Genomic DNA, 144,179 nt, shown 5'->3' on the forward strand with positions numbered 1-144,179 from the left:
GCAGTGCAAAAACTCTCAAGAATGAAGAATATGCATACATAACCACAGACACACATATATATAAATCCAAAATAACAGTGGTGTCTGGGAGTCGTGACAACAAAGCCCGTCTACAATCTAACATACTCGTCCATTCGACCAGTTTAATACTACTTTTTATTTTATAGAGCAAAGAATATCAAGGCACTTTAATTTAAACATGAAGGAGGAGGACTTTGAAAGCAGCATGCAAAATGCTCTGTGCACTTGGGCAATCATTGGCTCTTGTTTATGCACCGAAGGACTGTTTCCTTCATGCCTGATAGAGACTGAGACTAAGCTGAATTCCTCACCCACTTCAACTCCCGTAAGCCCCTCTCAACAAATTCAAACTCACCGAAGAACTTCTACTTAAAAATTAAAAGTCACTGAAAGAAAAGATGGTGTTATCTTCCACAGGGCAACAGCAGTCAGCTAGGTTTGAATGTCAGATTTACAGCCTCTTAAAAGAAAGGCTGTTACTTTTATGGCTCTTGGAGAAAACAGCTGAATTTAATAGCTACACCGGGGGTGTTCCAATTATGTGCTTTACTTCTGCTGCATTACAGCAATTTTAAGAAGAAAATTGCAGCCTGTGAGATAGAATTAGATAAAGTTACCTGCTGTGAAAGGTTTGGTGTTGGGGTGGTTGTATATAAGAAGCGAGATGACAAGCATACTTGTGGGACATTTTCAAACAGAGAAGATTTGGAGTTACTCTGCAACCTCTCTCAGCAAGCAGGTGATGTGCTTGAACAACACACCGTATTCCTTTTTTACTTAGTGCTTACAGATGCTTGTATTAGAAGAAATTTGCATTAGAAGAGACTGCAAAGAGCACTTTTTAAGGAGCGGGGACATTCGAACAGAAATGGGCTAAACCGAACACATCTGTCAAATATCAACAGGGACTTTCATGGAACCTTTGAGGTCCAGACATTCCTAAAACTCTGACAGGGTGTTCAAAAATATTAATTTAGATCTTCATCCAAATTTTTCAGATGTTAAATCTCTTTATAACGAGCTAATCCACACTTTGAGATGCTCCAAATCCAGCTGTGACTCACACATAGGCACAATGCCACTGGGGTGCAGAAGATCAGAACTGGAGATCCAGAAATGTAACATTTTCATAATTCTGTAAGATAAAAATGGGGCTGTAATGTCATTATGATCAGAAAGATGTTTTGTTCTCTCACAGGATGGAAAAGTCCAGGAAGATCTTTGTCTGTGTCCTCCTGTTTGTCATGTCTGTGGAAATCTGCTTGGCTCAACACTGGTCTTACGGCCTGCAACCAGGAGGAAAAAGGAACGCTGAAAACCTGGTGGAATCCGTTCAAGAGGTAGGTGCTAGACTGTCAAACACCCTGTTGTTTTAGCTAGGATCCCTTATCTACAAAAGATGTAAAAAAGAGGCTTCATCGTGTATGTGTATCTGTCTCTTTCCCCCCAAGCATACACACATACGTACACACACACACACACATTTTTTTACAGTGGCAATTGGAAAGTAATTGGCATTAGGATAAGATGACATCCGACAGCCTTGCATAAAGAACAGTGCTGTCGACTGCGGGCAGAGAGCTTGGGCAGCTGCTCTAAAGGAGAGATGGGAGTTTGAGTTCCAGGTTAAACTCAATTTCATCCTCTCCCGAAGTTGCAGCCAACACTCTGATGGGCTGGTTTATGACAACATTCCTCCACTTCCCTGAGAATGTGGCAATGGGCAGCTGTCATGTGGTAACCAATTAGAGGGTAAGCAATTAAAGGACAAAGCAGACATGGAAGGTTCTGTCCACCAGTGGTTTTCCCATCCTTTCCAATACTTCACGTGCAGTCCCTCCTAACAGCAGTTCTACCCTCCGAAGCACAAGCGTAGCACCCGGGAACGAGGGGAATGTAACTTGCGCAGTGGAACCGTTTCATCTGTAACTAGGGTAGAGTTGTTTTAGCAGAAAAATCTCCCTTCATGAAGGCTGTATCACTTCCCAATTCAGATTGCAGGTGAAATGGAAAAGTTAGGGGACGTGCAGAAGACTGAATGCCCAGGCTCCTATCAGCATTCCAGGTTCAGCGATCTGAAGCAAGCCGTGGTAAGTAACATATTTTTAATTTTATCAGTATGGGAAAATTAGGAGAATGGTCCAGGCTGGGAAAGTACATGGAGGGAAGAGAAAAAAAGGTAGAGGAGGAGGAGGAGGAGGAGGAAGAGGCATGTATGTTTAGTTCACATGTGGCAATACTGGCCCTGCCCTTATTATCTGCATCATTCTCAAGTACCTCAGTTACAGCTCTAGGACAGGGCTACATTATTCTTAGGCTCCCCTTGGAGCAATGTCATTACTCACTAAATTAAAACCAAAATAAAGTCAAACACATTCTACCTTAATACAAATCTATGCAGCATTCACAGATGCTTAACTTCAAAGGCACACTTTGCCAGCTGAAGGATCAAGCCATATGGAAGCTGCTGCTCCCAAGGTCCCCAGACTGGGAAATGTATTTGCCATTAGATGCTCTAATGCAGTGACAGCCGAGACTTCTCATACAAACTAACTGCCACAGAAAGAATACTCTCAAGCAAAAATGGGCTCTTTAATTAATATAGCAACACCTTGATCGGGCCAGATGGTCGCCACTTTCTGAGAAGTGTCTCTGAGCTGTCCTAGAAGTAGAAACACTCAAATCTGTACTTAATTTCTGAAGCCAAGACCAAAAGTGTCAAGTACACACTCTAGCCCTTCACTGAGGACCCTGGCCTGAATAAAGGCTTATAAGCTCCATAAGAGGAAGGCAGACAGGTCAGAGTCTGGTGTCCATTGGATTTTCATGCAGAAACTACCCAAACTACCCCAAAAATATCTCTTTTAGGTCATATTTAATCCTATTTGTACTGAACATAAAATGGAATCTTTGTCCATGACTGGCTTCCAATAGCACTACTTGCAGAATGAACAGCCAGCAAGAGTAACTTAGTATGTTTATAGACATTTTTCTTTTTTACCTCAAGAGACTATGTTAGGCGGGAAAAGATATTAGAATAATTATCAGGATATTTGAAATGAGTCCTTCTTGCTCACTGAGGGAAACTGGCCTTTCTTTGCAGAGCTGAAGGCACCCCCCGCCCCAGGCAGATTCTTAGGTTTGCTCAGAAACTGCTGCTAATCTTGCACATAAGTGTAAAAACTTCTAAGCCTTTGCATCACACACTTAGTTTGCATCTTATTCCTGGAGCACAATCTGAACTATGTGGCCTTCTTATTTCTAACTGCTTAATAACACTGAAAACAAATAGAATTTTTTCCAGATGCAGCTTTTCTAGTGTAACACATTCCTGGAGTTGTTACAGGAATATTATGCAATGAAAGGGGAGGTGTCTGGAAATGGTCCACCCCATGGAAAAACTTTCAAATTACCTTCATCATTTCCTGGAGAAGCTGGTAGTGAGCACAAACAAAAATACACCTAGCTAAGACACGTACAGGAAAAAAATAACATGTTCAGATAGTGCATCTACCCAGAACGCCTCAGGCTTTCAACTCTGAGGTAAGAACATAAATAAATATTCATGTAAGAGACCAGATCCAGCAGGATGCGACACAGGAACATGGTTTCCTTTTGAACAGCACTAAGGACACAGAGAAGGTGACAGGGCAACTGTGCCACTCCGTAATGACCCCGTAACGCTTCTGCACACATAGCTTTCTTGTCTCTGGTCTCCTGGCCAACTGCTTAAGCCCACAGTGTTCAACAGCTGTGGGGCTGCACTCCACAAACTGCTGCAGTGGTGGACCCGTTAACAGATGTAAAGTTGGTCATGCACTTTGGGATGAAAAGGGCCATTATAAGTGTCAGTTACATTATACTGTATGATCAGATCCATGGGCAGGTGGCAGAGAGATCATGTCGGGTCAGATTTATGTCATTCTAATCCTCCTTCCAACGGAGACCACAATATGAATATTTTAGCATCTGACCAGGCTTTAAAACTCCATCATCTTCTCTTTAAAAAAAAGTATATGATGTGTGTTTACAGGAAAGTCTGATCGAAGGAGAAGCTAGACGAAAGAAGATTTAAATCCACAAAGCCAAACGGAACAATGGACCCAGAACAAAATTTCAGAGCTATGTTAAAATCAGTTCCTCTTCAAATGGCCTTTGCTTAGATTGCATTATGTGAATAAATACTCTGAAGCTGCATTTAAGTAGCAGAAGATAATTGTTGTGTAGATTACTAGTTTATATGTAAAAGTGAATGAATTCCAGTCCAGTGGCAGGACTCAGCAGCGCAGGGTCTGCTTTGTCCCCTGCAATGGGAACTTGGACGTGACAGCTTTTGTTTCACAGGGACAGACAATGCCTGGACAAAGGCACTGTCTGATCTCACTAGTCTCTGGATAAAACAGTAATACAACTTTGTTAAAAATCAAGAATAAACTTACTGTTGGAATGTAATTCCACTCGCACTTCAGCAGTCCATGTATGAAAGACTTTTATATGCTCTTTTTTTACTGGTTCACTCATAAAAACTACATTTATTTTAAAAAGGTATTTACAAACTTTACAACAGTTAATACATTTTAAAAACCACGAAAATTTATACACCTTGCTTTACAGACTTAGTGAATCATATGTCATTTACCCAGAGATGCAGACTCCCTTTCCAAAGCTCAGCTCCTACTCTTCCTTCAGAGCCAGTTTAAAAGCTCTATTTTTTGCTGATTGAATTGCAGAGGACTAAAAGACAGAGAAAAAAAAAAAAAAAGAAGGTATTTACAGTCTGCAGAGGTGGGTTTTATAACTAAGCCATCACATCCAGGATCTCAAAACACTCACAAAACCATGTTACACAACATCCATTTTCTTCTGAATTCAAGACAAACATGTCCCAAGGTTTATCATGTCATTAAACCTTTATAATACCAACAACGAAGAACTACATCAATTAATACCATGCATATTGGGGCTGAACTTCAGAGCTGCTGAGGACTTACACTTCTGTTTAAAAAATACAAAAACTGCAGACCATGCATGTGAAAAACAGGTTCAAAGTACGCAGTCATGCATGTCCAGGGGTTTCAATGCCAGCCTTAAACCAGAACTGTCAGAGCAATCCAGCATAAACCGATGCTTTTCACCTTTTGTTAAACTCCTCTATACTCCTTTGTGTACTCTCTGTAGTGCCCACACATACTGTCCTAAAGGTGCTTTAATGTTAATAGGAGCAGAATTAGGTGAACCTCATGGGCTTTTGAAAGGGTCCTCTCCTGCCATGCAATCAAAAAAAATCACATTATTTGTTTACTTTTTCTTTCTGATGTAGTCCTGGGAAAAGCTCACCCTGGTCCACTAGATAATTTGGTCTGCAACAGTAAACATTACATAGAGAAGTTTTAATTAAAAGAAAAAAATGGGAAGAAGGTAGCAGTAATGGGTCAGGAATGTTTTCACTATAAAAAAGATTACAGTTAAATTACAGACAACTTATTATTTCCATTTACAATTATAAAAATAAATAAGGAGAGAAAATCTGAGCCATTATCACTCCAAGTCTAACTCACTGTTAGTCTGTGGAACATACACTGGGCTGCACAGTGTGAAGGTTATTAGATGCAGGTTCTCAAACCCCACTGCATATACATTACAGTATTTTCTGCCACTGCAGATCACAGAGCTGTTCTCACTGGAATCGGTGTCCTTTCCTAATCCAATAATCCACTGAAATGGAAAGCTGTCTGTTTCTCTCTTCCCCTGATGTGGATTACAGCCTGTAACATTTTTAAAGGAATTTATCACAGCATGACAAATTTTAATTAAAAGCTCCAGAAAACAAGTGTTGAGCACATTTCTCCAAAGAAAAAAAATCCTCCAAGACTTGAAATTTAACACTAGCTTTGAACAGCATGGCTATGAAATGGGATTAGATTTTGTCTTCTCTGCAGACTGGATATTTAACTTTGAGATTTGTTTTATTCAAAACTATGAATTGGGTAGAAATGCTGCTGTTTGCTTTCATTTCTGGTATGCAGAGATGACATCATTATGGACTGTTCTCCTACTCCCATTTTTAAACCTCCAGTTTAAAAGACATTAGATGACATTTCCAAAAGCATCTAATTAACATGGAAAGATGATTCTCAGTTTGAAAACTAAGTAGTGAGACCTTACATTGTCTCTGAAAATTAAATCTCAGATCTTAAGTCAGGTAGGTACTGTAGCAAAGTGCAGAACACTTAAAAAATCAGGGGTCTGGTGGGAATTTTTGTAGGAGTGTGGGTGCTTAATTCCACTTAATTAAAATCAGTCAGGTCACATGCTTATTCACACACTTAAATGCCCAACTGCCTTTAAAAATCTGACACTTAGAAGACAATGTTTTTTTCTAAAACTGGCACGAAGCCCTAAGTCATTTAGGCACAGTACAGAGATTCCATCTTGTACCTCTAAGCAAACTGTGCTGACTTGTATCAGCTAGGAACATAACTCTTCACATACCACAGTCAGTAATACATTTTGGAAAATTGAACTCCTGTCTGTGAGTTAGTTTGCCAAAAGGCAAGAAGGAGATGCAGGAAGAGTTTACAGCACATCAGACTCAAGAACAAAAATAACGCTAAGAAAGAAAAAAAATCCCCCAACCTTAAACCCCTTTCTAGCATAGCAAAATTTACCAGTGAAAACGCCCAAACGATCTGGGGAAGGGAAATGTCGCTCTGTACTCTTTAGGCATCAGCTGTTCCTTTCCTTGCAGTTAGGGTGATGCCTCAGCTTAGAGCAGACAACAAAGGCAGCTCAGAGCAAAGCCTGAGCTGTGTGGACAGCACACCGAGATGAACGTCAAGGAACCTGCCGGGTGAGACAGGCAACTGCAAGGCAGATCGTATCTTCGCTGCTTTTTAAGGAGCTGGCTCTACAGTAAAACCCAAAGATCAAAATATAAATAAAAGACCTGTTTAAGTCACTGCTCAAATTACACAAAGCACTGAAGGTTCCTAGAGCCAGCGCTGGGATGGGTTGGAGCCACTGCCCTGACTCTGGGTGACCCGGGCATCCTCCTGGCTCAGGTATTAGCACCCAGGGGCAGCACCCAGGAGAGACAGCAACTGTTCTTATTCCTAAAGACCGGCAGCTGGCTGATCCAAGGAAGGAAAGGGGAGAGGATAATTAACCACTTACATGCTAAGTACCCTGCTCACAAACCTAGTCCATAAAACTGTAAAAAAAAAAAAAAAGCAGTCAGAACCAAGTCACCTGAAGTTAAGGAGCATTATGTAAAGGGTCATGAAAGATCAGCTGAAAAATTCCTCCCAAGGTCAGACTTCCTCCCGTGAGATTTTTTGCATGGACTAGTTCCCTCCTCCAGGAAAAAAACCCAACCTGCTGAATGTACAAGGTACAGCTATGAGTTAAAAGTTATTAAAAGCAGACCAAAGAGATAGGGAAATATGACTAGAAAAGGTCACTTGGAACCAAAATACCCAAATCTGATAGCTAGTTTGTTTACCCAGGGGAAAGAAACCATCAGCCGGGATTCCTGCAAAGTCTTCTTTGTTTCTGCTCATTTACCAAAGGAGATAAAAAAAAAAACAACAAACTGCTCTGAAAAGGAAATGCACCTAAGAATGAGGCAACGGGCAGATGCAGACCGGGGAAAGGCACAGCATTAACAATAGGTGGTGTTAATAAACTTTTCTACAATTCAGACCACATCCTGCTGTTCTGCCTAAAGCAAAATTCTCACCAAAAAGTTTAAGTGAAGAGTTTCAGAGGGTCCTTTAGTTCATGTGTGCAGCAGAAGGAGGATGGTGGTTACAAGAAGAGGAAGAAGTGGACAAAAAGTAAGGACCAGAAAACCCTGTGGTTTTCAAGTCAAGCAGCGTCTACGTCCCAGAACATAATGTGGAGCTGACAAGTCCTACAATGCACCAGAGAGAGGGGGTGAACCATGGTCAAGTTGTCCAGAAAGGTTTCAAAGATTTCCCCTGAGAAGGCAAAAGCCCAGCAGACAGTTGTATGTGTGCTATAGCGAACACGACTGCAGATGTATGTGATGTGACTGCAGACTTCCAGAGTGATGTGAATCCAGTAGGAGCCTTCGATGACAGCAATCTGTTTTACAGAGCCATGCAGGCAGCGCAGCAAGCGCAGCTTCTGCAGGTTGCTTTAACTGGAGTCACACTGAAGCCAAAGGAATGTCTAGGAACAAAAGAAAGCACCACTTTGGTCTGAACGAAAAAAAAAACCCCAAGGGTTTCATTGGGTTTGTTTATCCCTGAAAAGGGCTTTGCTGAGAAAAGCTTTAATAAGGTTTAAAGAACTTCAACTTTTCGGTAAGGTAATGAAACCCATTTAAGTTGTGTGAGCAGAATAATAGTGCAGTGGCCTGCAAAAAAACCCAACCCAATGATATTTTTATATTATATTACTACTGTGAGGAACTGTGAGGGTTTTTAGTGGGTCTCCCCATCTTCTACCAGATAACCAAAAGCTAAATGACAATTCCAGTTAACAAGCAAAATTATTTCCTGGAAGAAAAGCCCATGACAGAATCTTCATCAATACCGATGATAAACAGGCCACAAGCTGCAACCAAACTGCCAAAGTTTTATACAGGTTCAGAAATCAACTTGGATCCAAATTCCTCACCTGGTCCCTCTTTATGATGAGTTTTAAGAAACTCTGAACTTTCCCAAAAGTTTGAATCTAAACTCTCCAGGCAAACTCCCAAGTTTCCCAAGTTCCATAGTGAAACAGAACGACGAGTGATTTTTTTCTCTTCCCTGGAAAACATCAGTGAGAAATACCAGCCATGACAAAAGCTATGTTTATGAACAGGCTGGTCACACAGGCAGAATAGCATGGCAAAATAGTCTGCCTGAATGTGACAAGAGAATAATTCATACAAATCAAGAAAACACCAAACTTCACTGGCTTTGCTGCTGCTGGGAAATGTAGCTCCAACAGGCAGTTGCAACTTTGGGGGGGATATATAAAGAAAGTTTCAATTCCTTGACAGTAAAACAGTGAAGTTCTTCACAATGCATTAGTGCTGAAACAGGCAGCTCAGGAAAGTCCGGCTCCACACAGCAAAGCAAGAGCTGCTGTAACTATCTTTGGAGTCATCTAGATCTTCTAAGAGTAGACCAGAGTAGAAATATACTGCAAGTGAATTTTAAACTGAATTGTTTTCTGGTTTCAGTGCTGCACAAATTCCTGTAAGCCTGTTGCAGAAGAACAAGTCCTCACTCCAGGGTTGCAGCCCTTCTGACAGAGCTCCGAGCCCACCCGCCCCGAGAGGGGCAGAACGGGTCTGCCAGCATTGGGAGTTGTAATCTCAAATGGTGACGTCCTGGTTTTTACCAGCAAGATTTCAGTGGCAGCGCAGGCACAGAGGAACGCTGTGTTTAAGGCCCATCTGGTCCATAAATAACAATGGTATTTGTGTTGAAGTTTCGGTCACTATGCAACTGTGAGGACAGGCTGTTCTAACAGTGCACAACAGCCTTTTCCTGCATGGATCATGTGAATTTAAAAACAGTAGAACCTAAGATCATCTAATTTTTTCTCTCTATACAAATAGAAAGACTGATGCTGACATCCCGACAGAGCAGGGAATAAATTAAAAGAAAAATTAAACAGATTATCCCACCCTCCAAGGGAAGAAAAGCTGCAGAGAGCTGGAGTAACCCAAACAAAAGGAAACTAGGTGGTTAATTGTCAAGTCTTTCGCATGCATCCCAGATCTAAATGGCTCCTTAAAGTCTAGTGTCTATTAAAAACTTGCATCAAGGGAGGCTATAAAACAAAGTGCAAGTACTGCCACAAATGGGTGCAGGAAAAGAAAGAGGATGAGAATTATTTGTATTTGTGTGAATTTGTCCAGCCAAAGTAAAGGTTACAGTAGCTATCAGACTGTTTCTGAGGTCAGGATGTGTAACTAGTTTTGCATACTCCACCCTCTCAAAGTCGCTGGTACCAGTACAGTGCTGGTATCAACGCAGCTTCTACTCACATATTCACAGGAGAAGCAACTTTTTACACCCTATTAAAAGGCACAAAGATGAAATATTGTACCAGGTCCCAGATGCAAGCACAAACCAAGGAGGTAACATAATTCAGGGAGGAGTATCAACTGCTCTGTAGTGTTAAAACCAGAATCAACAGTGAAATTATGACAAAGTACTGGTGAACCTAAACTCTCCATCGGGAGTGAGCAACTGCCACTACTCGAGCAGAGACGGTGGAAGGCAGAACGTCTGCACTTCATCTTAAATACGTATGATGACTAGCAGAAAAAAAGACTTCTCATTCTGCTAACAATGCTCAGGTCTCTGCCTGCAATCAAGAATCTTAGGAGACTGCACATCATACACCGGCACCTGACATCTCAGGAGCCGACACTTCACAACTTGGGAACGGCTGGGATCTGCTTCACTTCACGCAAACCAGGGCTCGGCTACGCTACGGGGACGGGGTCGGTTGTAAAGCTGTAATGCCCCTCTGTGAAAATACTGTAGGACACTTCTCATACTGGTGTGGCTTACCTCGTTCCAAACACTGGTGCAAATCACTACCGTGACAGATTTACACTAGGAATGAGCTGCTGCAATTGCATCAGTGAAAAAACTCAGGACAGACAAAGACTAAGACAGACGAGAATTCCAGTAGGGCGACTTCTGCTACGTGATTAGTGTCTCAGTACTGGAAAGGTAAACCAGAGGTTAGGGAATACAGTCACAATAACAGTTCCTTTTGGTATTTCCCAGAGAAAACTCCGAGGGGAGTGAATGGAATGGCAGGTGAGATCACTAGTCTTTAGGGTCAGAGAGCCCCAGTGTGTCAGTAAAAAGAAAGCAGCCGTTTCACTCTAGGCGCTTGCTGCTACACCAGCAAGTGATGATCCTCACTGCAGTCCTTGCTCTGAAGAGACAACGCTGGATTTTCTGGTTTTTGGGGGTGGGGGGGGAGGTTTGGCTTCTCGTCTGGTGGGTAGTGGTGGAGCAACCTGAGAAGATCAAACAAAAACACACAGGAAAATAAACCATTACCAGCAAGTTAAGACATTGTGCTTTACCAGGCAACAAATCCAAAAGGTCCTGGAGTACTTGATGTTTCTTTCAGGACCAAACCTTTGAATTCAGTCTTTCAGTGCCCCATGCAATCGATGAGAGGGGCAAACACGGACAGATCGCCAGGGGACAACAGTAGCAGGAAGGTTTCAGCTGCTAGAATACACCTTAGCTGCAGATATACTTCAGTTGCTTCTGACCTGCAGCCTGACTTTGAGCCAGAGCCATTTGTCCCTCCGTCCCACCTTTTGTTTTTCAGTAAAATGGCAATAAACTCATTTCCCTCAGGGTTTCAAAATTCAACTATTTTTATCTTGCTGGCTTGACAAGTTGCACCAAGTAGGGGCCAAAAGGATGTCAAATGCTTCCAAATCAGAATTGTGAAACTAACTCCATACAATGGCAGCAAGCCACAGCCCTCCTACCCAGCACAGAGGCTCGTAGGGTGTTCCTTGTTCTTGCAGGAAACTGCACTAGGGGGTTCTTTCAAGTTGGCTCTTTCCTTGTTTTAAGGGGTACCCTGTAAACAAATGAGATGTGAAAGGCCAGGGGAACAAGAAGCTTGTGTGGCTCACCTCTGGCTTAGCCAAAACTGCCAAGATTTAAGGACTATTTTAACTGAAGGAGGACAGAGTCAACTTTACCACAACAACAACAAAGTAACAAAACCCTTCAGAAAATAACTTCTACAATCTCTCTTCACAGACTTTCAAATCCTTTCCATTTGGCTGCAAGCCAAGGTCATTGTTGCAAGTCAGAACATGTTAGTAATTAGTTTTCTTACAAGACTCAGGGGAAGGAGACTCTTTTATTAATCCGCTTCAACCGGTGACTCCCACAGCATCCCTAGAGCTGGCATATTTCCGCCATTCACGCACCTACAGCAGCTCTGCTGCCCCTTTTCAGAAGCACAGTCAGTTCTGACCAAGTGAAGGGCGAAGTAGAAAACTCCCATTTATCCCCATGCTTCAAGGCTCTGTACCAGTGTCACATCTCTCTCTAAAAGAATTAAGTGATCAGCTGTTTTGTTGTCTTCATGTGCTGTCAGAGGTAACATATTTTGTTAAGTGCAATCACTCTTTAAATTTTTCTTGGTCAAACTCCAGTTCATCTCACTCAGGTACTCTGTAAATCCTCTTTGGAAATTGGACTGGGAAAGACACAGTTACCAAAGGATGCTTTCTGTTGCTGTGCACTGGTAAGCCATTACGGTCTCATATCAGAAGTACCTACATTTCAGGGGCAGATGAAATGATTCTGACACAATGACCAGAGTATTTGCATGTTAAGTATCTCCAAGCTGTTTGGAATCCCATAGTATAAGAGAACCATTAGTGATAAAGCATTAAAAAAAGTGGCAATTTGACATTCCTAGAAGGAAACTAACTTCATGAAATTGAGAAAAAGGCTGTGGCTAAGATAGTGATAAATACAGGCTGTTTTAAGTGACTAATGATGCATACTTTGAAAAATTAGATTCTTCTGAGCTGAGGACTCAAAGAAGACATTTATCATTTCTGAAAATGTGTGAGTTTCTTCCCTTCTTTTTCAAGACCAGATTACTGCGCTATTTTATCCTGATCATGTTTTTGAAACTTTTCTATCATTGTGCTTGTTTGTTTTCAATATATCTTCCCACCCCCACACACAGTTTGCCTAACCAAGGACAACCCAACTCCTGCTTGAAAAAAAAAGGGACTGCACTTGATAGCCTTCTCCTGAAGCAAAAAACTTTTTATTCTTTTGTGGTTTCAGGGAGTGAACCAGTAAAATGATTAGACAAGTTTCAAGTAGCACCACCCTAGAAGCAGCCTGGAAAATTCCACTGGTGTCTCCTTCTCAAAAGCTGTTTTCCAAAAAAATGTCAGCTCTCATTTCCTTACCTCCACAGAATTCCTCGGGTTGCTGTTCTCATAGGGTTTGCTTTTGGGCGGAGGTGGGGGCGGGGTGCTCTGTAAGCTAGCAGTTGCCAATCCATCAGCTTGCAGTGAGGGAAAACCTAGAAGCAACAACAATAACAAGAAAAGATGTTAAACTAGGCAGAAAAGGAATGGGAAAAGGGATTGACCGTGTAGAATTTTAAGGGAGATTCATTTAATATCTTCTGCTTTCTATCCACTAACACTTCTCTGCTTTAGCAACTAAACCAGAATGGATATGTCAAAATAGAATCACAGTTGTATCTCCCTTAAGTTCAAAATGCCCAGAAGAGTTCTATCTTCATCAAATGAATCTAAGTTTATGTGAAAAATGCATGCCTGAGAGAACAGAAAATGGAATCCATTATCACATCTGCAATGTTCAGTGGGGTTTCCTGTCAGCCTGGGCCTCAACCTGAGAATTCACTTTGATTTTAACTCCAGCTGATGGAGTAGATAAGTACCCAAACTTCAGAAGAATTTCTGGGAAGCTGTCCTGCTACCAATGGCAATTAAAACTGCTTGCTAAGTAGAAGAGTGAGGTTTCACATTACTTTCACGAATCTTTCTTCATATAGTATTCCTGCATTTGTTTGTATTTCTGGTTGTCGCCCCACCCTGATGCGTGTTTTTTTGGTTTTAATCCTCTCACAACAGTTTTCTGCTAGTTTAGTTCATTATCTACACTGGATTCTGAATTTATATACATGTAAGAGAAAGAACAGTCAGGTTCTACATATGAACTTCTGTCGCTTTAAAGAAAGAGCAGTAGAGTGAGAAATGCAAAAGCAAGCAAGGAAGTTGTCAGTGGTGACACCACAGTTGTGTTTTTACCTTAGCCATATTTATATGTTGCTTCAGAATTAACTACAGAGCTTACTGGATATGCAAGGAAGGTGACTGCACAAATTGTTCACTTTGCTAATTCTTCAAGATAAATTCCATCTCTTTCAGGTGTAACATTTATTAGCTGAGTTTCCAAGCTACAGAGCAACTTCAGAGACCTACAGAGCAACCTGAGACTTTTTACCACGTGATAGGAGTTACTGGTCATAAATTAACAAAGCCTTCAGGGCTTGCCCAGAAAATTTAGCCATCGAGCTGATCAGAAATACCATGCTGGATTGATGCAGCTCCATCCTGTGAATTCAGAGGGGATGTTCCTCCAGTATGTGCTGTAACCACCTGACTGGATGAACTGACAAGCATCTACATTGATGGCATGTGACGTTCACCCTGAGGTTTAATATGCCTTCCCACAAGTCAATACAGGAGAAAACAAGAAACAAACTGAAAAAGATAAAAATTGCTCTCTGGAATTCCTCCTATATACTAATTTTGACAAGTGATATGTAAGTCACAAGTATGAGTGTAGAGCCTTTGATAACACTGCCAAATTTTGTTATCTGACAAAAACGTCTACAAACATTAACAGCCACTTTCTGTGAACTACTTCAGAGCAGTTCCTCTCTCCCCAGTGAGGTTACCTCAGCAAATATATAGTAATTCCAACGACTTCAGGTAGTGCCCTGAAGGATGTGGCAATTGCTCTAGAATAGAACTTACTTTGGGTTCTTGGGGTTTTGGGAGTGATCGGTGGTGGGGTGCGAGGCGTTGACTGCTGGAGAGAAGAACCCTGAAGCAAAGTCAGTCTGTTGTCTCCTAACTGAAGACTCTTTGGCCTTTGTGCTTTTCCTGACATGCCCTGGTTGAAACAAAGAGTAAACAAAACCTTTAGAAGTCAGCAAGGTTGCTGCACACGTATCAGATATTCAGACCTGTCACAAAGGCATCAACATGCTCCAGAAGAGCCATGCGTAAGAAAGGTGCATTCAGGTGAAACGTAAGAGTGAAGCCACTGCACTGGCTAAGCCATGTCAAAAGGCATACACTGGGCTGCTGTGACACATCCAGTCTTCTGTGGGCCCTCACTAACTGGGTAGCAGTAGTAAACTGTTTTTAACAACCTTATTGTATAAACTAAGCGAAGACGTCAGGCTGAAAAACTGCTGCATTTGACTAGCAGTTCTGTGAATAAATTTGGGGGGAAAAAGAAAAAAAGATGAAATTCTGGGTGCAAGTCAGGACTGCTAATATCATCGAGCGCCTTAGGGCTCTGAAACAAGTCTACTTCAGGCTTTACATAGCAAATCCCTTGCATCTGGGACTCGGGAGATGTTGTTCCAACTCCTTCCAGCGTCACGTGTGTCCTCTGTGCTCTTCGCTCAAATCACGAGGCCATCTGAATATGGTCCCAAGAGTCCAGGGCATGAATATTATGGTCCTTTGAAATACTAGTTTATTGCTTTCCAGAGAAGGCTGTCCCTTACACATGTAATTAAACTCACTGGGCTCTTTCAGAGATCAATTCTCCACCATTGAGCAGTTCAGTATTTCTCGCTGTGCAGAGGGGACCACACATTGGTGTACAGTGAATCTAAAACTTATAAAGCCCAAAGCTGCTGGATGTCCAGCCAGCCTTTGGTTCCCTCTGGCTTTCTAGCTCACAAGCAGCTTAGTCAAGAGCTGCATAAAATCACTCTGTCCAATTCTCGTGCTGCACTATGTGGCTATGGAACAGACCAGCTATAAAAACCAGCTTTCTCTGGACTTTGCGATGTTCTTAAGCACGATTATAACCCTCGACTGCTCATTCGCTTCAGTAAACTGATCACACATGTAATTTTCCCTCAGAGATACGGGGGTAGAAGGGAGGGTGGGTGTTCTGTTTTGCATCTCTCAGCTCTCTGCAATGCAAAGTCTTGGACAGACGTGCCTTACTGCCCTAGTGAAGTGGTCGATACAAATGGGCTTTCTCCCAGATCTTTTCCCTCTAGTTTTACTTAATAAAGTGATCAGCAGCTGAGATCACACTTTGTGGGTTAAACCCATTTAATTCAATGGCAGCTCTTCCAGAGGCAGAGGGCCAGGCCTCCTGAACCACTAATATTTACAACCCCAGATTTTCCTCTGGAGTGGAAAGCCTGTCAATACCAAATGACATGATTCTAGAACCACAGTTCCCCTTTTTATAAATATTCTGCAGGCTCCAAGTGCTGGCAGCACTACTCAGATTTGATGAGAATTCCTGAATATATAGCAGCATAACCTGTTCCTGCCAAATTCAGCTGAGATCTTGGGAGAGAAAGGGAAATAGAAGAACTCATGTTTTCTCATTATTTACACAGCCCGTGTTAAGTCAAATTAGTATCACTGAGCCACCAGCTTAAATACTCAGATGCCTAATTCTCACAGTGTAACATAGTCTTTGCATAAATCAGGATAATACTCCAAGGTCATACAACTCTACTTTTGGGCTGAAACTTATCTGTTTGTATTAGGTGATCACTCTGAATCCCACTGTCAACTTTAATGCCTAACAGTCTCCAATATATTCCTCATTACAAGACTCCTGTGGGGGTATAGATTCTCTTTTATTCCTCTTTTGCAAATAATTTGCACAAGGAGTAAACACTCCTGCCCTCATGCAGGAGGTCTGGAGCAGAGTACAGACTGGAAGAACAAGTTTTTCAAAGTCCCAAACTGGTGACTTAACTACCAGATCATTTTATTTCAACTCCCCAATCTATCAAGCTGATCTTCACCTTGCAGTACATTTGATTTGTGCAGTGATGCTGACTGATAGCAGCTGAACATCTGGCTTGCCAGCTGGATTTTTGAGTGGGCTAGCAGTATCTGCTTGCTCCAACAAAAACAGAACAATTCTACATGGCGCTGAGTGCATCACGCAGTCCTCCACTCCGATGAGAAATGAGGGCACTGAACACCTAGATGAAACATCAGTGCCTCATGTTTCCAGTTTGTACCTTGAGCCAAACTGCAGTTCGGTCTGTGACACAAATTTTCCAAATAAAAAAAGCAAGAATTACTCAGATGACCAAGGCTTTTGGTATTTGAACCCCTCCCACTATTTAATGAAGTTCCCAATGACAAACATGGCCGAAAGCAACGGAAACACTAAAATCTCCTGCTGTGGATTTTATTATTGCTATTTTTTAAATTTTTTTTTTTACCATTTTGGAAGTCAGTTCCGTTTCTGGCTCCTTCTCTACAATAACCTGAGACTTGCTAATACTCCAGTCCTTCCGCTTGAGTTTGCTAATCCGGTTATCACCATCCTCTTTCATGGGCAGCTCCTCAGCTCTGGAAGCTGTTGATATTCTTCTCTCCAAAAGAGGCTCCAGAATAGATCTGCGGCCCACACCAAAAGAGTGAAAACACATGAAACATTAGTCCATCAGACATTTAAAGCATTGTCTGTTAAAAAGCTGTGATCTCTTAGTTTACATAAGAGATTATTGTGAAGAACTGAGTTATGACCGTGGAATTTTCAGTGAGATTTGTGCTCCTAAGTCACCCTAGCAATTTTGAGTATTATGTCTTATGTACAGGATAAAGTGGGATCTACTTGCAGAGGGAGCCAGACCTGCATTTTATGCTGAACCTTGCCACCGAGTCTGCTGTGTGACCTTGAGCAAGTCACCTAAACTCCCTGGTTCTCACAGATGCAAATTAGATGCAGAGAAGTACCATTAGGAAATGCTTCCACATGTGGCAGCCCCTTTTAATGCCACGCATGCAGCTGCAAACAGCTGGTGGATCAAGCACCATATCGCTACGCACCTCTTTGTGGACCACATCGAACTAAATTACCTTGTAGTATCTTACACCTCTGTTTTCCAGCATTCCTGGGAAACAGAGGAGTGTGCATCTGAAATACACTGCCTCCATCCCTCTTCAGTATCATGCAGATAATTGGGACTCCAGAGAGACACAGTTGTGGGTTCAATTCCCAGAACTATCCCCAGCTGTGCCTCAAACTCCCTCTCTGTAAAATGCAGTAACAACATCAGCCTCCATTTAAGGTTTCAAATAGGTAGGTATTACTGTTGTGTGTGGAATAAATCTTCATTTTAAGAGTAACTAATTCTAGCAAAAGCATATCCCCACTCTTGTAAATCACATGTAAAGGCTGATTACTAACCCATCTGAACCTGGTCTGGAGGAAGTGCTATCAGATGACGTGGAAGATGAAGAGACCACAGAAGACGCCACAGATGTGACAGAGAGCCGTCTCAGCGTGGAAGACATGATATAGGGCAACACGACAGAGCCTGACCTGCTCTGTTTCCTTTCGGTGAGAGAGGGAGGCTGCAGACAAACACGCTTGTGATAAATCATGTAACACTAACTCACAAGTGGGAAAGGGGAGAGCTGTGCTGCTTTAAGGCAAAACACTAAAGAACCAGGTATGCTTACCAAAGTTATCACACCATACTGCTTCTCCACCTTCTTCTTCAGCTCTCTGAAACAGGCTGTCAGTCTGTCATGCAGAGGCTTCAGCTGTTCTGTCAGCTTCTCACCATGAATCCTAATCCCTTCTGCCAACAATGGCATCTGAAAGGAGGAACAAAATTAAGCTACAAAAGGCCAAATCAGCTCTCCTGTTCCAGGCAGGAATTTTCTATGCATGTTACACATCTCAGATAGGCTCAAATCAATGTGATTTGAGTTTGCAGAGGCAAAAAAAGCAATCATACAGTAAGGAAGCTCAGCTACTGACTCATAACTTGTGACACTGTAGTAACCTGACTGTTTGTCTGAGCTTCCTGTGTTCAAGAAACACGAACACTTTCCCCGTCTATACCGATGGTTCTCTCTTCCCCACTCAGATTCCACATTCTGCTTTGGAAAACACAGTATGTTCAATGTTGGAGTATCACTTCTTAGCCTCCAAAGCTGTATGATAGTGGGGTAGCTTTAACTGGGCTCTGTTGTGTGGAAACACGTAAAAACTGGTCTACAGGGATGTAATTTGCATTACAAGAAAACAGGGCAATTTTTCTGGTCCAAATAGGCAACATTCAGGGTCAGACTGACAAAACATTAGGTGTGATGATTTAATGAAAAGGTAACAGATACTTTGTTACACTCAAAAGGAAAAAAATCTGCAACTTTGGCAAATATTTCAGAGCAACACAAGCTACATAGAACATTCTAGGTGACAATTTTAGAATACAGCAGCTTCCTTAAAATAAAAAACAATTGTACACATATCCAGATAGTTCTTATAGCATTTATCTGCATTATCGCTCCAAAACGACGACGGAAAAACATCTGCACTCACATGTAGTGCTTCCACTTCTTTCCCAATACCATACCTGTAGAGCAATTAGGTGCTTAAGCAGTTCAATTTTATCTTGATCTTCAGGACGTTCTTGAAGATACTTCTCTGTGAAAAAGGCCTGAAAGCAAAGAGAGATGATACAGTTTCACAGCTTTCACCGTTCACTCCGAGTGAAAGATCCCTGTACTTTAAAAGCAATTCATTGCCATTATTCCTCATTAAAACCAAATTTTGTCCCTCAGCTTTATGTCAGGGAGATAGCAAAGAACTATGGTTATTTGTTGAGAATAGGGAACACAAGAGACTTTTACGTTTAAAATAAAAAGTATTATTTTTTTCAGTGAAACAGAGATATGTAAAACAAGTAACTTCACTGGAAGGGTTTTCTCCAATTCCAATGCCCTTCTCATAAAACAGTCTGGATCTGAATAACTAATAATTACTTGTCGCTCAAATGCGAGTAGCAGACCCAGTCTCTTGAGTTCTCACTTCAAAAAGCCTCTTTCATTTTTAGCACTGAGTGACCTACAGTACACAACGACATGCAAACAACCTCAGCTGCGGAAAGGTGAACGGGGCATCTCCTGCCTGCAATTTCCTCTATGATTTAAGCCCTTAAGTACAACATTTTCACATGGGGCTTGTTACGAAGACTCAGTAGAAATAAAGACTGTGTTGAGATTTTGACTCACAGTTTGATTCAACAAAGCACCTTTAGTCTACGCTTCTTATGTGTTTACCTTTAATTAACAGAATCTGGTATCGGTTTAAAGTTGAACAAACAAAACTACACTTTCCTGGACTGAAGCCTTAAAATTGTGCCAATTCACATTATGTGCTACAGGTATTGCATCGAAACGTATCACAATTCCTTGTCAGAAGAATTTAATTTTTCTTTTTCCTAGATAAAAATCCCTAATAATTTTTCATTTGGTTTTAAAACGCGTCTCTGATCTATTTCAGCCTCTGCATATATTTCTTAGTTCTGCATTCCATTAACTGGACTGTGTGTACAAGTGTTTATAGGCCTAGTGGTATGATTCTGAAAAAGGCCGATGTCAAGAGGAGGTTAGCCTGTGAAAGGACTGCCGGGTAGGTCCCAGCGGATTTTTCTTGCAAGTGTTTAATTATTGCAAGAAGAAAGCCCACGTTAAAAACGCAGACTTTGGCTTTTGGCTACAATGAAACAATTAAAACTCAAGATTTTAGCCGCCCACAAAAGCCAAATGTTCAATCTTCAGTTGAAATAGGAAAATATGAACCAGAAATGAGTATTTCCAGATGTGGTTACAGATACTTTGTGTTTCCTAGTTTTAACTGCTTTCCCACTTTCGTAATTCTAAACTTTGTGTCAACCTTAATTCATAAAATGGGAGGATTTAAGGCCAAATTCAGTCCTGGCAAAGTATGCAACTCCTCTGGAATCAGCAGAGTTAGACCCCAGATAAATCAGACCCTCTCCCATTTAACTTTTGCACTTCATTTCATATGACTGGAACACATCTGAGAAGAATTAAATGTGTTTTAACACCATCCATTCAGTATATGGAAATAAGCAATATATTTTGTGCTGGGAATACCAACATTAGATGCTGGGAATAAACAGCTTAAGTTAAACATCACAAAAAAAGGAAGAACGTACACCGTTCAACTGAAGTCAACTGAATAAACCTGCGTAGGAAATACTGCTTTTTTCCTGTAATACATGCTCTTACTGCAAGACTCCAAAGACAAATTATTTGCTGGAAAGAGAAATCCTCATTTGCCTTACCATTTGATATTAATAGAATGGAGAAATGCTAGCTCATTTGCTTTTCTTTGTTACTTCCACCGTTCATTGGGCTGACCAAGCACCTCAATGCCCCCACGAGGTAGGATCATGTTATTATCACCACTGTAAATGAGGCCCAAAAGAGCTGGATCATTCATCTCTGTGGCAACACACAGCACTAAAACTAAACACTAAAGATCTGGGGGTTTTCCACCTTGCAGTCTAATGGAAATCTCTTTTCTCCTCTTTTTTGAGCTCTGAACAGGCAGATACAGCTACAGAACGCACTATGTCTGAGTAACAGCTGAAAATTGAACTTGAATCTCCCATGTTTCAAGCCAGATCTTCCAACATTGCAGAGGTCAACAGACTGAGGCAGAGATAAATGTGAAAAAGACCTTTTCATAGTTGGTATATCCCCCCATGACCGCGGGGTCCACAATCCCATTCAGGAGCATAGAGAGAGGATGTACAGGAAGACTCCGGTCCCAGACATGCTGCTGGACAATGTTGCTGATTTTCTCATTGGTTAGCTCCATCGTTTCTATGGCGTTCTCCAAGGGGCTGACCTCTTCCTGACAGAAAGAAGAAACAGAATAAACCTTCATTCACCTCCATGAAATATGAAGTTAAGTAATGCCTCGTATATGAATGGCAACCCAATAGTTTCCAGCAGAGGATTTTGGATCCCCTGGGCTAACTAGCTTGCAATCTGGAGATGAATGCAAGAATGATTCTACAACTTAACCTGAAGGAACAACAGTTTAGGACTTGGCTGGGGAGTATGTTACAGAAATAACCACTCTCCTAAGCATTATATAGTCGATGTAGAACTTTGCGGCCTTGGGTAGAGCTGTCTGCAAAATGGCATAAAAAGACAAGCACATCAAAAAAGATACACATTTGCTTTTATCTGAAGCAGAAGTTATTGGTGTGCCATATCCAGGAGTGGAAGGACTAGTAGCCCTAACTGTCACAAGACTCTTTACTTCATGAAAGGCCACGGGGGGGGCGGATGAGACTCAGCCCATATGCAGAACTCACCGTTGTAACCTGTTTGACTTCAAACCACTTGAGGATGCCTGGAAAAGAATACGCTGTCGTGTAGGTTGTCCTTTCTATCCACATATTCTAGTTAGAGAAGGAAAAAAATTCCAGGATGTAAGGAAAATATCAGTCTTGCAATTCAATTCTCTTCCACGGTAGAGCATGGAACCAGGCTTCCAGCACTACCTGGCAGAACTTACACAATGATTTTCACCTTCACTAACTGGGATGGAAGCCAGTGTTTTTGGCAAGAAATAACCACCTCTATTTAAATGGTACCAACATCTCCAGCAGCAGGCTGTTACCCTCCATGGGGACCACTATCAGCAGGACTGAGATCACGGTGTACATAGCCAGAGCTCTACGCAACAGGCCCAACCACTACCTGTGAGCAACAGCAGGCCTCACAGGCAGCAAGGAAACATGCTGTTACCCTACACCCATGGCTCACTCTCCACTGCAAATCTTAAAAATTGGCCTGAAGTTGAACTGATCCTTCATGGTTAGAGGCTGGCCTCCTTAAGGACAGCTAGAACATTCATCATCTACCAGGCACACAGCTGTACTCTGTAGGAAGCTGCGTTAGACAGCACAATATTTATAGATTCTCGATCAAGGATTCTGAATGTTACAACTTCAGCTACAGAGCCCCTTGACATTATTACACTGGCTTTATGGAAAGATTGCAATGTGAAGCGCAGCCCTTTGTTTCTCCTACATTTTAACAGCAAAACTCCATTGCTACAGGTGGAGGGAAAAAAAAATTGTGAAAGCATTGTTCAAAATGCCACCAACAAAATAAATAAATGCACAGAACAGTTTTCTCATAGCACAGACACCCAAGGCAGTTGGCATCAAAAGCAAAAGGACTCACAGAAAACTCGTTGTCTGGATCTTTTTCTCCTTTCCTGACTGGTCGGGAGTGCGTGAACTGCTGCACCTCGTTTGCTCTGTAGTAGCTAGAAAGAAGCAGAGTAAATGATGAACCTACTCACCTCCCATCCTCCTTACACAAATGTTCTTCTGTTTCCTCCCAAGAACAATCAAATTTAAACGGGCCTGTGAAACATTTACACAAGATACAAAGGCACTCCATCTTGTGCCTAGGCTAGTTGAGAAAAACACAGAGGTAATATTGAGGGAAAAGGAAAAGAAATTACTTTAAGATCTGTTCAGGAACAGGTTTATCTTTATAATTAGGTGGCAGGTTCATCACAGGCTTCACAATAAAGCACTGCACATCTGAGAAGCTATAGTTAAGGATGAAAAACTATGAATCCTTTTGGGAAAACAGGAGAGGGAGAGAAATACCCTTCCTGTTTTCATCAAATGTCAGACTTCTCAACAATTCCCTGCGCTCTTGTCAAGTTCGAAGAAAAATACTTACTAGTTCATCAACAATCACAGGCATTATATTGCTTCTTGTAGTTTGTATGCTACTCATGAACTAAAAGCCCAAAAAGATAAGGGCTGTACAAACACTTCCAACTATTGAAATTCCCTGGTGAAATACCTGGGAAGCCTGGGTGCTACTGATTTCTACTTTGGGGACAGGAAAACAATATTCTGTACTAGGTTCTGTAATGGATGCGCCTGTCTCTTCTCTCTGCCCCACCACCCCATGGTTATTTGTCAGATTCCTCCAGCACAGTGAAGCTGTCCCTCCCTCCCACTTCTTAGATCGATAAAGCTAAGTGAAGAAAGTAGGCTGGATTTAATCAGTGAATATCTACTTCACCTTCAGCTTTAGCACCTGTGAACTAAGATAGAAATGAAAAAAAAAACTTAGTAATAGTATCCCCAAGCACAACAGCTTACAATGTTATTCCTTCTCCAGAGTTCTGTTTTAAGGACTGTATTGAGGGCTTTACAGAAGTAAAAACCTGTATGGAAAAGGAAAGCATAAACAATTTGACCCACATTAAGAGATTATTTTTGTGAATCACCTACCAATTGCACTCGAAATGGCAGTGATTTACTGGAGGGTAGGGTAGCCCCATACATCCTTTATTTCACTGAGGGTAGTTCCAAACAGTATTTTGAAAGCAAAGGCAAGGTCATTCTGCCTGCACTGAAGAGCCAGCTGGATGCCAGCCAAATCTGAACCCAAAACCACATCGCCACGTTAGATCAAGCACTGAGCCCAAGCTAATATATTCTTTCTCTCAGGAGAGCTTATTAGCTTGGGCTCCGTGCCATGCTAAGCATGCTATACAGCTTCCAGTTCAGAACGGGTGGAAGATGGAGCCTCTTTACGTGTGTAGGCATTCCCTGAGACTGTGCACGGCTCACCTGGTATCTCCAGTACACTGTTATGAAACAACCAAAGGGTGAACAAGGCATTTTATTATAAAAGAGCAAGGAAACAGACTGTAAGCAAAAGTAAAAAAGAGCCTGAGACAAAGGAGATTAAAAAAGCATGAAATTAGAACAAACTACAGAACCAACCCTGCCTAACACAACAGTGATTTGGGCACTCAAACTTCTCATCTTTTCAGAAGGTGTTTGTAAGAGTCCGAGAAGAATCTGTACCAAATCCAAGCTATGCAGCTGCTCCCCTTTATAATGGGGCTATGCCAAAGACCCGGAACCAAACACCCCCAAACTTTTGGAAGAGTTCAGATCTGGATCCAAATTTTGCAGTTCAGGTTCATCTTGAGCCAAAAACATTAGAACAAACACAAACAGATGCAAAGGAAGTAGCTGAAACAAAGCAGCAATAGAAGAGGCATTTTTTGATACCAAGTTTGGTCTTGAATGGATTTTAATTTCCTATGTGGATTTAGTGCTTGGCAGGCTTATTGCAAGGGAAGCATCTGGTATCACTGCTTGAGTTGTGCCTTTGTACACAGACTTTTAAGGCCAAAATGGACCATCAGATTCTCTAGTCTGGCCTGAACAACATTGGCTTGTATAACATAGGCTAGAAGCCCAGTAACTTGGTTTCTACTGATGTACATCTTCCAGGAGCACACCTGCTATCGACTGGAAGTCACAAACAAGAATCTGAAGCATCTTTACTAGGTTGCACTTGGTCATGCTCACAATTAAGGGAAAGAGGATCTTAAACCTAGTGGTGTGCTGTGATACAGAGTTTGGAGTTTCACCAGCATGAAGGAAGAATACATTTTTATTTTTTTTTTTTTTAAAAAAAGGGCTGTTCACCCAACAACCTTCATCAACATCACCACTTCACACTTCTTACAAAGTAACTTCTAGGGGAAAAAAAAAAACAACCACCCAGCCACTTCATAAACGCTGGTTAACTGCAAGCAGGAAGAGCATACTTCCACTTTCTGTGCATCCCACTTTCACTGCCTGTATTTTACCTCTTTCACCTAGAAATATCCAACTGGATCACAGCTATACTACAGCAGCCAGCACCACCTGCTTGAGAAGAAGGCACAAGAAATCCTGACCTGCAACCTGTTAAGGTTTCATCTTAACAGCAACAGCTGTCTCTCTTTTTCAATGTGTTTAAGTTCACTACTGCAGTTCTGGATAGTCTTATTTTTATGCCCAGTGCCTGCCTTCGAAGTCCCCCTGGAGCAAATTTCCCTGCTTACTATTTTTGTTTACCAATTCTGTTATTCTAGGAAAGAGGCAGATCTTGAATGTGCCAAAAAGTATTAAAACCAAAAGATACACTGTTTAGGAGAAGACTTGATCTCTTCTCCTGGAGGGGCAGTGCTGGTCATCTTCTCAGCACTAGGAAACTGGGTCAACAGCTTCAGGTTGAAGTCCTCCCTTCGTTCATACTCTTTGCCACGGTAGATAAAAATTTTATTCTGTGGGTAGCAGAAGAAAAAAGAGAATTAACACTACACAAATCAATGAGAAAGAGCTTTCCAAACATACACAGAGTAGTCTCAGAGATCCAGTTTGTATGAAGGGCTGTCTCCTAGCTTAACAGACAGGCAGAACACATGAGAGAAGAAACAGAGGCTGGAGTGAGAACACAGCAACTCTCAAGAGCAAGGCCCTGCACTGGCAACCTCATATTTGTGTAGAAAATTCATTGTTCCACATACAAGTGTTACTGAACAGGTTCATGCTTTCTAGCACTCTAAGAACTCACACATTCAACACATAAAATCTCAGTCAGGGGACCGATTTTAAGAGAACATGTGTGCCAAAAAGTTCTTTAATGTGGGGAACTGCATGCTCCTTGCCAGACCACTTCTGGTGTGAGTTAACTGAGGGATCTCCCTGTGCACAAAGACACAAGTTTTACCTCTGTTCCATTCCTGACCCTCTTCAGCTAACATTAACACAACGGCCAGCTATGGCAGTTTTGCACTACAGACTTAAGAGCAGACCATGGCCAACTATTTTTCCGAACTGGCCACCAAGCAGTGGTGGTTTCTAGAAGGGATGGATTCAAAAAACATGACCTGGAGGTGAAAGCCTTCTATGCCATCCACTTACACAGTTCCAAGTTAACATTTTCATTTTTTATTAAGCTTGGCTTCCATTTAAGGCCAGCAACTTCAAACAACTCCAGTCTGAAAATGTAAATGTTCCTTAATTTTAAGTAATAGTCAGGAATATTTTCTAGTATGCTGCACCCTGGCCATCTGACTCACCCTGGCTAGATTCTTGTATTACAGCTAGCATAGATTAGCCATGTTTAGCAGCAATCTCAAACAGGAAGCACCTTTGCATTTTAATTCTGCGTGGGACAGACTCTCACTAATGTACTTGAGCACTGAAATGATCCACATCCTGAAAATTAGGTTGATTCAGGCTGAAAAGCAATGGGATAAATTCTTTACAAGCTAAACATTTTCTAATAGCAACAATCATATTTCTGAGGAAGTGTATAGGGCAGAAATACAAAAGGCAGATTCTGTTTAAGCCCATACAAGAACACACCAATCATCTAACAAACCCTATTGCAATACACTAACTTTATCAAAGCTGGTAACACAAAAAAATCTGGTCTCTTTACTTGTCTCTTTTTTATACACTGAAATGCTTTGAAACACTTAAGGGATTTAGATCTCTCAGTGTCATTCAAAGGAAAAAGAGTTTGGCATATGAATCTTCTTGGAAGCTCTGCAGAAGTTGTGACTTTTAGGGTACCCACCACTCCAGAGGTTGAGCACTGAAGAATTCTTACCCGGAGGAAAGAGGGGAAACCCTGACCATAGTATCCAACAGCAAAGTACTCTGGTTGTGGTCTCATGGCCTTCATAATATTCTCATAAAAAGTAGCTCGTTTTTTCTGAAAAAGAAAGTCACCAGCATTTTCACTTTGGCGTATTCAAGGATACTGCCAGACTGTAGCTCACATTCCCAGTGACAATTCCTGATCTATTAGTTCTCCCCTACAGAATACTTTTTACAATTTTTTTTTGATACTGTATCTCATACTTATCCATTTACTTGGTTAAATATTTGGTTTGTCTGGGCCAGAATCAACTTCATTTCCTGGTCTGCAAACATGAGAACAATGCCATGTTTTTTAGGATTCCAGGAGGATACTTGAAATCCTTAACTATTGCAACACAAATTAAAAATAAATATGTTCTGAAACTGAGTAGACACAAATGGTGACAAATGTCAGAGAACTGGCAGAAATAAAACTGGGCAGATGATTCTCATATGAAAGAACATAAAGACCATCTGGTTACATCTTTAACCACTAAAAAACATAATTCAGAACCAAGATGATTCTATATTTCTGTTTTCATACACAGTAGTTTTACCACAGAAATAACAAGGTGATGAGATTTATGGAGCCTGAAAGTACACCATGCAAATGTTACCTTATTTGATTAACACCAAGAATGCTAAACATCTGCTCATGATATTGTCAGGCTAATTACAAGGTCAAAACCACACACTTTAAAAAAAATTACGAAAACATTCTTCTTATACTAAGCTTTACAAAACCATGGGGATTATATTGGCTTGTTTGTCTTTAACATAAAATGTATTTGGGCTTCTCCTGCTCAACAATATTAATTTAAGCAGTCAGCAGCCTGCTGAAAATGGAGGAAAAAAAATCTTACCAGGAGATTACCGAGTCCCTCATAATCAAAGACCTTGTTTTCATACATGTCAGCCAACTCTTTGCTTAGTTGAATGGCTTTTTCCCACATCTCCATGGAGGATGAAGGGAGGCAGGTGGGGGAAGAAGAGCACAAGCAAAATAAAAGACTCTGTTAAAAGCATTCATTACCACAGATAGGTAAACAAAAAATTCAGCTGATTTTAATTCAGGCTGTACTTTAATGCACTGCCAACTTTCCCTTCGACTCCACGCTGCATGTTTTTTGCAATAGTTGTTACAGTCACACAGCTCTTTTGATTTGTAGATCTGAAAGGGATTTACAAAGCAAGGTTTCTGTTGTTACTCCTGATAGGGAAAAACTGAGGCACAAAGAGGTGGAAGGACATGTCTAAACAGCAAACGAGAGAAGCCCAGGTGGTCTCCTCCTACACTAATACTTCATTCCCTGCATCGGGCTCCCTTGGGTTTGTCTCATTTAGAACCATCTACCCAACATGCAAGTAACACAAGTTCAGTATCAGCCAGACAAGCCGTGCCCACTGTAATGCCAAAAACCTGACAAAAGCCATTACCCACAAAAAGAAAGGAAAACAGAGTTTTCTCGTCTACCCAGTATCTTGAACAGGTTTAATTTTTCAGATGCTCTTTAACAAGGAAATTGAAGAATTAAAACATGACCAGGACAACATGCCCTGCTCGTGTCAGTACTGTGGTCCCTATTAAAAAGCCAGGCCTAAGCATCAAAGGCCTGTTAGGGAATCACACCTGCTTTTACCCTTGAAACCAACTTCAGCCAGCTACAGTCACCAAGCCAAGTATTCAGCAGTGAGCTGTAAGAACACTGCAGAGAGACTCACTTTGCCCCTGTCAAAGAAGGAGATAATTTCTTGGTAGAGTTTTTCCTTGAGTTCCTGTTGTGAGTAGACGTAGTAGCTGTCCCTCTGCAGGAGGTGAGGGACACATGGCTTCTCGGACCACTGGTACAGAGAAAAAAAGGCAAAGTTGAAAGAACAGGAACATTTTCAGAGTAACAAATCCTTACAGTGGCCAGCCTCACCTTCTGCAGGGACGCATTCAGGACAAATCCATCGTCAGTGCAAAGGGAGAGCAAGGCAGTTTTGCAGTGATATAAGGAACATACACACAAACACTGCATCTCAGCAATAACTCTAGAATAACAAGTAGCCAGTAAGCAGTAACTTCTTAAACCACTCCAGCCGGCTGCTCAGGAAAACATCTGATTATGCTCTCCCACTACACACGTAAATAGCCAGAAAGCTTCAGTTCCATGCAAATTTGTTTCTACATTAAAAGTTCATTTTAAATCAGTTTAAGAATTCATCTGAACTTCTACAATTTTTTTTAGTCATTTAAAAAATCACTTTAAAATGTTACTACAAGTTTAATTATATCTGTGAAACTGGTGTGATTTTGGCTTAAGGTCTTATGTAGAGACACTAACGGAATGCATATGCTTTATTAATCTGTGGAAGACATGAAGAGACTGACAGATCCCAATTAAGATGGCTTAGGCTAATGCATTTTACACTGTTCACACAGAAGTGGGAAAAAACTGCACTATGATCCCAAACATGGACATTTTCTCCCAGCTCACTACAGCACTCTGTTTCACCAAGAGTAGATAACAAATTGATGCTAATAACATTTTTGCTTTCATCCATTTAGCTGCTGTGCAATTTGCAAAATTGTGAAGCTTCTTAATGACCACCAGAACCTAGGTAATGCAAAGTCACATTAAAAAAAGAAAAAACAAAGGTGAATTGTTTATTCTGAGCTGTTTACACTTCATTTAAAACCCATACCCTGACAGTGGAAACTAAAATTGGCTTTAGTGTGATACCTGGAGCAGCTCTGCGTGGAGGAGGAGAGTGTATGCTGCCTCCGTGAAGTTCTCACAGTCTGTGTGCAGGTCCCGGAGTTTATACAGATACCTAAATAAACAAAAAGCAATTGTTACTTGATGTGAATGACTCCTGTATCAGTTTACAGAACACCAAGAGAAATAAAGGCTTCTCTACAGGTTTATGGAGGGAAACAGCCTACCTGATATAAATGTCCTCTCGTTTCTTTTCCTTATAAAAATTCTGCCAAGAATAGAAAAAAGTCAAACTTTTACAATGTAAAGCACCATGGATTTGCATAATCATCTCTAGACAAGCATCAGTTTTAGATATTTCAAAGACCTTTGCTGTCATTTTTGCCTACTCAGGTGCATGTATCCCTGCAACCAACCCTTTAACGTAAAGTGGGGCTACTATCACCTCTGGAAAAGGGGTAAGTCAAAGTGAGAAGGTGACTTGTCCAAAGTTATACAGGCTCTTTGGAGTGGAACAGGGACTTAAGCCCACATTTCCCAAACTATCAGCTATCCATCCTTCCTGTCTGTATTTCAGGGCTTCAGATTATCACGTAGACAAGGACCAGCCATGTGACTTGATTCTGAACTGTACATCTTTCTACATTTTATAGCTGTCAATAGCTGGTGACCTGATTTGTGCCCATCATTACCCAGAAATGGCATAAGAATTACTTAAAACCCTACCAAATACAACAACAACAAAAAAAATCCTTCAGAATCCACAACAGCCAGGTCAGTAAAGAAGCACCCGGATCCAAATCCAGCCTTCCCCATACCAGCACGTTGACAGTGCAGCTCATGCGGTTCTCCTTGCTTTCATCGTGCATGATGGTCCTGTAGTCCAGCAAGTTCTCTAGCAGGCTGCTGACCAGCAAAGCAAACATTTCTCCAGAAGATGACAGATATTTATGCTTCCGACAGTGCTCCAGGAGGCTGCAGAGGTACCCAGAGAGATAGAAGGGAACACTCAGGTATGTTCTGAGTCATGGTAAGCAGAACTTCAGTGAAAGTTACCCAAAGAGCCACTCAGCAACGGAGTCAAACACGTTTCCTGAACAGAGACTCTCAGACAGATACTCAGGTCAGGCAGGTCAAAGCATGTCTTGTTGGTCAAAAACCTGGGTTCTACTCTTGGTGCTAAAAAAAGGCTCTGATTTTGCTTTAACTCTGAGCCTGCTGTTCCACTTACAACCCCCTTGCCAGTTTGGCACCTGCCTCTAGGCTTTCATCTCCAAGTGCAGGGTAGTTGTGCAAGTTGCTGCTCCAGAGTAAAAGCATCATTTTAAGACAATCAGTCTCAGAATACCTCTATAGCATTAAGATCACTGTCAACTGCACTGTCTCCCTGTTCATCAGAGTAATGAATTAGGGTTTCTTTGCATTAGAAAAATAGCCAACTAAGCTGTAAAAAAAAAAAGCCTCCACGTTCTTTATAAAACTTACAGTTTCTCCAGCAAAATCTTGTACTGTTCATCCCCTCGGCCACCCTCCACTTCCTGGTCCAGCTTGGTTATCAACTCATTTTCAAACTGAAAAGGCAAAAAACCACAATCAAATAGACAGCAACTCTCATGAGTGTGGTCTGAAGATCAGTAATGCTTGTGGCTGGTGTTTCTGAACTGCCCTGCCATCAGACACTGGTTTTATAAGCCAAGCTAGAGGATGCTTTCATTGTTGGAGCAGAATAAAAATGGTTAAGAAGCCAAAATGACAAGACTGTAGCGAGGAAATACAAGTCCTCCATCTCTCATCCTACAGCCACTGGAGAGTCGTGCTCTGGGGTAACTCCTCGCCTTCTCCTCCATCCATCAGCAGCTCAGTTTTGCTAGGATGGAGAAGCAATCTAGCAGCCAGCTTATGGAATGGTCATTCACTCACCCTAAAGAAACCAAACTACTACCAGCAGTTAAGGGCAAGTCACAACTCTCTGGCCATCATAAACACTTGTGTCTACTAATTAAAGCTACTTCTCATGATGCAAGAACCAAGCCCTGTGTGACTGTCTAGCCATGAAGATATGCCCTGTTATGTGCAAGCAGGTCAAGTACACAGTCTCAGTTATAACTGTAGCTAGTATATAAATGCCACTGGAATGGAAAATCCATGCCACACACATCCTGCTTCCTCCTACCGATTCCAAAAACCCCTGAGACCTTGGGGCCAACCACACCAAAGACTGATGACCCCAAGGGAAGAAAGATCCCCTATGCACACTGAAGCTGGGGCCTAAGCTGGTGTGAGGATGGTGCTTAGGGAGACGCACGTCACATCTGACAACAGTCTGAAATGCCAAGGTGGCTGCCTTTTGGATGGATGGCTCCGACCCATCTCCAGGGAGAAGACTGTCTACAGCATAACTACAGTGTCCCCTGCCTGCCAGTTGAGATGTTAATGTCTGATATCCCCAGAGGAAAGATGCAAGAATAAGTCCTTAGAAACTGCAGTGAAACTTAACCTCAAGGCAAAAGCAAAGCTCCTCTTTTTCCTTCCTTACTTTCTGGTGCTTTCTCAGTAGCAATAAAAGGTAACTTCTGGAGAAATTAGCACAGGGTTGGAACTCAGGGATCCAGGACCTGCTCCCTGCTCTGTCCTTTTACTTGTGTAGCCTCAAGCAAAGCGTGTCTGTCCTTTGTATGACTGTTCTCCTTTCCATAAGGGTGGTTATCAGTATTCACAAACGTGTTGTCAGATTGGTAGTTAATGAGGGACTACTCAGTATGTAAGCAACTACATAGTCCTGACACCTGACTGTGCAGCAATTTTCTTCTACAGTAACTTACATTTACAGCCAAAGATCTGCCTTGGGGGAATTTATATTGTTATTATAAATACAAATAGACATTACTTTTTAGAGTACTCTCTTAGAGTCTCCAAATTGTTTCACAATTAAGACATGGACATTCACACATCTACAAATGCAGAAAGGTATAAAACCAGAGGAATTCATTACCTATCAAAGTCATGCAAAGGTACAGTCAGGGACAGAACTGAAGAGTCCTGACTCCTACACACCACTTGACAATAACTCCCCGGTGTTTGGCACAATGCTTGTGTGTGGGGTTTTTTGTTTGGTTTGTTTTTGTTAAAATGTTCTCTTCTTCTTGCCCAATGCATACTGCGGAACATCTGTACTGAAGATACCAGGCTCCCTTACCATATGGAAGTTTCTGTTCCCACTGAAGTTAAACTCGCACTGCATCATATCAAAGAAGATGGGAATGGTAGCTTTGCGTAGCTCAGGCTCTGGGACCAGGGTTACCTCCAGGATTGGGCCTACCATTGCTGGAATTAATTTTATTTTGTGGCGACCTGCAAGAAAGTCAAAGTCAGATACATCCTAATGGCAGGATTTGGATATCCAAATGTCTAAGCACATTATTCACATAAAGCAAAGACCATAAAACACAGATATTCTGCTTAGAATGCACATTTTATGTGGCTAATAGCTACTTAAGGTAGAATTAACATGTTACAGCTCCAAAATTCAGGAATAGTCCAAGGAAATAATTGAGCTGAATTGCATGCAATATGGCAAATCACAAAGGCTCTCTGAAAAATTCTACTCTCGTCCTTCACATGGCAGAACATCCTTTATACGAAATCTAAGAAATTATCTCAGCAGCTGACATGAGAAAAGATTAGCTTTTGCAAACTATTCACAAAAAAAAGGGATTTTGTGCACTGAAACAGCTGAACCTTGTGTGTTTCCCCACATTAAACATGAGCAGCTTTTATAAAGAAATAAAGGATTTGAAACCCAGCTTGAGAGCTTGAATAAAGATGATTCTTGAGCTGGAACTCACCCAGGTTATACCACATATCCCTTATTTTGAAGCCAATTTCTTTCCTCATGTCCCCATACCTAGAAAAAAAAGTATTTAAGAAAGAAAAAGATGAAAAAGGCCTACACATTGAAAACTACCTTTGCAAAGTTGCTGAGGAAATTTGATGGCAAACCCACAAAATCTATTACCCCCTCCTTAAAAAACACCCCACCACACACAAACCTGAATATGCTGGGCATATGTATCAAGGGGTCTCACAGACAATTTTCCTTACTAAGGGTCTACCAGGACGTTCCTCGATATTACATACTTTTGGTAGATGTTCACCTCATGTTTCTTCTTCTCTACCCTGCCCAGCACTAATCCTCAACGCACAGAGAATGGACACATGCCATTATGACAGAAGACTGCAGACTCCCTGAGAGCAGAATAAAGCTGCAGCCCTGCTGCTTCATGCAATCCTACCCAGAATTTTGTTGTATTTGGTGTTTTTCCCTAAAGCTTTAACTGCTGACATCGAGAGAATGCAAAAATATTTAATTACAAGGCTTCTTAAAACTGTCATTATTGCAGAAAAAAAGATAGCAACCATTAACTATGTAAGTCCTAACAAAATTCTATGACAAGATCTACAAAGATATTTAGGTCCTTGATACCAGCTAAATGCAGAAATAAAAGCTGCTCAGTGTCTTTGTGAATTTGGCCAAGTTAAAATTACTTGGCCATAATATTAAAAATTACTACTTTTGGGTTCCGAATGCCTCAGAAGTTCTCTCGCTTTCAAAACAGAAAAAGCAAGGAGAGGGGACTTAAGGAGTCTCAGGGCTTTTAAGATCCTTGCTTACCTTCCTTATGTAATGGCTGAGGAATCGCGTAAGGTATTGCTTTCAGAACTATGGCAAGTCTTCTATTACAAACTTTACAGTGGAAAGAATCTTTTGGCAAGGTGCTTAAATTCAGCTCAAACAACTCAGGATCTGTCTGACCAGACTTAGACATCCACAGTGTAAAGACCTGACATCTGTCCTCATCTCCTCCCTTTATCATCATCATCCATTAATCAAGCACTTCCATGGCATGCTTCCTCTCATTCTAAGAGTGTACAGGGTATGTCTGGAACAGTACAAATGAAGCTTCTTAAAAGCAGAAAGGCCTGGAAACCTTTTAAATGTAAACTCACTTCTTGATAATTTTGTTGCGTTTGGCTTGTGAGAAGGTCTCCAGCTGGAGGGACTCATGAGTGAGAAAGGCCACTGCCAAATGGAAATAGTTATTCCAGAGCTGTGGAAGAGAAACAAGTCTAAAATAGGAGAAGACAAAGGAAAAGCACCAACCAGCACAACAGAGCTCCAGAGCCCCAAATGCTGCAGTGTCCCAGGTCAGCGTTAATGAGGAAGCGTACCAACAGTGAGCTGGGAGATGAGTCTGTGTTCTCAGCTGCAGCAGGAAGCCAGAAGCATACAGTAACTTAAAATTTCTCACTCTTTTTAGCTCGTGCTTTCCAACTAAATGAAACGACAGCGGGTACACCCATACAGTATTTTGTTCTTAGCTAGTCAAGCTACAAATCAGCTATAGTCAGCACGCTGCTCAACTTGACCTTGTAAAGCCTGCAGCCGTTGTATTCGCTTGCAACTTACTGCTGTACTAACCACAGTTCTGTAATTCAGAACTGCTTTGCATTCTGCTGCTTTTCCGTAAAAGACTATGGACATTTCCCACAGGGATCCTCCATATCAGCAAATTTATTAACAGTGGGATTTGTTTGTTCTTCCTGCCTTTCAGGACTGGGGTCCATAAGAAAATCCAGAAGAAATGAAACTATTACCTGGAGCTCAAAATTTGTTTCATCCAGAAAGAAACGGTTGAGTACAGAGGTAAATTGGTTCACTGCCCGGAGGAAAACCCTGGAAGAAATAAAAACATCAGATAAAAGATGGCTCTTGAAAAAATAACATTGCAGTTCTGGGTTTACGAGTCCTACACGTAAGCTCAGAAGACAAGAACAGATGCTCCCAAACAAGACAGGTATTCCTCTAGAATCTACTGAGAAAGAGGTGAAGTAGCAGAGACATCCAGGGAAGTTATTCTTCTGTTTCTGAACAAAAGAAACCTTGACCAGAGGTGGATGAAAAACCAAACATTTTTGGGTCATCCAATCTCCCTGGCAGTGCAGCCCCATTCTGGATAGTAGCTTCCCTTAAGTTTAGCCTGTCCTCGCCACTGAAGCATTCAGGAACCCTCCACTTTCATGTCCTTCTCCACGCTGCTCCCCTACGACACAGCTACACTGCCTCCATTTTGAAGATGACTTGCATGACCGTGCCATGCAAACAGGAGTCACACACATGTTGTTTCTTCATTCTGTTGCCCAGTTCTGCTGATACCACCCGTGGGAATGTTAAACTCACAGGCGTACAGGCCCCGCTGGGTGGTGGATGGCAGGTTTAGGCCATGCTTTGCTACCCAGCACAGCCAAAGCCGTTCCAGCAGTACAGGCTGAGGAGAGACTGACTCACACAAGGCCGAACAAAGTCCACAGCAGAGGACAGAAGTGAATCTGGGTAGTTCTAGTTTACAGGAGAGCACTCTAAACCCTAGACCACACTTATGTCCAACTCTAGCTTTACATTTGCCGTGTGATTCCCCCAGAATTGAAACCAAAAAGGCTTTTCTGATTTATGCTGCACTCTCCAGCAGATAAGTGACTGGATGACAGACTGCATGGTTGTGGTTGTGTGCTTTGGGCAGGAGAAGAAAGATTTCCAGTTCCATCAACAGAAACACGCACGCACTACCATTTACTGAAATCTAATTTAAATCACTCTGAAACTGTAAAAGAAAATAAGTCATGTAACTCCAGTGATTTGCAAGCCTGCTTGTGTGAGTCACCCTCCTTTCAGAACCAGAAAGGCTCCAAAGCAGTAGCAAGGACTTAAAATAGCAGCTATATACCTGCTCTGCATCATATTCATGACCATCCAGTCAGCGGCATAGACATTTTTTCCAATCAGATCCTTAAACATAATGAATGTTTCCATCAGGAAGTCCTGTTGGAAAAATAAAAACCACAGCCCATCAAGTTGAATATGCTAGTCTTATATTCACATGAAAATACAGGGAAATGCAAATGTTTGCAATTGCACTGATTAATGACTGCATTGATTAGCAATCAATACACTGTACCTCCTAAGAAGGATCTGCTATTGTGTGGGTATATTCTGATAACTGAATTATTTCTGACATCTCATCCATTCAATTACAGAAGGAGAAATAATTCCACAGAACATGTTGATCTGTTTAATTAAATCTGTCTTTACTGTTTTGAATTAAGCTGCCTTGTAGGGAGTTCTGGTGCACAAGCTGGATTAAAAAGCAAACCCGATATTCCAAGGACTTGTTTCCAAACGTCTAAATGGTGACAGTGTAACAGCCCTATGCAGGATCTTCTACAAAGATGGAAATTATAATGTATTTTCACTTCCCCAATTAGTTAAGTCTTTTCTGGTCCAGTTTAAGAAGGATAGTTAAAGAGAGGTAGTGAACATGGTGACAGACACATGGTTTAGAACATTACTGTAGAAAATACACTTTTTTTGCACAAACACTAACTGCTTTTTGCTTTTTGCACAAACTGCTCCAAACAAAGCTATGTCACACCTTAAGACTTGGACAAGGCAAGGTTGAATCGTAGAATAAGAAAAAAGGAAAAGGAAAAAGAAGAGAGATGAGCAAAGAAGGTAATATCAAGAATATTGATCTCTATATTGTGGTCTCTGCAGATATGAATGCTACCTATGAGCATTTAAATGGATTCTATTCTCTACAAAGACAGCACATTAGCATTCAAAAATGAGAGGGACACAAAGAAGGTCACATGAGAAATCACCACCTTGCAAAGATCACAGCAAAAAAAACCCCATTCTGTTGAGCTGAACAGCTTGCTCTAAAGAACTGGCAAGTGACATCGATGTAGAGAGAGAAATGGGCAGTTGGTGCTGCCTCAGTAAAAATCCTTTAGGCATTATTAAATCAGAGCTTGATGGAAAGGTTTGGACTTGACATGGGGCACCTTGAAGATATGAATTAACTTGTAACGGTGTTAAACCAACCATGCAACGGTGCAATGCCAGGGCTGAAACTACCAAAGCAAATAAAAACCAACAATAAACAACAAAAATAAAAACAATTATTGCAGTAAAACAAAATGCAGTGTTCCATTGGTATTAACAGCTACTTCACCGCCACAAACATGGGCTTGCTTCTGTAGATTTAAGGATTTGTAAAAATTAGATTACAAATTGTAATCTTCAATCAGTATCTGTTTAAATGATAAGCAGGTAGTTTTAATGGTTACATAATTCACTCTCTTGATATGTCCTCATATAGAAGCTTTACGTGTACACACAGAAATACAGAAGAAATATTCTCCTATTTGAGTCAGAAGATGCAGAACTATGTGATAAAACAAGACATCTTCAACTTGCAAGCTGAGCTTCAATGTGAAGTTTACATTTCAGGAAAGCTTTTAAGAACCTGTTTAACCTTATGTTGAACTTAAGTTACTATGGTCTCCTACTACCTCAACTGCTCTTCGGGAAAAAGAAGTTCTGAATTAAGGCCCACTCAACATAAAATTTGTTTCAATTCTGCCTTGAATTCACCTTTTTCCGAAATCCATTGGATCTGTCTTCCTAGCACCCTTCTTCCTCAGACACAGTATTTCTATGTAACCCTGCTGAAAAGCTTTTCACTCATTTACTTGATGAACAACTGGCAGCATTCCTGAATCTACCTGATTTTTTTTTTAATTTCTTCACAAAAAATTATTTGGGTAATATAAAAAGCAATTCTAAAACTAGATGATGGGTGCTCTCTATAGACAATGCAGCCGATGGCCTTTTTGATGCAGACGTGACAGAAATGTGTGTGTCCTGTAGATGGCCACGTTGCTCAACAGATTGCAAGCAATTCCAACTGCACAGGGAAAGAGAGATCACCTTGCCATCCAAAATGAATTACCAACACCTTCTTGTGGGTTTTGATCTGGCTTTTACAGGAAGAACACAACTCCAGGCTCTTCTCCAGCCAGTACTTAAATAAGCAAATAAATAAGCAAAACAAGGAGTATGGGGACAAAAAAAAAGCCAGAACAGTTGCTGTGTCATGCTTCAGAGACTTGCATAAATACTGGTTTTGGTTCTGTCTTTTCCGGGTAGTTTGGAGAAAAATCAGGGCACAGCTGCTAATTCTAAGGGCCTCAGAAAAAAACCCCAAACATTATGTTTCACTTCGTTTCATACTGAAAATCTTTGGGGACATGAATTGTACACAGTTTTTAACATGGAAGGAACTATTTGCATTGCTGCCCACTACAGTAAGACTAAAGCATTTAATTAAACTCTGGAGGAGAGTAAAGAATTAGATAGAGAGAACAGGATCACAAAGAGAGAGTGAAAGCAAGAGAGGGGAAAATGCTTTTCCTTTTCATCTTCATTCACTCTTCTCCTCCCTGACTTTTTACTTGCACAGACTTAAACACGTTTTTACCCAATGCTACAAATGCTATTCTCAGGCTCTACCAAGTCAGCAACATCCACTGCGTGTACCCAGCAGGGGTGATGTGAATATATCCCCAGTGGCTGTGGCATTAGGTGCCTGTAAGTCATTGCTGATGAACGCAGTATAATCACTCCAAACTGAATACAGTAACTTGAAATGACCTTTCAGAAGCAAAGTGTAATTCTTTATGGACTGAGCTAATCCCCCAGCCAGGCTGACTTACAATAATGTCCTGCCTGGTTTTGAAAGTATTGATGTAATGGTTGTAATGGGAATCATCCATCTGCCTCAGGATGGCCGTCATGCAGGCCACAAAGATACCCTAGAATAGGAAAAACAAAACATATGATTATTTTCCTGTATTAAGCACTCTAAGGTCAAAGGGTGGCATATGCTTTCAGAGTTCTGCCTACTCAAATATCACTGATCACAATCCAGCTTATCTATGTCCTTACATCATTCTGTGCGACTGTTTAGTCCTCTACCCCAAACCAGTCAAGACTTCCTAAATTTCAGGTAGGAAGTCTTGGTTTAGCTGTCTTTCTCCCCAGGGATCACAGTTTTCAAGAAAAACACATCATCCAAACAATGGAATATATATATGTATAAAAACCACTCCATCATATCTTAAAGGTGTTTTTCAACCTAAATGATTATTTAATTTTAGTATTTACTATGGCCAACTGTAATTCTCAGGGCAAACATATTGGTAACAGCATTAATTTGACCTTAGATTTATCAAAAATAAGATACATCTATGTACGCCAAGCTCCTGATTTTTCCATCATTCTGTACGTGAGGGCAAATTAAAACATATCAACTTGCTTACACCTTCTAAGATGCCACTCAGTAGTCAGAAAGCCCCTTAGAGATGCCTCATCCTTCAGCATTTAATCTTGTTCAGCCAAGGTGGCAAAAGAGCATTTTTTTGGCAAAGACTCCTTGTGTATTAGAAACTGCACTGAAACCAAATTCTCTGTGCACAAAGGCCCAAAGGAACTAGAAATCACAGCCAACTGTGATTCCGTTCAAACTGCTGCTAGAGCAGGACAATTTGTATCCTAATACCTGGTCTCAGAAAACCACCCAAATCCATGTTTTAGTGGCACAGAAGCCCTGCGGGAAACGGAAAGATGATTTCATAAACCACTGCTACACACTGAAATCTCCCAGGAGAATAAATTCCACTATAACAAATGGTAAAGTAATAACCGAAGCAAGTAAAAGGCTCTCACAATGTGTGGAGACTGTCTGCTCATTCCAATCACTGTGCGGTTTATTCTCCTTAGCAGGCGTTCCATGATCAGCTTGATGTGGTCAGCAGTGGGACCCTGGGGATATCCAATAAGGAAAGTCTGAGACAATTCTTAATGTATACTGCTCTATAGAGTGCTCCCTGTGTGGGAGGACTGCCCTGACAGTGGTTAATTGTTATCAGAGGATGCAAAAAAGGAGATTTAAACCCCATGAGCAATCGATTCAAATACTCTACGTATACATTTGGTGGATAACTAGCATAATTGATCTACAGCAGCTTCATTAGTTCATCCTGGCATAGCTAAACCAAAGCTGGTGCTTTGATTTGGCTTTGTTTTCCCTGAACAGCTCTTCAGTTCAAACTATTCTTTTCACAGCAACTTAGAATCAATTTCCATCACTAATGTGGCGAGTAACTGTATTCTCCTGCTGAATAATGATCGTTGTCCCTATGTCATAGCAGAGAAGATGAGAAACCAAACACTTTTATGACTTGCTCCAAATAATTCAACAAGCCACCAAAGTAGCTGGGAATAACATTTTGGTCTCTAGAAAGGAAAGCAATTGCTTTTTGTACTGTAGTGATAACCACTAATTCAACCTTTCATGGCTCCTTTTTAGACACAGCTACTTTATGTGCAAAGAGACTCAAAGAAGTCTACAACACAATTTCTGTAAACGTCAGAACTTCGCAATTCTTTAAAGCATAAGCTGAGAACATTTCTTTGCCATAACTTCTCAAAAGAAGAATTAACCTTAATTTGCACCCTTGACAGTTCATGCTCACCACATCTTTCCGATCCAGGACTTCAAGAACATTGCTAAGTAGCTGTGAGCAGGCCTCATGGTCAGGCTTGTTTGAATTGTCATCCAACTGGCCACTTAGCTGATCTATTAGCAGTGGCAGAAGAGCATCTCTGCATTCTAAAAAATGAAACAGAGCACCACATCTTGTTGGCCTCAGGAAGTTCTTCAGTGTTCAGTATACAGGGGTACCACATATTACCTTTCTGCTCATAACTTTATCTTGGACACCAAAACATGCTTAAATCCGCTTGAGTTACCACTAACAGGCTAGACAGAGTCATAAATAACCTGTAATTATATGTATTGCATCAAACTGGGCACTCTCACCTTCTGCCTCCTTCCAAATCAACACACTGGATCAGGATCCTACAGTATTAGGCATTGTATAAAGACTGAACAGCAAAAACAGTTTCAGTTGTTCCACGGCAGGGAATATTTCTAAAGATGGATTTAATGGTAGACTACCACTGATGACTGACAGACATTGAACTTGAAAGACATTTTTGTTTTTAAGGGTGCGTGGCCCCAGGCAGAATCCAGAGATGTCAATTTGCTACTTACCAGACTGTTTAAACAGGTCACTCTCCACTATCTTGGTCATGCAGTTCAGCTTCTGTCGAACTAACTGGTTGTCGGGAATACTTTGGATAAACTTGCTGAACAGTTCACTAGTGTACAGACCACAAAGGAAGCAGATGATCAGCATTTCCACCCAACGTGATTCCATCCTACACTTACACTGTCCTGGACCTGGGTGTTTTGTCACTGTGTGGCACCTGCAGGTGGTCTCCAGGCAAATTACTAGGGAGTCCTAACTTACTTTCAAGAAACTTAGCACAGGACTTATAGTAAAACAGAACAGTATTAAGAAACTTCAGGCTCAAACCTATTAAACTGAAGCTTGCAACCCAAGACACACTAGATACATCATAAAAGCTTATAAAAAGGCAATACTATCTGCCCTCCAGTGCCAGTGTAAGATAATCACACTTACTTTCATCCAAAATGAAAGCAGAATTTTGCAAAGCTTCAGCAGACCACTGCTGAGACTTGAAATACTGCTATATACAACGGCAAGAGCATATCCTTCCAGATGCCCCTTTCATCAAGAGTGATGACTCATTTCAATCTGAGATTCCATTAAATTAAATTCCATGTACGTTTGCTGTCTGTCTAGTGTTTATGAGGAAATTATTTGTGTCAGAACAAGAAGGCACGGTTGGGAGGTTCTGGGCAAAGTTATGAGCACCAAAGAACCGAAATCCACACAGTGTTGTGAATTTCCTGAATAAATACAACTTTTGTTTTCCTGACCAAGGCTATGCCCTTGTCACACATTTCGGTTTAGAACTGGTGGAAACTAGCACAGCATTTCAAGATATCACTCCCCAGTCCTCAAATTTTGGTTTTCGGTAAAATCTCAAAGTGCCTAAGAGCGAGCAGTGAGATGCATAGATTCCTTTGAACTAAACTGACTTCTCTTAAAGCCTGCAAGCGCTTCCTCAAATTCATGCACAGTATGTGCATCGTCATGTCATAATCAGAGTGGCTGTTTTTAGGAAAGTTTCCAAAATTCTTCCCAACAGACAAGCTGGGTTTAGAGGACAAACAAACTTAATATGGTTACCTGAGCTCAACAGGCTCAAATACTAGTTTGACATCATTTATGATGCTTGGCAAATACTTTAAAGCTGCACCCTGCAAGAAAAAGAAAAACAAACAAACAAGGACATAAAACACACATGGAAACTGAGTGAGTTAGTTCATTCTAAAAGGGTATAAAGTCTCAACAACAATGCCCATAGCTCACATGGCAAATCTAGTTTTTGTCAAGAGCAAATATGCAGACACCTGTAGCGAACTGGCTTAAGATCAAATTTATGAATCCAGAGAGCCTCCAGCAACCACATATCTGCAGTGCAGAGCGGAAAAGGTGAAGGAGGAAGGATTCATAGCCAAGTTTTCTTCTTTATTTTTTGCAAACATCCTGCAGTTCCAGGGATTAAGCTCCTTATAGCCTGACATGAAAAGCACTAGTCAGTTAAACTGGCTCAGTGTTCTGCATACTTCAGCATGTCCATGTACACAGCAGTAAGTTATCTAGGTAGTAACATCCAGACAACTAAGTGCAACAGCAACTAAAGGTCCCTCTGTGATGTTCTGTGGCTGCTGCCAGCAGGTGTTCTGACTGCATGAGAATCAAAGCCAGGCTTTAAATCACCAAAGTGCTAGTAGTTAAAAGTTTAGAATCAATCTTTCCTTCAAACAGAGAAAAGCACGTTGGCTAGAAGAATCGAAATGAAGAAAGCAATCTCAAGGCCTCATTGCCTTTAGCAATTTAGTAGCCTCACTGCATGGCTGCTCTGCTCTTCCTCAGAGCATAAACAAAAGGGTCGTAATCCAGTTGACACTGGAAAAACAAGGATAAGATCTGAGATACATTTAGAAACCATTTCTTTTGTCATTACTTCCATTCCCAGCATTACATTGATTTTTGCAGTAGTTTAACATTTCTATCTCCATCACCCTCAAGCTTGGTGTTACTGGTTGAAGTGTCTTCCTCACTGCAGCAGATTACACCTTCACTGGTTCTTAGCTTTCATCCTAGCAGATGTTGAAAGGTTTTCAGCAAAGCCACAGCTCTCATCTTTATTTGATAAACTTTGGAGTTTAAATATTCCTTTCCTGCCACACACACTTCATTAAAACAGACATTCAGAGGTGGTGTGACTCATCTGCATGGGTTTTACGTGCCTCAATCTTGTCCCTTTTTCTACCTACCACCCCCTGAACTGTATCAGTTGATCTAATAAAAGATATTACCTCTCCCTGCAAATTATGCCTACCTTAATCTTGACAGCCTCCTCTAAAGGCCGGTCCATGAGGACATTGAAGGAGAGGAACAGCTTGCGTATTGCATCATTAAATTCATTCCCATCTTCACTTTTCCCATAAAAACTACAAAGAACAGAAAGAGCTAGTTATACACATAAATCTAGGCTAACAGTGTCATAGTAGTTGAAATATGATTTTATCCCATGGAACAACATCTTAGTGCAATCTCCTTCCACAAAGACATAAATGTAAAAATGGCATCAGGGATTCTGCAGTAATTTCCTGCTGTAATCTGTTATAAGGAAAAAGCTGCACTTTTTAAACTGCCATTGCATCAAATTCTGTTTGCGTTCCAAGAATCAAGCAGCTCATTCTGTATTAAATAAAAAAGCCAGAATGAACATGAGGAAAGGATTCCAAACACTCACCTTAAATCTTTGAAAACGTATTTTGAGGCTATGGTAAAACCACTGTCATTGACCATACCCTAACGGGACAACATGTCATCCTCACCTCACTGAACCATGAGTGCATTTGTTTCTTAAAGTTTCTTAAAATGAGGAAGTAATTCCCTGTTTTAACTTCTTAATAAATAACGGGTTCCTTTTCAGCACTACCATATGCTGCTTATAGCATGCTACGGGTGACTGAAAGGATTCTCCTCTTCAAATCAGCAATTTCAATTTTTACTCAACTTATTTGCTCCAGCTGTAGACAAAGGGCAGAAAGATACTCCTCTTAATAGTTCAAGGAGAGAGGATATGCTGAAAGAATATACCCTCCAGTGGTGTTGACTGGAAGTAACTCTCACTGACTTCCAAAAGGAGATACAAGGATGGCAATGACCTTGGTCTCACCTCAGGTACAATTTTCGTGACTGAACAATGAACCGGAATAGGTACTTCAAGGCTTTCAGAGCAGCAAACAGCAATTCTGTCTTGCTGGAGTCATCAGCATTTCCCACGTAACAGTTCAGTACTTTGGTGAGTTTCCTTTGGAAATAAAACAAAAAGGAGAATAAATATAGACACAGTCAAGTTTCTGTGTAAGCTCAGCTTCCTTATGCCAGAGAGGAACTACAGTCTAATAAACAGATATCAGACAGGGGTTCCTCTTCACAGCCTATTTCCTTCTGGAATCTTTGGCTTCATGGGATGCCAGATTTTCATAACCAGTTCGTGAATTCACAGAAAAGTCTACAAATTTGTCTACACATTCCAGCTTCTTGAGCTGCTTTTCTTTTTCCCTAAAATGAAGTGCTCAGGAAGCTGGAAAACCTATTAGTACTGAAAGCGGACTGACACCTCCACATGTTAGCAACTCTCACGTGTGGAGCACAAAGTGCTTCCAAAGCAATACTGAGTGCTCTGAGAACTGTGAACAGAAATTGCATAAACACGTTGTGAGTATTTGCTGTCTAGTCTCTGCTGAATCAGATCAGGACCTGTGAGTGCTATGGCAGCTAATATTCAGGCAAAATCCTCTTCTTTTCATTAAACAACCCACAGCACCTGAAGTGGTGTGTGAGTGATGGCCAGGTATAAAACAGCTTTTGCGCCTGCTTGCTCTATTTGCCACACTCCCAGCATCCAATTCCCTGCTCGGTCAAATTCTGGCATGTGGAGCACATGAAGGACACTATATAATATCACAGTCCACTTGGCATTATGCAGCTATCACATGGTTAAGCTAAGCTGAAAAGAAAGGCAAGGGAACAACAAAGCTAAGATACAGCGTGCGCATTAATCAGACAAAGAAGTTTATTTATAGTGAAGAGAAATCAGAATGATGATTTTTCCATAGGTTACAGGGAAGAAGGAAGGGAAATCATATGCAAGCACTGATTGTGTGGCCAGGGCAGGGAAGAAGAAAGCATTCCAGGAGATGGGGACGTGAGAGCTTTGTGGAATTGTGTCTCCTCACAGAACTATCTTTAGGCTGACAGCCACCAAAAGAGGCTGAATACTCAGGACTAGGAATTCATGCTTATCAGTAAAAATAAGAATAGACTTTTAGAGGGGAAAAGGAGCTTGGTTTCTGGTTTTACCCTCCCTATTGGCCTCAGTTTTAACATTTTAGTTGCCTGTTACCATGAGGGTAATGACCCTTAGGTTGAGGGGCACTAGATGAAGGAGCTGAAAGTCAAGAGATCCTGGTGTTATTCCTGGCTTCTCCACCAACTTTCTGGGTATCCTTGGCCACGTAAGCTCTGACTGGCTAGAGCACTTAAACGAATGCCTCATTTTTAAGCACATGAAGCCAACTAAATTTTCACACGTACCTAAATAAATTCTGCACATCTGCTCTTCCTTCCCTGATAAAATAGGACTAAAGATTGTGAGCTAAATTTTTTAAACTGCTTTGAGTTCCACAGAAAAAAATGCTACAGGGAAACAGAATTACTCCCACTGTCCATACCCACACGTCCAAAAGCAAAGAATTGCAAATTTCTTCTAAGCAAATGACAGTCTATGTGAGAGAGTTTCAGTACTGAGTGTAATCTCATGTAACCTGCATGTTTAAACCTCACCATGACATTTAACCCTTTTCTGAAGTCTGTGGCCTGCTCAACCTGCTTGGTCGTAGGCAGAGAGTGGAGGTGAACACCATTCTTATCTCTGCTACCATCAACCACAACATTGCTCTTCTTATTTCAGCCACATACGGTTCTGCTTCTGCCTACCATAACCCTAAAATTGTAGCCCAGAGTACAAAGTACACAGACTATTTCAAACTTTCCTCTGCTCGAAGTACTTTTGGGGTGGGGTGGACTGAACGATTGAAGCAGCTACTGGCAAGACAGAAGAGTTCCATAAGCAGCAATACCTATCAGACCAGATTTCTTATGAATTTGTGTTCCTTCATCAATTCCCCCACACACCAACTTATGGTATTTTCTGTTGTCTTCTGCGTATACCCATAACCACTACCCCTACCGCACCCCGCCAGTCTTCTACAGCAATACTAGACCAAAGCACTCAAATGTTGTAAGGGAGAGATGTATACAGACTGACCTCATCAAACCCATTTTCTGTAGGAAATCAATATGTAAAAACATGAAGATGTTTTTACAACACAAACACCCACACACAGAGGACTACAGGTCAAAAGAGAATCACACAGTCTCATAGATGATTCTCCATGACAGCAGTGTCTTTTCTATATAGAAAAAATTCTTTAAACAAACTTTTTACAGGGTAAAGGAGTAATTACAGGGTTTCTTTCTCTCCTGAAAGCAGAGAAGAATCAGGCAGAACACTCTTGTCTGGTCTATGCTGCCTTTATCACACTGGTGTAGTTTACTGAAAGGATCAGCGAGACGCCGTCTGACCAACAGCCCGTGGTGACCAATACTTACACGTACGCCAGGGTCGCACTGAAGTGCTTGTAAATATAAGTTTCAAGTACAGGGTTGAAATGCTGAAACTTGATGTCTCCGATCAAAGAAATAATAAATACCTGCCAAAAATTCAAAAGGAAACAGATGTACAGAGCTGTACAACCTCTAACTAACTCGAACGGAACTCAGTCTCTAATTGCATGTCATTTATTTTGCTGGGTCATATTTTTGTTTGGTTTTCTAATAGCATCAATGCTAGTGTTATTCATATTCTAACAGTGACTAAATACCGTGGGGTGCACAGCCACCTCATTGCTCAGAGGGAAGGTAGGTCATCGCAGCATTTGGATAGAAAATCTTAAGAGATAAAAGGGAGCTACTTCTCAAAGCAGCAGCAGTGATACAGGAAACAGCACTAATCACAGTCTTTATGTGACACTGTCATAGCACAGGTTACACAGGCATAGAGCTGCTGAAGGCTGTTTTTCAAAGCTAAAAAATGACACTTTTCAAGCTAGAACCTGAGATTCTGATGATTTATACTCACAGCAAACATTCAGGCCTGTTCCTACAGCGACCTGTAGGACATTCTGTCCTCCTATATTCACTCCTCCGACCAGTGTCAGCTGGGTACATCTGACTTCTTATTTCTTCCTGAACTGCCAAGTAGGTATTTGTGGATCGGCACGAAGCACACAGCCTTGTTACTGCACTGCTCACCAAAGCCAGAGCCTTTCACACAAATACTAAGCAGGCTCTCCAAAGAAGCAGAAAACTCCTTGTGAACTCTTTTACTCATTACAATCCTTCCGTAAGGGTTCAGAGGAGCAGCTGTCCCTACTGCCTAAGTACTGGGCTAGGATTTAGGGTGCACAGGTTCCACTCCCACCACAGCCACAAATCCTCCACCACCATGACCCTGAACTAATCATTTCACTTTGTGCTTCAGCTAGATAATACAGCTTTTCTCTTCTGTAAACTGCCTTAATGTAAGAAGTTATCTAAAGAAATTACTATAAATTATTTAACATTTATCACTGTTCTCACTGTGGTTACTAAAAAGCTCAATGTGTATCTCAGTCCTAGCTCCTGAAAATGCCTGAAGAAGTGTTTAAACATAATTTATTTCTCAGAGCAAAATACCAACCACTCATCGAAAGGAAGCACCAGGAACAGACTGAAAACGTGGCTGAAAAAGAACACTCTAAATTCACAAAAGAAGACTCACTCACCAGTGCATCAAACACAAGGAAGTCGTAGGTTTCATTTTCTGACATTTCCATCATTATATTGAAAAGTGCATCAAGGGTGTCTTGCAAAAACTAGAGGGGAAAAAGAACAGTAAAAGGGTGGGAAGAGACGACTACTTCTGGACTCCTGCACGAGATCCTGCTCTTTTGGATCACTTCTGCCTCTGCAGACTAGCCCAGCTGAACTGTAAAAGCTGTCCATGAAAGAACATTTTAAAAAGGATCTTAGTCCTCTATTCATTCACATGCTTGTCACAATCATCACGCTATTCTCCCTCACTACAGCAAAGAGGTTCTTTGCTTATCAGCTCCGAATGGCCTCCCTTTTCTGTTCTATTGCCTTTTTATCTAGCAAGAGACCTACCGAATACACTTAATTCTGTCCATATCGTTTAAGCTTGCACTGGGCCAAATCAACCACATACACCGTACTAAGGCATGACATTTTACATCAAGACTGGTCTGCAATGACACAGCAATTACTGCAGCAGTTGTTCAGCCGTTAAGTAAATCCATGACCTTGCATAACGCCAGAAGATCCACGCTTGGAACCACAGTAGTCTTACCTACTAAATCCTCCAGCAGATAATTTTCTGTGGCATTTCTCCACATTTCAGGTCTGCTGCCCATGGTACTCTGACTATAAGCTCTTTGGGCCTTCTCTGCACTCTGTTCCTAGACCCACAGCAAGTCCCTGTTCACAAAGGAGGCCCAGAGCCACTACTGAAAATTAAAAGTTAGGCTTTGAACGTAGCTTCTATTTCATAAGGATACAGGGGGAAATAAAGTCACCACTATCTCCCTGGTGCTGGCAACATTTAACTTCTGTAGTTCTGGTGAATTCCACTCATGAGAGCTCCTAGGGCAAAGTATATCTTTTGCTCTCCTGTTGCTGGGCAGCTAGAACAGCTCTCCTAGCCTATACAGAGAGCTTTTGGGTACAACCCAGTTACAACGCTCCAAGGTCATCCTCAAGCACATACATAAGTGTCTGCATAACAAGGAGATTCAAGTCTCTATGCATACCTTGACAATTTCTCCTCCTTCCACCTCCATGAGCTTCCTTAGGTTGTGAGCTATGTTCTGAGAGTTAGAACGCCAGTTCAACAAACCCAGCAGGTCAACTAGCAAGGACAGAACATCAGCAATTAGAAACAGATTACAACAACACAGCTGACTTAACGGCCACAGAACAATACAGAACAAGCACTAGAGGTTATTTTTAGAATCAGCTTACAAGGAAAAGTCACACTGATGTACAGATTACCACCTTGAGATGGTTCCTTTGTCTTGGCAAGGAAGTTAATTTTGGTGTAATTTGATAACGTAAGGTAGACAATTTTGTAGGCTTCTGTTTCACTCAAGAGAAGGCATCTCAAGCTAGGAATTTTATGTTGTGCATGACTTCTTACTAACGCTTGTGTTTACTTTAGAGCAGCCTCTTGGAGATGGTTCTTAAAGTTAAAATTGAAACCTCTTGTATAAATGACATTAAGCTGCAGAGCTATTTGTCACAGTTCTGGGACACCCCAGGACCTCAGGTTTCATCACAAACTACAGTTGTAGGAGTCTGGCAGGTTTCACACACATCTTCCGTGTTAATGAAATAGGTACAGATCATCTCTGTTGTGAAACTAAATTAATTTACTACCTTCAGATGTAAGAATACATTTGAAACTTAACAGCCTTGACCAAGAATGCCACATTCAGAGACAGAGGTAACATGTGGGAGGGCAGAAAGATGCAAACGGGCTCGGCCTGCACATCAGACAGGAGAATGGAAGTCAGATCCAGCCCTCATGTGCATGGATGTGTCAGTGTGGCATTTAACTTCAGCTAACTGGCCAAGCTCGACCTGCGGGCAGAACAGTTCAGGCTCATCTCCCAGCAGCTACACCTCGCTGGAGCCACAGCTGGTGCCATTTTCAGATGCTTCTTTCCCAAAGTCAGAGAGTAGGTTATACCAAGAGCCTTCCAGAGCTACTGGAAATCTCACATCATTTACCAGCATGTACTGTACTCATTCTCACATATACATCATTCTTCATTTTGACCACTTTGCCAGCACGCAGTGCAGAGTTAATGCATAACAGCATCCTGAAGAGTTCAAGTTCTAATTACTACATTCTTAACAGGCAGAGGAAAGAAGATAATTAACCTTAAACATTTATCATTCTGAAAACACATATACACTGTCACTGATGGGTGCCATTTCTATACATGCCAACAAACCTGTTCAATTTAACATTGGTAGTTTGGATAAAATATTCATGCGACATGGTCTTTAGTGGCTGCGTAAACATCTTTGTAGCTTGTACTGGCAACATGATGCCAACAATGCTGGGATCAGGCTGCCACTGACATCTGAAACAGCAAGATTAAAGCTAAAGCACCTTGCCTACACTTGCTGCAACGCCAAAAGATTTGCTTAAAGAAAGTGCCCTCTCTACTTCAAATATACAGCGTGATACAGCTAGGCTGCTAATGCCAGACCTACCGTTCTGGGTGAGTTTGGTGGAGCAGATCAAAGTGGCAATCTGGAAGCTGTCTTTTGTACTATCTTTAGTGGGTGTGAAGTTGGCTAGGTGGTGCAGATTTTTCCCCGATGGGGCCTCCTTCTCCTCTATCTCCGTTTTGGTACAAGGAAGAGTTAAGTAGCATTTAGCATCTTCCATTTTCTTGTTATCACCCTGTTGGTTGAACACAGCAAAGACAAGGGTTATCCTGGGCTGAGCACACCTCATCTGGCCTCTCGCAGTTCTCATCTGCCGACACACTTCAACACAGTCACAGCCAGAGAGGGATTTAAACACCTTTTCATGTCTACAGTTGTTAACTCACTTTGTCTGTTTGGGCCTCTAACTTTAGGGAACAGAAGTTGCCCATACTGCCAACGAACTAAGCTCTTTTCAGAATGATTCAAGCCACAGAGTTTAGGAGGATTTGCCCCCACGTCTCACTTCACAGTTTTCTACTGCAATACATTAACTTTTCCTCTTACTGTGAAAGGCACCATCTCTCTCTCCCCATCACACACTGATCCTCCAAAGCAGGTAGGCACCAGGCCTGTTTGTTGCACGCTAAGTGGATGATGTTAGACAAAAAATGTTCTATACACATACACACAAGGATTTGTGTACTTGCAGTCAGAAAACCCATCAGTGAAAGCAGAGCCGAGGGACTTCTGCCCTATTATCCTAGAAAAATTGTTAAAAATCTCTGCAATTATGATGTTTACATTTTGAGGAAAAAAGTCAGCCAAGAGAGTTGTTTTGATTAGTTAAACAAAGGTGAAGACTGCAAATGCCCCAGCTACCTTATAAACAATCAAATTGTGTTTGCCATCTTGCAGTGTTGTTCCATCTGCGTTCATCAACTTCACAAAGCCCATGCCAAAAGCTCTCTCAGACTTATCCCTAGCTGCAAACAGAAAGAAAAATCTTCATTAGGAATTGTCTTATTTATGCCCATAGTATCCATAATACAGTTCTCTAACTACATGCAGCTTCTTCTGTATTTAATAGCATCACACGGTAACGTGATGGAGCCAGCAAACGTTGTGATCCACAGCAGAAAGCGCTCTCTCTCTTTCCCTCTCATCAAAAGGCACTTAGCAGGTATCTGCAACTACACGGAAAAACACCCTCTCTGAAGCATCTTTTGCCACTCAATTTTAGGGGTTAATTGTGCTGCTAGATGGACATATATAATTGTAGAGATATTTTGGTTGGGATTTTGCAAATCTGCTTGTGAGGTATGGCTGTGGGACTGCATCACTGCATCTCCCAGGTACCTTAAGACAATTTTTTTGAGAGCCCTCCAAGGACTTAGTCTCACATTATTGCTCTTGTTTCAGGGCTCTGAAGTCATTTGATGAAACTTCTGGCTCCAACTTTCTCATTAGCCTTTCGTTAACCTAATTAGAAATCCTCCTGTAGGAAGACCATTAGAAGTCCACCAGGCCTTGCATTGAATTTTGTGAAGGTCCTGAAATAAAAATAACACCATACACTGAGAAGCCAAAGCAGCAATAAGCACTGACAGTTGTCTTTCAGTGGGGCTAACATGTTGCTCCCTATCTAATTTCAGTTTTAGAACAAAACCAGCACCAAAAAACCTTTTTTAAGGCTGTAAAAAGTCTGAATTATTTTTCTGTACTTGCAAGAAAATCCACCACACTGGAAATAAGTAGAAATGTAAGCGCTACACTTTTGGTGGATGCTGAGAAAATCTCAATGAGAGCAGGAAGAGTAAGTACTCCTCCTTCTCTGATACTTACATTCCTGTGATGACCGATGACGGAAAGTGAATCTTAAATGGCAACGACTGACTTCTTCTATTGCAATGGACACCTGCACAGGATAATGCAATGAAAACTGCAGCACCAGCATTCTCCATCGCCAGCCGATTTACAAGAGATTCTGTTACTGATGCACCCACCGATTTTTAAAGTAGTTCCATTTTCCACACAAAGAAAGCAAGACTGTAAATTACACACTCCTACCTTTACAGTTTCATACCAGCAAGGCTGCTTGACTTGATAATAAACAACAGACTTATATTCGGAGACACCTTCATAACCGGCACCAGGATGGATAGCTTTCTTTGGACAAAAAGACAAGGGCAGGGGGGGAAAAGAAAAGGTAAGGTCCAGAATGAAAGCAAGAAGTGTCTTGGGTCAGAAATTTTCAGAGCATGTAACTGTCAGTTACTCAAAGCCTACGCTTCACAGTCAAGGGAACTCAGTGCATGTCACCTCTTTGAAAGTTTTACAAAATCTTTAAAGATTTGCTCACATAAATTAAAAAAAATAAATCAGTGAGTTTTTAAATTTGGTCACTGAGATCACCTATAACATCTCTTGCTCATTATCACACAGTTCTTGCATACAGTTGGTACATCTGATCCCAGGGACCGGAGCTATCACCCAGCGAACACAGCACCCTTGTGACCCCCTGCAAAAGCCATCATACCTCTTGGAGATTGCCATCTTCATCATGTACAGACATGGTGACTTCTACATTCTTGGGAGTCTTCTTCTTCCCCTTGTCAAACTCCCCTTGTATCAGGGTGACGTAAATATCATTTCGAACATCACCTAAAATTCATAGCACTCAATGAGTTTTTTCCTCACACAGACAGTTTTACAGTTAACATTTAACATCCTTGTGTACCATGTTATCCTTATCATCTTCTTAGCCTTTACTGATATCAGCTAATTAATGACACCCAACATCACACTATTTCATCTGCATCTCAAATTATACAAAATCTTTTAAAATGTACCACTCTTGTTTTTACAAACCTCTGCCTTTATGTAAATTTTTTTAATGTAATGAGCCCTATAGGGCTAAATCCACTCTAAATGGATTAAATAGAGAAGGGTCAAACCTATATGTAACACAAATGTCTCTCTGACTAAACTGAAATCTTCCAAAAAGTACACACACTATCATTTTTCAGTATAAGAAAGGAAGCTCATGTTTTCACTTCTTTGACCAAAAAAAAAAAAAAAAAAAAATCAGTTCGAAATTTCAAGAAAAATGAAAACAAGTTTTCGGATAGTTTTAAAATAAATCTGTTCATAGCAGAAATTCTAGAATTTCAGCTCAGCTGTCTCTTTCACTCCACGGAAGTGTAAAGGCATATGGGACCTACCAGGAAGGATTATCTCAGGGAATCCCATCTTGCGAGCCACAGCAGTTGATCTGTCTACAAGGTGGGAAAAATCCTTCTGAACCTGCGCTAGATCGCCAGGAAGCAGTTTCAGGGAGACCCAAAGACCTAAGAAAAGAAAGGTAGCACTTGTTTACGGAAAAAAAAAAAAGTATGAAAACAGGAAATTTAAGCCTATGCTTAACAGAAAACTATTTCTTCATGTGATCTCCACGCAACAGTGCCTTACATATCCCAAGCTGATCCTCACTTGCCCAGTCGTCCTTGTCCCTAATGCTGAATAAGGCAGAATCACAGAATCATCTAGGTTGAAAGGGACCTTGAAGATCATCTAGTCCAACCGTTAAAAGGTCTTACTGGGCAAGTAGATTCTCTGAAGTAAAATACAAACTTTCTGAGATGAATCTGCTAGCGTATCTGACTAAAGGCCAAACACACAAGCAAGAGCAGAAGAACCTGGAATAAGGCAGTTTAAACCCAAAGCCATTTAGAATACGCAATCAGCCGTGTTCACTTAAAAACAGTTTATGTCCATATAGAGAGTTTTACCTTAAAAATATTACATTACTAGAAAATGAGTTAGCAGCTAGAGAAGCTCTTTTCACACAAGAACAGCTCCTGGTTTTATCTTTTTTTTTAGTTCCCAATGCGCTGGGGTGACAACCATTACAAAGACCATACGTTTGGCTCAGGGAAGGTAGCAAACTCCAGGAAGCCTTGATCTCTGGACTCTCACAAGCCATTTATTTTCCTTCGTAAGCAAGGGGAACCCTTCCCCGCACCAGGTTTTTACATGAGCTTCTCACCCAACTGCTGTACCTTGCCCTTTATGATTCACTTCCTTTGCAGCGATGACTTTGTTGAAGACAGAAGTGAGGGGCTCATTTTCTCCGATCACATGGGAAGTTATCAGTGGGGACATGATTAGCTGTCGCTGTCTGATGTATGTTTCCATGGCAATCCTGAGAAGGACAACAATAGAGACTGGGAAGCAGACTAACATCAGACATGTGCTCTGCAAGAGGAGGGCTGGCTGACAGCTGACTGTTTTCCAAAGAAATATATTTTTTTAAAGGATTCCATGGGAATTTTTTTTTTTTTCTTCTCAACCTGGACAAACCCAATGGAAATACATTTAAACTCTTACACTAGGAAATACATCACAGTGCTAGCTCAGGCTTAGGATAAGTAACACTGACCTAAAGGCTCCACGACTCTATTTGTGTCATACTGAAATAAGAGCCCTCAGGACAACCATAAACGTAGCCAGCTCTGCTTTGTTCTTGCTCTCCATCCACAGGCTGCCCTGCAGACCTGCGAGAACAAGCCCAGCTATGGGCCACCACGCAGGAACAGCTCAGCACGGAGCCTTGCGCTCCCATAAGAGCTGAGCCCTGTCTTCAGGTGTGCCTCAAAGTTGGCCCTAAGAGACTATGTAGATTAAATAGTTATAAATTAACGTAACCAACAACTACTGTGAGGCCACACAAGTGATGAACATCTCCCTAGTCACAAACACGTCTACTGAGCTTTGGATCTCAAATCTGACTTCACTCCTGTCCCCACACCATCAACAATGAACCAAAGCATTTACAAAATGATGTCCTCACAGGTTCCCCATGCTGATAGAGATGTCCAGATTTGGATCTAAACTCAGCCTCATCAGAACAGAAGAAAGACGGAAAAAAGAAAAAAAGACCGACATTACTCTGCAAAGACATCCTTCTTTCCAGCCTTTCAGGCCCTGAAAGGGTAAGGGGGAAAAAAAAAAAAAACCAAAAAACAACAAACCCACACAATCTCCCCCAAAAATACCTTATAATAACATATGGCTACACCAAATGGATTGCTGTATTTAGGACTGTAACAACACGGCTGAGTCTACCCAAACAAGCCTCGTTTTAGTTATTTTAATGTGCTGAAAAAGTGAGCAATCAGAGAGCAGGCAGAACACACAAGTCTAACCAGCAATACAGAAATGCAAAACACAGTCGGGCTTTCTTTCCCCGAAGGAGGGAAAAATCCCTTTCCTATTGCCCTCTGACTCACCCTTCCCGGGTACTGGGGAGTTAAGAGGCAGACAATGCACAGGGACCACGAGTAGTGACAAGGAGGAGTTGTGTTCTCTGTGCTCAGGTGTTTCTGAAAATCTTGCCTCCCAACCCCCTCATACTTTTGAAGGTCACATCCCCCAGACCCCACGATGTTATTTCACACTCTGCTCTTCTTTCTTACCTCAGACGATACGGGTACCCAGCAATTTTAGCTGCGTTGCCAAAACTCCCCAAGCAATTTAGCCTATCATACAGACATGTAAATCAAGGGGAACAAAAGCTTCAGAGGACTGACAAAAATCTTTTCCTTCAAAGAGCTGACTACTGCCATAAGCTAATCTATTTGTAGAGACCTTGGTACACTGCCAGGCTCCCATACAAATCTGTCCTTCTCCAAAGGACAACTGCTTTAAATAAGCCAGATATGTGATGAACACTGAAGTCCAGTACTTACTGCTGAAATGGAATAAAATGTTGCTTTTCTTCATCGTCCACCTTTCCGTGTATGATATCAGTTATGTCCATCACTGCAACAACACAAGTTCATCACATAGGTTTGCCAAGTTGCTAAAGAATACAGAGAGAGCTTTCTCCTATCAGAATGGAAACAGCAGTTGCTTATTTTGGCCCAGTGCCACTCATGACAGCAACAGAGAGCACCCCTCTCATTTTAACTTTTTAAAAAGCACCTTCTCATTGATGCATAAGTCAGCCTATGACAGTGAAGGTGAATATACTCTCTGATATAAACCAGATGGGACTCCGGCATTTCAAAGCAAAGAAATTACAGTTAGATTCCAAATGCTGACTATTTTGAAATTGTTTTCCACCACGAATTTCCAGCAAGTCTCTTCACAAGAGATCACAGGAACTGAACAGGAATTGGATGTCTCATTCACCAAGGCTCCTTTAAAATCTCCAGCTTTATCCCATCAGTCACGAGGAGCAATCCCTTTTTGATAAAGATCTGAAAAGTCTACTGCACTGATGGCAGTGTGTTATCTTTTCAGGGGGGGCACAAACCAAAAAGTGAACAGGACCAGAACTTCATCTTCACACAGACCTTTCACTAAAAGGTCTCAGAGGGGCACTATATGCAGCTCAGTATCAGCATCTCCATTTTGAAGCCAGAGCTGCTGACACTATGAGGTCAGCAGGCTTTGCTGACGGACTCCTGGCCGCTGTCCCAGCCGCTGGGCCATGCCATTTTCTCCACTGATGGGATCTGTCGTACCTGCCACACCAAAGGGCCTCCGGAGTCCACAGGTATGTTTCTTCCCATCTTTCAGCTCCATATGCCCCACCCTCACAATCTGACACACCAAGCTGATTTTCGGTCTGATCAAGTCAGAACTGCTTAAATCCTAGAAATTATTTAAAATAAAGTTATATCAATCTACTTTATGAATGGAAAAGGACAGAGAGAATAAGGTTTTTTGTTAGACTGTACACATATATAAAAGGAAATTATTTTTTTAAGAAGTAAAACAAGTACCCTTCAAGCCTGAGGGAAGAAAAAAACCATACTACAAAAACACTAGCAATTTCCACACAGCAATTTCTAAACATCCCATTACTCTTTGATAACACACCCCAGCAACAGTAGTGAAAGGAGAGTTAAGTGATGTTAACTGCCAAAATAGTAGGTCCTGATGACAAAGCAGTTAGCTTGTGCCACCTTTGCTACTGGTCAGAAGTTATTCCCCTCATGTGCAATTCTTCCATTAACATCTTGTTGCAAAGAAGAAGAGGAGGATCAGCAAAGCAATGGACAACAACCAACTATGATCTCAAGCCTAGATTTTCGGTACACTTAGGCTCCAACAGAGAAGTGCTTAATAGGATTTTCAGAAATGCACAGGTAAGCAACACCCACTGACAGTACTTTCCAAAGTAATACTTTACTACTGCTTCGGACTGACATATTGAAAAAAGTACTTTACAGAGCATTCCTCTGAGGCTGCCTGTAAGATCTTAAGTATCCATGAAAACACCCCAAAATGCCACATGATCCCTCTCTGTTGGGTGGGAGGACAAGAGAAGGAAAGAACCCAAAACTCAGATGTTTGCAGTGTGGGGGAAGAATTTCCAGGATGTAAATACAATAACTTACAGTAAACACTGCTTGAAGGTTATTTAGTTTCTCAATTTCTTTAGGCATCCCATTACTGCCCCAACGGACCAGGTAATTTTCACTGCAAATAAAAGAAGGAAAAAAGATATTAAATAAATCAACACCTGACATTCCCATTCCCTGGGCAAAAGCTGAAAAATATTTTGATCTTTTAGGAATATTTGAAAAATTCTGCCGAAATCTTCTATCCCAAAGTGATTCTGAAGTGACTCATTTCAGAGAAGGCAGAAGGCAGGCACGATGTCGATGGGCACTCTCAGTTACTCCCCTACAGAACTCTGATTCCACGTCCACACCTGATAACTTCAATGATGGAGACAGAGGGTGCCTGACACGTACATGCTTCCTTGATAAAGTTCTTCATATCTTCTCCTACCAGTACCAGATGCCCAACGCTTAGGTGTGAACTTGTACTGACTTGACAGCAAACATCATGCATATACATGATTTAACAGGAAGCAATTAATCAAATGCATCAAGGCTAGTGGCAACAGTAGGGAAACTTAGGAACATAAAGAGACAATCTGGGATTTTGACTAATGTATCACAGAAATGCCCAGCTTTAAGAAGGGGAGTGCATGGGCTCAGTGCATGGGCTTGACTTCCCATCTCATCTGAAATTAAATACCCCCCTTCCAAATCACTACTGAGGCAGCAACCAACAGAACAGAACAACTCATCTGCTGGATCTTCCCTTCTAAGCTCTGCCAGCTTCTTTAGAATGACCACTCTGACGGCTAAATTGTTCATGCCCCTACAAAAAAACTCCTACCTGATGAATTTAGAGAGATCGGGATCATAGAGGCTCATTAACAGCTCTGCATCTTCTCCAATATTGCAGACAAAATTCTTGAAGTTTACATACAGGCTGTACGTATGTGTTGTGTTGAATATTGGCTGCCCTCGGAGGTCCAAATTCTGTTGCAGGGACTGCAAAGAAGGAGAAAACTCCCATTAAAAACAAACACAGAAGAGCAGTTCTGCTGCCAAAGTAGCACAATATCCTTAAGAGGAATGCACAGATACAGTGGGTACTAGTTACTTGAAGAGGAAAAAGCCAGCGACACGAGATGTACCTTCTCTTCCTGGATTCTTTCCTCAATTCTTTTGGAGGCAGTTTCATGGGACTTGAAGAGAGAGATTGTGCTGGTTTCATCTGGGTCCAAGATGTTCCCATTGTCATCTCGTACAACCAGGTCCAAACCTAGAATCCTAAATAGCATGCAAGTCAGGAGAACGAAAGAAGCAACACAATATTTAAGAAGCAAAGGGGACTGAATGAGCACAAACCACAGATCAAACTGTGGACTGCACTAGGCAGCCAGTGCACACCAACTCCATTCCTTGTAATAATCACATTGCTGTTTTCCTGTCCTGAAATACTTATCTCTCACCCCTCATTTTCCCATTAAAGGGAAAAATAATTAGTCACGTAACTTAATTCTAAGATGACATCTTCTTTGTTCTCGCTTAAAGGTTGTGCTTTTTTTTTTTTTTTTTTTAAAGAAAGGTATGTATATCTATCAGGCTTATGGATTATGGCTAATTATTATTCTTTGCCATAAGCTTTCTTCTTAATTGACTGTTTGACCTGAATCAAGTCTGACAGGCAGATAAATGAGTTCTGGAGGCAATCCTTGCTCCGTACAAACCAATGAAAGGTGGAGTTTTGGTGTATAGAATCATATTACTCAGTTGCTGATAAAGCAGCTTAGTTCATAACTGGCAGCCAAATCCTGGCTCCAGCTAGTCAGGCACAAATTGTGCTCCACGGGAAATACAATCATGTGCCAGCATTTCTGCAGAATTAAGACAGGTAATGTTTCCTGCCAAGCCAAAGAGATTGCTGGCATATGAAGAACCAACTGCTGCATGCCCACCTGCCAGGCTAGTCACATTCTGATGGAGACTGAAAGCTGTAATCATCCCCTTTCCAAGGAAAAACATAAAGCCTAATTCAGTGCTCCCCTTGCGCGGCCGTTTACACCATTTTGTATTAACAGCCACCTACAGCCTTTACTGAGACTGGGGAGTCTGCTCTGCCTTCAAGACATAGTTTGGAGTTTACCTGTTGCCGTAGTCAATCTTAGCAGTGACTTTCTTCTTGAGCTCAGCTAGCTCATCTTTGGGAAGGGTCCCAGACAGGATCTGTGACCTCCATTCTATCAGGCTGTAAGTCATCTGTTGGACATGCCGAAACTGCGTCGTCTTGTTGTCCTACAGGAAAAAAGGGACAATTTTAAACTAGTGATAGCCTGAAAACAATGAGCTCAGTAAGCTTTCTGAAAGGTACTCAACTGAATCTACCATACTAGTTATATTTAACTAAAAATATCTCAAAGTAGCACTGTATGACACTACAGGATTAGACCCGCGGAACAAATTCTCCAGTACTCTGCACTGCCAAGGTTCAAGTGTCTCAAGATTCAGGGTCTTCACCATTTCCTCAGGACATTATTTCAGAAAAACCTCACCGACAAAAAATAGACTTCTGGTGTTTTCCAGCACTTAAACTGCTAAGATGGGTGCTTTTTATATACAGGACAGAGAGCTGACGTTAAGTGATCGCATCTGTGCTCCAGCAGATTGAGACAGGAACACCAACTTAATATACAAAGGCTCTTTCTCCTTACCTCTGCCGCTCTCAGAATGTGTGACATGGGACAAGTCATTTTTTATGCATGTTTCCCATTTGTTTTGCCTATTTAGACAGTAAGACTCTGAGGCAAACACTTTAGTTGCTTTTAAAAGTCTAAAGGTGATGCCAAAACAGAAATAGTAACGACAGATGATCAACACTGAAGCCCACATAGGCTTTTTCTCATGGCTGTTCCTCCTATAGCTTTCACCAGCCTGAAGAACTCTTCAGCCTCTTTGTTACATATAAAAAAGGCCTTTTGTCACCAGAATACAACACTGACAACATTAACAACATGGTTAATTGGAATCTCTGCCCTCACCACTGTTTACAGCATTAGCAACTATGTTTTAAAGCACTAAGCAAATTGAACCCATGGACTCATTTTCATGGCTCCCTGCTCTCTTACTCTGTCCCATCACACACTCAAAATCCATTACATTAAAAAAAAAAAACCAAAACAGCAACAAAACGCATCAATATCTAGGATATACTGCTTCCCTGCCAGTATTCATGTTATACTTCAAGGTTCATTTTCTAACCACTGGTAACTCACGCATGGCTTGTCATGTCCATGTGTGACCTCCAGACAAGAGTTTCATGGAAATCAGAGTAATTCTGTGGAAACACAATAATCTCTCTGGCTGGTGTCTATCAGCAAATAAGGCTAAAGATTATCTGCTCTTCAGGGCACTCATTTTTGTTTACATTTGTGCAGAACTTAATGCAACACAGTCTTGACTCATCCCACGCTTTTTAAGCACTACCCCAGCAGTAGTTGCTCAGAACTACTGAAACCACCATGCCAGAGGTTGTCCAAAAATGCAATAAAAATATCACGTCTGGATTCCCAGACACCATCTCCCCAATCTACCCAGGTACTTGCTCCAGTCTGCTGCAGTCACTGCATTTTCATCTCATGCAGCATCTGTAATGATAAAGCACTGACCGAACAGGACATCAAAACCTGCTCTGTGAAGAGTCTCCTCCTGCCACTTCTACTGTTATCTTTGATTAATGAAAATACTTCTCATGCTATTTACTGGTTCCTCCCTAATAAAATCAGTCACACACCTATACATCTCTTTCCTATAGTTTCAGGCTCCAAGGCTGATGCTGTAATTAAGAACTGGATCGCTATGTGGTAACCTGCCATATTTGTAGCAATATGTGTAAGTAATTAAGCCTTTAAAAGTGTCAGCTATACCAAATATACCATTCAAAAGGGAACCCAGGCCCCATCCTCTCTTCACCACTGCATATTGAGCCAGTTACTAGGCTGATTCCGACTTGCACTGAGCATCAAGTGCAGCTCATTTTCAGAGGAAAGTACCACAAATCAAAGGACATTAAACTTTAATCTACTCAGACAACATTTATGGTTATGCAGCTCCAAAATGACTGTCAAGAGGTTTTTGACTACATTTCACCCAACAGCTAGTGGGAACTGGGCAATGGTACACTGCTGGTCCATTCAGGCAGCAGCTGACCAGTGTCAGTTCTCTGGATCAAAGCCGTTAATGTTTAACTATGAAGCCCAACTGCTCCCACACAGCAGAAAGAGAGACTCATTTCAATTATTTCCCCATTCTGGTCTCTGCAAAGAACATGAATGATATAAACTACTCGTAATTTGCCCCCTGAGAACACAAATCTAAAGGGAGTTATAAATAGCCATCTTCCTTCTGATTTAAGCAAATGCAAAGGGGCTGACAGAGGCTAGATGAGTCTTTTAGTTCCTATACGGAAGATATTAGAGACATATTTAGCAAACAAAGAAAAAATGTGTTCTTAACTTGCGTAAAAATAATTGCAAAGAGAAGGCAACTTGTGTTAGCTTTCAGGGAAATACACAGCAGATCTCAATCTGACAGTTAGCTAAAGCTGAGTTATCTCTCCAGCTGTTTATATTAGCTAACTCCTACTAGCTAAAGGAAGTTAAAAACTTTCATCCATTTTTATATTTATTTTATAGTGGAGATATACCCACCAGTGCAATGCTTGCTGAAAAACACAGAAATTAAAGAAGTGAAATGAAATGTTGCCAAAGGAAAAAAAAACCCTGTATTTCCTTCTTCTCCTCAAATACCTCCTTCCTCCTTTAGCTTTTTTTTTTTTTTTCTTTTTATACATACTGCAGGGGAAAATAAAATAAACTCAAATCCATTTCAAACCACAACATTTTCCAAGACTATTTTAAGACTTATATTGGTTAAACACAGGAACATGAAAGATTTCTGCGCTTAAGAAAAATAGATTCTGAGGCTAGGATCCTAAAGTTATTCAGAAAAAAAAAAAAGCCAGGAACAAAACTCTCTTTTCACACAGTAATACCGTCACATACAGCTACTCATTAAATTAAGAGGGTGGAACAAATTCTTGTGGTTTCGTGGTGCACAAACAAAATGTACTTGTGGCCTGGTGAAATTTTCAATAGGAAAGCTTGCTCTGAGTAAACTGAAAGGTTAGAGCCAATTTAAAACCATTCTCTCATCTTAATTAAAGTCTCAGAGCACATACTACACAGGCTGAACTCACTACTAACCACAGAAAAATCAAGTTTGACTCTCTTTTATGTGCCTTAATAATCACCTTCAAAAGAAGGCAATTCATTGTGAACTGCAGTTGGGTTTCTTTGAGCAACAGCGCACCTACCTCAGCAAAACCACCAAATCCATGCGTTACCTTGGCTTCTGACTTGTCTAAAGTGACTATCACATGGTCAGGCTACTAAACAGATTTAGTAGACAGAGGTATCTCCCGCGTGCAACTGAAAACTAAATATATTATGTGACTTCTGACAAGTCAAATCCTCCCCCACCACACACAGCACTAGTTCTCTTCCCATCCTTTGTTTATCTTGCCTGTTTGAGCTTTAGGCACTCTGGGGTGAGGATCAACCATTCTATTAAGTACCTACAATACTTCTAGAAAAACAGAGTTCACACTTGCTAAAGGTTCTGTTAAAACACCACCATGGTTTCTCACCCAACAGAGATATACTGCGCTCATACAGGACAGACACACGACAGGCAAAGCAGGAACCCTTATTGCACTAGTGAACTGTGACTCACACGCACAGCCCCAACCAGCTGACTTGATGCTGAGTGTGACCTGTGCCAGTCAATGCTTCATCAGTGCTGCGTCATCACACAATTATTCAAGTACAGTGAACGCTGCGGCACGGACTAAACCACGGTTCTGTCTGTGATCACACGTCCCATTCAAGGGACTGCAGAAAACTTTTAGCTGCTCTCAAGATCAATTTTACAATAATTATAGTTTTATAATTCTGCATAATGTTCTAATAAAGTGCCCTGCAAAAAGCCCATCTGAGGTCATGTAATAAAATACCAACCACTGAAGAAAACTTACCACATATAACTTGTGCCAGATAACTGCCCACTCCCTCAGGGTAGAAGTGAGTTCTTGGCCAAGGGGCAACTCACTTGGAATCACTGTTTCATGTTGTCTGGAGAAAAAAAGGAGAAAATAGAAAAAAGGTGTTATACTCAAGATTAAAACTTAGTAGTAAAACATCTTTTTTTGATGAATATGTAAATAGAAATTTCAGAGGGCTTGATATTCACACAATTCACTCACACACGACGCCAAGATTCTTAAGTTGCTCAATTGGTTCTCCAACACATACATGCACATTCATTATCCATTTTTAATGCAAGCATGTTTCAAGTTTCTTTCAGTCTTGTTCTTCTCAATGGATCCATTCCAGAAACATGCTAAATACACAGAAATTAAGTTTGGAAGAATCACCACTTGCAATGGTAACTTGGCCACTGTTATTAAAAAAAAGAAAAAAAAAAAAAAAGAGAGAGAAAGTACTTTCTAAAGTCTCTTCCTTTGCAACTGCTGTTTTCCTCTCACTATAACGATCACAGAATCAGCTCTAAGAAACAAATGAGGAGTCATTTCCTCAAATGTTTTCCAAGGCAGGAAGGAATTCACACTCCTGCTGGCTACTTGGCTGCGAGCAGGAGTGTGTTATGACTTGCAGGAGTCCCCAGAGGAGCTAAATGTAGCTCGATTGACCTGCCTCACTCCTAACTTCTCTAGCAGAGCTTTCTTATTTTCACAAATAGTATTCTCCTGCACCTATGCCTACAACTGTTTTGGTATGTACAATGCTCTGAAAAAAAGAAGTTAAGCAGCTCTAGAAGACTAGCACAGGTGGCATGCCCTGCTGCACACACTGACGGGAGCATTCATTACAACCACCACTACTTAAGTTGGGGTTTTGTTGTGCTTGTTTTCAAATGAAACAGCATTCCATTGTTTTTGCTACCAGAAGTACATCTCAAGAAGTGCCAACCTACCCCCGGTCCTTCACGATTGCCTCTTTTAAATGGATGTATGTTTCTGGGAAAATGCCCTGAAAATGAACACAGAAATAAAATAAATATATCACACCATAAGACATGACATGACAAAAATGCAGTCAACAGAAAGTAGGGGAAAGGGGTAAGAGCATGATCAGCAGAACAGTGACTGATGTTTCCTGTTTACCTGTAACAGAAATGTGTTAGGTCCACCAGTCCCAGTATCACAGGGAAAAATGACAGTAAGGAGCACCAGGCTGCATGCTTGAGCACTGTATTTGATATTAGCACCTCAGAGCAGTCAAGTCCTTGTTTCACTGCAATGACACTCTTCTTTCTGTATGAAATGCTGTAAACTCTTGGAAACTATCAGTCATACTCATTTGCCCTTGCTACGAAATATTCTTGGAGTCATTTGTCAAGTTGCCCTGGACCTGTGGTTCTCTAGAAGAGCTCACAACACATGACAGCATTTGTAGAAGTTCACCAGTCCCAAGTTTCCTTTATTTAAGAGAAACCTTCTAGGAGTACTGCAATTCTTTTCTATTTTCTTTTCACTCCTCTTTACGCCTGAAAAACGGAGACTGAGAGGGGTGTTACCACATGAGAGGTGCCAGGATTCCTATGGGAAACCAGATTTCCATGCAGTTTTCAGACTGGTTTCACAAACCTCAAGAAGTCTGGCTGAGATCCACACATGCATAATTTTTTGAATATTTTCCAAGTCAAATCAAAACTCTAATCTTACCATTACATATAACTAATGCTGGATGTGTACAGGTCCAAGACCACAATAATAAAGCAATAAGCTAGTGTATGCAGATATGCAACACTCAATTTTGCTAGTTCAAACTACATTAGGCATGCTCACAATGGAGGAGTACCCAGTTAATGGTTCTGAAACATTTAGCTCAAGGGCATTTATTTCTATCCCTGAGAAAAAGGACATATTGATCAGGAGACCTGCACAATATTAAGACAAGGAAAAACAGCAGAAGCATAGCAGATTACAGCACCGGATGGGGTCTGGCAAGGTGTAGAAAAAAAAATAATAATCAGAGTTACTGAAAAGTGAGGTCATACCTTCTTAGATTTATTTCGGAGTGTGTATCCTCGGTACCAGCCTATCAAAGGGAAATAAAAATATTTATATATTTATATTTATTTTTTTCCTGTCTACAGCAATTAAATATGCATTGTCATTCTCATCACATTTGTACAACATAATCTTGCTCATTTGAGATCTATTATTGTGAAGACACTCCTGCTCTGTTTGTAGGAGGCTCGGTTCCCAAGAGCAGGGCAGAGGGGTGTCTCTTCCTACCACGAACTGACACCCTCACTTCTACTCTGCCTGTCCCTTCAGGTTGCACTGACAGGGCTCGATGGAAAAGCAGGCGACTCCAGGCTAGACATCTGGAACGTGACAATCCTTGTTCCATAAAGCTTACAAGTTACACAGCACAGAAGCACTGCTACAATCACTGGACAGATGAGGCACAGACATGCACGCGGAACTACCAGCCCAAGGTCATACAGCATGGATAAAGAGAAGTATCTTCAAGTGTCCCAAGTCCAATTCCACTCCACCCCTTTAAAATTTTCTTTCCTATGAAGTGCATTTTCACCCAAATCATCTTATAGATTGTGTCTGAGTTCCACACTGTACAGGTTCTTTATTTTCTTCTATGACTCAGTTTAAAGCCTTCCTTCAAAGGAAGGCTAAAACAGAATGTTTTATTAGATAAGGCAAAAAAACCCGAACAACCCTGAACTGCCTGCCCTGGTACAGATATTGTTTCTTAATATTATCTTGACAAGATCTGGTAAAGTATAAGATACAAAGTAATAACTGTGATCCCCAAGACTCAGAAGCATATGTCACTCTCAGACGTACAATTCTTCTCTCTTCAGCACCTGGGGTTTGACCAGAATTTAGATTTCAAGGTCACTGAAATGCAAGCGTATGAAAAAAATGCTGCATTTTTTATGTCCTCAAGTGAGCCTTGCTTAATGAGCGGAGAGGAGAGAAGCACAGTGGTGGGCAAGTCACTCCCACTCTTCTTCCACCACCTCCAAACTGTGTGAGACAAAGGGGCTTTTCCTCTCCACCCTCACCATCGTCATTTGTCTCGGCTACGTAAGAGCTGTGCGTGACCAAGCACTCTTCCCACGGGGTGCCTGTTCTCTGCCACAAGCAACAGTTCCCATCCCCTTCAGTCCCCTGAAGTTACTGTACTGGAAATAACAAACTCAACATTGTAGAAGAACCTGCTCCGTTTGAAATGCTGATGTGCAGAGATAATGTCCCTCATATTGTTCTGGGATGCAAACCTGCACTTTCTCACTGACTCTTGGCCGCTAAAAACATCATTCCAAATGTCAGGACTCTGCGACCCCAACTCTCAATTAACCATGCTCCCAGAGCACCATTTTTTGACCCTTCTCCGAAGGTTCTACTTGCACCGAAACTGCAAACACTGACCCTACATCTTCGCAAACATGAAGGGTATAGATTATGCTCTATAATGCATGAATGATGCTCAGAGCTATCCAGACAGACAATATCACTGATCCTGGACAATTATATTTCAGCTGACTGGCAGAGGCAGCAGCATCAAGGAGGCAAAGGGATTGAAGGGAACAATCAGGCAAAGAAGAGAGGAGGGAAGGTTTTTGTTGCTTTTTTTTTTTTTTTTTCCTTTTTGGTTTTACCCCCGTATATTTCTATATTTAGCAAAGAAGGTTCCATGAAGAGCCATGGATCTGAGATTCCTCAACTATAAATTACAGTTTAGGGTGGCTTTTTTTGTTTTATGGGGTTTTTTTAGAGTGGTGGTGGTGTGTTTGGTCTTTTTTTTCTTCCCTTCTTTTAAGCACAGTTTTGTCCCATTTCTCTAGCAATGAGCAGCTGAATCAGCTTGACCACATAAACCCCAAAATTCCAGTAGTAAGTTAGGAGGAAAGAAGAAATTCCATTCCTTCCACAGGATGAAAATAAGATTATACATTGATCATGGACCAATGGATAAGGTACTGGATTAGGGATGAGAAGATTTAGGTTCTATTTTTATCTAAGTTGTAATTAATTGAATGGTCAAGTACAAGTTATTTAGGGTATGATACAAAGCTCATGGAACATAACAAGAATATTTTCCCCTTTATTTCAATTCCATTTGACACAGGCTCTCAGCCCTTCTATACCACAACTTCCTCATATTTAAAATGGCCTCTTGGCATTTAACACATTCCTGTAAAATATTTTGTAATCATTGCATAAAAGTATGTCGTATATTATTATGCAAAACTATTTCAGCAAGCATCTCATGCATTTTTTTCAGAATTCTGATCCAATTTTCAATAATCTTATCCATAATTTTAAAAGGAACAAAAGCTTTTGGCAATGGTCAATTATTACTTGATTTCTTCTTAAAAAAATCAACCAAATCTGTCTAAAGCTTCAGAGGAATGCTAGACTATTTAAGTGTTTCTCTTGACTATTTTCCCCAAGCAGAGATGTGTTAAATGAAGAAAGACTTTTCAGTTGAAGATGACACCGCAAATTTCACCTACTACAGCACTCTTCCAAACTGAAGTCTGATTAAGAACGCAAGGACAGCAGACTGAGTCTTGCAAAGAAATGCCATAAAGTTTGGGGTTTGGTTTTGTTTGGGTTTTTTTAAATGGAATACAGGTCCTCAATTTTACCTGTCATTAAAAGGATTTTATGCAGTATGGAAAGAATCGGAAAATCTAAGAAAAATTATTCAAATTACAATAGTTTAGACGATGAAAAGTTATGCACGGTGATGCAACCCCTAACCACAAGCTTTGTTCCTCTTCCACTGCAGCGTACCGCGTCTCGGCACCACAGCACACACCACTGCACCGGACTGAAATAAAACAAGGGATTGCTTCATTTACCTACAGTGAGGAAAGGTAAAAGACTGAAACTAGGAAGAAATTCAATGCAAATTTATTTTCACCAGGAGAAGAAACTGACTGGAAACCCGGTATGTGGGCACACATTCCTTTTAACCTCTTATTTTACTATTTCCCACAGCTTGCCTGAACGAATACATACTGCAGATTAGAAAAGATTCTCCTAAACAGAAACGTAACCTCCCCAGCTCACGACTCAAGGACAGATTCCCAGAGAGTAAGTAAATCCTGCACTGAAGCAGCCTTCAAAGTATTGGACGCAGCAAGTTTCCTTCTTTTCTTGGATTTTGCAGCGTATGCCCAGTCTTGACAATATTTGGCAAACAAAAGGATACATGCACACTGCTTATCTTATTATCAAGTGGAAAAAGTAATTTCGTACAAAGACCTCATGCCCTTCTGCAACCAGACAACCAAAGAAAGGAGGAAAAAAGCCCCTTGCTTTGCAGTTTACAAGTGTATCATGACCAAGACACCTAAACCAACAGAACCATGCTTTGCAGGGGGTATGTGTGTATTTGTTTTAAAGGGAAGGTAAGTCTAAGAAAATTGGTATCCTCCAGACCTGCAAGTATAATACACCACAGTGTTTCAAAGCATACTTGAAGCCCAACTGAGACATTTCAAAACTTATTTCAAATCAGTCTCAAAGTATAACTCGGAACATGCAAATTTAGACCCTATCTAGAGTGCAAACCCCACGTACAACTGCACCTAAGGGCAGATTGACAAAGATGCAGTTTGCCACGATCTTGTTTCCTGGACTGAAGAAAATGCTACACAGCCTAGACTATGGAGTTATTCAACCCAGTACAAACAGCTCTCAGGTTGTCCCTGGACAGATTCGAGCTGTGTTGGCCAGCAGCACATTATAGCTTGTACTAGACATATCTGAAACCTTTGGTTCAAATGGCTCAGTCTGTGGTTTCAGCTCTGATGACCTTCAGTTCCATGTTGTGTACTTTGTCCAAGTCGACGCTACATTTACAGGGATGATCACCCTTTGACGAATCCTTGACATAGGTAAACCACAGTCCAGCAACACGAACAGATAATCTACCACGTTATCACTCCCTTATCTTCTTTTGTGCACTCACAATCCAAGCCTAACTGTGTAATTGTAACTGGGACTTATAAAATATTAGGCAAAGCATCAGTTTAGAGCATGGGAAAAGAAAGCTTTACTAACAAAAGTGCAATGCTAGAGCCTCATCCCAAATCTGGCCCACTTTCCAAGGACTTCCAGCCTTTGCAACAGGGCTCTAACTCCTGACAGCATGCACTCGCATAAATGAGCAGGGATTTTGCAATTTAAAGGTGCTTTCCCTCACTGTGAGGCTGTCAGGCAGTACAACAGCAGCACCTGACTGCAGGCACTCCACCTTAGGGGTTTGCAAGTCACTATGGTCTGTGGCAAAGCCACATAAAATTAGAAGTTTGCGTAGTACAGAGGCCTGCACCAAACTGCATCCATACCTTCTGGCTTGCACTTTAATTCTCTTTATTGCTCTTTGCTTCTCACACACCTCCCCCAGCAGCTCAGCTGTATCAGTGTTCCGTCTCAAAGCCATTCAGCCAGCTGAGAGTCAGATAACATTTACTGTTAACACCAAAACCCAGCGCAAGCTTCAACCTTGCTGCCTCGCTGTCAAGGAACAAACTGTGCACTTCAATTCTTACAGACAGAGCGGAGCCAGCCAAAACCCCAGATGCAGAATACAAAGAGCTTTCAAGTGAAGGCTGTTTGATACACAGAGAGCCTTCACCGAACATGGCTGAGGGATGAACACCTGGTGACTTCAACCAGCAGGAAAAAGGAGGCACGTTCTAGACGACTGACAGAGCGGGAAGCGAACTGTGGTGCAACAGCCCTGAGAACCTTCTAGTAACTCACAAAAGATGCTCCTCTGCACCCTGAGGTAGGGAACAACAGAAAGCTTTTCCAAGTGGCTATTACCATTACAGGAGAGCCTCTAGACAACCCTGAAAAATGCCCCCTTAATTCCCTCAAGGATGTTACCGATAGCCTAAGGAACACCCTCAGCCAGGAGCTGCAGGGACAGCTTATACCGACTGAAAAAAGGACCTCACAAGGCATCTCTGAGCCTTTCTTCTTGCAAAGCCAACGCCCTGGTTAAATGGAACCTTTTTCTAAACTGAGACTTGTGTATCCAGATAAGAACAGCGATTAGTGGAACAAAACCCCACTTCTATCAGACTGGAGTTGTATTTGTAAGTATACATCATTAGCATGAGAAGAAACAGAAAAGGCTTCTTGTGAGAACACTAATTCTCCAAAACACAACCCACGGATATCTGCAAAGCAAGCTGAAAGCTGATGTCCCAAAAGAAAGGAAAATAGATACAATAAGACAAGAAAATTTCCTTGTGAGCAGACAGAATATCAGAATTTGGAGTTTTTAAGATGAATTTATGGGAAATAAGACCAGACCCACAACAGTTACCATCTCAGAGACAATCTGCATCTTTTCCTTTAGATTCACAAATGTCTGGCCTGAATTTTTGGCTGGCCTTTCCAGGAGAAGTATTTAGTTCTACTGCAGTAATTTCTAGGTGCCTCAGTCACAGATTAGGATGCCACACTGATGGCTGAGCGTATGAAAACAATCAAAACACATTCATTTTGCCAAACAATTTACAATCAATCTTCTCAGGCTGAAGTTTCAAACTGGGGCATTTCAGGTAAAAACAGGGATGCTGTTTGGGTATTCATTTCCTATTCTTGACTGTCTCTCTGTTAAACAGCTGGTTACAGACCAAGCAGTAGGATTAAACAACGTTGCTTTAAAAAAAAAAAAAGAGAGAAACAAATACCCCAACATTCTGGGAAGCACAGGATGCATCCTTTTCATGAGGGCAATCTTCATCCCTGACACTCCCTCTTCCTTGTGTCTTTTTGCAAAACCAGTTCATATGTTAGTACTATTACATACGGATTTTTTTTCCCTTCCTCCCTCTCTCTCTCCCCCTCTGCCAAACACACTCACCACTATCACACACATCAGTGTAAAAACACACATCAGCAACATAATCTGCTTTGACATGTAGGAACTGGCTGTCTGTTTCCAGTGTCAAGGTCAAAGAGAAGTGGAAAGAGAACAATTGACTAAGAACAAATTGCTAAACAAGCAGCTTGCTGTTCCCAGCAGAGATACTAAAGAGTTTTTGTATGCTGAGTCTTTCAAACTGATGCTGCTTGTGAAAATGATTGAATTTATATTTTGGAAAGAGTATTTATATTTTGGAGAGCCTTCCAAATGAAGCAGTGACTAGTACATTCTCTAAAATAATTAAATGGCTGTGTTCCATTCCTAATATTGAAATCTTCATTAAACAGGCTAGTTTAATAAGTAGACATGAAACACACAAGTGTAATTTTCATCTTGTTTAAAACAGGAATTTTGTTTTCCTTTCTGCAAGATGTTTTACATTAAGGTACATATTATGAAAAAATTCCCAGGAAAGTACTGGGAGAAAGCCTAAAAAGGGCATGGAAGCTCTGTAACTGGAGGTTTTTTAAAACACATAATGCCAGTTCATGATATTATGGCTTAAACCAACATCACTTTTGAAACAGTTAGACCTGCCCTCTCATTTTCTTTCATCCACTGCCTCTGTTGTCTCAGATCAAAGAACTAATTCAGGTTAAAAGCTACTTTAAAAAAAAATTATTATTATTATTTTCCAGCTGGATCAGTCCATCACATGACTGTACAAGCACTTGGCCTGGCTTGGCTGGAGCCAAGGTAAACAGGTGTGGTGTGAAAACAGGAATGAACAGCCAGAAGTAAGTGTTCCTTTCTCTTGCAGGGCTGCCTTGAGATACTGGTGGCATCTTACCTTGACAAACCTCTTCCAGGAACAGCGTAGATATGATTTCTACTTCTCTATTTTATGCATTTTAATACCATTTTAAAAGTTAAGTGCATACAGCAAACCCTACATAGCAAGCTTTGCGCTTTTGGGCGTATCAGAAGTTGAAAATTGAGATTTGAAATTTGCATTATTTAAAAAAATCTTGATTTGTTATATTCACTTTCAAAAACCACTGCAAAGTACTTGGAAGTGATCTGCTACCTACCTTCATACATCTCCAAAATGTGAACAGTGTCGCCGACTTGCAAGGAGAGCTCCACATCTTGGACAGCATCATAATTGTAGATTGCTAAAAAGGGGAAGAGGGGGGAAGAGAGAGATGAAAAACACAGTCACGGAAGCTGGGAGTTAATCAGATTTTGAAATCTGGTATCATGGCACCTGACAAAGGCAGAAGATGATTTTGAAAAAGCACTGTAAAGTTACTAAGCTATCCTGTGTATATAATACACTGGAAAACTATATAGCAAATCTCCAGATTCTATCATCAGTTCCTGCAAGGATAAGAAACATTATTCTTAGCAGCCAACAAAGTTTGTCTTTTACTTTTAAGCATACAGATCTGTGTCACTAAATGAAGAAGCTGCATCTTCCACTTTACTGACAACCTGTCCAGCAAAGGTCACTATTACCTCAGGCAGAGGTTATGGATTAATTAGGTAATTGTCATTTTTTATTAGCATTTCACAGGACTAACTGCAACACAGCGCTCACAAGCACTGGCAAAACAACATAAATTGGATGTCATAAGAAAAAACGCCACTATTACATACTAAATGCCTCAGACTATTTGCTGCTAAAGGCTCTTCCCAGACAAGAATGAATCTTAGCATGAAAATTTGAGATCCTCCGCAAATTTAATCCCTACCAAAGACAAAGCTAATCTGAATGCTTATCGGATTTCCAGTGGGAATAGGATTAAGTGCAGAAGCCCACGCTTCTAAATTGCCTTTTCTCTGGAACTTTCCTGAGGTGCAGTTTTGCTGGACAAAGCAGAAGAGCCCTCCCTTAGAGCTGCTGGAGCCTTGTCAAGATGAGAAAGTTTAATTTGAATTTGCTTCCAAACCAAGGCAAGTAAAAACACATAAAGCAGTCAGGAAAATGCTTTGCTATGGTTCAATGAATTGATCGGCTAAGTCAGAACAGATCACTCCTCTACCAAAATGAGATTATCTTATTTATTTATTTAAAACACTGGTTTGAGTACAGACCACATCTTAAATGCAGCGATGCAATCTTCTTACACACCTAAGTGTCATATTTACACATCCAAATCTGTTCCCCAAGCAAACATATCAGTGAAGTAAGCACAATATTTATTTTTAAGAAGGTAAATAAATCATGCAAGGATTTTCAGGGGGCTTTGGGAAAATTATTCAGACTTCAGAGGGTTTGTATTTGAAGAACTTGCTCTGAAAATTAAATAAATAAATAAAAAAATTGAGCTCTTATGTCAGGAAATTCGCATCAAATGCCTATCATTTCCGTCAAGATGAGGTATATTGCCTCCTGGCAAGGATCCAGCATAAACAAATGACTGTGGCTTACCACACCGGAAATTATCTCACATATACCAGCTTTCTTTAAAATATTGTAACTATAAATAATCCAACCGAAGTAGGCAGGCAATGTGAATTCCCTGCAGTATCAGAAATAGACCCTAATCACAAACAGATACTTATTTTCTTATGCTGCAGGGGCAGTGTTTGTTCCCAGTGGCCCTAATTCATGCCTACCGTAACTTCAGGCTGCAGAGACACACTCAGAGTGTGCACTGAGTCTAGTACATTGTTTTCCAGAGGGTTACAGGAATGTCGCTGGACTTCTAAGGCACGAGCTGCTTTGACATCCAGTTTCCTCTCCCTCCCTGCAACAGTGTTGTAAGCCAAGATATTAAAAACTGACTGGTGATCTGCATATTCAGTTCAGACACTTTAAAGGCCTCAGAGAATAGGCCCAAAAGTAAAAATCCCATCAACAGTTTTACAGAAAAAATTGCTTAATGTTTACATTCAAACATGAACATATACAGGAGTAAATCCATTAAGAACTACCTTGTATTGACAGACGCCAAGACCATAAATTGACAGGAGAACTGGTATTTGACTCAGTTAAAAAGAAACCGTTCTGCCAGATATAGAAAGTAATTCTGCAAGGATTTGCAGAGGTCAGCATAAAAGTGCAGTGCCCAACCCAAAAGCAACTCCCTGCGGCCATGCCTTCTGTCGCAGTAAACCTGCCAGATCACTAACGTTACGCAGGGATGTTGCAATCCGTTACTTGGATGGGACATCTCCAAACCTCCCCAAGGTGCAGCAGGAAGCGGTGTGGATGGATGAAACAATCCAGGCTCCCTTTGGAGTCACTGCTGAACTGCTGGCCCTGACGTGCTACGGGGACACCGTGCTACGCAGGAGGTGTCATTCCTCAGGTGAAGTCCAGGCATCAAGCTGTCTACAGACGTTAATAATCCTATAGCACTGTCAACAGACTTAGAAGATTTAAAGCAGAGTGTCTTAGCCAAATTCTAACTTGGCTGATTACATTCTGTCTACTGAAGTTTCCTCCTGTGGTTACAGCTGGACTGCCTTACTTTCTGTCCTAAACTGCTGTTTGGGATTCCTGTTTCGTGGCTGTGCTCACCATGAGAAATGGCTGCTGTTTAGAAATGCACGTGTGTTTATGTGTATAGGGATTCCTACATACAATTTCTAGATGCCTTGGGTTTCTTTGGGACAAACAGACATTATATAAATACCAGTCTGTATTTTTCCATAAATTGCTGCATTAGCTTCAGACAAAAGCAGTCTGAGCAGCACCAAGCGTCTAACAGAAAGGTGGGCGGGCATCAGACAAGCCTTTCTTTTGAGAACACAGACAGTTAATTCAAAACTAAAGAGCACAACAGCCAAAAGAAGACAGAGAACTAAACACTGCCATTCCCTTCCCCTCACCAAAGATCACAGCAGCCTCAGGACGGAGAACTAACCATTGCAGCTCCTTTCCCTTCTCTTTCCCTGCTTTATCAGAAAGGTTTCAGACCCCAATGTACGTCATTTAGAAGCTTAAGGAACACACTTCTGCCACTGCACATCAGAAAAAGGCAAGATTTGTCGTATCTTGCTTTGCTAGATTGAATTAAGCAAGAACAGAGGGTCACTGTATATAAAACCTCCTACCCAATGGTTATGCACAAGGTTATAAAAGACAAATTGCTGGCATATTTTCCCTGGGAGCTTTACTGTTTGCAACTGATGCTTCCTGCTGCTTGAAGTCAGTCCTGTCCGAAGTAGTCCATCTGCAGTTATTTGAACTGCTTAGCCTCTTTCTCATTGTGTGTATTTAATCTGACCTCATTCAGACTTAAAAGAAAAAGGAAGCTGCACATGACAAACATGGTCATGGTATGAAAAAATAAAAATCCTTCATATAAAACCCTTACAGAGCAGCAAGAAAGGAAAGAGGGGAAAAAAACCAGACTTTTGCCCCACATTTGCAGGAATATCTGAAGTTAAGACTTTTTGCTTCAAGTTAAACTTTAGTTGAGATTCTATCATTTGAAGTTCACTTTAGAATGGTGATCCTGTTCCTTTTATTATCCTGAATGAAAAGCAGCACTGAAGTCTAGCCAATTTAATCTAAGTGAAGAGGCAGAGGTGGAAAACATGATCCATAAGAAGATAGTGGGTTTGTTTTAATGATCATATTGTTTGAGCATTACTAGAGACAACGTATTTATTTAATTTACAGTCCCCCAGTTTGATTAGTGGAAAGTTTAAGAAATGCTTTTCTCAACAGTGCATCCAGCCTATGGAATTCATTAGGAGGGAAGGTCAGAGGAGTCAACATTGGGACTGGTTTGAAAAGGGCAACAGATAACTTTATGACTGGTGTCAGCAGCCAGAGTAATGTAGGTGAAGATAAGGAGAAGCAATTTTCATCCTTCAGGGCAGAAGGTGATTCCTCAAAACGGATGGAGAAGGAACTCTGGAGGTATTGCACAACTGGGCGTGCACGCGGGATGTCGGGGGACACACTGCTCTGCTCTGAAGCATCACGCAACAGTCATCACCGAAAACAAGGACTACACGAACGGCAAAGGAAACCAGAGACAGCCTGGGCTTTCCAGGGCTCTGAGTAATAGCCAACGGTGAGCTGGAAGTTTCTGAGAAGACACAGAGTTTGATGTGGGCTGGCACACGGCAGTATTATGATGGGAAGAGCAGGTTTAGCTATGTCACTCCCTCCAGTTTTATGAAGACACAAGATTAATCACAGCACGCGTCCCTGAGCAGTGAAATACCAGACAGTGGCACTTAAAACAGGAAGAAGCCTCGATGTCATGCATGCGGCAGAAAATGAGAAGAAGCACAATTATATTACAAAAACAAAACAAAAAAAAAAAAAAACCAAACCCAAAACACTTTCAAAAACCACAAAGCTTCACTTTGACTAAGAGTCCTGGGAGAAGCCTTAATTGGCAAGAGGTCTGTCAGCAACTCATTGAGCCCGACCTAGCTTTTAGTGAAACTAGTGGGAGATTTGGCATTTGTTTCCATGAAAGCAGTGCCAGGCTCATTTCTTCAGTGCCTACCAACACCATTCATTAGGGAGGAAGGTGATGGTGCCCTCAGCTCCAATGCCACATACAGATCGGGCTTTAAAGACCCAGTACACACCTGGACAAGCGATCTCCCGCACTAACGCAGACAGTGTCTTTCACACAGTACCACTGACACGTTAGAAAGGTAGCAAATGTTCTCTTTCGCATGCAGAGAAACTCAGGGCAGAAAAACTGAACGTCATACTGTTCATCTGCAGCATGTTCAAAGATGAAAACCAAGTATTAATTCCTAGACCTGTTTTAACCACAAGACAGTAACTCATTTTCAAGACTAAAATGTCTGAAACTAAAGTGAATGAGGCAGAAACTCTCACATAGTATTCTGTGTGTAATTCAAAGCAGAGTGAAATGGAATCCCTCCCTCAATAACTTTTTTAAATGCATTTCAAATGTGGATTATTGGCCTGAAAAACACAGTCACTGCAAGATCCGTTATCTGTAACTTGGCTCAAAATAACCACCCCTCCACCCATCACAAAGACACGATAACTGCTTCTAAATACCATGTCCCACTTCTCTGAAGTCTGTCCTCGCCACTATCTGATAGGAGAGGGCTGTGCCTTGCTTCCTCTGAACAAAGAATCACATTCAGTGCTGTTGCAATAACCAGACTTCAGCTCATTGCATCTTTCAGCTGAAGAGTCAAAAACTATTGTACGGAAACAGAAGTATGTGCTTTTATGCTGCGACAACCCTGTATTAAGAAATGGCATTTATGCTGGACAGCCCCATTTGGAGAAGCCTGGTATGCTATCTGTTGCCAAGATATAACCAAAAAAACAGTGGCTTTATTTAAAAAACAAGGAACTGCCCAAGGAATTAATTCTTAATAGGAACAAAGGCTTTTTGATGTTTGAGCAAAAACGTTCTTGTAACTTCCCAGGAATTTGTGTCTGAAAAATTGAGAATAGCATAATTAAGATTTATATGTCAGACTACTTAAAAAAAAAAAAAGTAAGTCATGGTTCAACACTGTGAAACATGCATATTAACTGCTTGTTATGAAAAAAATTACTACTCCTGAATCGGTTGATGCTGACATTCAGTCTCAATTCTACAAAGTTCCAAGTGACTGCTTAGCATTTTGAATGCAAATAATCCAGAATAGCAGGATTACGCGGATGGAAATGCTTTAACAGCTATCGTTAGACTTCAGAGTCAAACATCTGAAGAGCTAGAGGTGGACCTTTAGCATCTTGTTTCAGGCTGACCTCACACACAGGAACACACTTGGAAGGACTTTTACTTATTCTTAAAATTTTCAAGCTGGATTATTTTAAAAATGGGCATTAAATCAACTGAGAAATTAAACCATTTGCCTACGCAGGAGGATACAGCATAGCCTTTCTAATTTGGATTCTATAACTGTCAGGTTCTATATTCATTCCTTTCTTTTGAGAACTATGAGAAAAGCAGGAAGATCCACCATCCTCAACACGCTTCCAGCACTTGCAGTTCCAACCTAAGACTATTCCAATAAGCAAACCCAAATAAGGGTGTCACGTGCTCACCTGCTGAGGACAAGGAAGCGTGTCTGCCAGATGTACGGTTGATCAAAAGTCTGCTAACATTTTTCTGATTTCCTCTGAATAACAGAATATTATCCTGGAGATGGGACAGGCAAATAATCTAAGGTTTCACAGAGTCTGCCCTGCACAAACAGTCTAAATCAAACTAATTTCCAGATTTGGGACTGGGGCAGATTTTATCTTTCAGTCATGCCATCATCAGCTTTCAGATATTCCTGTCTCTTTCTCTCCATCATAGATTGGATCAGATTCAAGGATCAATGGCTTAATCTCTTAAAGCCTGGATTGCTTTAGAAAAAAACAACTTAACAACCTCAGCCCATGGGAATATGGATGGCTTCACAATCGTTACACAAGTGCTCCAACTAGATGATCTAATGGTCTCTTACGGCTTTAAACTCTACAGACTAAAACCACAGTCAGTTCCACAACAATGCTCTGGAGCAAGTGGCAGACCCAGTGACAAAGTAGCCCGTGTATTTTAATCAGATCTTCTTAGTAGATTCAGATCAGGCAAACAGAGATGATTCAGAACTGTTGAAGCAAGAGACCTACTGATTATAAAGCAAAAAGAAATCATCTCGATTTTTTCATGTCTGCAGATCTTCCCCTCAAACACTTATTGCAAAGTGTTTATACCACAGTAGCTCTAAGAAAACAAGGGAGATTCTGTTCTCAGAGTGCATCTATGCTGCAATACAGGACAAGAGATACACATCCTAAACATACACTGGATACCAGTAATAATGTCATCCCAGCATAAGGTGTTTTGTCTCTCTGTAAGTGTGCCTGGGGTAGAAGCAGCCAAACCATAGTTGTTTCTGTGATCGGAACTGCACAGAATCCCTCTGTTATACTGATGAGACTCTAGAATAAGTTTTCTTGATGACCAGTGATTTTTCTGGACTTAACTTTTATGTCACTGGCTAGCAGAGCAAGGCTACAGCGCATTGGTTCTAGCATTATGGTGTACTAAGCCAGAATTTGCTGTATAGGAGCAGACAGACACTTGGAAAAATCTTGAAATCTCTTTCTGTCACTAAGTGCACATTTTAAAGTAGCTCCACATTCTGCCCGGATGGAAGAACTTTAAAGTTTTGGCCCCTCTGCCTCCTCCTCTCAACTAGGCCATGGAAACCAATGGCAAAGAAAACCTACAGCAGGAAAACCACCAGAAAACAAGTCTCCCCAAATACACTCAGGCAGGCACTCCTACAGACCCTCTGGGCAAAATCCCGCTATGGTAGAACCCACCAACTTCACCCTCTGCCTAATCAACTCAATTCAGAGCTGCCAGGATTTGCAATAACCCACTTTGACCCCGAAAGTTACACGAATACCCCCCTCTCCAAAAGTCCAATTTTCCCTTCCACCCATCTCAACATGGAGTTTAAAGCTCTGCTGTTTTTACAGATGTAGTTTTCTAAACCATTTTCCTGAAAACACATACCAGAATAACACATTGCAGAGTCACAGTACATAACAGTAAGTATGCATTTTATTTTACATGTGGGCAACGCATACACAAATCGTTAGCTTTGTTATTTTCTTCACTAGGCTCTCTAGTTCCTTTTATTATTTTCACTCTAAAGGGCTCTTAGGGATTTTAAGCTCAGATAAAGAACTAATCTACATTAGCTGACTCAGTTTATGTCTGGAGTAAGAGGGAGGCTGTGAGCCAATGAAGGAATAAATCACTACTAGCAGTGTAGGACCCAACCAGCTCCTGAATATACTACACCTACTTAATCTGGTGCTTGATAAAAAAAAAAAAAAAACAAAAAAAAACCCCACCAACAAAACCCAAAAAACCCTAGACTTGCAATTCCAGTCTCCTTGAACATCATGAAATGTCCCCTTTTGCAGATACACAGATGGAAAAAGAAAATAGCCTACCCTCTCTTCTTGAAGATTCACACTTTTGCAAACTTTTATCAGGTTACCTCAATACCTCTTTCTACAACCATTTAAGGCTGTCTGCAAGATTAGCTAGGCTGTGGTTTAGAGGAATGCCCTGGGCTTTTGTTCCCACTACACTGCCAGCCTCCATCTACTTCCTGCAGTCAGTGAAAACGGTGCTTGCCTAAAAGCGTTCAAACATAAAAAGGGAAGATAAAATAATGAAGTGTTAGCCACAGTGTAAAACAGTTTTTAAGGCTACAGTCTGTTTCAGGTCTGGCTGCTCCAAACTAAACAACATGCAGTAGCATGTCAGTGTTCAAGTGGAATGAACAGATGCAGAAGTACCCAGCCTGGAACTCACGGGCCAAAAGCTGCTTCCAAGAGCAAAAATATGACAACACACTGCTTGTCAGGTCTGGAAGGGGGTCCCTGACTTTCAGGATTGCCATTCCTGTTTCAGAGGTCCTCAGTTCTGAGCAGCATCAAGTTGGCTCAGGGAGGAAAGGCGCAGCAAGAGCAGCCTTATTACTATCGCACTACAGAGAAACCTCAGATCCTGGTGCTATCAAAGCTGCATCTTTTACCAGCTCTGATTTCACAAAACACATCCACCTAGTGTGTTTAATTACTTCATTCATTTACCAAGATATACATTCAACTGCTTTCACTGTGACACAGTGACCTTCTCAACATGCAGGATACAAGACAAGACTGCTCCTTTTCATCTACTGGCAAGGCTACAAGAAAGAGATACCATAATGACAGGTGGCTTATAGATCTTATTAGGTTAAAGGGTGCTTGATATTACTGTAAGGTGCGTATCTTCCAAGCCCTGCAGCTTTATTCTGCCTCTTTGAAATCTGAGCAGTAACATCTAGCCTGAATGATTAGTATTCTCCCAAAAATCTATGAAATCATAGCATGTCCTTTAGAGCAATCGTTCTAACCTTGTAATGTTTTCAACTATCATAACCACAGAAATCAACAGTTTGGGCATTGGCTTTAGCTGAATCAGTAATGGTTTGTATTCAGGTTAGCCTGTTGGTATCATGGGAATTCAGTGAACTTAAAATATTAGGCATCTTCTCTGTATTGTGCATTTCAGAGAAAGAGACTTGGAAGAAAATGGGCACATAACCACTCTTTGGGTTGTCCTCTAGAAAAGGAGGGGTTCATACCTACAGCCTTCTGAGTGCTGTGGTACTTACATTCTGGTTTTAACACCTGCATATAACTACCAGAGGTTTGAAATCCGATTTTCACAAAAGCAACCTCTGATTTTGAATGTTTCCATTTTTATGGCCTGTGAAGAAACAAATGCTCATTTACAGTACGCATACAATCGCAACTGAATTTTACCAAGACTCTGTAATCACCTTTTTTCCCCTGTAAGCTTGCAAATGTGCAACTTGTGTTTGGATACATTAAGCACAAGAGTAACTTTTGCAATGAAATTTTCAAGCAGATTTGTAAAAGCAAAAAACCCAAACTATCACTTGATAAATTGGACTACTCAGCTAATTCCCAACTTGAAAGCGTGTGGCACTTTCAAAAGAATTAAATGAATTTGCCACTGGCTTTAAGTTACTGTCCTAGTTCTTACTGGGCAAAACATCAAAGGAAGTAGAAAGAAAACTTGGAAATACTACTGTACAGAACTGGGAGCTTTACTATCTGCTGTATGCATTACTTCCAGAGGGAGTGAGGGTGGAGAGATGAGAGGAGGTCTAATGAGTAAAGCACTTGAGCGTGGAGTCCAACTGTGCCTACAGGCTAGTCTTCACCATAAAGTTCACTTGAGTTAAAACTTCAGCATTGTCCCTTGCTAGCATCACACCTACACGTATCAACACTAAACTCAAGCTGATGGACCCACGGAGAACATAAAGCTAAGGGATCCCACTTCATCAGCTGCAAACAGAACCCACCGGAATCACAGCCGTAAATTTTTGTACAAGTGTTCTCAGGCCTCCAACACCTTCCCCTTTCCATCCATGCGCTCAGAAAGACAGACAAGCTCTCCCACAATTTGCATGAGAAGAATTCATAGCATGGCTTGGCCCACTGCATTTTAAGAAACTTGGGATATGCAGCCAAGGAACTCTTTACCTCCATTGAATAGCACCTCTGTGGAAGCCAGGCTTGAGCTAACTCATGCTGGCAGGGCTAACACAAGTAGGATTTCTAATATGCATAACCATAGGGACTTTGGTTGGCCTCTGTACCTTCGGTCCTCTCATTCAACACGGGCTTCAAAACAGATTACTCGCCCATAATGGATGCCTGTGGTTTCATTGATTCATGTTTGCAAAATGACACACGCCCCAATCAGAGAACTGGCGCTGCGCAGCGAGATATGCAGTTTCACATTTCCAGAGACCTTGAATTCCAAAGCATTTTTATCTTGCCACCTATCTCAGGTAACAAGCAAATGGCAAACAGGGGAATAGTGTTGAAATGAGGAACAGGAAATCTTGGCTGGGAACTAAGGGTTGTACTCTGGAAGGAAAAAAGCCAAACAAGAATATTGATCCCTTTGTTGTCAAGGAGAATGAAGAACAAGCTACTCCCGAATTTGCAGTAAGCACATCATTTTTAATTGAACTGCTTAAGATGCAAGGAGATAAAGAATTTGGAACTGGGTACCATGCACTGTAGCCTTCCCTCCCATTTTCTAGAGCTACTTTATTCCTTTACATTAAGCTCCATCTCTCTGCAGCTTGAAGCCCCCACTACATCATAAGAGCAATGAGAATGGAAGTGCTGCAAGAATCAGGTCTCTAATATTTAAGCTAGTTACTCTTGCATTCAAAAAAAAAAAACAAAGAAAAAAAGAAAAAAAAAAGCACTCTTTCAGAATTAATTGGCCACTATTTGCCCATGACATTCTGAAACAGTATTAGAACTTTAGAGCTGAAGTTATAAACTGTTTTATTATTATGGAGGATCAAAGTACCAAGCTTCCCAAGAGCAGAAAGCTATTATTATCTCCATTGTATCTCAATTAACTTTTTGCCCAGATTCAGCACTTTTCAGAATGAGGTCCACTTTTATTGCAGCAACACCTCCAAAAATTTGAGAGTGTAAGAACTGCCCAAAGAACAATCCACAGCACAACCACTACTTTTTTTAGATACATTCTGACAATGTGCCAGACACCAATCTGAAAGCTTCAAGAGGCTGCCAGAGCACTTCATCCTTGAAACAGTGGTCCCCCCTCTAAACCTGGGAGATCTTCCTAGGAGGTACAGTCTGTACTGTACCAAAGAGACATTTTTATCATTTAAGTAACTGGCCCAACTAGCACTCTGTAACACCTTCAGTTTTTGAAGACAACCATGAACTGGCCACCTAGAAAGCTGGTTAGTAATTTATATTTATGTTCCAGTTTTATTAGCACATGTTTCCTGGCAAATGCACCAAAATTCATTACAGTATTTTAGGCATTCGATCATAAGTTAAATGCACTGGACCTGAAAACAGAGTCTCATTCTGGTAGCAAGGGGATAAATGCGTTTATGAATTTGGACTAAGGTAGTTTTAAGCTTGGCCATGGTTGTGTCCTTAATGTGCTAGCATAAATAGGATTTTTTTTTCCTCCCCTAAAAGCCCTAAGTGACAGAAATGTCCTACCAGTCAAGTTAAGTGCAAGTTACATAGAAAAAGAAAAAAAAAAAAAGTTGACTTTCAATTCCTCAATTAAAGGAGCTTTGGCAAGCTTCCATGTAGAAGGGGTGTACATTTTCCAACTTTTGAATGATAGGGAAAAATTATTACACATTTACTGCTTCTTGATCGACATGCTATTGGCTCAAGTTTTTTCAGTTCCTGAACTTTTATTATTTTGCTTTTAATCCAGAATTCCTATCTGCATTTGTGCTAGCAAATACAGTCCTATGCCAAAAGAAGAACCACAAGAATATTCAAGAGACTGGTATGAAATTCAGACGTGGTCACACACCCAGCTCGAGCGGAAGCTGGTACTTAACGGCCTCTGATGCCTCTGAACAATTAGGGCCACATCTAATCAGCAGGGACAGCTCAGCCAAAACTCCAGAAGGCAACTAGCAGTTCTGGGTGCCTCACGGGAGGATTCAGAGCCTCTGTGAAGGGACCTGATTGTTAGTAAAGATGAACTGTATGATAGTTCCTAAACATCAGAACTGTTGGTGATGTTTCAAGGTGGTTATCCAAGAGCTAAAGCACCCAGAAGTCACAAGACACTTCTAGAAATATTGGTTTTCAAAGTAAGAATAAGAAAAGGAACAGTTACAAGTCTTGTTCATGTCAGCAATGCCTTTGAAGTCCACTGGATTAGTTTCATAGGAAACTACTTAAGGAGTAATCACCAAAAGTAAGAGAAGACAGACTCAGGCTAATATGGATTAACAAAAAATAGAAAGGACTGTGGAAGCAAGAAGTAGCACAGCCAACTTGCACATCAAATAAACTGTAGACACAGCAGTAAAAATTGGGGAACTAAATCAGAAATAAATCTGAAGATTCAAAATTTCTTGCTGTCAACAATGCCAAGTTTTTACTTCTCCCTATTGAAAGTTTTGTTGGTATTGCCATCAACACGATTTTTAGACCCAAATCGTTATAAAGAAAATGGGAGGGAAAATGAGTAGTTATAGAGTGTTTCTATCAATAGAAAGAATGGCAGCCACTTCTGCAGCAGGAATGGGCTCTTCCATCTTTCTAGAGCCCTTGTTGCACAAGAGTGGACTTAAATTTCAAGCTAGATGCATTCTGCAGAAATGGTAGGCGTAAGGCAAGCAGCAAGTTGAAACAAATACAAATTTTGCTCTAATTTGACATGATGTACTACTATCAGTCCCGTGAAAGTCCTTTGATCACAGACTCTATTTCACGACAACTTTGCAGAAGATGTATGAGGTCTGACCATGAAGACAAGACCTGATGGCCCAGCGTATCAGAAGTTATCACAAATCAAACCATTAGTAAGAAAATCTTATTCTGCAGCACTCTCTCTTCCTCTCTGATCCTTTGCATTTCTGCTCACATAAATCACAAATGTAGCTGGCAGGCACTGGTTTACATTTGAAAAATTACTGCCATTCCTAAGACATGACGCAGCTGATTGTAACTCAACCACCACATGGTATTTTGACAAAGTAAATACTTCTTCACGACAAGAACAGTCCTATGCTCCGGTCCCTCCAGCAGGGAAAAATGTAATGGGTTTAAGAGGCCACCAATAACTATTAGGGGTAATTACCCATCAGTTTACCAAAAAAAAATCTATTTAAAAAGAAAACAAACAACAAAATAAATGATAGACTGAAACTCAAAGGTTGCTTTTTGCCTCTGTGACAAACAGCTTCTTTTATGGCTAAGGTACTTTAGCCATAGCAAGCGGCCACGCTTCTTTTGGAACCAGATCAAATCGAGCCATTCCCTTTCAAACAGGCATCCATCTATCCGAAGTGCAAAATGGGAATCCCTGGAATGGGATGTGAAGAGGCAGGGAAAGCCTGGGAATGAAAGCTGCCCAAAAGATTGTCAGCCTTCCCCTCCCAGCCCCCCGCCTTTAAAAATGCACCAGATCAAGACACTTTCCACAGAGCAACGCTTTGTTTAATTTGCTTCCCCCAGCATTTCAAGATATTTTCTAAACAAAACATGGCTCTGGTTTTACTCAAAGCCTAGAAAGATTACTAAAATACAAAAAAATACATTGATATACCTTGGTGACCAGTGAAGTTTTTCTGGGCTCACGGTAATATTTTCAGTTACGCATTTAACAATTTGGAGATATCATAGGAAACAAATACTGCTAAGCTTCCACTTGCTCCTTCTAAGCAGAACATCACAATTTGTGGCTTTCAGGGTTTTGCTGCAAGCTCCAAGTTTGTTGTTGGGTTGAAGCATTTTGTGGTATGTGGAGTGAATGGCCCATTATGGCCTGCAACTGCAGAGGACCATCAGGATAATTTGCCTGGTCCTTCCCCAGTCCTACCATACAAGCTCTATGAAACAGCCACTACCCCAAAAATAAGGGTAAATTTACGTTTCAAGAGATAGTCACTCCAGTGCATCCATCTTCACCAAAATGCAAACTATTCTGGACCACATGTCTCAGAGCTCTTTTCAATAAAACTTCGGTTATTAATTTCTTATTCTGGAAGACCAGATTTGTGGATTGGCAGAACAGACACATACACAGACCAAACTACCTAATTATAAACGAACACTTCACATCCTGTTAGTTCACAGTCAAAGGTGACACATAAAGCACGTGTGTACCTGATGCATCGTTACAGTCACCTGGAAACCGTTTGGGCTGAAAATTCAGCACTTTTCATTTCTGAATTGGTTTTGAGCCAGGTCAGTTCCCTGACCTGGCTTACCACAGGGCTATTGCCTGCAGGAAGGAATCAGAAAAAGGAGTACGATTGCTTGTTCTGATAGCAGCCTGGATTTCTAGAAGAACAGAATAGTTTATGATTCCACAGACTCCAGATTCTCTCATACTTGGTACTGAAAACATTAATACAGTCTTCTCCAGCCCACAAAGGACACTTACATGTTAAGAACAGATGATGACTAATTAAAGAATTGCTTTTACAACTGAAGTGTAATACATAAGTTAATCAAGCCTGTGTTACTGCCAGCAGAAAAAGAAAATAATTATAAAATTATAATAATTGATTCCTTATGCCCTAAGTTAATAATTTTAAAACAAGCAGATAATAGAAGTTAAAAATCGTGGGGAGTCATTCAGATATACTTTCCTACAGAGCATGCTCTTTTGACTGGATCTGCATGAAGGGCATTCTGCAAATGACACCTTCTTTTTGAGAGAAGCACTTAACCAAGAATAGGTTACTTCATTTCCTTTGGCCCAAAAACTGACCAGCTTTCAAAGAAGATGCACCAGATAGTATCTTTCCTTCCCAAATTAGAGGTGAAGCATCTTGCAAGGAAGCTTTGTGAGACCCAGAAAATCCTGTTGCTTAAAAAGGCGAGACATTGTCCATCAGATGATCAGCAGTGGTTCTGTCCCTTTACAAGGCCGAAGCTTCCAAAATCCCATCTGTTGCTGGGTTGAAAATTGCAAGTGAGAAACTGCAAGCCATTTGTCTCTCACGTATGCTTCCCTAAAAATGCTGCAATTCCCAATCTCACAGTCTCTGCTGTCTGCCATTTCAAACTCAGCCCATGTGCCATCTGTACTATCCATGCTAGAGGTAGCACTCCCCAGGTTTAACCCACTGAGGACAAAACTAGAAGGCAGCAAATCAGTTCGAACCCACAGTCAACAAATCTGTGGAATATAACCCAGGACATAAACCATTCTGAACTGAAATGCAAAAATCAGACAAGTGACATTGAATCACATGTGCACTTCTTGGAATTTCTTCCTGCATTGCTAAGATTTACCGGGTTGTGTTTAAAATAAATGCAAGTAGTTCTGTATTAGTTTCCAAAGCACAGATTACTAACAGCCACAGTGCGTGTGTTCTTGCTGAAAAGAAGTAACTTGTATCTTTACACTTCACAACTATCAGCTTACTCATGGTACCAGTGAATGGAAGCTGTTACCATCTAATGGCCTGTATCACACAAATAGTGGTGTTACCCTCATTACAACCACCTTCATAATTGGTACTAACAGGCACCTTGGTTAGCAGGCAGATTAACAGCCCAAGCAGCTCACACTTTCCTTTCAATCCTCATCAACTGCTTCAAATTAAGCACAAAACTAATGAGGACTGGTACCTGAGCGCAAAGCTTGAACACAGCACAGGATGCAGTTGTAGATAGAAAACTCACACGTCTGCAAACATCAAACTGACACCGTTACGATTCCATTAATGCCCTGTATCAAACACCGCCTGATAAAGCCAGTCACTGCATGAATAATTCTGTTTACTGCCTGTGGATTGACCCTACCAGTTCTGGTGCAAATTTAACACAAGAGCTGAAGCATTACAGACTCTGTGTCAGTTTGGTCCATGTCTCTGCATACAGGGGGAAGAAGTATCTTTTTTCACACAGCTGTCTGAACACACAGAAGTAAGGGGATACCTCCCACCAGCACACTTTTTGATTGGTAACGTAAGGGAAGAGGCAGTTTTTCCTCCACCCTGCTTACTCACAAGCCAGTGCCCTTTCTGGGAGAGGAGCTCTCAGCCACAGCAGTTGGCTCAAGCCAGCACAAAAAACTCACCCCGGAAGCTAATAAAAAGGCAGCTAGAGGAGTGCCTCTGATTCATCCTCCTGCCTAAGGCCATTCTTGAGGTAGAAGAGCCTTGCTCAAAGATGTGCTTTAAAAAAACCCACCATAATTTAGCACAGCCAATCATACTAGCATTATATAGTTTACTTGATTATAATACCACCATTTTTAAATTCCTGATGCTCAGAGTAATCCCACAAAGTCACACATACAGGCTCCCATATATACACAGCCTGGGCTGTTACCTACAAAGAAAGAAACAAAGTTCAGGGTGTACAACACTCCACACCCTCCCGGTTACCAGAGCTGAAACTAGATAAGGTTGTGCTGCGTATAATATCTCTGAAGCTTAAGCCACAGTCCTGCAAGAAGTGGGCTGCCTCTCTGCAAAGCCACTCTGAAATCAAGGGGGTAACTTCTTTGAAATTCACTCTGTGAAAAATTGTGCAGGATGCGGTTCTTCACCTTTAACCTCATGGACTGAACTTGAATGAACAATCTTATGGGACTTGGGGTAATTAACACTTTGCAAGCATGAAATTAGAATTTTTTCTCACATCAAGAAGTCCTCTGTGGAACCCAAGGGGCACTGAAGATCACTCTTCATTAAAATAAACTATCATAAGTTGTTTGTGTTATTAGTGGCTTCCTGCCTATTGTTCCTGCCCAATTCTCACAAGCAACCTCAAAATTTTGTGGTTTTCAATTTGTCAAACTCTCAAGAAAAGGAGAACTTAGCAGCGACACCATTGGTTATGTTCCTCCTAGAGGAAAGTGAGCCAGCATTCAACGGTCTCTTTTTAAACGTAAAGAGGACTGGGCAGTGTCAGCCAAGCTTTCCCCATTCCTCGCCCTACGGCAAGATATCCACCCCCTGCAAAGATGTCACCCACAGTCCTGAATCCGCTCACTACAACCATCTTAGCCTGTCATCTCTTTTTCTACCCACATCGTCATTTTTGCCGCTATGTTAGAGCTCTCTTCGCTGTAAAACATGCTGGAGAGGCAAAATTATAAAGGTCAGTCCCGAACTTGTGGGATTCCGGAAACCCAGCGCTCGCCGTGTGCGAACTGGACACACACCACTGCCTCCAGCCCTGCGGGTCAAAGAGTGAATACAACTGCTGAAACCTGAACGTGGAGGAGAGCACAAACGGCGGGGGGGGGGGGGAGGAAAAAAAAAAAGAAAGAATTAAGAAAGTGCGTGGAGGAGAAACGAGTCAAGGGTTTGCAAAAGAAAAGGAATGCCTCCAGCCGGGGGAACGTGCGGTGCCGGGAACGCGGGGGCTCGGCGGAGCGGGGAAGCAGAGAGGGCTCCCGGGGAGGGGGCGAGAGGAGGGGAGGGGAGGGGAGGGGAGGGCCCGGGGCGGGGGTGTCCGAGCGGCCCGGGCTGGCACTCACCGACCCCGTACTTCTCCCGCTTGGTGGGGATCCAGCGGGCCATGCCGGCGGCTCGGCTCGGCCCGGCCCGGCCCGGCTCGGCTCGGCTCGGCCCGGCTCAGCGCGGCCGCTCGCCCGCCGCCGCCCCGCCGCGCTGCCTGCGGCCGGGCGCCCCGGGCCGCTCCGCCATGCTACGAAACTTCCCGGCAGCCGCCCAACTTTCCTGCCTCCCCCGCCGCGCCGAGCCGAGCCGAGCCGAGCGAGGGAGGGAGGGAGCGAGGGAGGGAGGGAGCGAGGGAAGGAGGCGGGCGGCTCTCCCCGCCCCGGCCGGGATCACCTGCTGCCGGCCCGGCCCTCCCCTCCCGGCCCGCCCCGGGGAGCGGAGCCCCGCGGTGCTGCTGTGGGGGGCGACAGGGGCACGGGGGGACACACCCCGACACTGGTGGGGAGGGCGGGCAGCTACGGTGAATGGTTCCCGTTACTGCCGCCTCACACGCCGATGTGTCAGCGTGCAGACGATTCCCCGCTGTTAGCAGAAATGCAGATTTTTTTTAAAAGTAATCCATTAATAACTAAGAAAACAAAAGGGTTCTTTAAAAGTACTCCAGGCATCTGGAGAAACGGTCACAGGACCGCGCTCTGCCACAGACGCAATGTTCTTGTCTGTAAGATTGCCTTGGCACCCGGTGACCTAAACCCCCACTCGACCCCAGTGTTGTGAACTGGGACTCGGTGAAGTATTTCAACCGGGTGATGCGGAGACACAACCGGTACGTCCCTGGATCCCGCAAGGCAGCTCTGCCCCACCGAGCCGACCCAACCTGCCTGGCTGCCGGCCTTAGGTCGGCTGGGGGGTGGCAAATTGTCTGGGAGAGGGATATTCAGCAACAGCTCCTACTTACACCCTTAATCAAGCAGCACCATTGCAAAGCACAGTGGCAAATTCTTTACAAAGCGTTCGGTTCAAACCGAGGAGATCCAGGTTCTCCTCATGTCTCTGAGGCTGCAAGAAACAAGATCTGATTTTTTGTTAGTGCCTGAGCTTTGCTGCATGCCCACCTCCCATGGAAGACAACGATAACTATGATAATTTGGAATATTTTAAAACCTAAGCACCTGTTTAATTGCACTAATGCATGAAAATCTGGGGAGATCATAATTTTTATTATTTTACCTTACAAGCGAGAAGCACTAGGGGTTGTTGCCCTGGGCAGACCACTTCATATCTCTCTGATTTCCAGCCTACTTCCCTCGTGCATGTTCAGAACAGCTTTCCATCCTACACACTCTCCCACCTGTGTTTCTAATAAGTTTAATTTGCCTTGATCTTCACTGGTGTCTCTAAGTGGCAGAGTAATATAAATAATTACTGGTAATTTGCTCTAACAAATAAACTTGTTCTTTGCAAGCCAGAATTTTAAACATAAGGACACTTGGTATCACTATTAGCCACGGTATCATTGTACGATAGACTGGGTTTTTAACAATATGTGGTAATCTGTCATCTGTCAAAAATGTGTGGCCCATGAATTTGTTACACACAGAGTGTGTTACTCATCTAGCTGTGATGCGCAGTAACGTTACACCCAGTTTCCACCAGACAGCCAAACCCTTCTCTGAAACGAGGTTTTGATTTTCTCCCAAGGGCTGCTCATGACATGACTGAGATGCTCCCAACGATATTCAGATGTGTGCGTCTGAATCACTGACCAAGAGAAGACGGCAGCTTAGAGGTTAAATGTGGACAAGGGTTCTTTCAATACCTAAACGGCACCTGAAGCTTCAACACAGAGTATGTCAGTATGGAACAAGTTACCCGAAAAAAAGAAAAGATCTGCAAGCTGGAACTGGTTAACTAATTTGTTATTTATAAAACATTAATTCAACCCAGCCAACCACGATCAGATGCTGTACTGGCATATATGTGAAATCATTGTTCTTACGCACAAAACCCTGTGGTTCCTCTAGCTAAAGATTTAGCAGTGCCACTAAACGTGGTCCTTGCAGCGTTTCTGTAGAGCTGAGGGCTCACAGGGAGTACAGGGCACTGCCCACAGCCAGGCCCTTCACCACAGGATGGGGGCAGCCAAGCTTGTATGAAGGGCAAATATTTAGATATTTTGCAAATCTTTCTACTCTGGAAGATTTACCAAGACTTTTTTAATGGAAGCTTAATATTTTGAAGTGCTTTGAGATCTTAACACAGAGCAACGTAACTAGGCTATCGAGACAATTAAACAGGGTGATGGTTGTTCTAGGCTTCTCTGCTCTGACCTTGGACTGCCTGGATTCCAAAATATTCCCTGCTACGAATGGGACACGGCTCTTCTGTGGCCCTTTTGCAGTGTGTGGCAGAACAAGTGGTGCAGAGGAGACTGCTTTTTTTGTACCACCCTGCATTCCCTTCCGTGGAGGGCTGCTTCAGCAGTGCCTGAAGTGTTAGTCTTGTAAAAGTTTCAGTGCTTCGAGCTAAACATTCCTCGCTGCAATTCAAGATGCTATGCGTGTGCTAACATCCAAAGTTAGGTAAAGTGACCCTCCTTACAAAGAGAAAAACATCTATTTATTTTCTGGCAAACATAGTTTTCTTTCTTTCCATTTTGCTTATGCTTAGCCATGAATTTCTGTAGCATCCTCCCAAATAAAGAAGAGGAACAGTTTGATGAGTAGTATCTTGTAGATGACAAGAGGGACTGTGGAACGTGCTTAGATCTGAGGCCAGATTATTAAAGAAGAAAAGTATTCATGAAGACACTGAAATGAGTTTTTGAAAGACCACCTGTATTCTGGCTGCCAAGGCCTTTGGCTAAAGGTTCTCTAATCAAGTCTAACTGACAGCCTGGAACCTTGATTTTACTGTAAGATTCTTGATTTTGTAGTTAAGCTGGCTGAGCTGTGCCAGTATTTTCCAACCCAGGTAAAGCAAATTCTTGGCAGCAAATGAAAAACAGAGCAAAGCATGAAAGATAGACAAGTAGTAACTAGAGTAGCTGGTTTTATTACTGAAGTGGGGAAAGTTGGTGAATGTTTCATTAAATATAATGATTTGCAAATGTCAGGGGCACAAGAAGGAAGCAATCTCAGCTATCACTGAAAGTAGCTTTTATTTCAGAAAGCTTTTAATTTAATTTTATAATATCACCAAATACTTTTTTTCCTTCCCTCTTTCTTTCTTTAATGCTCCAGTGTTGTTTAACAGGGCCATTAATGGTGAACAGTCTCTGCCTCAAACAGGAGCAGGATAGTTAAATTCTAGTTGAGGCTACATCAGAAATTAACTCCGTTTATATAAATACCACATCAAAACCACAATACTGAGGTCATGTTGCAGATCAGAGGTGGAGAGAATCTGAGTGACTAAGGTTCATTCACATTTTTAGTGCACTAAGAAGTATTACTCCTGGTCTTTTACTTCATAGTTGAAAGAACAGCCTATTTGCAAATTATCAGACTGCTGAAGTAAAACCTTCATCTAACCTTAGCAGTTCAAAATATGAAGTTAACAGTCATTAGAAAGAAGCCCGTATCTCAGAAACATTTCTGAAGTACTAACTGTAGCTCTTGTGGCATTACTGAAGTTTAAAAAACGTAATTCTAGTGCCCTCCTGTGTCCCAAATAAGAACTACAATAGCTAAAGTACACCGACCTTCAGTGAATGAATGGAAAAGGGAAAGAAAAACTCTTCTGTTCACCAGCCTGGATCCTATCTAGCTAGGTTCTCTGCATATACAAACAAAAACGATGGCACTTGAATCAAGCGATTTACATTCAGAGCAAGAGGAAGGACGTGGAACGGTGTGGAGAAAACCATAAAATAATAAAACCATGATGTTCAGCAAAATAGTAATTGGTTTTAGCGCACCAACTAAAAAACTGCTACTACAACTAAAGCCATCTGTTCACTAGTTTAATAAGGCAGTCCCTCTAGTTGATGAATGATCAGGTCTGGTTAAGAACTGGACTCTTCTGATCACCAGCAGAAACAAATAAAAAGCAGCCGAGTAAGCTAGATAAGCAGTTAAGTATGCAAATACATACCCCACAAACAGAGGAAAACACTGGTTTTATCCATCTGCCTGGACATGTTTTATCATGGAACAATATTTAACATATTATCTGAGAATCTCATAGCCCAGACACATTATAGCTGAATATTTCACCACACATTTTGTTACCCACATAAGGCGTGTATGATAACACCAGTTTTGTTACTTAGTTTGCGTTACCCTGACAGTTCATTTTGTTGTTCTGTTAAAGTAACAGGGTTATTTCTAAACAATGTTTCAACAAAACCACTATTTACCTGCCACTGATTTCACTGGCACTCTTTTTTTTTTTTTTTTTTTTTTCCCCTCTGGATTATTCTGACCAGCACAGCTATGAGAAAGGGCAACCACTCATTAACTAAACTGAGGTTTAGAGCTACTACAACCCACCTTTTGATTAGCACATGGAGCTAAGATAGGATAAACTTGAAATACTTTCTCCTATTTACAACCCAAGAGTAAGCAAAGGACTGTGTAACCAACACCAGCACATGCACCGTTGCAAGGTCCCTCTCTTCTGCATATACATTTCAGTATGTTCCATCTTCCTGCAGTGATAGAAGGAAACAATTTTTTCACTGGAAGAAATAGAGAGCAGCTCTGTGCACCTGTCATTGACCCAAAGTCTAACATGAAGGTGTGTTCACTGTTCCCTTGCTTTATTTACATAAATATTTACAGTATAAATTGTTTCTTAAGCAGGGCATATAGTATTTCTTTGACAGAAGAGAGTAGCAAATTCCCAGGGAGGCTAACTGCATGTGATAGCACACCATTACCCTGCAGGGGATTCTAGGCTGACAAACAAGCAGAACTGTGGGTAAACAATGCTTCAGAGAAGACCAGTAATAAAGAAGATGCTACGTAAAGTTGTTGCTTTTGTGTAAAAATACAAAAAAACAATTCCATGATTTGGACCGGAGATTTTGTGTCTGAAACTGGTACATGTCTTGGGGACAGATTTGTAAAGGTGTTTAGATGCTTAATGATGCCAAAAGGTGCCTAGTAGGAATTTAAAAGTACCTTAAAAGCTAATTCCTGTTGAAATTAATGTAGGAACGGTAAGTTTCTCAGACAGCCATCCAGCCTTAGATGTGCTAGTGTATGTCTAAGTTATTGCATGTTCCCAGCACAGGCTCCTCAGCTCAAATTCAGAAGTTGCATAGATACTGTCTTCACATGGTTTACTCAGTCGGGCTCAGCAATGTTCAAAATCTCCCAGTTTTAATGACTTCAGGATCTGTAGTCAAATAAAAGGCAGGCGTAGATTTCTTGGAGAGGTCAAGAGGACTTGACTTCCCCTTATCAGCAGCAAGTGGCATGACTAGCATCCCTCGCACGGGACACGTCTGCAGACACGGTGCTATGTCGTGCCCCCAGATTCCCTGCACAGCAGCCCAGGCTTTCCCCAGTCCTAACGGGGCAGAGCTGTTGTTTCCAATGCAATTTTGCCACTGTTGAGTTGGGGTAATACGGTGCTGAGTAGGGTAATAGTTTGTTAGACAGGTTTATCACGTTCTCAAGAGAAATTCTAGATGAAACACAACCATCTCTGTTTCATGATTTTGTGCAAATATTTCCGAAGCCATCTGACTATTGAAACCTGACTCCTTTCAATTAAACAGGAATGGGGACTATAACAACCCTTAGGCAGCTTTGAAAATTTCTGCCTTGATGTATCCTTAAGTCAGATGAACAGGTTCTGAGTAATCAGTTAGCTGGCATTTCCATTTTAATAGCTTTGTATTTTTATGTCTGAGTTTATTAAAATTTCAAAGCTTAGCTTCTCTACCCCTCCTCCATCTGTTTCTTTTTAAGGAAAGACAGAAGAATTTTCCCATCTATCTGCATTTTATCCAGATGGTGATCTCTCCCTTTGTTCAGGCATGAATTCTATCCATGCAAATCAAAGCATCAATCACACAATCAACTTTTGCATTAGTTGCAAAGCTCAGTAGGATATTTGCTTCATTAGAAAATACAAGGTATAACACCACATCTGCAACACTTAAGAGTATGTTCAATGCTGCAAATGCCTTCATTTACCGATCTGCACCAACACAATGTGAGAAGACCAATACCTTACTCCTCTAGGTAAAGTCCCAAATCCAGTATTCCTGAAATGAAACACAATGGGAAATGATACCTCAAGTGGTAGAGCATTCAGAGATCTCACTTGTAAAATTGCTTTTAACTATCTTCATCATCTATAATTCACTTGAGTCCATTTATTGCTGCCACATGCACTGAGAAAGAGCCTCACAGGCCAGCAGCGAATTCAGCTCTTCAGCTCATGAATGAATTACTGCTGGAAGCCAGACTTTATTATTCATACTAGTAACTCATTCAGTGGTCGTGATCCTCAAGGGATGTAAATCAGCACAGCCTCATTGAAAGAAATTGTTTTGTTTGCTTTTCACATTCCACGCACCAAATGTTGGTCTCAGTAATGTCGAAGGGTTGTGACATTAATTTCAGTTGGAAATCATCTGACTGATATATTTCAAGTCATGATGCCAACATCTTTCCCAACAGCTGGATATTAAACTGTTTTATCTTGCTTTGGAGCTTCTTTTGAGAAGGTCAGCAGAAGGCATAGGCGGAGGTTATCTTGCAATTCCCTCTGAAAGACTGCTGCATGTTTGAGGAGAGGTTATGCAAGTCAGTGGCCTGGGGTAAAATCTCATAATCAGAATTGCTGGACTGGTATTTGTGACTATTTCTAGGGAATAACAGAAAGTTTGACAGAAATAGACCTTTAGTACTTCAAGCTTTTATTTCAAAATCTGTGAAGTAAGATAAAGATCTCCATTACCTTGTCCTGTCAACAACGGATCTGATGAGGTATGAGCTACCCAAATGAAACCTGCCATAAAATTACGTGAGCAAAATCAGCAGGTTTAAGGAAACAGCAGAATACACATTGCTGGCAGCTGTAAATAAGCAGTTCTCCACCAGTGTCAGTGTTTCTGTGAGGATTTACGTTAACTGAGGTTCTGATCTATTGCCAGAGGGGCAGAAAAATGATCTCTTCAGTAGGTGCCTGAAAAAGGCTTCCAGACTGAAAGAAACTTCCACAAGAAATGACCATTATCAACTCATCACTAGATGACCAGAGAAGGGAATCTGTGTACCTGTCTCAGTCTTGTATCTAGTTAAACTCTGGGTTATTTAAAACTCCCTCAGCTACTGACTTAAGCTTTACAAATTAAGAATGATGAAAAGCAAGCAGCAAGTAACTCTTCCTTCAAAAATACTGGTCATTTCCTTTCCATTCTTCACAGTAAATCAGCCTAAAGAACAGGCCTAGGAAAATACAGAAAATGGGCTTAAAGGAACTGATTTCACTGGCTTTTAAAAGGACACTCGAACTTGTAGAGGAAGAACAGTTGAGGTGGTGTCACCGTTTAAAACTATATACCATGGCTAATGGCTGTGAAGGGAAAAGCAAAATCTCATTTGTTTCCATCTTTGAGTTAAAGAAATTTTCAGAGCCTGGGACCTAACCTAGGGAATCCAAATCCCCACACTCTGTTTTAATCATTTTATTTTATTCTTTTGCTATTTTATTGGAGTAAAAGAGCATTTGATGATGGAGGAAGAACTCTACATTCAAGAAAGATCACTTTCACAACTGGTAGGTTGATTTAAACTTCTCTTTCTCAAACTGGCATTTGTCTATGAAAAAGCCATAATACTGATGGCTTTTCTTTCATCTAGTTGTTCATTTCTATAGAACTAAATGGTCAGAGGGTTATGTTTTCAGGCCCTTGTTCCTAACTATATTAAAAAACATATTCACACGCTTTCAAATGTTGTTTTCTGTGTAAGCAATTGCATATAGCAGGTCCATGAATGGTTTGGAACTGTGAAAAGGAAACATAGAACTCTGCTAGATTTGGAATAGCAAAAAAGTGTCCCCAGGGCAATATCTGTTTCATGACACCATTCACACTGTGAATATGCCTGGGCCCCCTTTGCTATCTAGCTGAATAATTATAGTGGAGATAAATGTTTTGTAGAAGTGTATTGCTGATAAAATACTTAATTTCAATGCCAATGTACTGTAGGGTTTATTATGTTATATTGTTCCCATTTACTATGGAAAATTAAACTGGTTTTATAATCTGTGAGATACAACAGAGCTCAGTTAATTTCCTGATAGAAGAATAAACTTTGTTACTGCTGCTATTGTGGCATTCTTCACCAACCCATAAGAGACATTCATTGCAAAAGACTAAAGGACAAAGGAAAAGATTACCGAATACATAATTACTCTATATTTACAATGCATGGAACAGCGAGGAAAGCTGTGATGAAAGTTTGTTTTAGCACTAAAAACAGGTATTTTGCCAACACTTGAGATGCTGAGACACAAAGTCAGCAGTAATGGTCAGACTAACTTTAGTAAGATGAAGATTTCAGCAAAATTCTTGGTGTAATGGTTGGACTAGATGATCTTCAAGGTCCCTTCCAACCTAGATGATTCTGTGATTCTGTGGATTACAAGCAGTGTTAATCAATGAAGGATATGTTTTGCTCTAGCCAGTAGTTTGGTATTTTAGACAGGAACTCTGCTTAGTTACATCAGTATGAATCCAGGTTGAGTTTTTCTTCTCTCTTTCTTATTCTGGCTTCTCTGCTATCATGTAGGGCAGAACCCTCAGCTGGAGTCACTACGGCACAACTGCAACAAAACAACAGGTACCAAGAGACTTGCAAACTCTGAATTTGTATTTTACTTTTGTGCCAGTAATCCTGCTCCTCCCTCCTTTTCACATCATGTGAAAGATTCAAAGGAGGAAGTGCTGGCAGGCATTTTCATTAAGAATCACTGGCTAATTCCAAAGTGCCTATTAGTAGAAGCCCTCTTGCAATGCCTGTGGTATCGATTCATCACAGCTGAACCATGGATATCGACTATTTTATATTTAATGTATCTCTTACATCTTTAATGTCTGAAGAGCTTGTTCCCGAAAGTGTCCTCAGCAGGGGGTAGTGTGGTCAGATTTAATCAAAATTTCCAAGGCTGGAAATGAGCTTCCAATAATTCTTAGGAGTTGTCTTCGGCAGACTGCAATCAATAATTCCTTTTTTAAAAGCACTCTTTTTCTTCCTCTGCACTTGTGAAGTCTATATGAAAAGTATTACTACAAAATCAAGCCTCTGATTTTGGCAGTCAGGATATCAGAAAGCTAAAAACACCTATTTAAGTTGGAAACCTGTTACACGGAGTACAGTGTTTTTTCCTAAGGAGTTCAGATACATTTTATGAAAACCAGTAATTGTTTTGCCTTGATTCAGAGGTTGCTTCCTTACAAAAACGTCACAGACATTGTGTTGGTGATGGGGAGATGTAGATCCAGATGGACAGAGAGCAGCAACAGTGGAAGGATCTGACTCTGATCTCACAGGAGTTTGATGCCTGCTTGTCTCTACTGTCATATGTAATTATTTCTCAAATGATAAACCAATGCTGATAAAAAGAAAAATCAAACTGAGATCTTGAACCGATGAGCTCAAGCTAATACTAAATGATGCAGTTTCTAGACCTAATCACAAACAATAAAGGCACCCAAGAAGTCGCCCAGATACATATTTTGTGGCTCAGACTAATCTCCACTTAGTACGGGCCTATAAAGATGTGGATGTGCTTTATTTTGTTGCAAACAATTAATGGTTATATGCAACTCGTCAGAAGTACTAATCTACAACTTAAGGGTTCTGGATACAGCATATTCTTTGCATCCTCAATAAAGACAAACCCCCTGTATTTACTTGCAGGGCTTCAATTATTTGCATAAGCAGCTTAGAGATCTTTATAAGAAATGCTCTGAACAAGCACAAAGTTTTATTACGTGATGCACACTTTAGAAGGGAAAAAATAAAGACTGTATGCTTCTTATGACTCAGTTCCATTTGCACAGGAATAAATGAACACATGAATGATACATTCATAGCCCTAAGAATTTATCCATTCATCTAATACTGACTCTTTTAATGAGTTTTAGCTTTCTAATTTTTTCCTTCAACTTTCTTATTTCCCTTTTTTCCCACTGAAAAAGAGGAAAGAGACATATTCACAATATGAAGAACCCAAACCGAGAAACAATACCAATACAATAATCACTTTTTCTAGGGTACTGCCTGATGCATGCAGTACTGCTGATAAGAGACTGTCTTCAGAGCTTTAAATGTCCTCTGTGTAAGTCACTTCTCTCTGGCTTGAAATAGGCTTTCATTTCTAAAGGAAATTTCTTGTAATGTCTCATTCAGTTTTCATTCTCCAGAGACAGAATACTTCTCCTGGGAACCCTTCCATTCTAGAAATAAAAGTTTAGATGACATTTGAAGTTTTGCAGCTCTCTTGCATCTGTAGACCTTCAGGAGAGTACGCTGGCTCTGTGCAGTGCATCACTCACGTGATACAACATACTGAATGTAGAGCTTTTTTCTTTTACAAAGGGGACCAAAAAAGAGAAAAAAGGAAGCAAGGAATGTTTAGTTCTCACTGCTTGCAGGAATGGGGTGGAACAGGCTAAATAATGACCACCTATGAGCAGTATAGTCTAGGGGTTTGAACACCTCTGGCATTAACCCTTAAGATCTCTCTTAACTTAGACTCTGCTTCTCGTGGCTGTTCCACGTGCCACCTTCTTCCCCTCCCTTTCCCATAAAAACCTCACAAAAGGGGTACAGACCCTGAACACAGACTTCCTGCCAGTAATGTTCACAGACACCCTCTTTGTTGTCTTGATGCTTCTATAGCATGAGGTTTGTGAGGTTTGTGCTAACAAAGAATCCACTAGGTTGTTTCATCGCTCCAGAAAAGCAAAACTTCTACAACTGTACTGGGAGGGAAAAATCTCTGCTATGGGGAAATGGAGATTAGCACTGAGGGCTGTGGAGATCCTAAATCCCTAAGAGTGAGAGTTAATGACAAATATGTAAGTTTAAGAAAAGACTCACTAAATACCAAAATCAAAGGCAAGCATTGGGATGTAGGAGGAGGGTATTAGAAATGGTTTCTTTTAAAAGGTCTAAACCTACAGCCCTCACGTGGGAGTGGTTATTCTCCGTAAAAAGAGATCCACAAATGCTTTATCTCAGCGCAAGTCCTCAAGGTTACTGCAGTTTGCGAGAAGACGCTATAACATGTGTTAAACACTAGATGCCACTAAGAGATCAGCATGAAGAACGATCGTGCTAGCCCAGACTCAGCAGGGAGTAGCCCAACCTCTGGTAGAAGAGAATGCTCTTCACTGCAGAATGGAAACAGCCCTGGACCATTCCGTGGCAAGGCTGCAGCACAGCTTCTGATATTTTGGACCAGTGGGCTGCTTCCCTGGCAGCAGCAGAAGAAAAGCAAATGAAAACTGCGCCACATAAATCCACGAAGAAGGAGCAATTTGCACAGCTGAAGAGTTAACGTGCAGTATTTCAGTTTCTGCAAAGTTATTTCCTACTAAAGTCCTTGCCTGCCTCAAATATTTCCACAGCAAACATCAACAGTAAACAAGAAGAGATTTTATCTTCTTCTACATGAAAAACTACCTCCTCCAATACAGAGACATGAGATAAAACTGTCATTCAGTTTTGCTCTCGGTATTTGCTGTGCGAAAACAAAAAGTGCATTTGCAGAGTCATGCTCTATAAGGATCCTCTATAGATGTGCACATGACCTACAACTCAAAACACCTTCACTTTTCAAAGCCATAAGTGGCAGTCCAAAATTTTAAAAGTGATTAAGTGGTCATTGGATTTTTAAAATCCACACTGAGGACAAACTTCATAGCAGTGTACAAGTACCCTCTGCAGGCTTCCCTCTGTATACTGTGCCAACCCCATTCTATTCTCAAGATGTCATGCTTTTTTTTTTTAGTAAAACTTTATATTCTGACTAACTGTGGGAGCCCAGAAGAACCAGGAGTCACTGAGACAGGATACTGCCAGCTGACCAAGTGGTAACTCACTCCGCAGGTCCTACAGGAATCAGGACCCATGGCCTTGCATGGAACAGTATTTTGCTCTGTGGAAGACGGTGGCTCTGCCACTCTGCTACGCACAGACGTTGTCATCAGGTGAGAAGCAGTCACTTGTTCCTGTAGGGAAGCAGCTATTGCTGTGCTCAGATCCAAGCCCATAGCACATACCACGCGCCCACCGCCAGCACTGTTTATAACCCCCCTTTCTAGCCAGGCCAAACATCATGCTTTCACTTCTCTCTCTGCAGTCAGGAAATCCAAGACACAGTCTCTCCCTGCAGCAGCACACGGTAGCTCGCTCACAAGAACACGTCGACAAGGCACTCTATTTCTGTTGCCCAGGAGCGTGCCTGGACTGACGTCAGATCACTGTTGCCAGGCATTTAGAAGTATATGCACTGCCTGTAGCAAGGCAGAGTCAACCAACCAAGCAAAAGAAAATAAAATTACTTGCTGGCAACTGGTAACTCTCTGTAGTAGGTAAGAAAAAGCTTCCCTCTGTCTTCCTATTTGTCTGGATTTTAATTAGTGAGTTTAGCACAGACATCGAAGAGGAACAGATTGTCAATACCCTGTCCAAGTAATTCATCCCAAACTTATCTTTAATACAGCAGTCTAAAAACATTAACTAATTTGCTCATCAAAACTGCACCACAAGAAAGGCAGGAAGACTTGATTATATTATTGCTTTACTGACATCAAAGACTAATCAGAGTAAGACAAAGTGCTTGATCAAACACCAGCTTTCAGGGTGGAGAATTAAGCACTGGGGCATTCCAGAATCAGGAGCACATTCATTTATAAGCCTATGCAGTAACAGAAATGGAGAGATGACAGCCTTTAGCCTAGAACATTAGCTCAGTTTTGAGATATAGATTAAGAGACACACTTACACTACTTAAGAAATGGAAAAAAACCCACAAAACTGCACACAAAGGATGGAGCCTTTTGTCCTAAGAGAAAATATGTGCATTTCTTATGTGTGCTCGTGTGCAATCTGTAATTACTAGTCTGAAGTCTGTATTAGAAAGCAAATGAGAATGCTGGATCTCAGCTGCTGTAAATCAGCACCACTCTGCTGCCTTCAATGACATGCTGACACTGCTCAGGCCTTTGAACGTTTCTCACATCTTAAGATATAAATCCATCAATTAAAGGACCAGCTCTGACTCCTTCCAATTTGGTGATTCAGCTCTCTTTGGTTTCAGTGAGTACAGATGGGATGACTGATTCATAGGTAGCAGTTCAACATATTGTTTTATGGGAGGGAAGGCAGAAGCAGACTTACATCTGCAATTTGATGAAGCCATCCCCGGCCCTATGAACATGGAAACGTTTGTTTAGCACTGCAGGGAACAGGCTGATCTCCTGGTGAGGTGCACGATCGTCTTGCTGGGCTAGAGGACTCTGCATTCTTTCTTCTAAGACAGAAAAGTAAAAATCATAGAGCCTTATCTATCACTTGGCTACTTCCAGTTTTTGCCTACTTAGGATATGTCGGATTCATATGCAAGTAGCGATTAGAAAATACACTGCAGGGAACAATTTTTCACCGGGCTAGCAGGATCTCCTGCAGAAGACTCAAGGCTATGTACTCATACTGCAGTCAATAAGTTTAATTTCTTATACAAGTATTCCTGTCGTATTAACAGGACTGCTGCAGTAGTACAGGATAATCAGCCAACATAAAATCTTCCAAATTTTGTTCAAAGAAATCAAGGACTAAAAAAAGACCCACCTCTTGATAATACACTGCCAGAGATGGTGCAGGTCAGTAAATCTCTACTAATGGGAAGAGAATAGCAAGAGTTTATATCACCAGAGCTCTAAACCCCAGGCACTATTCCCTTCTCAAAACTCAGCAGGAGGAATGCAGGACAAACCTGGATAACCTTGAGTGGTACAGAAAAAAAATACTAGCACAGTGAGTCCTGGCAGATACAGTCCACTTGAGAATCAAGAAGAGTAGATACCTAAAAATGTTCCAGCTCTCTATTTACGTCAGTTCTGGCAAGCTTGCTTCTCTAGGATTATATAAGATTAATGCATTCATATGATGTATTGTCTCATCCACTATTGCTTTAAGGCTGCCACAATTTCATTCTTGTATCCCTTCTCCTTTCCTTTTTTTGTCACCTGCAGAACTCAGAACTAGCATTTCAGAGGCCAACAGAATAAGGTCCTTTCCAGCTCTTTCCCTGTATGCAAAATCCAGCCCAGCAACTTCCCACTGACTTTCAGGCCACCCCTTCACAACACTGCTGAATCTCTGGCTTGTGAGGAAAAGAACATGATCACGAACAAAGCATCTGGCTTTTCTGGTTTAAGCGGTGCTGTAGGATCTGTGTCTGGTATATTAACTACTGAATCATTGTTTCTATCATTTCAGTCAACAACTTTAAGCTGAGAATGTGACTAAATCTGTTATTAATAGCTAAATTGCAATAAGGTTTAAGGCTCTGGAAGAATCCACGCTGTAAATCCCAACTTCAAGCCTTCAGATTTCTATGTTTCAGAGATTATTTTAGCGCTGATCCCACCTGCTGCGGATCACTGCGTTCCCTGAAAAAGCTCAGCTGAAGTTGTCTGTGTCAATCAGGCAGGGCCGCTTTCTTACAGCGGATGGGCACTTGGTGGCACTACAGTTCACACAAGTGGAAGCAAAGCTACAGATGAATCAGCATTTCACTGTTCATATAGCTGATGCACTGTGGCGTCTAAAACGGTTTGCTCTGTAACATCGCTCAATGAGCTCTGAAGTCTGGCTCTGCACTTCCTCTGAAAATATATGTGCTGTGTGATTTTAAGTGAAATGTTGTCCGCTTACAGTTTTCTGCAATCTTCCCTGAAGTCTCCACAGGATTTAGACTTACGAATTCTCACGACATCAGAGGAAATTGAACAACTTATCTCATTTCCAGTGCCAAAAGTACAGTGAACGCTTCACAGACAAGCAGAAATTATGTCTGCCAGGTTGTAACTGCAGAGGCTGATCTTGCAATCAGTCCAGTTTTATCTGGATTCCACATATTCTGCAGGAGCCCATGCATACAGATGAGCTAGCAGCATGAATCTGTAAGAATGTGCAAGTTGCTGTTAAGCTGATATCCTAAATTACAGTTTTGTTTTGGTTAAATATTACTTCTGGATTTAGGTTAACAAAACATCACCCACTACTTCAGTTTCTTAGAAGAAAGATCAAGACTTGGATGCATATTATGATCAAAACCTCTGTTAAAGGATGAGATTTGAGCATGAAACAGCAAGTACATTTGGTGACATTGGAACTCTTCTTACAGCAGCACTTTGTGTCAGAGTAGTAATAAATCACAAGGTAGGCTAAGAAAGTGTCTTTTTTTTGCATAAAAAATAACTGCAAACACTGTCTACCAAGCCCATAGTACAGAAATTCACAAGATTTAAATGATACTTCCGTTACAGATGGATGTTTTTATATAAAGAGAACAAGCACTCGGGAGACTACGGAAAGCTTTGCATAACTAAACCAATACTCCACCAATGACTGCCCAGCACAGTGTAGCGAGCACTGCAGTTGTGAACGCAGAGGATACAATTTCAGAATCACTTCTGTCTTTTAATCCTCTAAAAACTGCTTCTCGGTACTTTTAAAAGCCAGCATCTTTTATGACTACATGCAAAATGAGTTTAAGGAACAGTTAAAAACCTCAAGGAAATTCAATAGCATAATAATCTCCTTGTAAGTGCCAAATTGATTCGGTCGCATCCAGCAACTGCTGCAGAAAATGTTTGATGACCATGTGAGGTTACTGTGAGTAACATGCTACGAGTGCTGAAATCTCTGGCTAGCTCCTTTTTATATACAACAGAACCTTTTAACTCACGAAAGCACAGAATCAGTAAAAAAGTTTTTTTGGACTAAATCATGAGTGACTAAGCTGGGGCCATGTGCTGTACAAAGTTTCCCATGTTCACAGGCTAACTGTCGGGTTCAGATCAACAGCCACACCAGCACTATGCCTGAATATGATCACTATCTCCAATTATCATTAAATAAGGAGGGTTAACAAGACAGACACTCAGAGCCCAATTTAAACCTCACTGCAGCAGAGACTGCAGCAAGTGGATTGGACACACCCTATTAAAGATGCAGTACATCATTTCTGCCCTTCAAGCTTACTTCATCCCCTTTGCTGCAATGCTGTCGACAAACACAAAGCTTAACTCTTTTTAGAGCAAACTGCCTCAAAAAGGCAGGCATCAAACTGTGCAGTATTTAAGCTAGAAACTTAGGATATAAGTGATCTGTATTCGCTATAGATACCCTCCTTTCCTCCAAACAAAGTTTCAATAAATATGTGTGTGCATATGCCTGAAGACTATTTTGGTTTGTTGTTTTTCACCTAGGAAGTGCTTGCCGCAGAGAACAGGGCTTGCAAATGCCTGCCTGAGAATCTTAATTCCTGGATCTTCATTGCAAAGAGGCAAGCATGACTGTGCAATTTTCCCAAACCCATCTGGGTTATATGCTAAACTGAGGCACAGGTTCCACACAAATTCTCTTATAGGCTTTGATTAAACTTTTCATGAAAAATCAGCTATTTGTAAATCCAGGTGAACTTCAGCAAACAGTTTCAATCAGAAGAATGAAGGAAAAGTGGAACTTTGCTGAAGCTAAAGCAGAGAAACATTTTCTAAAGGAACGCCTTTGACTTTTAATTTCACAACTGACCTGAATTTCTTTCCAAGATCAAAATTTTGTCTGCGACAGATGACTAAGCAAATCAATCTATTACACACAAATATTTATCTTTGATTGACGTTCTTCCTTGCCACTGCATAAAGCTACGGAGCAAGGATCTGAGGAAACCTGGACAAAATATTTTGTAGTTCACCTATTGTGGGCTGTCAGTCACTGGCCTGCAGGAGAGCTGCTGCAGACAATAAATTAGAGCAGTCCCAGAGGTTAGACCTATTTGAATTTGGGAAGAGCCAAACCAGCACTACCCTTACTCCCCTGTGAAGGGCAGCCCAGATTCTGAGCCTGAGAGCACACGATGAGAAACCTATGGGAGTTTATTAATGACTATGCAGTATGGACAAGAGGGATGCACTGCAGAATCATATGGCTTCCTGTTCTGTTTCAGAGCCTACATTTCTGCCTTCCTCCCATCCCTCATCACAAGTAACCATGTTAACAGTCTAATTGCCAGAGGCTGCAGGAAAGAAAAGAAAATCAAGACAAAATGTAGTACAGTGTGGAGGAAAACAGTGAAATATTCCTTTCAGAAAGTGTCCAGTTATAGAGGGAAGAAGAAAAACAGATGCCCTGTGAAAATGCAAACAAAAGTGACATTGAGCCCTTATGCATAAGCCAGGCACACGTACTGAATGGAGAAAACTGTGTTCTTTGTATTCACATCAATGCCTAAACCTCCCATTAACAGAAATAAAAATCTGTCAGTAGCTTTTCAGTGCTCTTGCTTGTCTCTAGCAGCTCCAAGGGAGATATCTACTGTCTCACTGCTGACAGCTGAAGCACCAAATCCTTCTCGCTTCAGTCAGAATGAAAATAAAGTACAGTGGTTTCTGCTAGGCAGGTGGGTCTGGTTCTCCTTTTACACTCAGGTAATCTAGCAATGATTCCGTCAAGCCAGTGGCACACATATATATACGAGAGAGAGATTCAAAGCAGCCTGTGCCTCATAAAACTGCTGTACAATTTTTATATCTATATTTACAGATACCTTTCTCAATAACTGTGCCAGTGAAAGCAAACCCCTTGCCTAATAATAGAGACTATTGGATACAGGACTTGATGCTGTAGGCTGGTAAGGAAATAGTAAGGAAACAACAGACGGTTCCTTGAGCACTCGAGCACTTGCAATCCAGGCCACACATAGACATTTACTTTTTCATTTACTTTACAATTTACAGTCAGAAAAATAAAGGTCCAAGCTGACTCAGAACTCGGGGATGTTTGCAGGGAGTTATTTGATACTGACAAATATAAACTTGCAGAGCAGAACCAGTGTTTTGTCCCAGACTTTCAAGCTGGTAAAAACAGGATTTCTGTAGAGCTTTTCTAACTCACTGCAGCCGATGATACACTTTATTACCCATAGTGATTTATGAGAAGAAAGCAAAGATAAGGTTATGTTTCTTTCATCTTGTTTTATTCCTTCCTCAAAGGCTCCTGGTGCTTCTCCTCCAGACCAGACTGGACAAAGCTAACTGGACTAGAAACTGGTTTCTTCCTACTGTTGACACTATAAAAATATCATCCTTAACCTCTGCTGGCTAAAGATGCTCTGCTTGAGACCCTTATTTTGTTCCATTTCAGTTGTTGGCTGGATACTTGAAAAGCTGGCTTTCATTACTAGGTAATTCACCCCTGGGCATCCAGTATGAGAACGGTGTGGGGTTGACCACTGAAGTTCTGGTTGCTTCACCAGCAAGCTGAATGGAAAAGGGGTCTAATGTTTGGGGGAAAGAGACCTAAAGATCAATATTCCTGATTTCTTTAATAAGCTTTGGGAGTGCAAACAAGTGATTAGGGCAGGAAGTATTCATCATCAGAGTTAAAAACAACTTCTGCACACTTTGACCTTGTGATTTGCCTAGGATGTGTTTTGCAAACTACAGCATCTACTTGGCTCCCAACCCAGTTTTTCACCTCCAATCCTTGTCTGAAGTTTAAATGCCAGAATTTATGGCTACATCTGTTAATTCTCCTGGATGTCATTAGCTGCTCTGTCAAAGTAAGATGATGCATAGGCGTTCCTTCAAGACCAGTGAAGCTCAGGTACTAATTCATTTAAGGCACTGTAAATCACGCTAGCAAGAAGCACAAAGGTACTGCCATTAGAGTCCAGATACCCTGATCCTACTCACTAGTTGTCTGCCTAATACTTTCTGAATAAGTTACAGATGCCTTCCAATGCTGAACTCCTGAAGCCTCAGATATGCAGGCTCTTAGGCATTTGAGCCTTTTCCTTACTTATCCTTGTATATAAAAAAATTCCACAGAAATTGCATGACATGATGTATTTCAGTTTAAAATGGGAACTGTTCAGGAAGAGGTCAGCTAGTACACAGAGGTGACTGGTACAGAAAGGAGTGTATAGCATATAGGACAAATATCATGAAACAGAGAATGTGGTAGAGAAAGCGTGAACCTGCATTGCCCTAAAGAAATCATCCTCTTTTCTGTAAGTCTTTTGGAGAGGAGTAAAGGACATCTAAAGGCAAAGGACTCTGCTCAAAGATACCCCAAGGTTAGGTGATGTACTAAGCCATGACTGGACTATTGGTCTCAGAGCCTGGAAGAACATGCAGCAGCCCTTGGCTTCTCATTCTCTGAATAAGCACTCAAAACTGGAAGATTTGTAGCTTGGTATGTAAAGACTATCTAAATCAAACCAGAAATGTCTACGTTACACACCATTGGTGCTACCTACTGAAAAAATAAAGGGGGGGGGGGGGGGGAGCAGGGAGAGGAGAGAAAGCAGGGAAGAGAAGGAGAGAGCAGTTATTTCCAAAAGAATAGAGTTGTTGGTTTATTGACACATACGATACATAAGGTCAATTTGTTTGCTGTTATCTGCCAACGCACAACAGTGTCATGTTCTGCTGTCACTGTTGATCACTAGACAAGTCACAGACACTGGCGCTTCTGCAGACACACCACAGCTAGGCTAGACAAAAATGATCTTGTGAAGGACACAAGGCCAAATCCCTCTTGAACCTATCCCTACAAAACACCCTTTGGATAAACCAGAAGTAAAGCAAGCAGGATGTCACCCATGGTGACTTGGTACTAAAATTTTAAATCCGACAGGATGTTTCTTGTTTTTTCATGTAACATTTTATAACCTCACTTACAGTGGTCTTGTGGTCTATGGTCAGATATCCCCTCCCTTTAAAAATCACAGGATCTATAAGAAGTTCAGGCTGAAATGTAATGTATACTGGAACATAATGGTTTAAAGAAGTTGTGGTTGAGAACGAGTATACTAGCAGCCTGGTAAGAATGAGACAAGCCTCTCTTCCTCAAAAGCTTTTCCTTTCACATTTATTAACCTGCCTGTTATTAAAATAAAGATTCATCACAGCTACAGACTCTACTCAGAATTCTCTCCACACAACAGTTTCTGCCACTGTTTTGCATTTCAAAAGAGCACATTTGTTATAAATGTGAAAGAGTAATTATAGGAAGTATTAGCTGTGGAAAAGAGTAAGTAAGGACACTTAGGTATGCAGAAATAAGCATCACTGAGCACTGAAACACAGTATTTAATAAACAGATATTTAGAACTCAAGATTAGTTTAATGTCTGTGGACCTCAGCTGCTGCTGTTATTGACTTAAAAGCACAGACATGACAGCTCAAAATTTTCTAAGCATTTATGACCCTTATATAGGAGGACGGGGGTGCACAGAGATGTCCCCCATTCCACAGCAAGTCTCCTGGTGACTTCATAAGACATTATGGGCATAAACATTCTTCTGAACTGGGTGGAATTGTTGACAAAGCTCCCAGTAACCCTAACAGATTCAGGCAGGTTTGCGTGAGGACCTAATTAAAAGTCCATAGAAATCAATAAAAAGAGTCCAACTTTCTTTAGCTACTTTAAGATATAGTAATATATTAGGACATACTGCTGATAAAGATGGAGTTAAACACTTATGGGTGAGACTGCAGTCAGCACTGCAATCTGCTTTCTTATATGGATGCTACATTATTACGTGGGATTGTAAGGAGGGACAGTAGCATCAGTCAATGGATAACTGGAAATAACAGGAGGTTCAGACTGGTCTTTCTTACTGCCCTGCGCCATTCTGGGCAAAACTTCTTCCATTACTTTATGGTTACTATACTTCCATTACCTTATCAATTTAAAACATTATCTCTGTGGTAATCTGTGCTTGTACAGTTCCTACTACAAAACTTTCACAAATCAGTTTATTTCATTCTCAGCATTTTAGTATCATTTTAACACTAGAATGTCAAAATGCCACATATAAGAATGTCAGTAAGTGACAAAAGAGAGACACACTGACAAAAATAAAATGTACACTTTTGCACATCAAATGAAAGGAAAGAAATCATGATTATGGCATGTTAAAAGATCCACTGAATTGCTCATCTCCATTACAACTGCACTGAGTCAACACTGCTTCCACCTACTCCCTTCAGGATGGGAATCAGGGAAATAATGAGAGTTAATTGCTTTGTCAGTGTATATTTGGGCACTGTGTCCAATGATATTGATCAGTGAAGATGGGCTTAAACTAAGCTTTTCTGATGCAAAATTCTTTTTGCCTTGCGCAAAGAAGAGAATAGTGAGAAAAGCTGAAACAAATGTCTGTTTGTGCCAGCCTCATCACATAAAAAGGTGTTTAAACAAATGCATTCTAGCAAAAGATTGAGTGAACAGGCCATTTTTGAAACCAGAGGGCTGAGATGCAGGGAGACACTGTTTTATTTTTAAACCACATTTGCATGCAAAATCACAGCTTGCAGCCACATCTGCTGAACCTGCAAGAGCAGTTGCCCTTGTAATGTGATCTGCAGACTTTTAAAAACCAGCCCATTGATTAGCTGCAGGACGTGATTCTATTGATTTATTTATTTGTGCCTGGAGCAGCACACTTAATCAATGAACACTGGCAAAAAATTGGTAGGGAAAAAAGCAGCAATAATCTAATATCAAAGACAACTTGTGTGCACAAACACTACTAATCAGATTGGCCTTCATGACTATGTAGAGTGAAATTTAACCTTAAATATGACTCGAAGTTACTAGAAAGACTGCAAGTAATTACGTTCTAGACAGCTTCCTTCTTGACGTCATAGATTATTTCTACTATGGAGGTACACTAGAGTCTAGTCCTAAACCAGGAAACTATAATGTGAGATACTGAATATCTCTTAAAGAAAAGCAAGATAAGGTGGTCTGAAAAGCAGTCTAAACTGGACTGAAACACTCCAATAAAAAGCATTTGAAGGAAACAGTATAATCAAATAGCTAGAACAGGGGTTTGCTGGTAGAAAATTCTGGATTTTATTCCCAGTTTTTGGAAGGTAAGGACTAATTAGAGGAGCCTCAGAACCCTTTGATTACGTTTTACTCTCTGGACAGAAGGTAGCTAGTAATGAGGCCACTACGTGGGAGAAGCAAACTGAAAGTCATGACATCTGATGGGTGTTTCACAAGGTGTAACTGTACAGCAGTCATTTTAGAGCGGAGGATCAAATGTTGTAAACCCTAGCTTACCTTTGTCTGAAGTAGTGACAGGAGCATGTGCAAGTGCTGTTACTGGTGGCTTTGCATCTCTGGCAAAGAATAGCAGCAAATCTCTACACTAATGACATTACCCGATGTGGATATTGGGCCTTATTCTGCTGTCCTTCCAATCAATGGCAAAACTCCTGCTGGATGCAAAGGTGGCAGATTGGGCTCATTAAATTTTGAGTAAATTTGCAGCAGCAAGCTCAGCATGATCCTCTCTCCTCAGCTATTGTTCCTGCTGTAATCAGGCATATCCATCACACAGCTTTGCATCTGTCTGTGTCCTCTTTCCCTCACCCAAACCTCATCCCTTAGTCTGTATGAACAATGGATGTGATGACCCTATAAGTCTCTTCCATATGAGGTAACTACAAATGGGAATATTCCTTTGTTCATAACTTATATTATGGTGTGGACAAGGCTGAGGTTAGCATATGGCATTTGCTAATGGTCCCTCCTATGCCACATTTCTCATAGGCAGATAATTTAATAGAGCTGATGTCTATATCCCTTAACAAATTGAATTAAAAACGTTGCAGCAGCTGCACATGTAATAGAATCTACACGCTCTTCAGCAAGCTACTTTATTATGGACTATTGTTTTGGGCAGTAATAGAAGGTGCATAAGGAAAGACATGGAGAATTTGGGGCAATCGATAAGATCCGACACCTGCCTTTCACTATAATACCACATATAAAAACAGTTAAATGCTCTTACCTTGCCTCTGTGATGAATGTAGCTATCCAAGCATTTGTCTTCTCTCATTTTTTATTAGAGCCATTAGTTATATATTACAATAATAGGGTATTTCTGGGGTAACAATGTAACTAAATTCAGGTTCCTGCTCCCCCACGGACATCCTCAGAAAATCACTTACAGCCATTACTACAAAGATCTTTACAAGTACAAAATTGATAAAAGATGTATTGTGGGACTCACAGGAATGCATAAAAGTGTGTTACATGACTAGCTGTCCTTGAAAGTCCATAAACGTGTGCCATTCCCAACTGCTAAACAGGGAAGGGTGTGCCATCGCAGAGACGTGTGTACAGAGGATACGTGCACTAAAGTTTTATGAAGTTCAAATACTACGGAAATGGGAGTCGGCTGGTTCAGGCTCCGATAAAGTGTTCATTAACAGTTTTACATTATTTTCTAAAGTCAAGCTCGTGTTTACACCCCTCTTTAAACCAGGAAGTGCATGAGAGTTTTTCCAAGCTATACGGCCAATATAACACCAGATTCACAGAGATATAAGAGAGAGAAAAATATACTTGTTATAAGCAGGTAATAACAGATCCTCTATGACAGGATCCAGCAAATTTCCTCTTGCTACAATTTCAGCTAATAGGTGACATCCATGTAGGTGGTCAGTCTATCCTTACAACAGCTTGTAACCAACTCTACAACCTGCTGATGCATCTGTTTCATAAACCATTTTACTGTCGTCTGTAAGTGAAGCCGCATACCCATGCATTTTTCTCCCTTCATCAAAGCCTCCAGAACGACAAAGAGTTGGCATAAATAATTCACAATATGTTGCCAAGAAAAGCAGCAAAGCTGCAGCACTTACCTATCTGCTTAGATGCAATATTAGTCCAGTGATGTGACTTGTAAGCGCTAGATCTTGAAAAACACTGGTTGGAATAATCTCATCATGGAAGGCAACATTTGAAGAATTGGAAGGCAACCTGTCTGAAACAAAAATAATCATGCTGAGTCTGTCTTTGAATTTATTTATTGCTGTGACAATAATAAATTGAAACATTTAGCCAGAGCCTCAAATGAAGACCCAACTTCTGCAAGAACCAACGTGCAAGCGTCTGCCAGACTCCTGTCATGTCTGGGTCATGAGGTCTAGCAGCAATGCTTATATCCCTGTGAGGTGGGTGCTCCTGCCTGGAAAGCTTCCCTATATAATACTACTGCTATTCCTAAAACAACTATTCATGCTTGGGTTTTCTGAGGAGGATGGGTGAAGATTTGGTCTCACTACTCAAACTTGTAAAACTGCCTGTTCAGTGAGTGCCTGATCAACAGAAATAAATCTTTGGTAACACTGACCTTGGGACTAAGTTCATTACCTTGAACTACTTACATTGACATCCCTGGCTCTGAAGCTCACAGATTCAAATTTTAGCCCTGAGCAAGGCAGCGGGTAATAACAGACAATGTCATATCCATAATGTATAGATCTCCTTAGATGTTAATAAACGAATGTTGTTTAACATGCTGATAGACAGGCCCCTAACTTTGTACGGTTAGTTCACGCCTCCTTCCTTTCCAATGAGGTAATTACAGTCACCACGTGCCTCCTGATGGCCATTTATAAACTCCCTGACTGATAAACTGCATCATGCTTTCACACACAGAACATCTGGGATCCAATCTGAATCCCAGCACCTCTCTGACTCTTCTCAGTTGCTCTTCTGTACTATCTCACACAGATGGAGCACTGCAATTAAACGTGTCAGCTCTAAACACGTGTAGTGAATCATCTTTAAATACAGTTCCTTGAGAGTGGGTCTCTGGTGCGTGGGTGACAGTGGTGGAAAATAGGGAGATAAATGTTTCACAGGGTAAAGTAACCCAGAAGAAATCCAAACATGGGTTACATGTTCCTTAGGTCCGTGTGCTAAACATTTTATGATATTAATCTTGGCAATATTATCCTGATGAAGAGCTAGGGGGGGACTGAGCCATACCTCAAGTAAATTTTGTGTTCTCTTTCCTTCTTGACCATAATAATGGATTTATGATGTATGGAAAACAAAGCTACTTTTTATTATTGAAATTAAAGATTCATGTAATGAAAAGTTCTAATTTCTACATTCTTGTCCCATTTCCAGACCTCTGATCCCATAAAGTGTGAATGTCAGGATGTGAAAGGGTACATATATCCCTCTACCCTCACACAGTTGATCATATATAGACTGTTCCACAGCACAGGATGTTACGCACACAGAATCCTCAGACCCCAACAGAATACAAAGCTTTCTCTAAATTGGGCTGATAAAGGCTAGAATAAACATGGCCTGCTCTACCCTCACTACACCCCCCTTCACAGCTGCCTGTTCTGCCATACAAGCGCACTGGGCTTGTTCAGGGATTTTGATGAGGCCCATCTGCAATTCCCCAGCCCGCAAGAGTCTGTACATGTGAGCCCTTTTACCCTTGCAAATCTCAATCTGTATTAGTGGCTGCAGCAAGGGCTCAGATGGCAGATATTTATTCCAATTATTCATGGGATGGCAAGCCAATTTTGTGCCTTGTTAAGTAAATTACTCCTTTAATAGGATGGGTTTACATATCTGGTGTACTAGCCTGGGGAAATAGGAGTTTTCATTTTGCACATCATCATTCCCAATGTTGACAGACTGCAGGAAAGACACAGCTAGTATCTTCCATTCAGAAAGACACTGATCAGATTCTTAACCAGAATCCATAATCAAATGTATCAACATAAGACAAAAATGTCCTCATTTTGGTTTCACTTTGCAGTGGTGTAATTTTGGAGCAAATCATGAGAAGCCATTAGATGACCGTGGTCTTTATGACGAGCAAGTGCAATAGGACCATCTTTAGAAAACATTGTCAGTACCACTTAAACATTCTTTAACTAATATTTAGGTAGGACAATCCAAATCTCCTTTGAAGCTGATTAGTACTTGTGATGCATCTTGAGATCTGCAGATTAAACGCTCCAGAATAAGACAATGATTTACTCTATTATTAGTCAATCAAATGTGTAGAAACACACATGGAAATTAAATCGCTGGAAAAACCTTGATGCTTCCTCTCCCCTTTATTTTCCTCCATCCTTTAATTTTATTTCTTTGATAAACTGCTACATTTCAAGAGCCTGTTTTTTAATACTCCTTTTGTAGCTACACAAAGTGCATTAGGAATGATCTGCCCATTAGCTACCAGAAAAGATTCACAGGCATCAGTTCCAAAAGCTGTTTTACTAGGCTCAGAGACTTTGATGGTAAGTGTGGGAGGAAGACAGAGACACACAGAGAAGGGAAGACCGGCAGTCTTCCTACACACACTCCTTATTAACTTGAGTAATCCCCTTAAAGCTATTCAAATGAAATCTTGAAGCCTGATGTAACTGATGTTGCAGGCAGACTGATAGATACTTCTGTCTATATGAATAACTTTATGAAAATTGCAGGACTTGACAAAAAAGATTTCCTAATCCCAAGCCTCCGCTGTAACCCTCTTGTCTTTCTATGAGAAAAATAACATATTCATTATGCAACATCTGCATACCCCTAAAGATATGCGGCTAGGAATGGCTGAGCTAAAAACAGATTTTAAAAAGGAACAAGTATGTGAGCAGATTCTGGAACACAGGCTGAGAAAAAGGAAAAGGTTTTTCCTGCATCTGACCAACAGCTCATGAGAAGACAGAATTTCAAAGCCCAAAAACAAGTTTTCAAGTTCTCCTTCTAGCAAATTCTTCCCGAAAGTCATGTTCCCAAACAAGTTAGGATTAGGACTTGATAAGATTTAGAGCAGGTCTGTGCCAAGGACGGCTGCCTCGATTCAGATTTGTGGCCAGCAGTGGTCACTGAACTAAAATAAATGCTAGAGTTAGAAGCAGCAGGGACTAATGATCGAGATTTTTTTTGTGTGTAGCTAATGTACCCTGCTGATCTCGTGGCTATTTTTAAGCCTATAGTTAGATTTCAGGCCAGGAAGTGCTAATGAGCCAGATTTATTGTGGGACTGGCCACAACTGGCCTTGCTCAGTCCTAAAACATGGTGGACGAGGAACTGGCTTTCAATGGTTTGTGAATTGGCAAAATGCTTCTTCTGGCATATATTTCATCATTTTATGCATTTTAGAATTAATGACAGTGTGATCACCATGGGAAAAAAACAGATATAAAAACTAAAGGCATTCCATGCAGAATTTGGATTGCATGCTGTACATGGGGTTAAACACTACAGGAAGAGCATAAAAAAATAAATATATAAAGTTTAGTTTACTGTAGAAATTTCCAAGTGTTCTGGAAAAAACTGTGCATGATCACTTAATTAAAAGACTTAATCATAACGCATCATAATGAAACATGATACCACTGTGCAATAATGCCCATTATTAAATTTCAAGACCCTGCTTTAAAATATGGGAAGGCAAAAGAGCTTCTAAAGCAAGTTAGATTTTTCTTTTTAATATTAAATATAGAAGTTCTGAACAAATGAAAACAGAATTTTAAAATAGAAAGTATGAGCTAATCTTAAAAAAAATGCAGTGCTAACATTTTTTATAATAACTTGAAGTAAGATTATAGGATATAATAATATAGAGCTGTAAGACATGAAGCAACGAATCATCATCCACTGACAAGAAAGGTTGCTCAAACAAGTACTTTGACTTTCAGGAGACCAGGACCCTTCATTTAATAAATTCCTATCTGGTATTGCAGATGTTAACCGCCACTCATGTCTGGAAAGGACAAACAGCAAAATGTTGATGGAAGTTTTTTTCTACATCAGCTGTCAGTGTTCAGTCAGCACCCATTTCTCCCCAAGCCCCTGCCTCTGAAATAAGCACAGTCCTGCACTGAGATTCATCTTTCACCTTCCAATTTTCCTGCAGAGCATCCTCCCCAAAGCTGGGCAATTTTTGAGAGTCTTACTGAGATGTTCTGCAGCAATCCCTGAGGAAAAAGAGGTTAAAGGAACAGCTTGTACAGCAGGCAGTGGAAAGCAGAGGTACAGAGTGCTTTATTGCTGCCTATTCCAGCAAAACTCACAAAAAAATCATGTTTCCCCTGCCCCAGCCCTTCTTCCAAGAAATGTCTGCCCGATGGATAATCATTGCTGATTCAATGCCCGGGAGGGCTCCTTTAAAGAAGAAAATTGCTGCAGCATTCACTGTACTCATCAAATATTATTGCTGCTCTCTAGAGGAACAGGAAGATCCATTACCAAAAGAGAAATAGATTCAGCATCACCTTATGGTAGCTACAGCGACAAATTTTTATTTTAAAGCAATGCCTTCTTTTGGTTGGGACCCAGAAAGGGAAAAAGATGAGAGAGCAAGAGAAAAAAGAGAGAGAAAAAAGTCAGGCTAGAGGAAAAGAAGAGCCTGAGCTGCCTCCATCAGTTTCACTGCGGGAAACTAGGAAAGACTGGAAGTTCAAAAGGAGGAGCTGCAGGAGTGAGTCAGCATCCTTCTGCGGCAAGAGGGGAGCTGCCAGCAGCCGCCCTCCCCCGGCTGCCAGCACAGGGCCTGCCCTTCCCCACCAGCAATACCTGCCGGAGAGACACTGCAGCCACCCAGCTCTGCCCAATCTCCCTCTGCCCAGAAACCTCCCCGCAAATAACTGCAAGAGCCACAGCTCCCCCCATAGCCACTGCCTTCCCAGTGCAGCCGTGGGGCTGTTCCCGAGGGCTGGCTCCAGGGAGAACATCAGCCAAGCTTCCATGCCCCCACCTCCCCACGGTCCCACCTCCCTGTGCCCCCATCACCCTGTGTTCCCACATCCCAGTGCTCCCACCACCCCGTGCTCCCCCCTCCCCACGCACTCAGAGACCACCACACTCCCTCCGAGCTGCAGACCTGCTGCCATGGTCACCTTCAACGCAGCTGATTCCTCTTCCTCTCCTGCACCCCACCTCATGCTCATGTAGCTGTATACCACTGACCTTAAGAACTGTCATAGGACAGAACAGGAAAAAAAAGGGCCAAACAGAACTGCATGTCCAGACCCACACAACCGAAGCCGCTCTCCTACGGGACGTACATACGAAGGCGCACGTGGGGAAAGAGCCTCAGGCTCTGCTTGCACCGTCACCCAAGAGTTGCTCAGTGTGCAAGGGCAGAGAACTGGATCCCCTCGTGCTGACCGGACTGGGAAACTGGGCTCTTCCCACTCCCACTGCAGAAGTGGGCCCAGTTCCCGCAATCTGGCCTTGGCAGGAGGAAGCTCTTGGTGCCCACAAACACTGCCTGTAAGTCCGTGCGGGCAAAGGCAGCGGCGGGAGAAGAGACCTACAGCTGGGACAAAGCCCACTCTTGTTTGCTCCTCAGCTGTTTGCTCATGTTCCGCTGGGTTTTGTCTTAATTTCCTATCAGTTCCCATCCCACCTGTCTATTCCTTACTTAACACCTTCATCTTGAGTGTTGTTGATTTTTTGGGGGGAGGAGTAACTGGGCTTTTTTCTCCTCTCTCCCCTCACCAAGTTTTACCTGGCCCTTTCCCTCAGAACACTTAGGAAAAACCCCACACCTTCCCTGGGACAAAATTGTTCTGATCCCACGGATAGCCCAAACACCTTATTTTGTTGCATCCTTCTTGGCTACTTGGGGGAGAGTTTTATGAAGTATAAACCACAAACAGTAGCTCCTGGGTGAGCTCTGGAGGTGGTAACGCCACTGAAAGCCTGTTAACTCTGTGACAGCTGGGGCAAAGCAGGCACTGCTGCTGAAGGGGGAAGGGGAACCTTGCTCTTTCCGATTCCTTTCTTGCTTGCAGCAGTTAGGCTTCTGGCCAAAGGGAGCTTGGGACAGGGTAGCTCCTCCTTTATGCGGGACTCTCCTCCTCTCTCCCTCCCTTCTCCTCGCTCTTTGAAAGTTGGTGCAGTGTTGAACTTCTGCCAGGAACTGGACTGCTGCAGAAGCAGCAGCTTCCCAGAGGGAGGAGGGAAGAGGCAGAGGGAGCAATGCTTTCTCTAAGCTCCTCTGGACAGCAGCTAGTCAATCCATCCCTTCTCCCTCTTCCTTCCCCTCTCTGCTTACAGCACATCCATAAATTCCCACTACAGAGAACGCAGCACAGGGTCCTGCCATCACATCGCTGCGGTGACAGGCAGAGGACACTGCCAGGGGCTAATGCAAGAGAGTTTTCTCCCTCCTTTCCATTTGCAAAAGTCAAATTCCCCTTTACCATGTCCCATCCCTCCCTAAGGAAGGGATTAAACTTCTCTTAAGTTTCTCCCTTGGGCTGCACCTGCCTCTGTTGCTATCCCTGACACACCAGTCCCAGGCCCTTTCCTGAAAAGTCCAGAAAAAAAAAGTTTCTGCTCCCTTCCTGCCCTCCCCTGTCCCCCTGAACTGCAGCTCCCTGGGGGTAAATCCCCAGCAGGAGGCGCCGGAGGAGTCTGGAGCCCCAAACTACTGCAGTCTTCCCCCAGAAGCTGCAAAACCCTTCCCACAGCTTTTTCCTTTCCCACTGTGCCCAGCATGTCTCAGTCCACTGCAGGCTGCTCCAAGGCATGGCAAGCTTCCTGAATGAATGATTTAGGTCAGATTATATGGATAGTAACTGCCCATTAAAGCAAGCCCTGGATGCAGTTGTACAGTCTTGGTCAGCCTAAATGAAACTTGCAATGCGTTGGTTTTTTATCTCTGAACACAGCAGCATCAAACCTCAGGGGGCACTGAACTCAATAGGTTGCCTCCTGTCTTACTCATCAGGCTGCATTACTATGAGACATAACTGCCTTTCTCTTTCCTCCCCCTCAGCTATCCCACACATATGCACTTTGAGGAGACAGCCCAAAAATGCACCTTCACCACTCCGACTGTGCTGTGCCTACAAATAAAGGCGTTTGCTTCCTACTGGCTGTGCAGTGCTGCAGGAGCAGCTGTTTCCAGGGCTGCAAGCTGACAGAATGGCTTCTCTCTCTGCAGCAAAATCTGCAGACTCATAGCATCTGATCAGATTTCTGAACATCTGATCTCCAGACTGACTGGTCTTAACCCAAACTTCAGATGTTACCAGATTTAAAGATCATGTTAGTTACATGAACAATCCAGGTTGTGCCACTTCTTTGTTCAAATTAGTGGAAACAAGAGCACTTCCATGCTCACAAATCACTTGGATAAATACAACAGAAGGAGCATCCCAACCTTAGAGAAAGTTATACACGTCCCTAGACGCTGTGGATAATGTGACAACTTCCTCTTTGCTATCTCTATGTACACACTCAAAAAAAAGAAAGATTAAAAGCAAGTTACACGCAGCCACTCAAAGCAAAAAAACAAAAGAAATTAATCAAACTCCTTTCCACATTGAGTGTGCAATGGGTATAACAAACTAGGTATCTTTTCCTGAAATCATATAAAGTTATCTTGAAATCTTTTTCCCAGTACTTCAAAAGCACAAGTACATATTAGGGCTTGTACAAATGTCTTCACTGAAACCTTTTAAAGCATATTCCTCCTTATGATGACAAACCACTGTCTTAACTGATCAAGAAGTGCTACTTCTATGCTTTAGTTTTAATGATATTGCCACACGTTGTAGAGCCACATCAGTCTGCCAGATACTGCATGTACATAAATTGAGAGAGAGCCTGCTCTTATGCACTTGCAATGTAATTAGGCAAGCAAAAGCTGGGAAGGAAAAATGTTCGCTGAAAATCTGAGGCACTTAAGACCCAGCCTCTAAGCTGTTGCTTTCCACAGCAAAGGAGCTGCAAATGCATTTCAGGAGTAGTGCCTGACTTGCCCAAGCTTACACAAAGCACAAGGACTTCCTTAAACCTGGTTACAACCATTTTTGGGCTGTCTCTATGGACTGTGCTTAGATCTGTTTTTCTCATGATACCAGGGGGCTTTTTAGCCCATGAGCATAAAGGAAACATTTCCCAACAATACAACAAAAACGTATCCACGCAGGATTATTCCTCTAAACACAGTGATAGCATATAGACTCCTCATACCATTCTGAGGTGTCACTGAAGGATGCGATCCACTCTCCTTAATGTAACAGTACGTGGTGCAGTAACACAGCGGTTTATCCTCTGACTTTATCCTTTACCAAGTGAAAGTTTCCAGGAATTCCAGTTCAAAGCACAGGACTGGGAGAGAGAACCTTGGCTGGATTTATAATGCATGAACTGATGCAAGTGTAGCAACTCAAACTGGCACAAAAACCCTCCTGGTTTAATGGTTTAGCAAATTACATACTTGAGAACCCCTTCCTACAATCTCCTTATGCTCACTTCTTGTTCCCATCCATTTTATCATTTTGATATCTATATACTAGAAAAAGTGTTGTTCAAGTACACATAACCATTATTCTGACGTGCTGTATGTCAGAGGGCTCTCTCAGCTTTCCCAAAGGTCATCCCATCGGCAGCCAGGCACAGACCAGGACGCAGTGAGAATCCACCCATAAAACTCTTCACTGCAAACAAATAGCAGCTTTCCACTGCTGCCCAGCTGTATTATTCTGTAGTGCAGACCACTGTACTGAAAGGTGAAACATGACCTCTCATGTTTGGCTTCAGTATTTGAAATATGCTTATGATAGCTTCACAAACATCCCCTTATGGATTCCATCAACAGGAGCAGAAAAATGAGAGATAAAACGATGTATCTGGCTAACTCATCTTTCCTAATCCTCTGCCTACTCAGAGCTATTCTCTGCAGCACCCTCTCAAGTACTTTATCTTACCTCATAATAAATGGCCAGGTTATTCTCCCTGAAAAGCAAAGTTAATACCATTTCTAGTCAGTTCTAATGGTCGTGTTTGTGAATCAGCAGACCCTTGAAGATTTATCTCTTTATTTTTTAGTGTGGAGGCCTAGAAACTGCACTCCTTTCAGCTGCTGCAGGAATTTCATCCCAATTGCAATGGACCAGGTAGGTAAAGCAAATAATCTCCCACCCCCCTGTTGCTTAATTACTGGGGCCGTGTAAGTGCACATTTCACCATTTCTGCTGTCAGACAGGAAGCAGACAATCACTTACAAGGTAACACTTACAACCATCTGCTCAACAGCCACAACACCCCTTTGAGACTTCAGAGTAACTAAAACAAATGACTGAGTAGCTTTTGGCAATGCCAAATAAACAGACTGAGACCAGTTAGTTATAGATGCTAAGTGCTTCTGAAGTTATTTCAATAACACATTTGTCTTACGCAAAAGCCAAAGTCGTGCTGCAAGTTTCTACTAACCTGAGGGCTTTTAAAGGGTCCAAGAGAGTGACAATGCAAGTGCTGAAAATACTAAACCTAAAAGTCTTTAAGGTCCAGATGTCCAGAAAAACAGAGACTAACTCCAAACTCCTACTGGCATCAATTAACTACAGAGGAAACCTATCCTGGGAACAGGATTAGACAGAGAATAAGATTGTGAAAAGAGTTCATGAATGTACATTGAGCAAATAAGAAAAATATGATTATGATGATTAACCTAGCTGAAAAGAATCAGTAAAGATTTATTCATGTAAACATTTTGCAAATGCATAGAAGATACAAACAAAATGCTGGAACAGCTAAATTTAGCTCAGCATTTAAGTTTTCACCACTAGTCACAGAAAGGGCTAAGAGCTCCTCATCAGGATAGTAGAAATTTTAAAAGAGTGAGTATGATTGATCCTGATCTAACCAAGCCTTGCCTTCTGTTGTGAGGATCATGGAATGCCTAAAGGCAGAAGGCAGTCCTTAGTACCTGCCCAGGGCTCCCCGAAACATGTATCATGCTCTCGCTAACAGTGGAACAGCCTACTCCCAGGCTGAGCTGATCCTCCCACACTATGAGACTAACTATATTTTAGGCTTCATAGTCATAGACGGCGATGGCTGTCACATAACTTTATAGCTGTTCAGATGCAGTAACATAAGACAAAAGCCTGCGAGCTTGTCAAAACTCCAAACCCTGAAAAATTAAATATTTTTGTTATTCAGCAATGAAAGACCGCAAGACCTGCCTGTGACACAAAGTTTCAGGGTTCCAGTTTTGAGCAATTCCCTTTTCACTCCCCCACACTCAAAAAGAAAAAAAAAAAAAAAAAAGAAAAACCCAACAGCAGTTTTATTGGGAGTGACACATTTCTATTTCCCTCAAAAAAATGCACAAATAAAAAGAAAAAACAACCACCTCTCATCTGCCTTTATTAGTAGCATCAAGAAAACACTTGAATTCTCACGGCTAACATATGCCATGAGAGCCTCTCAATCAGGCTGTATAATTTATAATTTAATCTATGTATTAGAGTGGTGCAAAGCTATTTTCTCTCTAGGAGAAGTAGTGCCAGAGATTAAACCCCTGCAGACCTCTGCAAATGTTTCAATTAAGTTATATTGGCGTAAAACCAGAGCGATAGGCTGCACTTTGTATTCTATCCCACATATGCATAAATCCTTGACTATCATCCTTAATAACCAAATATAATACCAAGAATCTGATGCATGCAGGAAGATCTGATGTAGGAAATTAGGTGCACTGGCTGCAGAAGTTTAGTAATTTTTATTCATATACTGCAGAGCTGAGCTTCAGCTCGCTGCTGTGAAACTTAACTAGTCAACACACTGCAGTACAACAGTCAGACAGTTTTATTGCTCACTTTCCTTCTGTGTTTTATGGTCAGCAGTACATGCCAGACTATTAAATAATGGGATGCTTATATCTTGCTAAGAAATGCTTGCACATGTGCATGGGGGAAGATTATACACATACTAAAAGGTAGAGGTGGCTTTGTGTGCACTCCACATCAATTTTATTGCTGTATATGCAACAAGGAGAAAAATCTCTCAAAGGTTTAAAGAATAATTGAGTTATAGGGAAAGTATTCCTCAATTGCTCATCCAGATTTTGTGATCAAAGGAAGAACATATCGTGGTAACTGGGAATTCAGACTAAGCTTAAATTCCCTGCAGACCACAGATGTAAGATCTCTCTGTCTTTTCATTGTGCATGCAGTCCACAAATGAATACTCATTTTGACCCACATTTTATCTTTACTGTCATTCATACTGGAAAGATTTTGGAAGGAAATAGAGTCTCCAGCTGCATTATGAGACTTTCATATGCTCTCAGCTGTATTGTAAATGCAGTCTCCTCTCTTCTACCCACTCTCACCAACAGAACTAACTTCAGCTGGCGCAGCCAATATGTGGTCAGCAGAAATGGGAAAACAGGAAAATATTCACACTGCTTGCCTCTGGGTATTGCTGCTGCTATGAGTATTCAACTTCAAAAAATGAGGGATATTAAATTTCTCCTGTTATCATCTACAGTTGCTCAAGCACATGTTCTTACAACATACATCCCTTGAACAAAACTACATATACATAGTTATTTTCACTGAGCATTTAAAACTTTGCAGTAGTCATAGAGCTGGTTTCCCAGAGCAACTCTTCGGGGCATACCAACACTTAGGGTTTGTCTTTGCTCCTTAATGTGCAGGTAGTTCACTGTGCTGATGTGAACATCTCAGGTCTTTCATCGAGTCCATTGCTTAACAGGCACGAGGACAGACCATAAGGAGAAAACACCACTGTGTAATGGCACAGGGAAATGAAGATTTGTAGGGGTACATATTCATCTGCCCCTACAGATAAAGACACATGACATGTAATTCATCTTTTCCTGCAAGAATAATTTTAACAAGCTGTAATTTTTCAAAGGAATTTGAAGGAGTTTTGTGCCCAAATTCCTTTGGGATTCAATGGGAATTGGGCATTTAGAGACATGTGAAATTATGTTTGATAGATATGTAGGCAGAGCACTCTGCTTTCAGCCAGCTCAATCGCATTCACTTCAATTTATTATTACTTTGAGAAGGAATTGGGTAAGAACAGTAATTCAGAAACACTGAAGACGGAAAACTATTACAACCACATTGTGAAGAGCGTTTTCATGTGGTGAAAAAGGTTTCCAAGACAAAAATATAAGGAGTGACTTAGATAAGCCACTGGAAGGGAAAAAGAACATGCTAGAGGTTATAAAAACCAGCAAGGTGAACAGACAGACATCGACTCTATTGCTTTGTTCCAACCCCAGCATGCCACTGCTGCAAGACACCTACACCATATGCCTATCAGTTGCTCTACGATGTACCATAAGATCCAACTCACTGATTCCAATCTTGCATAATCCAGTGTAAACTGGATGTTACAACCATTAAGATTGATGAATTAATACTAATGAATACAGAGTAAAAATTGTGTTCTATAACGCACCAAATTTTATGGCATCATAAAATACCACTTTTTGGGTGACAGCTTTAAGACAGGTAAGATCACTCACAAGGACACAAAAGGAACAGGTAAAGCTCAGATCACCAGGTAGCCTCAAGCAAGAGGGCTTCAGCGAAGCCTACAGCCCAGTGCCAACTTACTACGAGCTTCTGATGCGGCCCTTGGCCTCCTGAGTCTAAGCCCTCCCTTCTCAGCTGGCTGAAGACCCATCCAGAGCAATGAAGCTTTGCAAATGAGTAACTGATCTCTTTCCAAATGAGCTGAGTGGGCTTTTTTCAAACCACTTACATTGCTCTGCAGCTGGCAAGGTAGGGGAGTTTTATTTGTCCAAGAACCTTTTTGTTTATGTTTAATTGCTTGGAATGAAACAAAAGCAGAACAACTATTTAGAGTTGGGAGTTAAGAACTAACCCTTGAAACTGCAAGGAGGAATCTGCCATCAGATTTTGTGGCCTAGTTTGGAGTCCTGATCTGAAGAGTAAACAAAGCTAATGAATCTTCTAATTAAGCATTCATTGATAGAGTTCAGATGAAAGAAGTGGCTGGCTGTTTCCTCTAGCTCTTGTAATCAAGAGACAGAACAAACTCAAAGTGAGCAAATTAATGTTACTGTGCACAGCAAACCAGAATTGGTGTAAGCGATAATAAAATAATGAAAGCTGCTCAGGCACTTACTATATATGGCACAAACAAAGCAAATAGCTGCTCAAAAGCAATAAATTAAATACTTATTAGCATTTCTTCTGTGTCTTCCAGATACTGTATTTCAGTCCTTGCAGACAAAATTCTGCATGGGCTTTGACAATTCATGTTAGCGTTGTCTCATATTAAAAGGGCTGTTTGGAATACACGAAGACGACTTCCTAAAATGTAAGATTCGTTCCAATTCATAGAAAAAAAATGCAGCAGGATTAAGATAATCAAAGTAGAACAGACCATTTTCATTTGCACATTTCAGTTGAACTCATTCAGAGATTCTGGTATAATTTTAGACATATACATAAGATCTAGGTTCCTAACTTCAGGGCAAGGGAAAGAAAAGGGGACCCATTACTCCTGCTTGTGACTTTCAAAATATTCCCCTGATAGGTGACATACAACAGCAGTATAGGTGACTTCCCCTGATATTAATGACATAAACAGCAGTTTTCAAGCGTGTTCTGCACAGGGTCAAAATTTCAAACCAGCCCAGACAGATGTAGAAATTCTAGCACGCATGAGAATAAACCCCAAAGAAATGTCTTCAGGGTTCCCCCCCCACTCCTAGAAGTTTTAAAGAAAGAAGTAGCTATAAACACAGAAAGCATCGTAGGGCAACTTCAAAATCCTAAACGAGACTTTTTTTCAGATGTAGTTCCCAGGGGTTTCAATGAGAATTCTCTTTTTCAGTGTTTGCAACACACCTCTCTGTGGTAAGATCAATAAGAGGACCTGTAGGGACAGCGTGGCCGTAGGCACGTGTTACTGCGTTCCCGTAGCACTAAATACTGGCACAAAGTGCTGACTGCTACAATGGACCCGTTCCAGCTCTCCCCTCTCTCCTTCAGAACTGCTCTGATCAATCTTATCGATAAAAATAAATCAATCCATAAAACATGGTGCCACTGAATGCCAATATGTTGATTTTTGAATTTGCAGTAAATTTATTAACAGTTACAGAACACTGGGAAAGGAAATCGCTTAATCATACTTTACTATGTATAGTATCTCTCATCTGCCTGTTTTGTGAGTATAGGTACCATGCTCTTACCATTTCATTTTATATATTGTCTAAAAAAAATGATGTTGCACAACACATCAGAGCTACGTAACATTTTCATCAGTGGGAGTGCCCTATTCCCCACTCTCTCAGACCTGCACCCTTATGAAGTAGGAACAACAGTTAAAAAAAAGTACAAACAATGCTTTTACTTTTCTGACTTAGGACTACTCCATTTCTGTGCAAGTTCAAAATAAGCAGGCACAGCTCTTTTTATGCTTCTGAAATAAGACTAGGAGCAGACAATGCAGACTTCACCCTGCCATCCACCTCAACCCAAACGTACCTGTTACACTTTCTTCTGAGGAAACCATTCTTTGATTAAAAAAGGCAAACCCCAATCGACTTCAGTGCCCAAGCGTTTTGCAGCATAAGGGAACTTTCACTGATTCTGGTGGCGTTCAAGTAACTTCTTGGTGCCCAGTGAGGCCCAAGCACAGGCCTTAGGCCTAAACTCTTCCTCAAGGAAACGCCATTTGCGGATGAGTAAATGGTAATTACATAGTATGTAGCAGAGGAAAATGTACAAACAGGAACGTGTTGTCATGGAGTTGCCCGCTTTTGCCTAAGCAGCAGTAGCACGTGACTGCACAGCTGCCATTTTATCACATCACTACTGTTATTTCTGTTATCATTCGTGATGATAATTTGCATTATTCAGGTCAGCCAACCTAGGGGAGGTTTGCAAGGGGTGACCCTGGCCTTGGGATTCTTGTACCTCAAGTTTGTGTTGGATGAAATCACGATACTCACACCTAACGAAAACAGCAAGAGCACGGCTTTAGCTTCAGCAGATGGGAAGGGGCACGATGCTGAGCTGCTGGGTGACTCAGCGCATCTCCAGTCTTAAACAAAGATGAGACAAACAGCACAGACCATTTCATTCTAGTTGGAAGCCAGTCTTTATCCTGTTCCTCTGTTCACTGCTACTTCAATGATGTTTCTAATAATATATCAAGAGGCTAGATTACACGCTGCATTATGGCACAAAGCAACAAAAGGGAGACAAAGGGAATGGGGAAATCGTAGTCAGCGCTACCCTGAACCTGGAAATACAAAATTCCGAAGCAGGATGCCTTCAGTAGTAGCTTTCTTTTTCTTATAGTAGCAAAGCTTCATCCTTACCTCTGAGTCACACTGAAACCCAACACTGCAGGGCTGTCTGCAGACACACTTTCCCATCTTCCTGGCACACACCGCTGGCAGAGAGGAAGGGGTTTTCCACTCATTTTCCCTCTCTAAAAAAGTATGAGAAAGAATATTAACAGCCTACAATTACAAAGCTTATTTTCCTGGGATATGAAGTTATTTTTAGAAGCTGAGGTACATTCATTTATTAATACATGGCATAAAAAATGATACCATTAATAATTAAATCTTATGCTCAAATTGAATGGAGGGGAGATTAGCATAAATCCACTGGCATGAAACAAGGTATGCCCGTTTGCAGTAGTTGAGTATCCCAGAAGAATCTGCGTTTAGAAGGTCACTGAATCTCTGACCAAGCCTGCTGGGAAGCTTTCCATCTGCTATAACGTCTTCCCTGGGTGCTCTGCAAGCTACCTAAGCTACCTCTTTTGGGCCAAAGCCAAACCCAATCTCAGTTAAAGCTAAAATATATTAGCACATAAAACTATACCTGAGCTGTCGTCCTTTGCTTATTCAATGTCTGAATAATGAATAGCTGTTCTAACATGCATGAATGCAACTGCTACGGAAATTTAAATCACAAATTTTGATTAAAATTTTGAGTAGAGGCCTCACTTGCAGTGCTTGTAAATTGGGAGCAATTCTGTTGATCTTCATGGGGACACTTCAGATTTGCAAAATAACATCTCTCATCGGCTCTACTGTGATGTAGTGACGCACGAGCCTTTACTAGCTCTTAGTACAGTTCATTCCATCTAGCATCAGCTCAGATGGAAAGAGATTGTAGTTTTGTACCTCTGAAAGGCTGCTGCCCTTCACAGCTTAAGATCCCTCATAGTCAAGTACCCTAAAACCTATGGAAACACTATGGATACCACACACAGGTAATGTTCTGTTTGAGGTCGCTAGAAGATAGTAGGAAACATGATTAAATCAACCCGGCTCTACCTTTCGTAGATAACTGGTATTAAGCAAACACTTCTTTGTGCCAGAAATACTTAACTACCATTGCAATTAGTGACAGACGTACAGTCTTTCCCCTTTAAGAAGCAACTAAGGATTTTAGTGGTATGTCTCTCTTAATATATGTCCCCCAACCCACACCTACGTTTACTCTTTCCTCAAGAAAACTTTGTTTCGTAATATATTTGCCCTTCTGACTCAAATTATCATTGCGTTTTTGAGCAGCCAATGAAGTCTGTGCTCAATATATTCCTCATTTACTTCTCACGAATCTCTACTACATAAATACTGTTTTCTTTTAATCAACCAGTGGCTAATAATCTGGCTCAGAGGTAGCAATCAAATTTTAGTCTCTGTGTTAGCCAGATTAGGCAAGGATATTCAGTCCCCACGGCGCAAATCTCAGACAGACTTGCCTCTAGAGAATCTCAAGGAACAGAGGAAGCAAAGCTCAGTAACTAGAGGTTGATGTATTCTGCTAGGACTGCAAACCATGCTCTGTATTTGTTTCTTCATTCATGTAATTACCTGGTTATTAGGAACCACTTGTAATAAAGGACATGGCAGGGACTGCAGGAGCTCCAAGAGCGCACACACCTTGTGAAAACTGCAAATAGAAGGAAAAAATCCGCCATTTCTGCACGCGGTCTGGGGGGGTTGAGGTGCAGCGAGGGCTGTGTGCACCCCAGCCTTGCACTGGGCCTCCCAAAGACCCCGGCCCCAATATGGGGTTCGCAACAGCCCCCCAGGGGTCCTGCCAGGGCAGCCTGTGGGAAGGGGAGGCCGAGGGCTGAGGGGTGCTTGGCGCAACCCTGGGGGGCAGCCGCTAGGCCTGAGGCGAGGCGAGCCCAAATGGGCCTGGGGTGGGCCTGAGGCGAGGCGGGTCCATAGCGGGCCTGGGGTGGGCCTGAGGCGGGCCCGAGAGAGGCCACAAGCAGCCCCAAGCCTGGGTAAGTCACCGGGGAGCACCAATCGGCCCCGCCGCACCCCCCGCACCCGCGGCGAGGCGCGGAGCGGCGCTACGCGAGGCGCGGAGCGGGACGTACCTCAGCGCGGCAGCGCTCCGCCCCGGCCCCGCCCGGCGACCGCTCCCGCCTTCCCGCCCTCCCTTCCCGCCGATAAATAGGGGCGGTCGGGCAGCGCCGTTCCGCAGAGCCGCCGCCGTCTCGCCCGCAACCATGAGCTCGTACGGCTACGACCCGTTCTTCCCCGCCTACAAGCGGCGGTACGCCGAGAGCCCGCGGCTCCACGTCTCGGCGATGCGCAGCAGCGGCGGCGGCTACAGCTCGGCGCGCTCGGCGTACTCCAGCCTCTCGGCGCCCGTCTCCTCCGTGTCGGTGCGGCGCAGCTACGCCACCTCCAGCGCCTCGGGCTCCCTCCTGCACTCGGTGGACAGCCTCGACCTCAGCCAGGTGGCGGCCATCAGCAACGACCTCAAGTCGATCCGCAGCCAGGAGCGGGCGCAGCTGCAGGACCTCAACGACCGCTTCGCCTGTTTCATCGAGCGGGTGCACGAGCTGGAGCAGCAGAACAAGGTGCTGGAGGCCGAGCTGCTGGTGCTGCGGCAGAAACACGCCGAGCCCTCCCGCTTCCGCGCCCTCTACGAGCAGGAGATCCGCGAGCTGCGCCTGGCCGCCGAGGAGGCGGCGAGCGAGAAGCAGGCGCTGCAGGGCGAGCGGGAGAGCCTGGAGGAGACGCTGCGCGGGCTGCAGGCGCGCTACGAGGAGGAGGTGCTGAGCCGGGAGGACGCGGAGGCGCGGCTGCTGGAGGTGCGCAAGGGCGCGGACGAGGCGGCGCTGGCGCGGGCGGAGCTGGAGAAGCGGGTGGACAGCTTGCTGGACGAGCTGGCCTTCCTCAAGAAGGTGCATGAGGAGGAGCTGGCGGAGCTGCAGGCGCAGATCCAGTACGCGCACCTCTCGGTGGAGATGGACGTGTCGGCCAAGCCCGACCTCTCCGCCGCCCTGCGCGACATCCGCGCCCAGTACGAGAAGCTGGCGGCTCGCAACATGCAGAACGCCGAGGAGTGGTTCCGCAGCCGCTTCACCGTCCTCAGCGAGAGTGCGGCCAAGAACACCGACGCCGTCCGCGCCGCCAAGGACGAGGTGTCCGAGAGCCGCCGGCTGCTCAAGGCCAAGACGCTGGAGATCGAGGCCACCCGCGGCATGAACGAGGCGCTGGAGAAGCAGCTTCAGGAGCTGGAAGAGAAGCAGAGCGCCGACATCTCCGCCCTGCAGGTGCGGGGGGGCGGGGGGGTGGTGGTGGTGGGGGGGGATCGCAACGAGCTCATCCACAAACCCTGCGGCTGGGGGACGTGGCTGAACCGTGAGGTAGCGTGGAGGGGTCGTGCAGAACGCCACGGAGCATGATGCATGCTCCATCGTAGGCATACACCCGTTCAGCCTTAACTATAGCCTCAGATGGAAGATATCCTTCAGCTAAAACTAGCAAAAGCACACGGAGGTTAAAAGTGAAACAAGTTTCATGCATGCTTCAGTCCTTGGATAGCAGCAAATCGGGCTCTTAACATTGAGTAGGGATGGAATAGTAAAGCAGGGTAGATATAGGGGTGGGAAAACGCTGCCAGGAAGGTGAGCTCTGGTAAATGCCCCCTTTTTGGGCTTAGAGGGGAGTTGGAGCTGTCTCTGTCTGCTAGAGCAAGGTTAAGGTAACGGGATTGGAGAAGTGCCCTGCAAGGTATTATTGCTAGAGAGAGAACTAAGAATTTTACGTTGTCAATATTGTTGCTTCCAACAGGATACAATCAACAAATTAGAGAATGAGCTGAGAACCACGAAGAGTGAAATGGCTCGGTACTTGAAGGAATATCAAGATCTGCTCAATGTGAAAATGGCCCTGGACATCGAAATTGCAGCATATAGGTATGATGGGGGGAATGTTTTAGTAAGTCAGAACTCGGATCAGGTTCCAGTTCTTTCTTAAGAGAAAACGTTTTATTTATCATTCCTTCAGCAGAAATTTTCATAGGTAGATGTCAGAGTTTAATCAGGTCTTCTCCATTGTCTTGCTGTTGGAAGAAGCAGTGCTTTTGAGGTAAAATATTTGCTTAAAGCAAAATCTTCAGTGCAACAAACTTCAGTGAGTATAATAGCATGTACATGTATGCATATGGAACCCTTAGTTTGGCCATATGTGATCTCAGTCCTCCGTCTTTACAGATAAAAAATACCTGTTGTGTACTTACAGTGAAGAGATTTTATCAGTGGAACTTCCTAATACAGATGGCTCTGTTCTCAAAATCGGAAATCCCTTGCATGCTTTTGAGAACGGGCTTTGTTTCTAACTCACAGAAGCAATCTCCTGCAAAGCAAATATTTTACAGCAGAATTGCTGCTAAGTAGCTGTTTAATGTTTTGTCTCAGATACTGTTAGAAATAGCAAATGCTGAAACTGATTTTTTTTTTTGGAATGCCACAAGGGGGAATATTGAGAAAGCTGCTCTAAACCTTGTCTAATAGCTAAACAGACCATCAGATTGTTACAGCTGCACTGTTCTCTGCAACCCTGCAGGCTACCGAAATACAGCTCTTAACTTCACCTGCTGTAGGAACCTAATCCAAGAGGGGTTTTTGCCCATTATTTCTTCTAACAAGGAAAAGTATTAATTCACCAGTAATGCACATGTCAAGCTTCTAAATTATTCCAAGAAGATAGGGTAACGTTGCCACATGGTTATTAATTATGGGCTAGTTTTTGCACTTTTTAAGTATGCAGTCTCTAGGGCTTGTGCTGCTCAAAGCATTGTTGTAGCTTGGTCCGTAGCTGAATCTGCTGAATACTGCTGCAGCATAACCAAGTCATTTCTGCCTGCTTTTTCTGGTAGGAAACTGCTGGAAGGTGAAGAGACCCGACTCAGTTTCACTAGTGTTGGAAGCATCACCAGTGGCTACACCCAGGCTGCCCCGACTTTTGGCAGGTCTGCCTACAGTGGTCTCCAGTCCAGCTCCTACTTGATGACAACCCGTTCCTTCCCCACGTACTACTCCAGTCACGTCCAGGAAGAGCAGATTGAAATAGAGGAAACAATTGAGGCTGCTAAAGTGGCAGAAGCCAAGGCAGCCCCTGCAGAAGAAGGTGAGGAGGAGGAGAAAGAGGAAGGTGAGGAAGAAGCAGGAGGTGAAGAGGCTGAAGAAGAGGAGGAAGGTACTTACAGTTACTTTCAAATCCCTCTCTTCCATGCTTCATCCTGCTCATAGGGGGTAAAACCCAGAAATCATGATGATAAAGTCTAATGATTAGACTGCTCTCATTGTCTGCTCACATGGGCAAAGGATTGGGGGATTCAGCACACAGCATTTAAGCAGGAAAGCCTGAATATTGAATGGAAGTTAGGGTAAATGTTCAATATCAGGCAGATTATAGGACTGATTACACTCCCTTGGAAATCACTGGTGTTTTTTCCATTCAAGTTTCCAAAAACAAGAACGTGATAATGCTTGAATAGCGTGTGATGTTACATTCATATGGCAGCAAGCAGTACTTAAGTACAGACATCCTCAAAAAGAGGAACAAAGACATCCTGAGCTAAATACTAATTCCCAGAGTAGCCCATGATAACGGGAACATCAGCTGATGTCTGTGGATGGAACTTGGGTTCAGTGGATAGCAGTATCTATTGCCTGAGGTCTAGGTAGTTTTCTTGTTCAAAGTATCTGCCACTTCCTTGCTGCCCTATAATTTATTTACTGAACTCACATTTTAAAGAAAAGGAATGTTATCCAGCGTGGCTTTTCCCAACTTGAGTTGCGTAGCTTAAGTCCTTCAGAGCTAAACATACCTGAAATGCATTGGTTACCATTGAACTATTTGGGGAGTTCATTAGTGTAAAGATTAATTATAATGAAATGATGGCTAAAGAGCCAATCGAGGAACAATGGCAAGACTCCTTTTTGACCTCAAGTCTTTGGAGAAGGCTTAAAGCATTGAGTCCACAGGCAATATCTTTCAAGGCCATGATTTTGAAAATACCTATAAAGCGTTTTCGTCCTGAAATCTAGGACAAGTTGGTTGTGCTGTTCTGTTGTTCTCCCTTGCAAGTCCTAGATAAGTGTCCCTGCTTTCATGCAAAATCAGTTGCCAGCCCATCATGTTTAGCTGGCTGTCATCCGATCGCGTGGGGTTGGAGGGTGCAGGTATGCTGGCTCCCATTGAATTGGGGTGAGAAACAGTACATAGGTGTGAAATACTTCTTTTTGTCTTTCAAAGGTGCTAAGGAAGAATCTGAAGAAGCCAAAGAGGGTGAGGAAGAGGAAGGAGAAGGGGAAGAAACAGCAGCTGAAGAAGGGGAGGAGTCTCAGGAAACTGCTGAGGAAACTGCTGAGGAGGAGAAGGAAGAGAAAGAAGCAGCAGGAAAGGAAGAGAGTGAAGTGAAGAAGAAGGCTTAATTTTTAGGCAGTCTAGCCTTCTCATCAGGTCAACAGAATAAATGATGATTGACTGAGCTAAAATTGCAGTCTCACATATTTAATTCAGTGACCACTGAGGTTTAAAGTTAATGATTTATGATGTTTCTCTCTGTGCAGAGTATCAGTATGCTTGCAGAGCACCCACTGGCTTGCTCCCTGAATGCCGCATGGTCTACACGTATGAATTCAGGGGTTATGTCTTTCTTGGGTGATTCAGAACCTTAAAATTTAAAACGGGGGAAAAAAAATAAGTCATGGGAATGAAAGTTATCTTTAACTTGTATTTAAAATAATTATGGAAACCTTGGGTGGGTAAAATAATGGAGGCTTCAATAAGTATGTGCAATAAAGCTAGTCAATAAAGTTACAGAAATGCTTACACAGATTCCTTGTATGTGTCGTGTGTCACTTAAAAGGTTGATAAAGTGCTGTATCCTGCTCATCTTTCAAGCCTGTGTAACAGGATAGAGGATACTGGTTTCTGTTTCTAGCTGATATGCTCTGGGGACTAATAGGTGGACAGAATTTCTTGATGGGGCTGTAAAATTTCACATGGAAAAGCTACAACGGTAAAAATACTGTGCTGTTTGCTTTGTGATGGGTCTCTCTGGGCTGTTGGATGCACACAAGCACAAGCCCCCTTTTGCCTCTTGAAAAAAGAAATTTTAACAAACCAGTACAGAAGCCAAAGCAAACATGGCTGTTGGATACTGGTAGGAAGTTGTTCAATGTCTGACAGATCAGTGATGAAAGGGAAGAATGACTGGATGTAGCTGAGGTTTGGAGCAATTATTCTTAAAAAAAAAAAAAAAAAGGGGGCAAGCTGTGGTGAGGTGTTAGAAGGAAGGATGATGTTGGGGGTGTTCTTCCTGCTAATTGAGCTGCCTTTCCAGGGTTCTGCCTTAAGTCAATCCACTAGGGAGGGAAGAAGTGCATTTTCTTCTGAGAATTTGTCAGGACCTTTTAAAGCTTTGACTGAGCCAAAGGCAGGTCTAACCTGTGATCAGGCACAAACTAGGAACAGCTCAAGCAGTGGCAAAGCCTGGCAATTCTGAAAGCAATGTCAATGGCCTGTGCTCTGAGCCTAATTAGCTAAAGCTGATGCATAGAATTAAACCTTGTGCTAAGGGCAAGTACTAGCCTATTGCTGCAAATCAAACTGTTTTAAATAACAGGTTTCCGTGGGTTTAGTTTAAAAGGGGCATTACATGGCCGTGCTGAAACTTCACAGTCAAATTTAGCTAGGTGGATTTTTGCATAGGATTTTGGGGTAACTTAATTTTGTATGCTGACTTCATGGTATCAGTTGATTTCTGTTGGTTTTCCTTGATGGCTACATTCAGAGAGAAAAAGTGTCTTTAGGGGTGTTCGGGAAAGCATCTCCCTTTTCAGTGCCGAAAGTTACAAAGAAGATGATGATGGATGAGGTAAGTACTTAATTCTTTCCTTCCATGTTACCAAGAAAAATGGTAGGAAAAAACTTTTGTAAAACTATTCAGTAAACAGAGCTTGTATGCATATGTAATAATTCCAGTAACTCCTGTTCAGGAAGTTCTAGTATAATTTCCAAATGCTTAATTCCCCCCCCCCACACACACACTTTCTTGGAGTTTTTGATGCTTTTGAGAACCAAAAGACAATTTTCCCCTTCTTCAGCAACATCTCTTTTAAGTCTTTCTTTTCACATTTCCCTGCTGCTTTTAATAGAGATTTTTGTGCATGTGTTTATGCAGACTCACAAAGCAGATTTTATTTTCTATCACCAGGAAAGCAGCGATGAGCTGTGGGGGGTACTTGCAGTACCAGGGGCCGGAGACTTGACTGTGCTCTTTGCTCAGTGCTTTTAAAAGTTATTGATGGGCTTGCAGGAGACCTGCTCCTTTTGGTACGTGATACCCTCAGTCCAAACAGCGGAATGTTGAGTCTAAGAGATGGTGCTTGGAAACTCACTTAAGTGCCTAGCGTGGCATTTCAGGTGGGAGAGAGGTTCTGCTCCTACAGAGCAAAAAACACGTTACACACCAGATCAGAGGTCATTGCAGCCGTTAAAGCCAAACCACTGTTAAATAGATGGGCATGTATTAAAACCAGTGCCCCATCCCGCCTTCCTCCAAGCACTCGGCGCTCCTTTTAACTTCAATACCTGATTTTGCTTCCTCTTTCACGTCTGCTTTTGCAGATAAACTCCTCTTTCTTTCAGCCCTTCGTATCCCTTTCACTTCTGGGCAGCCTTACAGCTTGCAGCTCTCCAAAGTGTTGCAACCAGGCTGCTAGGGATGCTCTCAAAGCAGCACATTTAGAGATACACAGCAAACACGTTTCTCCTTGCAGTGTATCTCTGTCCGATCCCTGCTCCTTACGTTATTTTTAATGTATTGCAGCTAGAGGAGAGATTTCACGACTGCAGGAAATGTGTGAGTCACAGCCGTGGCAATGAGCTGCAGAAAGGGACAAGCGGCAGTGACCATCCAGCCTGGTTTGTCACCCCCAGGCCTGCCTTGCTGCTAAGGTAAACTGGTGGGAGCGAGGATGGAAGCGTGTGTTTGCGTGCCAAGATGCTCTCAGGGTTGTGGGGTCCTACTGGCAACACTTGTTTTACCTTTGGGAATCCAGGAGCTCGCTTTGACGCAATGCAGTAAAAGCAGGCAGAGGGAGACACGATAGAAACTTTAACCCAAGTTGCAGCTTCGAATAAAGCCACGAGTCTGTCCCTGAATTTTCTCTTGCTGTTTGGGCAGACGGGGTCTGGATCAGGCTGAGATTTCATCACAGGGAAGACAAATACAAGGAGGTCCTGAATGCTTTTTTTGAGATACACATACACACGCACTCCCCTTCTGCTTAGCAAGAGGAAAATTTGTACAAATATCCAGATTCTAGCAATTTACCTTCTAGTAACTAAGTAATTGGCAATTCATCATCTGCTGCCTTCCTAGATTAGTTAAGGGTAGTTTAATCCTGAACAGAGAAGGAAGAAAGCCCACGTGTGGGTGGGAAGAGCATAGACCCCGATGCCTGGAGAAAATTCTAGTGCCCCACTCAGCTCCCCGGCAAGTGCAACCTATTTGTGTTTTGTAACACTTCCCAGTTTGTTTCCACCTGAAATTTGGTTCTGGGATGCTGCAAATCCCTGAATCGTAGCATCTCCGCAAACCAGTACAATAAAAAAATCCCGGTTTAGGGCCCTCCAGCTCCTGAAGTCACAGGGGTCTTGATAGCCCGCTTCAAATAAGACACATAAATCTTCACAGTAACTTCCTTTAATTATTGTTTTTCCCTTCACGGAGTCTTTCGTATTGATTAATGAACTTCTGTGTCTGAAAGTAATTAATCCCTTCACTGGTTATGCAGAGTCTGAAGAAATAATTGGTGTGGAACAGGCAAATAACATACTATTTATGCATCTCTGCCCTGGAATTATGCTATCTTTTGAAACTGTGTGATTGCAGATGTCAGTAGACAAAACCTCTTGGCAACATTAAATGTTAATCGGTTCTTACAGTTTTATAAATATTTAGAAATGTGTTAACCAGTTGCTTATTTCTCTCAGGATTTGATGGAAACGTTTGCAGCGGGAAATAAACTAAACTCATAAATTTATTTTGTGTGTTAGAGCAGAAAAAGAAATTCAGTTGTGGGTAATAACTAAAGGCTGCAATATGTTTTGGGTGGAAAAGGGGGGAGGAAATGAGGATATTTTGAAATACATGGTGCCATGGAGCCCAGGAGTTTGCTTCTCACACAGGCTATGCAGTGAATTCCCAAAACCATTCAGGAAAATCGAGGTATCCTGGGCCGAAGTGTTGATACAGCCCCTTTGTACAAGAAACTGCAATCCTGGTTGGACTGCCAATGTGCAGCAGAATCAAAACCACACAAATAATAGTAATCTCTAGGTCCTTGTAGCTGTATCCTACCAGAACTGAAAAGAAAGCATAACAGGAGAAATAGCCCATTTGGGATCCCACCTGTACCTGTGTAAGCCCACGGTAACAACATGTTCTTGAGCCTCCCACTGACATTGAACTTGAATTCACTGTACAAGGTCACCCTTCTTCATCTCGATGCTGAAGATGCCCAACTTCCTAAGCCCACTGGCTTTGCAGTTTGTGGCATTTTAGCAGATTCTAGAACTTATTTGGAAGCATGTAAACAGAACATTTTATGTTAAATACTGGTCTCTGGTCTACTTTTTGGTTTTAGTGGTGATGTTCTCTTGGACTAGGTGATCTTCAAGGTCCCTTCCAACCTAGATGATTCTGCGATTCTGTGATAATTTTGATTAGACCCAAGAGAAAATAGGTTCGATGCTCACAAACCATTGGGCATTTCTATATTTAAGCATAACTTGGTGCAAACACATACAGACAAGAGGTGAGTGTGACTGGGCTACTTAACTTCTTAATCATAAAGATAGAGTTGTTTTTATGTCACAGGCACATGTAACTTTCACAAATAAGCTCACTACAGAGAAGCTGCCACTTAATTGGCTACCTCTGCTTTAATTAAACGTCACTCAACCAGCAAGCTGTTGAGCACAGATTTCATTATTGATATCAGCAGGAGAAACAGTCATTACTTTGCTACACAAAGACATTCAGATTTATTTGAAAGGCTTATCTGCTGTGGGCTTTCTACAATTTCTCCAGTGAAGAACATGCAGAACCCTTTCAGTTAAAAACTACTTGATCTTCAATTATTGATAGGGTAAAGAATTGGAACGCGTATGCAAATCATAGATTTTGATCAGACCCTCAATTAGCCAACAGATTTCAGGACAGTCCATGGACTGAACCCAGGTGTAAAAATTATTTGCACTTCTTTGCTAGTTACAGGAGGTAAGGCAGTAGCAGTGTTCTTCATTTTCCCTTTGAAATGTGATAGAAATAAACACCCTATTAATCCCATAATAAGACCTATTAGTTCCCCAAATTGGAGTTGGGGCCCTCCTCTTTTCCCCTTGGTTTCATTTGTCTCCATTTATTTTCCATTTGGTGGGATTTTAGAGGGCCCTTTAATTGGCTTTCTTCTTAATAAAGCCAACCTGGATGTGGCAGAAGAGATAGGCCAAGGTTTAGGAGGCCTTTCTACTGGAAATTTTAAAATACATTAGTTTGGTTTTATCTGTCAGTCATACCAGGTATAATCTGAGCCCTTCCCAGCCTCAGTTCAGACTCTGGAAGGGTCTAATTTCTACAGCTATTTTGAAAAATGGACAAATATATAAAAAAGGAGTTAAGAATATTTTTGATATATGATATCAGTATCATCTCTGGCAGAGTTTCCTTTTTCCAGGAATTTATTTGCTCTTGATTCTGGAATTTTGTGTTTAGAGGCAGATTGCACCTGTTGATCATTTGAGGCAAAGAATTGATAAGGATGTTCCCATATAATTAAGGCAGGAGGGGAAAAAAAATAATCAGACACTACCCCATTTCGATGAACACATGGTGTCTTGGTTGAGATTACTTAATGAGTCTTTGCACACTTAAGTGACAAGCTGGTGTCATAGAAGATACCATGACCAGTTGTGGTTCACAGCCAGGCAATCTTCCCAGGAACATCAAGGAATGATCTGGAAATTGCCACATCTTTAAGGCTCTCCTTGCACATTGAGACTAGCATGCAGGGAGGAAAATTATACTTGCAGCAGAGTTTAACACTTTTACACTTGGTACAAGCAGCATTGCTGAGGTAAGTGATGTTAGCAGCACATGGCTGAGAGACCCTCCCCTTGCCAGCAAAAGCAACTGCAAGCCCTCCAAGCACCTGAAGGCCAGGCAGTGGGATTCAATAGAGTCCTCTTTGCTCTAGAAAGAATGGGATATGGTTCTTAATTATTTGCTTAAACCAGCTCAAGTGTTTGTGTTACATTACAAGAAATTTGTTCAGCATATCCCATTCAAACTTGTTTTCTAAATGAGGACACCAAGATAAAACTCAAGCAACTTTTCAAGCCATGCAACTGTGCTCCTGTTCAGGACAGAGTATGGAACTTCAGGGAAGGATCCAAGTTGGAAAAAAGTCACCAGACAAGTCATGTTTTCAGTATTGACCTTTATTGAGCAAGAACTGCTGTGACTTTTACATCAAACAACAAAAGGTTGCATACTGTGCATGTCAACTAGGTTCTCCCATGAGCAAAAGTCCACCCTAATTGCACCAGTGAGGTAAACATAATTATTTATAAGTAGCTTTTTTTAAGGCTAGGAGAGTTCTGGTTCTCATGAATATTCTATTACTGTTTTCTGTTTGTTTTTGGCTCAGTTGGTTCTTTGCATAATACATCTTAAGTCGTTCCTCAGATATGTCCCTCCAACAGCTCAGGAAATTCAAAAGCTTCCTCTGCACATTTCATCTCATGCACTATTATTAGTATTATTTTAGATCCCCAAGCTCTGTGGAGGGAGTACATCTTGAGCCTGCATGCATTCCCCCCCCCTCCCCTATATTGCACAAAAAAGTAAAATACTGTGTGTCTGGAGCCTCCATGAGAGAACCCGTTCTGCTTTGAAGCCGTCACTCACATGCATTTTGCAGCTGTCATATGGCTTAACCTTTTGCACCGACCCAAGCTCTTTATTTTTTTTTAATTTAGCTATGATTTATTTTATTCGGTCTCTTTAATCTCTTTTACTACAGCATGTGAAGTAACTTTCTCCACTTTCTTGGTGGACACTAATTTCTCCTCAAAGCTTTCTTCATGTTCCTCTACCTTCTGAGTGACTGTCACCGACTTTGTGATGTATGTGGTTGTACTGTCCCCACCTTCACTAATGATTTTCTCTGCTTTTTTGGTTACTACAATTTTCTCACCTTTATCATCAATTGGGCTCACATCTAGGCCATTGGTGACAACTCCCTTGTCTTCCTCCTCAATCTCCTTCTCTTTGGATTCCTCCTCTTCCTTTTTCTCCTCCACCTCACCATTCACTGCAATGTCTTCTTTCCTGGACTCCTTCTCTACCTCTGCACTAATTTTTGTTACCTTTGTGACAGTGATGGTCTCCTCCACCACAGCCTTTTCATCTTTGACTGGGGAGGCCGGCTTCTCTGGAGAACGGGGCTTCTCCGGGGTCGCTGGCTTTTCTGGAGAGCGAGGTTTTTCTGGGGTCGCCGGCTTTTCCGGGGAGCGGGGCTTCTCCGGCGTCGCCGGCTTCTCCGGGGTCGCTGCTTTCTCTGGGGTTGCAGGCTTCTCCGGTGTCACAGGCTTCTCCGGGGTTGCTGCCTTGTCTGGAGAGGTTACCTTTGGTGTCGCTGGCTTCTCCGGAGATGCCACTTTCTCTTCCTCCTTGGCTGGTTTCTCACCACCTTTCTCCACCTTCTGTTCTTTTCCTGCTTCTGCAGCTGTTTCTTTCTGGACCGCCTTGGCTGGCTCCGTGACAGGGGATTTAGGGGGCGATTTAGGGGGCGACTTTGCGGGAGGTGTTTTGACCTTCTCCACCTTTGCTGCTACCTCTTCAGCTTTGCCCTTGGCCTCAGCTTCTTCCACCTCTTCCTCAGCCTCCTCCCCTTCTTCCTTTTCCTCTATTTCTTCTTTTTCAGAACCACCTTCTTCTGCTGCGTCAGATTTTGCAGCTTCTTCCTCCTCTGCTTCCTCT

At 41.8% G+C, this 144,179-nt stretch overlaps 4 protein-coding genes across 8 annotated transcripts in view; 2 read left to right on the top strand and 2 right to left on the bottom strand.

The window, feature by feature from the left end:
* Positions 1 to 713: 713 nt before the first annotated feature.
* On the top strand, positions 714 to 4,096 carry GNRH1 (gonadotropin releasing hormone 1). The gene is made up of 4 exons (XM_074808133.1): positions 714 to 760; positions 1,220 to 1,361; positions 2,016 to 2,111; positions 4,055 to 4,096. The coding sequence occupies exons 2-4, from the start codon at positions 1,221 to 1,223 to the stop codon at positions 4,094 to 4,096; spliced, it is 279 nt and encodes a 92-aa protein (XP_074664234.1). The 5' UTR covers positions 714 to 760; position 1,220.
* Positions 4,097 to 4,904: 808 nt separating this feature from the next.
* DOCK5 (dedicator of cytokinesis 5) lies at positions 4,905 to 91,127 on the bottom strand. Of its 4 annotated transcripts, XR_012621041.1 has the most exons (53): positions 91,047 to 91,127; positions 73,590 to 73,673; positions 66,629 to 66,669; positions 65,543 to 65,598; positions 64,584 to 64,680; positions 60,639 to 60,787; positions 59,647 to 59,782; positions 59,343 to 59,500; positions 58,550 to 58,631; positions 57,671 to 57,800; positions 56,891 to 56,963; positions 55,202 to 55,344; positions 54,365 to 54,490; positions 53,680 to 53,804; positions 53,211 to 53,309; positions 52,986 to 53,058; positions 52,023 to 52,126; positions 51,204 to 51,396; positions 49,733 to 49,830; positions 48,689 to 48,778; positions 47,475 to 47,575; positions 44,974 to 45,108; positions 44,128 to 44,239; positions 42,909 to 42,979; positions 41,843 to 41,949; positions 41,262 to 41,398; positions 40,453 to 40,548; positions 39,441 to 39,539; positions 36,611 to 36,705; positions 35,484 to 35,562; positions 34,836 to 34,936; positions 33,674 to 33,732; positions 33,025 to 33,179; positions 31,314 to 31,399; positions 30,647 to 30,803; positions 30,056 to 30,096; positions 29,853 to 29,943; positions 28,849 to 28,968; positions 27,990 to 28,079; positions 27,095 to 27,199; positions 25,619 to 25,760; positions 23,133 to 23,214; positions 22,847 to 22,931; positions 21,970 to 22,056; positions 21,324 to 21,500; positions 19,189 to 19,272; positions 18,287 to 18,424; positions 18,012 to 18,178; positions 17,041 to 17,218; positions 14,573 to 14,711; positions 12,971 to 13,086; positions 10,563 to 11,023; positions 4,905 to 6,928 (listed from the first exon to the last, which is right to left on the bottom strand). XR_012621041.1 is itself a non-coding variant. In XM_074807923.1 (52 exons), the coding sequence occupies exons 1-52, from the start codon at positions 91,087 to 91,089 to the stop codon at positions 10,922 to 10,924; spliced, it is 5,634 nt and encodes a 1,877-aa protein (XP_074664024.1). In that variant the 5' UTR covers positions 91,090 to 91,127; the 3' UTR covers positions 4,905 to 10,921. The 4 variants fall into 4 exon arrangements, 3 of the variants coding, with proteins under 3 accessions (XP_074664024.1, XP_074664025.1, XP_074664026.1); XM_074807923.1 differs by having other exon boundaries at positions 4,905 to 11,023; XM_074807924.1 differs by lacking the exons at positions 65,543 to 65,598; positions 66,629 to 66,669; positions 73,590 to 73,673; positions 91,047 to 91,127 and adding an exon at positions 64,812 to 65,304 and having other exon boundaries at positions 4,905 to 11,023.
* Positions 91,128 to 132,294: 41,167 nt separating this feature from the next.
* NEFL (neurofilament light chain) lies at positions 132,295 to 136,961 on the top strand. Of its 2 annotated transcripts, none has more exons than XM_074808198.1 (4): positions 132,295 to 133,389; positions 133,910 to 134,034; positions 134,997 to 135,316; positions 136,379 to 136,961. In XM_074808198.1, the coding sequence occupies exons 1-4, from the start codon at positions 132,334 to 132,336 to the stop codon at positions 136,555 to 136,557; spliced, it is 1,680 nt and encodes a 559-aa protein (XP_074664299.1). In that variant the 5' UTR covers positions 132,295 to 132,333; the 3' UTR covers positions 136,558 to 136,961. The 2 variants fall into 2 exon arrangements, with proteins under 2 accessions (XP_074664299.1, XP_074664300.1); XM_074808199.1 differs by having other exon boundaries at positions 134,997 to 135,247.
* Positions 136,962 to 142,618: 5,657 nt separating this feature from the next.
* The window catches only part of NEFM (neurofilament medium chain), a 4,813-nt gene continuing 3,252 nt past the window's right edge, over positions 142,619 to 144,179 (bottom strand). Inside the window, exon 3 of the mRNA XM_074808193.1 lies at positions 142,619 to 144,179. This exon is cut by the window's right edge and continues 369 nt beyond it. Coding sequence (XP_074664294.1) covers positions 143,189 to 144,179 — 991 coding nt within the window. The 3' untranslated portion in view covers positions 142,619 to 143,188.

This window comes from Strix aluco, chromosome 28 (assembly GCF_031877795.1).
Source record: "Strix aluco isolate bStrAlu1 chromosome 28, bStrAlu1.hap1, whole genome shotgun sequence".
Taxonomy (NCBI): domain Eukaryota; kingdom Metazoa; phylum Chordata; class Aves; order Strigiformes; family Strigidae; genus Strix; species Strix aluco.

Excerpts from the sequence above, each read along its gene's own strand:
- GNRH1 (XM_074808133.1), top strand. The coding sequence starts at position 1,221 with ATGGAAAAGTCCAGGAAGATCTTTGTCTGTGTCCTCCTGTTTGTCATG. Across the intron at positions 1,362-2,015 it reads TGGTGGAATCCGTTCAAGAG|ATTGCAGGTGAAATGGAAAA; the intron begins GTAGGTGCTAGA and ends TTCCCAATTCAG. Across the intron at positions 2,112-4,054 it reads GCGATCTGAAGCAAGCCGTG|GAAAGTCTGATCGAAGGAGA; the intron begins GTAAGTAACATA and ends GTGTGTTTACAG.
- DOCK5 (XM_074807923.1), bottom strand. The coding sequence starts at position 91,089 with ATGGCCCGCTGGATCCCCACCAAGCGGGAGAAGTACGGGGTCG. Across the intron at positions 33,180-33,673 it reads GGATATGTGGTATAACCTGG|GTCGCCACAAAATAAAATTA; the intron begins GTGAGTTCCAGC and ends ACTTTCTTGCAG. Across the intron at positions 30,097-30,646 it reads GCTGCACTGTCAACGTGCTG|AATTTTTATAAGGAAAAGAA; the intron begins GTATGGGGAAGG and ends TATTCTTGGCAG.
- NEFL (XM_074808198.1), top strand. The coding sequence starts at position 132,334 with ATGAGCTCGTACGGCTACGACCCGTTCTTCCCCGCCTACAAGCGGCGG. Across the intron at positions 134,035-134,996 it reads ATCGAAATTGCAGCATATAG|GAAACTGCTGGAAGGTGAAG; the intron begins GTATGATGGGGG and ends TTTTTCTGGTAG. Across the intron at positions 135,317-136,378 it reads GGCTGAAGAAGAGGAGGAAG|GTGCTAAGGAAGAATCTGAA; the intron begins GTACTTACAGTT and ends TGTCTTTCAAAG.